The sequence below is a fragment of the Lagopus muta genome, chromosome 21 (assembly GCF_023343835.1).
Source record: "Lagopus muta isolate bLagMut1 chromosome 21, bLagMut1 primary, whole genome shotgun sequence".
In the NCBI taxonomy this organism is placed as follows: domain Eukaryota; kingdom Metazoa; phylum Chordata; class Aves; order Galliformes; family Phasianidae; genus Lagopus; species Lagopus muta.
The window spans coordinates 3,505,871-3,647,094 of NC_064453.1; the positions used below are offsets into that span (position 1 = coordinate 3,505,871).

Here is a 141,224-nt window from a genome sequence, read left to right on the forward strand (position 1 = left end):
CCCTTCTCTTTTCAGTAGCTTGGAGCAAGAATGGTATTAACAATCTTCATAAAGATTAATTCAGGTCCAGACAGGAACCAAGTCTGCACTCTGTTGAGATAGGAGACTAAAGAAAGAAAACACATGATCTCTTTTTTCTACCCAGGTGGCAGAAAACATTATCCATCAGATCACAAAGGCAGCATAGCATCTCCTGCAAGAATGTCAGAACGTGTCATTTCATTTTAGAACATCCCTAAGTGATAGCTATCTAATCGTACTTGCATTTGAGATAGCTTCGTGGCTTTGCTCTACAGCAACCAGACACAGTTGAATTTAATGCTCCCTCTGCCCAAGCTGAAATCAAGGTGTTGACTTTAAGCTGTAAGCTCTACCAGGTCGAGGACCACGCTGTGTCAAAGACCTCCTTCTTTGTGATCCATTTCACCGCTACTTAAGCTGAGGCGCTTTTGCTGACAAATTCTCTATTTAAATCTCTAAGGACACAAGAAAGGACGTGGAAGGACACACACTATGAATCTCCACATACATAGCAGTGCTACCCTGCTAACTGGATTATTTACCAGAGCAGGTGTGCGAGCTCTGCTCACGTTGGTGTCTGTAAACGTTCAGACAGCCTTTCCTGCTTGTTACCAGCATGCAGTCCATCCAAACACTTCTCAGCTAGTTAAGTCTTGCCCTCTTCTGACAATGATCAGGTAGCTGTACCAGCCAGGATGATAACGTCCAAATGTCCCCTTCAGCTTCAAATGATTGTGACTTCAAGGTCGGGGCCAGAACAGAACAAAAGGCTCTGTACCCATCCGGAACCAGCAGCTGAGTGTGCTGCAGAACCAGCATGCAGCACGGATATTTTAGAGGACTGGGAAACCTGGAGCTGCTGGCGAGGCAAGTCAAAAGCTTAAGATTCTGTCCACTTTAATTACCATCTTTCTCCAGGCTCAAAGCAGCTTATGAGAAGACAACAGTGACAGAGAATCCTCCTTTTATGCTTCCACCTACAGAAATTCATCCATTCCTGACCTGCCTCTATCTTCCTCCTCGCACACATCAGAGATTTAGTAGAATCTTGCCAATGGAAAAGACATCAAACAGAGCACAGATGATTTTGTGAACTGTTTTACTTGACTAGCTGTGATCAGGCATCCGCTTCCAGCATGAACTCCGGACATGGATTAGGAAAAATGTAGTTATGTCAGCCTGCTCCAGCCACTTGAGGTACACGACAAAAGACTGCAGGACGATGCTTGGCTGCCACTGTCCATTCCAATCACGTCCGATGCAATTTCCATTGTGCCCTCAATTAGGAGGTCACACATGAAGCTGAAAATGGATTACAGTGCATAGTTCATAGCCAGACAAGCTTCTATGTCACTGCATGATCAAATAACTTCATGCATTCTCCTGTCTTATGGGATAAATGTAAGCATACAATAACATGCAAACAAAAGCAACTGGTGAGCACAGCTGTAGAGTCGCATTTTAATTCTGGGGCATCTCTACAGTACTGAGGATTGAATTGTCTTTTTCTGACCCTGTTGGGCCTGCTGCATTTTTAACTCCACCAGAGTAACTATTCAAGGTGAAAAACTACAGAAGTGCAGATGCATTAGTTCAGGGTTGGAGTTGGTAGTGAAGTTGTAAAACACAGCCTCAGAGTTGGCTTTCTGCATTTTACAGGTGAGCATTTAGTAGCAAGGAGAACCAACCTGGAATAAGACAGCAAAAAGCTCGGTGCACGTAACTATCTCATGCTGATACACGAGGCAATTTGTGAGCAAGCCAAGCTAAAAAGATTCAAAAAACCAACAAAAAAAAGCCAACAAAACCAACTTTCTTCCAAAATAAACAAATCCCCGAATTGAAGTGCTTCAGGCTACAAAGGAAGCTAGCCAGGTTGTTTATAACATTCTGCAGGAATTCTGCTTAGGGCAAGTCAGCTGCTAACTAAATGAAAGCAGAGCTCAGAAGACAGAGTAGGTGATACCTTTTCTGTCTTTGTATGGCACCTGCTATAGTCTGACAGCAAACAGATCCAAGCTCCTCTCTTACCACGGTGAGCAGTAACAACGCTCGCTGTATGCAGCACATCCACATTTGTAAATGTGAAAAGCATCAGCAACAAAAGGAAGGTGAAGGAAAATTGAGCTGCAAGATGTCTGCATGGACACACCATACTTATACAGCAAGTCTAAAGCAGGCCTGGAAGAACCACAACAATGCAGTGACCTATTCACTACAGCTTGAAAGTTACAGATACGTAGGATAAAGATTTGCAGGATGCAGCACTAAACTGATTTTGTTGCACCACAGATTGCAAGGAAAAAAAAAACTGTCCAGCAAATACTTGTCAGCACTGTGTCTGTGTGACTCATGGTTACCAAAATTTGACTCATTGTGATGTATTTATGCTGGAGGTGGCTCTGGGCAGCCTGGTCTGGTGGTTGGTGACCATGCACATGGCAGGGGGGTTGAAACGAGATGATCACTGAGGTCCTTTTCAACCGTGGCCATTCTGTGAGTCTATGATTTAAAAGCTGGTTTCACATGAGACCATTTACACTGTAAGAGTTTACCAAATAATGGAGCCTGGCATGCTGACAGGATCCTTAACACTTCTCTGCAGCAGAAGGAAGGTGAACTTAAAACACTGACTTGAAAAATACATTTTAAAATAATTTTGTATTTCCTGTTTATACTGTGAACAGGGAAGAACTTCCCCTGCACACAACACACACCTCTGGCTACAGCACTGAACAACAAATGTGTCCAATTGAATTGTGATGTTGAACAGGCTGATGCTCAGGCAAGGTGCAGATCATATTGCTGTCAGTTGATCTGAAAATCAACAACATGAAGCAAAAATTCCACCAAGGCAGCAGCTATGCAATTCTGCAGTGATCCTGGTACTCTTCTAACTAAAATAACTGTAGTTTTTAAAAAGCTTCTTAAAAGATTTGTATTAACAAGTGAGCTTTGGAATACTTTGTTACTGATCAAGAACAGTGAGATAATGATGTTTCCTTCTGTAGAAACTGAATATAATTGAAGATTTGTTAAACCTTCAGAGATTGCTCTTAGTGCACTGCTGGTTTCTGCTGCTGCCAGCTCTGCCACACAGTCCTTCAGGGGCAAGAGACCAAAAAAGCCCAAGGACTGATCTTAAAATAACCTACACCACAGATTGCCCTCCTTGCTCAGGCATTCAGTACATCTTCTATAAAATAATTTCTAATACAAATTCATTGGAATCAAAGCTTTCAACTTTTGGCCTTTCCCTTCCCCCCCATTTTCCCAGTATATTACAAGAACACTGATAACTCCAGACATAACACTGCTCTGTTCTTATAACAGAATTCTCAAGAGCTACAGAAATTTATCCTACATATGACCCTGAAGCCTTATTGAGGATGATCTTGGCTATGTGTGACGGGGGTCTTTGAATTTCATGGGCCATTTAATCTTTAGCCTTCACCAGAACTATTTAGGCTGCTGGTGAATTAGAAATACTGACCTTATGAAACTGAAACAGATTTAAGGGTTAAGCATTCAAAACTTTCACACAGGCAAGAGAAGGTAACAACTTACATTGACTACTTACCTGATGGAAACATCTAAATCTTAATTCATCCATGGTCCAGACTCTTTCAGACAACAGCTCCTTCCCAAGTGTTGCTATGCCACCAGCTCATGTCCTGCTACTCCCGGGTTTATTGCAGGACCTGGGAGAATCAATCTAAAGGCTTGTGTGAATGGCAAGGAGCCTCATTTTCCTTTACAATGAGCAGTGCTCACAGACACGGTGACCTTTACTGACAATTACAGCAATTGCTGCCCATCTGGAGAGCGATGAGAGGGGAATCCGATTCAGCTCTAAATCTTTCTCTCAAGTTTTGGAAAACACTGTGTGTGGAAAGGCAGATTATAAGCCTGTTAAGATAAGAAAAGTCGAACAGCACATTTGGAACATCTGAAGGAACAAGTCATCCCAAGAAGACATCCAAAAGGACATGTGCTTTTTGAGCTGAATGCTTTAAGCACAGTTTGGTTGGTAGCTGAACTGCACAGACTTTTGTATTTATAAATACCTTTCTCTGTAGGTCTGTGCTAACCTCTGACCTGTACAGCGCTGCATTTCTGCCCTCTATCAATAACAGTTGGCCTAAGAAGGCAGAAGCAAAAGGTAAAGATGGAGAAATTTGTATGTGCAATAAACAAGTCAGCTGTGCTGCTGTACTCTGTGCAGGTTCCTCTCCCTTCCAATTAATCCAGGCTCTGCAGTGTTAATAGGTGTATAGCTTTCATAGCAGGAAGATAAATAATTAGACATATATTTCAAGGGGAATATCAGGAAGCCGTTTTTTTCCACTACTTTCTCCCTGATTTATATAGCAGTCCTTTATTATAAACATTCTGGAACTGATTTCAAGGTAAGAAATCATTTGTCAGGAGCCAAAGAGCACACAGGTAACAAAGGCAGCACAAATATTCTCAAGAGACCAGATTTCTTCCAGGTTCTGGATGCCAAAGCACACTGTTACACAACATGCTGACATTTCTCAACACGTTACTCATAATCCAAGACTGGAGTCTACACAGAAGTCCTCCACAGAGGTGAAGCAAACATTCACCATTTAATTGGTCAGCAGTATAAGAAATGGGTAAGAAACAAGAGAAGCTATTAAAATCTGTATTTTTTCCCCCCAGCAGATACACCTTCAGTGAAAAGATTAAACCACAGAAACACTTCACTTTTCTCCTTGAAGAGATTCCACAGCTCAGAAATGCCACAGATACACAGGGAGGAAGCAGTTAGCTTGACAGTGACAGGCCACCACAACCCAGCCCACTCCAACCACCCAGATCAGAACGACTCATCGCCCCTTACATTAACTCTTTATGGCCTGCCCAGGTTACAATAAAACTGAGATTAAAGTACCTCTTAGGCAACCAAGTCAAGATGTAAAGAATCATTTGGACTTGTTCCTGGTTTACTTTAATGAAATCATTTCTTATTAAGCCCCAGCAAACAGGGGGTAAAGAGAAACTTCCACATTGAACCTTGAAGCTGTAACAGAATCAGAAGGATCTTCTTTCATAAATAGATGTACAGTTGTTCTCATTACATATTTATTTGCTCAAATGAATTCCCTCCTCATGCTCACAAGTCCATTCTTCCTTTTGCACGCATTCTATGGTTTCTTTCAAGCTCTTCCCCCCACTGTGAGGCCACAACAGCATCCTGTTGTCAGAATTTCTTGCCATGAAAAAGAGTCACGTTGTCACAAATTCCAGAGCTGTTACTCCAAATAATTAACCACCACATGAAAAAAGCCAGCAACAGGTGAATGAATGGATTTCTGCTTTAATAGGTTTTCAAACATCTTAAAATCAGTGCAACCCATGGGAAAATCTGGAAGTATTGTACAAATGACCTGCACACACCAGAGGAAATGAAGTGCTAGGTTTTAGGCAACAGTGCTTGGAATTTTAGGCTTCTGATAGTCTATGTGCAGATTCCTGAACAGTCAATGCACTAATTTCACTGCAGGTTTTTAAGTTTGTAAATGCATCTGTGTGTGTCTGAAGGCCCTGCAACTACTAAATAGTAAACCTGAGTGTCACTTGTCACTCACCATTGGACAGCTTAATGCAGTGCTGCTGCCTCTTGCACCAGTGCCTAGAGAAAAATGCTATTATCCAGGATCCAGATAATTTCCATCTCACCAAACTGTCTCAGGGAGCCAAACCACATATAATTTTTCAAGTGACTAGGAACTTAGTTTATTAAAGCCCAGTGAAAGTTGGCTATAAGTTAACGATCATTAATTTTCCCTTGTATGAGAGCTAGTCTCGTGCAGCAATTAAAAAGTTAAAGTGGAACTATCTGCTGTATTTTAAACAAGTTCACATATTCTCTATACAAATTTGGCAAATTCACGTCACAGCCATAGATCTCATTCTTGCAATTCCTGCAAAATACCCACAGCTCCTCTGTCAGAAGCAAAGAGTGAAGCCACCTGAACAACCAGACTGACCAGGAGTTCACAGCACAGCCCACACAGAAGCACAGAATGGCTGGTGATCTCCATGTTCCAGCTGAAACAGGTAGGCTTACTGAACTAAACACATTTTCAACACATGCTCCCAAAAGAGCTCGAGGCCACAGAGCAGATGAGTATGGAAAAACTGATGGCATCAGAAACACTGCAGACAAGAGGGAAGGAAAAACATGATTTCAAAGCCGATCAAAAACAAACAAGCAAGCATGTATACATGTCTAGATGTAATAAATATTGCAAAGCACATTTGTCTTTTTCCCCAAGTCAGTAAGGATAAAGTAATAGCCAACGCACCAAAACATCAGCCTTCTGCAATGAAAATGTTGATGTCAGCAAAACACCTGCAAGCCAACTGAAGATAAAGCATTTGCATTGTCAACCAACCACAACTTGCTTCCAGTTCTACGCCGCCAAATCAAACCCTCTTCAAATTCACAACCTTGACCTACATAAGCACCACAGCATGAAAAGCTTCTTTAGAAGTAGGATGTCAAGAGACTTTAGAATAGAAAATAAAGTAAGAGAAAAGGTTTTCATTGGTCAAGTTTAAAAATTGTCTTCCTTTAGCCAATCACAGTCTGTCCCTTTGAGCCAATCAAAAATACACCTTTAGGTTTGTCCTTACTTAACACAGCCCAGTTGAGTAGCAAAAACTTATAAGAACAGGTGGCTGTGAGATGTATTCTGAGGGTTGGGCAAAGGGAAGCAAAATTACAAAGGAGGAGAACAACCATGGAAAACTTAGGGTGGGCAAAGGAACTTATTAATGCTCAGCCATCCTCCTCTATCTTCAGGAATCACACTGTTCTCTCCAGCTCTGTGTCATTCAGGTGTCCTGTAATTACTGTCTTCTATCTTCTGTCTCTGACCTGGAAAATGCCATCACAACATCCTCAGCACCTGTAATAGAGACAAAGAATGTGTGCCATGATTACTTCTGTTAAAGAACAGTAGAAAAATGCAGATAAACTGTAATCCTGTACATCGATAAAATCAACAGGAAAGGAAAGAGCACAAAATGAACAGAAGACTGTTTTCTTATTTTTGAACTGGGACTTACCTTTGCTAAGCGATTTTTTTTCCCCTAACCTAAAGAAACCTTTTCCAGAAGAGTTCAATGTGTGGACTCAGTTCCTCAATTCTTTTCCTCAATTGAGGCCATCAGCTAGGTTACTGCCATCAAAACTCATGTCCTCTAACATGCTATTACCTTCCTGTGAACCACCTCCAAGTCTTCCATCATCTTTCAAGTGGGCACTTATAGCAGGAAGCCCTAAACAGCTGGAGAATCATGTCTGATAAAGGCCTGTAAAGAGCATTCCATGCTAAGCTCTCATTCTTCAAAAAAGATAACACAAGATACTTAGGAAAAAAAAAGCAGCTTTCTAGACATCCTGAATATAGAGCATGGTCTAACAGGCACTTAAGGAGAAACTTCCTCAGGACAATGGGGAAATAAAAGCACATCACGTGGTAGTGTCAAATCAGCAATTTAAATCAATATCTCTTGTCTAGACAAGAACTGGGAAAGAACCCTGCAGGGCTGAATGCAACGTTTTTCATTTCTGGTAAAAATTTGATCCTCAACGAAGTCAGATAAAAGTAAATGCTCTCTTTCATCTGTAGATTCTCTAACAGCATTTATTTAATCAATTAGAAAACATGATGAAACCACCAGTCACTGTCTGTATAATTTCTAAAAATCAAATGATCTGAGACACTTAAGCGCAACAGATGACTCAAAATGACCATTTTAGCCTTCATTAATTAATTTGGTCTGCCTGGGATAATTTTGCTTAATAAGGTTTTCCTCAAAGCCTCTATTAAAGGATTAGACAACCAAGTAGGAAATGCTATGAGCAACGCTGCCTGCCTGTGCCATTCAGATCACTGATCAGCTTTGCAGATATCTTTTACCAGGGTTTGGAAAGCTCAGATTCAGCATAGATGGAGCATCAGCACATGAAGCTCTCCAGAGCCTTCCACCTGCAGCACATCCAGCAGCAGATTTCAGCTCTGTGCCCCAAGCAACTTGCCCTGTACACCTGCACACAAGGTGACAGAGGACTAACAAGAAGTTCTCATCTGTTAGAGCTGTATGAATGCCAGCCAAAATGTCACTTCTCAGTTCTCTAGTTTGCTCTTTAGTTGTGACACAGAAGGAAGAAAGGACTTAAAAAGTGAGAAAGAGAAGGTGATTAATTCCCCCCTGCTAATACCCTTAAAAACTAAATCAATGCTTATGAAATGTGACTACATTTATTTTTACTCACTTCACAGTTTATTTGCTTCATGTATTCAAAGGAAGAAATATTAAATACTGAGCAGTAATTTGTTTTTCATATACAGGACCCACATTTTCTAGAACTACATCAAAAACTGCTGCTGTGCTCCCTCTTGCCAACACATAAAAGCCCTGTGGCCTTCTCCCTTTTCATCTCTTCCACAAACTGTTTTTCCCTTGATCAAAACACTAATGGCACACAGCACCAGAATCCAGCTCTGAATTCACAAGTTGCCATGATATTTTTTTCCCCAAGACCATAAATACAGCAGCCATTGGCCTCTACAGGAAAAGGATTTTACTTCTAAAGAGTCTGAAAAAACAAACCTGTGCCAAAAAGAGACAGGCAGTAACGATATTGAAATCATTAGCAAAGCAAGTTCACATGAAGCACAGCCTATGCCTCTGCATTTTGTATGCATCCCCTTTCAAGCCGCAGAGGCTTTGCTGTGTGAGCCCAGAGCAGCTGGAGCAGCCTAGCAACAGCAACATCAGTGGTGACGTCGCACGGGCACAGAGATGAGCTGGATTATCTAACAGATGTTGATTGTTTTCCTGACATCTCCCCTCTCTACAGGCTAAATATGAACAAAATCATTCTTACAGGCACTCTCGTGAATTTCACATAGAAATATCATTCCCTACCAGCTGCACGGCTCCACAAACCCACTGGGCAGCACTCCTGCCTGCCCTGAGCAAGCCCAGCTCTCGGTGCTGCTCTCTGCACAGCTTGCTGTGGTGACCGAACAGCAGTTGGAAACACATGATGAGCAGAAATAGCTTTCGGCAAAGGACGCTGGGAATTGTGCAGTTCATTCTGGCTTTACAATCAAAATAGCTCTCACCAAAGTGCAGGTTCTCACTTCACCGGTTCCTGTTCTCATATTCTGGGCCCATGTGGCACGGCCTCAATGCCAGTGACACTGTCAGCATGAGATGGCAATGTGCCATTTGCCTGGACTCAACAGGAGAAGAGAACAGAAGCAGCACAGCTTGCCAATACAATCAGAAAGCAGAAAAAGTCAAATTATAAAATGGTGTTCTATTTGGAAGAATGAAGCAAGACTAAAGAATACAGCATAAAAATGTGGAAAATGCTTACATACCTGTAGCATTACTGCATTACTACTATGTATGTATGCATCCTAGATGACAATGGAGATCAGTGGGATGGAGAATTAGTCTGGAATTCAAGGCTGCAGTCTTTCATAACCAAAGCTAACAGCACAGAAGCTGCTACAGCATTCCTGCCTTGTCACTGATGTAATTACAATAACTGTAGTTTTAAAGTTGCATGAACTCATGAAGAAAACACCTTGGAGGGTTTTTTGCCCCATACAAGATCTGTAAAGAATGAACTTCGTGCATAACTCTGAGCAGTATTACTTCCAGCTCCCTCCTCAGATCCTTTCTCTATTGTAGCAGAAGAACCAATGGTTTCATCTGCAGGAAATACATGCAAAGTACCATTTGCAGGAGCCTCAGGCAATCGCATTATAAAGGACCATTTGATGCATCAAATAAAAGCTAATACCTTCAAGACAGACCAATGAGCAGCTAGGTAATCCCAAGGCACAGCACCCAGCAGAACAGCACCCACCTCGTGTGCCTCAGAGCAGTGCCAACCTGCCAGCTCGCTTCACCCCATGTCGTCTCCAATACAAACAGAAAGGTTCCAGCAAATGAGTTTGTCAAGCATTTTGAGTTCCTCAAAGAGAAGGCACTGTGTGATTGAGAAGCATATCTAGTGGTATTTCAGTGATCTGAAAGCAGAATGAAAAGCTTCTCTGCTGAATAATATCCATCTTGCTTGAGTAAGGGCAAAAGTGCACTCTGCTATTGAAAGGGATTCTGTTCCAGGAGCCACTTGGTAAGACAGTATTTCTGAAGATACCTTGTAGCCAAAAAACAAAACCCAGAGACATTTCTCTAGAAACAGTTGGTCCATGTTTCTCAGCACAAAAGCAGGTTTTGTTCACATTCAGTCCTGAAACCCAAGCTAGACAGAGCTCAATGAAACCCATGGAGTAAGGCTGCTCATTAAGCACTTCTATAGCCACTTGTGCTCATGTACAAATACAAACACATCCAGAGAATGGAGTAGGGGTTTCTATGCAGTGAAAGGAAAGCAGGGATTAAAGTACTAATTAATAAGGCCTCTGCAACAGTCTCACTCAGCTCCCACAGCGGATGTTTTCTTTCTAATCAAGTGAAAAATTGAAAAACCAGAGCACAGGTTATAAAGTTAAGCTGCACATTGCCAGAAATCTGCAACTAAAACAATAGGACTGTGGGCCATGTTTACTTTCTGCACATCCTCCACTGAGCTTTGCACTTCCACTAATTAATGTATAGAACAATGAAGGTGCATGTATACCTGACGTGTACCCTGCACTCTATACACACAACTCCTCTCTGCACAAACCTCTCCTTTTCTGGGCACACATTTCCACACTGAAATAGGGATTTGCAGATACCCAACAGAATACCTGTCATCCTCCTTAATGAGCAAAACATTCATTGCCTCAAAATCTTGAACATGAAAATGCTTTTCCCACTTCTGCCTTACACTTTCACACCCCTATCCCTCCTACAGTTAGCAACATTTAACTTGTACCTTTCCAGAGCAAGGACACACTGGCACCAGCATCAAGCCAGTAGGGTACAAGTTGGATTAAAAACACACTGCCTTGACCCCAGGCAAGATGTTACCTTCTGCTGCTAGGTCCAAGTGTTCTTGAAACGATGTACAAATACATAGAACTGTTTTGTTTGCAGCCACCTGCAAAATTAATAAACCTGAACAGCTTTCAGAGATCAGAAAGGTAAATGTGCTATGAATGTCAGAAGGATGCCAAACAGAAAATAAATCTATCTATATCTCTATCTCTTTGCTTTCCCCAAGATCTTTAAATATACATTCCTTTAATCACCATCCAGCGACTGCGTGCTAAGCATTAACTCTTCTGTGAACCTCTCAGTATTAATATCCTGCTAGTCTGGCATTCTAAAAATACAACATGTGCTGCTGAGAGGAGGAACGCAGTCAGACATGCATGGTGCTCAGAGGGAAGGAAACGCTCTGTGCTAAGAGCAGCTCTAATATCTCGATTTCTCCACCGCTATCCGGTATTTCTGCAGTCCTCCTGTTAACTCTGTGAGCAGCCTAGATCCATTTTTAATACCCCACCATCCAGAGAACGTGTCTAACCCAGCCAAGGCATGTGCCTGCATCTCAGCACTGCCCTCCCTAAGGGACTGCCTTTCTTCAAGAACCAGCATGACACTCCTGTTGCTATAGGAACAACAGAGCTGTAATCACCAAGGTCTTCGTATAATTCACATATTGGGCTTACTAGCTGCATAGCTTCCATTTTCAGATACACCACAGAGCAGTGACTTAAGGCAGCCAAATGCTAGCCTACCATTTAGCAATTTAAGCAACTGAGAAGCAGGATTTTTTTTCCCCTTCCAGGTGTTTCTGTGTACTTCACTTCCTGAGAAGTGTTTTGCTTGTGTTAAAAACATGCAAGAGAGCTTTAGTTTCATCATTTCAAGCTCAAGAAACTTAATGAGGCTGAGCTGCTCTGGTTGATGCTGCAGTGCAGGGAAGAAGACTAACAAGCTGTATCTTGAAACAGCTCCTGATCAGATCCTCCCCTCCAGCACAGACACTGTTTGCAGAGGGATGGCTTCAGGTTCCTCAGTTATTCCTGGAGCCATGAAAACAAAACAACAACAAAAGCCACAGGTATCAGCTAAAAAGTCTTTCAGCAAAGAAAAATGCCATATATTTTGCACTTCCATATACGTGTTAACAATATTACAGGAATGATCCAAAACCAAAATGGTTATGATGTTAAATCAACAACATGGCACGAAGGTTTAGGCTCTTGATTAATGTTAAATTCACATATGAAATGCTTCAGGGGAGAGCTGGAATAGAAAGATTTTAAGACTGAAATATTCACCTGTGAATCTTGAATGACTACAATATGATGCCCTAATATATGTTGCTCTGCAAAAGTGAAGTTGGGAACACATACTAGATAGCAAAAGGAAATAGGTGCAGTTCTATCTGCTGGAATACTGAAGAAAGCCCCAGCCACCAGTGATTGCCCTGTGATCTACACAAACACATCCAGCAATGCAATCAGCTCAACTCAGAGTGGAGAGTTCACTCCCCCACTCACTGTCACATAGCTGCAACTATGCATGGACACACTGACCACAGGAAGTCATTCTGCAACCAGACAGACTCAACTAAGGAGCTGACAGACCTTTATCAAAAGCCAGCAGGGAGCACCACACAGCTCAGCAGTCTCACCTTGAGTAACTTCTGTGAGGGACCACAGGAAGACAGCTTCTCTAAGACAGTATTTCATGGATACACAGCAAGGAAAAAATTAATGAGACTATGATGTACTTACAAAACTCAAGACCATCCACCTACATTCTTAACAAAAACAAAACAGAACTTTCTGCATATGTAGGTCCAGACTATGGCACGTTTGATGCACTAAAATGTGCAGATCTGTACCAAAGCTTTTGGGGTCGAGAAGGTCCTTCCTTTTTTGGGAAAGAAAAGAGTAGGAAGTAGCTTTCTGCCCCATGTGTGCCTGCTGGAGAAAAAGGCCTCTAAAGATTGGTGGAGCTGGAAGCAACTGGTCCTTTTATTGGAAGGAAGACTGTGAAATCCACTAACCTAGAAAGCCTTTGTAAGTAACTCCTTAACAACAACAGCTTGTAGTGTGTGTGTGGCAAACTGCATAAAGACTAAAAAGTCCTTCAGAGGAAACAAACATTAGAAAAGTAAGGAAGAAAACTCCTTTAAGCAACCTTGAAGAAAATAAAGCATTAAAGTACTGGGACCTGGGATAGCATTTTTCAGTGCAAGATAATGCCATCTAGTGGAGAAGAAATCTCCCTTTAGACAGCAAATTGGACACCTACAGACTTTTTCCAGTCTATTTTTGATAACTTCATGATGAATCTAAGCAATGGTTCACATACAGAAAGTTACAGCCAAAGGGTCCTGGAAACTGGTGCTGATTCTCAATAAAGAAAAATCATGGAAGGAAAAAGAGCAAAAAGAGCAGTGTTAGCATAACTGACTATTAGAAACCTGCAGTAATTTTCTGGGGATCAAAGTCCTGAGCAGTAAATTACAGTTGTTTACGCCTTTACAACATGCTGCAGCTTCACCTTCCTCTAAAGGAAATGCTATCTGGCTGGTTTCCTCATTACAATTTTTCCTCGTGCTAAGTTCCAATTAATTTGGAAAGATGGCATATCTGGTTACAGAAAGGACTGATTTTCCAGCTCTCTGAAGAGTTAAATATACTCTTTGTTCTGTTTTCTTACACCAAGAAAAACCTTTATGGTGAGGCCAACAATTTAATTATAACTTGAGAGGATTGAAGGTGGATCGCAGGGTCAAATCACACAAGAAAGAAAGCAGCATCACAGATCAGATCAAAGTGAGCATTAACATGGAGGATTTCACTTCCCTAGGGAAGAAGTCTAAAGAACTCTCAAGGACTTATAGAAAATGATGACAGAGAAATCATTTGGCGTCTGTACAAGTCTGGAACAAAGACAACTTTTTGAACAAAGTATGAAGTTCCTGTATTGCTTGATTAGGGAGTCTAGAAAAACAACTAACTGTTGATCTGTTGATCTCTCTTTTGATTCAATTTAAAATTGATGCCAATACTCATTTTTTCAGCTGCAAGTTTATGGCCTGTATCAGAAAGAGCATCCTTTGGGGGGTTCTTCTTAATGTTATCTTAAGAGATTGAAAGCAACCAGAAGCACAACACTTTGAGCTTTCTCTACAACACCGCATCAGCAATTCTAAAGCACTCCAACAAAAATCAGTATGAAGTCTCCAAAGCCCTCTGAAAAGAAAACAGTTGGCTAATTTTACAGATAATAAAACCAGACAGCTTAGACAAGGGAGTTAGATGAAGATGTATAGGAACACAGCTGTACAAGCATCTGTGTCCTCTGGCTGGACTCCTGTTCTTAGCATCTCTTCATTACCAAAGTTGATACCATTCAGCATACTTTTTTTTTGTTTTAACTGTGTGAAATTTAACTGTTTTAGGAATGAAGTTGACAAAAGCCAACTGCTGGAGGCAGCATCACAGCTCTCTGGTAACAAATGCAGTTGTTCTTATCTCAATGTGTTCCTCAGTTTTTGAGAAGTGGCAAATTTTCATTTGAAACTGGCAGAAAACTTTAGGAATTCTGAGCCAAACTACACAAGCATATCTACCTGCATCAATCCCCCAGCTACGTGAGGAATGAATACACACTTAGAAGTGCAAGTCTATACAGGTTTTCTAATGGTTTTCTAAATGTCTCAGATCTATATTAAATTTCTCCTCAACTCAGTTATTTCCAGCACAAGAAAAAACTTCCTCTCAAAGCAAATCCCACATTATGAATGTGATCTGGCATAGGACCTACATGAAGAGGAAAAGAAAAAAGCCATGCAGAAAGCTGCATTCAGTTCAGAACAGATCTGCACCTTCAGAATCACACCACGGAATTATTTACCAAGACTTTTGTGAAGAACTCACAAAAGCAACACCTACTTCATCTCCTTAATAGGAACCCAAACAAATCCAATTAAAATAACACCGTATGGCAACTAACAAAAATAGTTTATATTAAACAGATCACAGTTTACCAGAACAAGTATGGAAGTTTCAGAGCAGCAGTTATCTCTGTCTGTACCATATCTCAAAAGTTTGAGTTCTGTTGAACATTACACTCCAGTTCTTCTCCAAAGATTAGAGCTAAAAATGAATTACACACCTCAAATTGCAGGATGAGTTTAAATAGGAAGTATATTATTACACAAAGATAGGAACCTCAATTCAGTATTTTCTGAAACTCTTCTCACAAATGAAATGAACGCAAGGCAAACAAATCCAGCACTCACCCTGATCAATTGAGTGTTGAGGCAGCTGGCTAAGCTGGCTATTCACTACACCTGCATACGTGCGCAAGAACTCCTCTTCACTGGCAGTCAGCTGAAATCGTACAAAGAGTTGGTCAGCAGAAAGGAAAATGAAGAAAAACTCAAGACATCATCTATGACTTTGCAATAGGAAACATCAGTTACCTCTACTTTAATCTTCAACCATTTAAGCTATTACTCAGATAAATTGTAATACCAGCAAGGCTGCAGCTGCGAACTGGTGCATCCCACATTCATTGAGAGACTCAAAGTCACTTTAAAACAGTCACCTTATTTTCCTGCTTTCATAATAATGAAAAATTTTACTGGAAATAAAGACATAATCTGATGTTCAGATTTAGATTCAAGCACCACAACCCTCGTATTTATGCAAAAAAAAAACCAACAACAACAACACTCAATTGTATTTAATCACAGGATAATGGCTAAATCAGTGATAGCTAAAACAACTCAGTAATAAAGCCAGACCATCATCTACCCACCTCAGTGAGCACTACCCCAGTTATTACAAAATTACATCTGGAAAGCCACAAAGCACAGGCTGTGACAGAGTGTCTTACGTTGGATCCCATCTTCCTCAGCATGAGCAGGACTCTCACTTTCTGCTGAATGTACATCTCCTCCGGACTCTTTCCGGGGACGCCCTCACGGTTCATTCCCCTCCTGCCAGCTCCTGGATTTCCTGGAGATGTGATAAGATCAGAAAAAGACAAATCAAAACAGATAATGGGATGTAATAGGAATAAAGGCAAGTTTAATTCCTGAACTATTTTTCAGCAGCAGGCAGAACACTTACTGACTACAAGTGTGAGGAATCATAAGCTTCATCAGAGGAACCCTTGAAAAAAACCTGAATAATTGAATTGGGCCTTGCTCAACTCAGAGACTGAAAGAGGCTGATGTTCAGACATTACTGGCTCATTATCTGTTGTTACATTACTGCAGAAGTAGAGAAAGAGCAACGTGAATCCTAGATAAAAGAATTACTGACAGAGGAGCTGGTGTTTTTGTTTCTCCTCTCCATAAATAACAACAGCCAACATGAAAACAGGATGCAGAACGCACAGCCACGAAGCACACTGGATAAATAAAAGTAGATGAAATGTTAACTCTTAAGCCTGAGGTCTTCTGTTTTTAATTAACAAAGCCAACAACCACAACACACCTACGGTTTAAGAATGGAAGTTATATGGAATATCTACCAATAGGTGGCACTACATACAAGCATCAAGAAAATGCCACTGCATGCCAGCTCAGGAGATCCACACTCAGTATCCCACAACACACTGGGCATCACAAAGATCTGCACTAAATACATTTAGTTATTCACGTTTTTCCTGCATGACAGCCTTCAAGTCGTTTAGCAATTTATCAAATACTTTAAAAGAGGTGATGTAATGTCCCTATTTAAATCTGGTTCTTCCAAAGCGAGTTTTAAATGAGATGGATTCATCATGACCTACATGTTTAACAGGAAGAATAAAAAAAGTATTAAACCTTCCCATTCAGGGAATACCTTACAAAGGCAGTAGCAACATGGGGGGAAAAATGTGCTCAGACAAGTCAAAAGCTACTGCAACACATGTATACAGTAAGATTACAGAACAACAGTGCTTTGCTCTTTGTTTACTGCACAGATTGGGTCAAAGTCTCAGCAACCACAGCTTTTCCTATTTGACAGTTAAAAAAGTAGGATAACAGTCTTAAAACAATATTGAGACTGAAAAACACCTCTCCATTGCTGCTACATGCAGATGCCCTTTAGGATGACAAACGCTGCCCGCCATATATGTTGTGCAATTACATCAGGATATTTCCACAACCACTTGCAAAACCGGTCTGTGCTCTAAAACAATATGATCCATCTTCAGAAAAGAAGGATTGGAAAGCCTTATTGAAGCTCTTACCCACTTGGCTTTCCCAAGAAAGTTAAATTTATTTGCCATACATCATGCAATGCAGCCCAGCAGAATTTCCCTCACCCTGCAATCCTTCTTCTGGTACACAGATCAGGAAAGCTCCCTCATCCCCACCCTGCCCCCTCCCAAGTGAGTCCAACATTAAGAACTTTCCCTGCCAACATACCTGCTTCTAAAAACCACAGAAGATCAGATAATCCACGTGCTCACTCCCAACTGCCAGATTTGGAGAAAGAAGTATGAGAAAACAGCCCTGCGAAAACAAAGCAGCAAAACATTACAGGAACATAAAAAGCTGAGACCTAGAAAAAGAAAAAAAAGCAGAAAATTTCCCCAATACCTTTGGCAGCACAGTTTGCTTTATATCAAGGTGCAGCCAAAATTCATAACAGCTTTGCCTGGAGTTTGTAGATCCTCTCTTATATTTAAAGAGTAAGTTTTTTTCAAATGTAAACTCATTCTACATCTCCAAGATTCATACCCTGTACATACCAGTGACACTCCCCATCACTAGAGAATGGGAGGCATTCAAGCTTTGCAGCCCTTGAGAAGCTTTAAGCACAAAAGCCAACAGAAGTAGTGACATGTAACTTCTTCTAGATAAAAAAAACAGGCGTAGCTTACCACAGGTTTGAGGAAAACTATGGAGAAATGGAAAGCATGGTGACTTTGACCAAAATTACTGCTTTCAACTATGCATATGTTATGTGAATACAGTAATTACAAGACTGGCATTTGAATGCTGGGCCAGAAAGTCTTCTGCACAAAATTTTTCAGACCAACCTCAGTGTTCAGCCAACAGCAGCTAACAGTTACGTGTTCTTATTTCTTTCTTTTGGACTTGTGACAGGTATCTGTGGCACATTTCACATCTGACTCTGGGTACCAGGGCTCAAAAAGAGTTTACAGCTCTTCCTGTCCATCACGTTAGCATGTAAGACAAATGATTCAAGCTCACCAATGGAGTGGTAGTTCAAGTCTTCAGTAACCACAGAATGGCTTGGGTTGGAAGGGACCTCAGGGATCACACTCTGACCCCTCAGCCACAGGCAGGGTTATGTGCTATGAACTAGCAAGAGCCTGCTGCTCAGGACAGCATCACAGCTAGAACTGTGTTTTAATTACCGTAAGCTGCTGTACTTAAGTATCTGATTAGAGAAGATGCACATATCCACATCATTTGTTAACAAACTCCAGTTTACAATTATTAAACATATTCTCCTTTTTTATTTTCACCCCCCCCCCCCTCTTTAAATGTCACTATGTAAAAGCAGAGCTAGACTAATTAAATGTCCTTTAGGGCTGTTCACCCTCCATGCAGGTGTCATTACGAGCAGAGAAACAAGGAAGGGGTAGCTCCTACCACTCAATATTCTGTACACCAGATTCATCAGAGAAAAAGGCTGCATTCAAAACACCACTAGCTTCACCCAGATGTTCTCTGCAGCAGCTCTAACTGACAAGTGCTGGAGGCAGCTGAGCTTTAGCATTTTATCATTTAAAAGAATCATTTCACCTCTCCAGAGGAGAGAAATCGCCTGAGCTATCTAAACCGTACCCTGTTAATTAGCTCTCACTGTTCTTGCCCTCTAAATATGCAGTCCCAAGGAATATCATCTGCAGCACTGACAACAGGACCATTTGCAGTAACTAATTGCCGTTCTCGTTCCTACACACCTCAAAGTAACCCCACGCAGCGTGCAGATATTCCTGCACACCTGTGAGAGCTCCTTCCTAAAGGAAAAGCCGAGCACATGGGAGCAAACCACTTCTGAGATGTGTTACATCCTACTCACAGTAACACAGTATTTATGGCTACCATTAAAACCCTCAATCCTCCCCTAAATCACTAACGTTATGCATTTGTTGTATTTAACACCAAACACAAATTAGAACTGGAAGATGAAACGTTTTCCCAGCCCTGTAAATTCAGAGGAATTCAGCAAATCAATGGGCAGACCACCACGCCTGCATGCTGCATTTTGAGAGCTTCCCTGCTAACCCATGGTGTGAGTGTTCTGCATGACATGCACCTTCACTGCTAAAGGTCCAAGATGACTGAAGAAAGCCAAATAAATCACATCATTACTTTTCCTTAAGTGCACAAGGGCAAAACATAACTGCAAGACCTGGTGACCTCGCTGTTTCTGATAGCTAGGAATTAGGGTTAGGGTACATCAGCTCACACGTCCAACATTTTCAATTATGCACCAACACTTCCCTGTTCATCTCTAACAAATCCTAAAAAATAAGCTCTAAAAATATTTTGTAATTGTGTGTTTTAGGGGTGGGAGGGAAGAAGTGCAAAATATGAGAAAGCTGAGGAGCAGCTGAATCATCACCAGAATGAGTTACACTCACAGTATCTCGAGCCCCAACAGACCTGTCTGCTGCACAGCAATCCACCCAGAGCACTCCTCAGCTCTGGTTAGTTCTTCCTTTCAGTTACAATTACCCTCTGTACTCACTCATACCCACATTTTGCTCCTGCCCAGCTGCTGCTCATTCAGCCAGCGCCCAGCTCTGACTTGCTGTCCCTCTGTTCTCCACAAGTGGTGAAGAGAAAGAATGAGAAAATCTCTGAAAGACGAGATATTGATCTGTGTGATCCCAAACAGGGAGATGGAATAACATAAACTGTCATACCGCACTGAAGGAATTTCCACAGCGTTAATTGAGTACGAATGCTGCTCATTCAAGAGAATGAACAAGGTATGGGCCTAGGAAAAAGTGAATCTAGAAACAAATGTAGGTTGTCAGCCACACCACCTTTTCAGTTAAAAAAAGATTCAGCTGGATGAATAACAATTTCAACCCACATTTTCTGGAGCAGTGCCTTTCACGCTCAGTAAGCAGAACACAAAACCATCCAGAAGCCCCACTGCACTTCCATTGGTACTTATTGGTCTAAGCCAAGAAATACAGGGGTTTCAGCTCAATTCTTGGCAGTCATACCCTGAATTACTACTGCTAAAGGAAGAGATGCCACAAGGTGATGAAGCCATCAGTACGCGCTGTTCTGCCGGCCTGGAACTGGTCTCTCCGGGTATGACTGACTGTTCAGCAAGGTGAACTGTGAAGCTCAGCATCTCATCCACTTGGCAGATAAGAACAACTTCCTCTCTTCTGAAAAAGACCAGGCTGTGCATCTCAAAAGCTGTCCTTTAGGCTGCAACAATTATATCTCTCACTAAACTGTGCTAAATGACTAAACTCTTTATGTTGGTCCTCTGCATCCAACATGCTGTGAAATGGACATAACTGGGTCACCTCATTTTTCCCTGCTTGGCACACACAGGGAATGAAACTTGGTTCTCATTTATATTTAATATGATTCACGAGACAGAATAATGAATGAGGAAGCCCCACATATTACATCCAAAGCTGCCAGCCCAGCTTTGCCAAAGTGACAAATTTGGGTTTGAAACCCATGGTCTCCCTTTCCCAAGCAGCAAACCTTTGAAAAAGCTGCCCCATCCATCACTCTGCCTGCAGAAGGGCTGGGTGAGCATTGCAAGAATGTTCTCTGCTTGGCCAGGCCCAACATGTGGATGGGGCAGAGCCCTGCATGCCTGACATCCCTGCTCCCAGCCCTCTGCCTACCCAGCCCATCCGTCCTGCAGCAGAAGCAGCAGACACAAGCCAGTCCCTTTACAAAAGGAAGACTTCAAACACCACCTCTTTTACTGAAGGACTGAAGTTGTACTTCCTAGCAAGACAATAAATTGGGATAAGAGTAAAAATGGGCTTATTTTGGAACCAGCAGATGTATGTGCATCTGAGAAGTTTGTGGTTATGTTGACAAGAGGACTAAGTATTAACTTTTCTGCTAACGGAAAGGATGCTCCCTCGCCTGCCCGCATTGCTCATGGCCATGAAAACTTCATCCTGAAAAGAAAAAATCCCTCTCAAAAGCAAACAGAAGAACCACACAGGGCTCCCTTCAACCACTAACCGTGCACACACCATACAGTAACACACAGATTAAAATATTACCTTTCCAGCTCGCCACCTCCCATCCTTTTCCTAACCAGATTTACAACATCAGTGGCACTGTTCACACATTTAAAAAAATAGAGATGGGAGAACTCTGGACACAAACCCAGCTGAGCAGCTCTGTTTGACGAGCAGATGGAAACGGCTCCTAAGGAAACTTGGGCTCACCGGCCAGAGCTGCTCTGACTGAGCTCTTTCAGTTAAGGAGGATTCCAGCACACAGCAACCAACAAGGACAGATTTATAACCATTTCCTTCACTTCCACCTCCTCTCCTACCAACTCAAAACCTGGAAGGGCTTTTTTTTTTCTGGGCACCGCCACAGAAAAGTTTATTATAAACAATTTCTCAACTCCTGACACCCCTGCCTCTTCCCCCCAATGAACCAAAGGACATTTCATATCCTAACAGAAAAAAAAACAAACAACCCAGAAACAGTTTTTTCTCCAACCTGTTCTGTTGGAGGCAGCAAAAAACCTCAGTTATTGGGATAGGATTATAAAGGCTCAGATAAGGAGTTATGGTGAACAACCCAACCACCAGAGGTTTCATTTCACTGCACAAATGGAGTTAACAGCTGGGATGAGGAGGTCCCCTTCACTCTCTGATATCGTTACCAAGGTGAAGCTGCCAGCTCCCACCACCACACCACTGAGCACTCAGTGCTTGAAATACAGTCATGCTAGCAAATTCCAAGTGTGAAGGGATGCAGCACCTTGAAGCCTTGTTAGTTCTCAAATGCTGTTTTAGAGACAGCAGCCTGAGCACTGAGAGCTCTCCAAGCTGGAGCCCAAAACCTCAAGTCAGGAAGCAGAGTCTGCAAAATCCTGCTACCAATTTTCCTCTAATTCTATCTGACTCATGACCTTCAGTTGCAGGCAGCTGGAGGCTGGATTAATTTCCATCTCCAGAGGGATATGGCAAGGAAGAATTCATAACAGCTCCCTATTTATAGGTGAACAATAAGAGCTGAAGTATTTGTCTATTTTTGTCTTATTGTTTTAAACCCAGCACTATCTTCTACTTTGTCACAGAACCTGAACCCCAGAGTCAGATTTCAGTCCATTTCCAGCTGAACTCCAATGATAGATTCACATCTCTTCAATGTAAGAATTTGATTAAAAAAAAAAAAAACAAAACAAACCTGCAGTCCTCCATGTTCAAGAAGGTAACAGCCCAAAGCACTGCCACAGTTCAATAAAGTTACTCTTACATCAATGCTCAAGCTGCCATCCTACTTTTACAATCACCACGTTCATGGAATTACAGCTCGTGTCCTGACCTTCAGGCACACACAAACCAGATTCATGCCATCTGCCTTAGCAGAGCAGCAAACTTGAAGACATCTCTCACACCTCATGCAGTTAAAAGAGGTGGTACAGGTTTTTGGCAGTCAACTTGAAGCCTCTGAAATTAAATGCATTAACAGCAACAAAACCTTTGAAGATTTCCATCTCCAAGGGATTCATGCTTCAAAAAAGGAATTTGCCAAAAATGCTTCAAAAAGTTACAAAATGTAGCAACAGCAGTTAATACTCAGATTTTATCCCAAGCCAAAGAAACAACTTTCAAGAAGCATTGCAATACTTTACTTCAGCCAAGATGATCTTCGACAGCTGAAATGAAGTGTTGCTCTTGTCCTGATCACCAGCACCTCTCTCAGAGGCTCGCTGCACCTCTTCCCTCATTTATAACAAAGCTACAAGCCTTCTAAACAGGAAACTAGGCCATGATGATAGATAGCTAATGACTTTAACTACTGGGTATCCCAAACAACAGAATCACGGCTGTAAAAAAGTGTTACGCATCCATCATCAAGACAAAACAATGCTTCCCACTGAACTCTTTATAAATATTCTAGCTTTTCAGAAAGAGAAAACTGAGTTTACAATGTGCCAGACAACTTGAGATGCCTGAAGACACTGGTTTTATTTCCATAGTTTGAACTTAATTTGAATCAAACTAGTGAAAACAACAAGCACCAGAAATAAGTAACAATTTTATCAACATCTTACTAGAATCAAAATATTTTCCATTTAAAAACTGCATCAAGAGAAATATATATCCCCATCTAACAGCTCCATCAATGAAGTATTGTACTTCTGGGTTACAGACACCAAGGTCAGACTCCTGCAGCACATGTCTGCCCTGTGTTCATTTCAGGAACAGCCCAAGGGAATGCACAATCACACACACGGAGTACAAGGAGCATCCAGACCAACAACTGCAGTCATATCACCTTCTTGTGAACTCAGCATTAGGACTGAAGTCGTGTTTTCAAAGCTCTGCAAGAAGTCCCAACATCAAACCTGCCATCTTCTGAAGACTTACAGACCATTGGCATTATAAGTGGGTTTTCCTGAAGACTGCCATTAATGTTACAGAAACCAAACTCATAGGCTATAATGCAACTTAACTCATGGGACGCAAACACCCTACACCATAAACTGAAAGGATTAGGTGACCATAGAAGCAATAAATCTATTCAGTCTTCCTAACAAACCTAAAATAAGCCTACCATACCTCCATAATCCTCCTACCCAATAGAGTACAGTGTCAAAATGGATACAAGCATCTGTGGATGCCCAAGGTGTACGATGGTTTTTCTGCATTCCTCAGTAACTCTCAAGTGGCTTGAAATGGAACACAGAGCACAAACATACATGAACAATTGTACATTCAGAATTACCAGGCAGCACTAATGGAGAAACACTTCAGTATCTGTTTCCAGCATTTCCATACTGTAACTGCATTCAGATTTAGGAAATTAAACTGCTGTTAACCTCTGGATAGCGCAAAAAATTCATGTTTCAACCTAACAAAAAGGCAAGTGACATTACTAACAATCACAAACCCATATGGAGTGGCCTGAAACCAGAACATACAGAACTCCAGTATCTGTAAGCAGTTAAAATAACAATCATATGCAACTTCAATTTATGAGCCTGCAGTAACAGCCCCCTAAACCCAGAATGCCATGTTTGGAGCCAAGCTTCTGTGGTCAGTGACCAAGTTTTCAGCACGCTGCATTGTTCTGTTTAACCAGAAATGGCAGAGATGGTGAGCAGTGCCTACTGCACGTGTTTCTCTGCACTATTCCACTTGCTGAAGCACCATCATATTTACAGGCAGTTCTTTGGTACTCATCAGCACAGTAACTTTCTACAGACGCCCAGCATATTTGAGATAGCTTTCAATCCAAAACGTGACTTATGATGCCCTGTAATTTGTATGGACATCTGAACACCATTAATGACGGATCACGTGCATTTCACACTGACAAGAACTACAACTCTTTTATAGCAGAGATTATGGCTAACTGGATTTCTTTTGGTAAAGCAATTAAAACGTGAGCTGTTATTAGGCTGGTGACTAGCATTTTAATGTTTTGCAATACTGCAGCAAAATACAGTGTCAGAACCAAGGACACTTTGAGATTAATAGCTGCTGACTACCAGCACTGTCTAACCATTCTGGCTTCATACATCAGTACTGGCTGTAAAACACTGATGAATACATCCCTTCCAACACCTACTCACCTTGCCCTTCAAAGGCAAAGAAAAAAGAATATCACAATCCTGTGCTACTTTCTGCATAATAATTAAAAAAAAAAAACCCACAACCAAAGAAGTGCTTTCAGTTTTGAACCTATATAGCTTAGGTTTTTAAGCCATTTGAAGACCTATTTCATTAACACATCCTGTTTAAAGTCAAGAATTAATGACCATTTGCCTAACACAAATACGTTCCCTGATCACCTGTTTTTCAATATCCAGAGCACTGAACCTTTTGTCTCCTCAATCATATGGTAACATCACTAGTATTATTGGACAATATGGGCATGAAATCTCCACTCCTAGGACCTTCACAAAAGAATGCCAGTGAGAGCTTTTCTTGGTCACGTTTACTAGCTTGGTCTATAGAGCTCTTCTAACCCCTTGTGCAGAAGCATGCCAGCTCACCTCTTCTCTGAGGGATCGACTGACAACATGAATAGGGATTTGGTTGCCTCCTTTAGGCCACCAAAGATGAAGAGAGCACAAAGGAAGAAAAACAGTTGTCCATTTTAAGAGTGGACATAATGTTTGTAAACTTAACATGAATTCTTAGTTACAAAGTAATTTTACCGCTGACATTTTCCTACCTCTAGTTTTTGGTAAAGCGAGATTACAAGGAAGGAACTCATGCCTCCGAGGGACTTCCTATTTCTCAGGAACAGGGATGCAATTTCCTTCCTCCCTAGTCACAATTTTGTACCTACAGTTAATTATATTAGCCCTGAACTGTGAAATAATCCTGTATGAGGTCACTGTCTGACAGCACTCCCCCACTAACATGCACACAGGCTGCAGAGAAGCACACACTGACTGCAGGTTCTCTAAGGGTTGTGATTGCGAAGCCCCACTCAGGGCTGGAGCAGAACCACAGTAATCATGAACCACAGGCTGAAAGCACTCTTGCTAAAGGCACCCAACCTGGGCATCATGGAAAGCTGAAGGTACAACTGCCTGGCAAGTGCCACTTATTCAGAGATTACCAAATTCAGCACCTAACACTGATGGTTTCACAGTATCATATATGTAAGGAAACACAGAAGTTCCATTCTAGCAAGAATACGGGCATCATACATGCAATAAAACTTACTGTGACTAATCCAACTCCGATTATATGAATACTAACAGAAGGTGTTAGCTCAGGGACCATTAAAAATAGCACTACAGACCACATAGATTCTTCTCCAAGTTAAAAACTGTGAGATTTCACACTTGCCAGAGCTTCCTGAGGAGCACACTGTATGCAGCAGGCAGAAGACAGAATGGGGCAAAAGGAATCACTGCAGGTCAAGACAGATTTCTGCCCTTTCCACAGTACATCCTTATTAGCATCAACAGAAGCAAGGAGCTTGTGGCAGTCATGTCAAAAATTGCAGCTGCTTAGAAAACGAAATGGATGTATTAAAAGCAAAGTGCCAAAACCATTTCTTCACACATATGCATTATTACACAAAGGCTTTTATTTAAGGATTAAAGTATCTTGTGTAGAAGCCAGTGAAGTAAGAATCATGGCAGTACAACGTGAGAAAAGTTCTGCAAAAAGCTGTGTGTGATTTGTGAAAGATTCATTCTGCAGCCATCTGTAGCTGCTGACCAACATGCAGTGAAAAAAGTTCTCTTAAAAAAGGCACTTCTGACCTGTGGAGTTAAGCAAACACTTTCCCAAATTCCACATAAACCAGTGAGTATTATTTGGCATCTACATGCATTCCTGCCAAAAAAGCAGCTAAGCTGATGTGAATGCTCCTACTTTTCTCCACTTGGCATCAATTCCTATAGTTAATTATATTTTAAGTGCATTATTGCTGATCATTTCTGCATCAACATCCACTTTCCACATTTATCTTCAAGCCTGATATTACCCACCTGGGCCAACTGAGCAAGCCACCAAGACACAATGAAATCATCAACATCCCATGTAAGACACAGCACAATCTCAATTTAATCATTACAGCAGCAGATGTCAGAGAGCAATGGAACTGCACCAATCCCCTCCCAGTTGTACAAAAGGCCTCCATTGGTAATTTACTTCAAGTTGCTTCAGCCTTTACACCCTACAGAAACTCTGCTGCAAAGATTTAGGTCACATTTCCTTCAAGTGTGCATGGGTGTGTGTGCACTTTGTTAAAACTCCAAGAAATTAATTAGAAGCTCCTCACTGACTCTGTGTGGACTGAATCAAGACCTAGGTGAGTTCAAACACAAAACAATTACACTTCATTAAACATCACAACATCCTTGTGAATTAGTCAACTCATTTTTATAGAAGGATAAATTGAGTCAGTCTCAGAGTTTGCTCATGGTCACACAGAGCTGATTGCCTAAGTTGCTTCTATTTTTGTTACTTATGCTCATCACATATTGAGAAAGTTTCTAAAAATCAAATATCAAATATATGGTCTAAATACAGGAAACAGAATGATTACAGTGCAACAGAATCCACTGGCTACAGTTCTGCTCCCCAGTCAATGGAATTCTGCCAGTCCAAACCAAAGTTTTTAGAGCTCTTTCTATATCAATTCAACTCCAGATGAGGTTTTTGGGCATTTGGGTTTGCTTCTGAAACACAGGTTCAGATGTGATGTTGGGTCACTGAGAAGCAGAAGGATGATTACTCTTCTTAAATTCAAACTGGCATTTCAGCTATATATAAACACTGTTACATTCCATCAGATCAACACTAGTGAGCAGAAACCATTAATTCCCTTTCCCCCTTTTTAGGAACATTTGTTACCTACCTTTCTCCCAGTGCTGTGTCTCCAAACAAATCTCAGAAGAGTATTCCACTCATTCAATTACCAGCTGAAGTTCCTCATTTGTCCCATCTTTGATTTTTTTTTTTCACCCACCAGAGCAAAATGAGCAAAACCAACAGTGCTGTCTCGCTGCTTTCTGGTTTTGGCCAATTGAAGACATGGGAGAAAGAGCTGTAAGCTTCATCCATTCTTAAGAGACAGAATAGCATCGAGGACAGTAACAAAACATTGTTTGGTTTTTGTTTTCCCACATGAATTTAAGTTTGTCAGCACCAAGATTTTTATTAAACGTAAAGCTTATGAGAATAATGTTTCTCTCACATATGTACAACCAAGGCTATCAGACCATCACCATTTCTGAGGGTGTGGTAGGTAACAAAATGTTGCTACACTAATTCACATCTTCACAGCATATCAGCATCAAAACATGACCATATTCCAGGGCTAGTCACATACTGGCATACTTGCAAATGAAATTAATACTTTTCCAGCAAATTCCATCACTCAAACTGGAAACAACTTGTAGACTGATACTTTCAGAAAGACAGGATGGACTTTGGTTCACCTACTAGAAAAATCTACAGGACTAACTGGTTTTAAAGAGGGCTCAGTGAAAACTATTAAGTGCTATGATTTCTTTCCTGTTCTTTATATCTTTGTTTTTACAAACTGAAAGTTTATTTTGGGCTGAATATCCTACCACACCATTTCAGAAGTACCATTCTGAGCTGCAACAGGCAAAACACAGAACACGGCTGACTAGTTTTATCATCACTGTTAAGATATTTGGAAGCCTACTACAAAGTCGTTTACTCTCACTATCTGAAAAGCCAAGCATAAGCACCTTGTAGCTATTCACTTGGGTCAACAAAAGAAGGAATCCCTCCTTTCTTAAAAAGCCTCTATGGGAAGTTTCTCCATTCATACTCAACAGAAGCACCCCACTTTGACACCTGAAACTAGGCCAGACACTCAGGAGGGAAGCTTCATAGCCAGCAACAAGCTCAAGAATCAAAATATCTACTAAAAAACCTGAAGGTATATATCAGACACAGGTGATAAATGTGCTGTAGAGAAAAAAAATATCACTCCTATTAAGCTATTATAAATAGATATCTCCAAATTAGCAGTTCCCAAAGCAAGTCATCAGCCCTTAGCAGTGGCCTCACCTCATCCAATACACACAGTTGTTTGGTTTTGGAACCTACCAGTACTAACTGATACTTGTTCAGATGATAGAAGCTCCAATTAGTATTGTAAACAAAGAAATAACCCCTCTGCTCACCGATCTCTACTGTCTGTGCAGCACATGGAGCTCCCACACACAACTGCAAACAGGCACTTAGGTGAGGGACAGCAGTGCTCCACCTGATGTGCACGCACTGCCCAGACTCCTATCAGGCTGCAGGACCATTTCCTGAGGATTACAGTGCCCTCCCAGTTGGATGCCATGGAACATTGAAAGCACTTGTGTTAACTTCTCATAACTCCTCTGGCAATGCTTCAAATGAACTAAACCAACGCTATGCTAACTGAAGCAGTTTGGGTAAGTCATAGAACTTCATCCAATTGTTACCAGTTAACTTTTTGGAAGTGGCCTTTACTCCATCACTCACCCAGGCCTGCTGGCTTCCTTGTAGCTTTTTCACTCTTACACTGCACCACATCAACTAAAAGAGCATTCAAACCACCTCACCAACAATTCTAAGTTGTATAGAAGAAGGTTCCAATTTCAACCAAGACACCAGAACTACAGTATAATGGACGATGCTTTCTCAGCTAATGCCAAAACAAAGCACCTCCAGTGTACCTGGAGTACACTGGTCAGTATCTTCCAGCTGATTCTATTTACAATCTTTGAAATAAGAGAGAGAAGCCTGGGTTTACAAAAGATACTAACCTGAGCTTTGTCAACTTAAAGGTCTCCTACTTCCAAAATAAAGTTTTTTGAAGCACACAGCCTCATTCCCATCATTTTACATGTTTCTCCTTCAACAGGATACCTTGTATCACACACGAGCTCTGAAAATATCAAGGGCAAAAGGAGTCGAGCTTGCGAGTTCATAGACCAACAACAATTAAACAGGAAATCTGGATTTTGTAATATATATATTTATTTTTATAAAGGTGATGTTCTCCAAATACTCCAAAGATGTGTTAATCACCATAGCAGTCAAGCTGGAGGAGAAATCTAAGTAAGCACACCTAACATCCCCCCTGCGTCTGGCCTGGTGGCTTTTATTAAGCATCGCATCTGCAGAATGTCTTCCTCTCATCCCACAGAGCATCAAAGCTTACTTTGTTAAATGTACCAAGATGAGGAATGGTCAAATAAAAGATGATATACAGCAGAACAAAACATCCTCCTCTTGAGGGGAGAGAAAACAAACATCAGTCTACAAGTCAAACATACCCTGATGAAAGGCATCTGGATGTTATGCAGAAACTCTCATCCGTTGTCTGCTTTCTAGCATGCAATTCCATTCTGATTTGGAAATTGACTCTGCTCACGCATCTTTTCAAGATAGAGCTACAGCCAGCCTGCAGATACTGCCCATCTTTACACCCAGTAGAAAGTTAGAGTGCTGCTTCAGATGCTCTAGAAGACCCTGAGCAGACACACAGCTTGGAGTCATGGCAAATTACCCACAGAAGTTCACCATCCAACACAGACCGCGGCGGGTGCTGGCCCCGAGGTGACGATCAGGCACGGAGGGCTGCAGGAGCCCCACGGAGGTGACACCAGCGGTCCCACCACCCCCAGCACACACTGACGAGGGAATTGCTTCACGCAGCCATTTCTGGGCTGGGACCCAGCCGCCCTGAGCCAGGGTGCCACATGACGTAAGGGATGATGCCAGAAAACGAGCAGGGCACCTCCCGTACCTGTGCGCCGGGGCCACGGCCTCGCAGCGTCCGCCCGCTCCGCAGGTGGCCGCGGCCGGGCCCCGGGGCACGGGGAGTCCCGGGGCTGCGGCTCCGCACCGGGCCGGGGACAGGAGGGGTCTCGGGAGCCGGCGCGGAGGCCTGGGGCGGCGGGCGGCCCGGGTGAGAGCCTTTGTTCCCGGCCGGGCGCCGCGCACAAAGGGCGGCCGCGCTCACCTGCGTGCGGGGCCGGGCCGGCCCCGGCGTGCTGCGGTGCGGGCGGCGGTGAGCGCGGGCGAGCGGAGCCGTGCGGAGCGGAGAGGAGCGGCCGCCTCCTCCGTCGTGACTCACCGCGGCGGCCCGACGAGGCAGGGAGGGACGGAGGGAGGCGCCTGGGCGGCTCCGGGGGAGGGACCCGCCGCGTCCCCGCGCCCTGGGCAGCGGCGGCGCCGCAGGCACCACCCGAGAGCCGGCCGGGAGGAAGGGGCGGGGCCAGGCTGGAAGGGGCGGGACCGCAGCGGGGGCGTGGTCAGAAGGGAGGGGGCGGGACCTGGTGGAAAGGGGCGGGGCCTCCTGCAACTGTAGACACCGGCTGCAGCCGGGCGCTTACCTGTGTGCAGCCGTTCCTGCAGTGCCGGATGTCCCCGCGAGCTCCATCCTTCCTTCTAGCTGTCCCGGGTAGCGCGGCAGGGCTGAGGAGCACCGCTCCGGTTGTGCTGAATCAGACAAATCGCGTTCATGTTAGGCCAGGTGAGTGGCTGCTTTCCTAGAGTGCTCCACTAAGACTGTAAAGATACTGCAAAATTCAAACTCAAGCAAACACAGAACCTGCTATCTTCCAAGACCCTCCAGGTAGGACAAACACCCACCTGCTGCTTGTTCCAGCACTACCAGAGGCCCTATCTTAAGTCTTGGCAAAGTAACCCTTCCCTCACGCAGATCAAAGCAGAATAACAGCACAGTGACCAGGGAGAAAATAGGAGTAACTGAAGACAAACCATGAGTGTGGCTCTGTTCTGTCACCCAGCTGCATTTCCATTCCCTGCTGAGCTGAACAGCAATGTTGCTTCCCTCTAATTCCTCCACAAGCACACAAAGCCTTTTTATCTAAGTGTTATTTACTAAAAGGCATCTGTTTTATGCTTGGTATTTAACTTAATTGCATAAAAACAGTCACAGCAATGAAATAGGTGGCACTTCCTTTAGCAGCTTGCTACTTAATGACATCAAAGCTCGATGCCACTGAAATCCATACCCCACTGCCAGTTAATGAAGGTCTTAACATGAAAGCCTATGCAAAGAGCAAACCCAAGCTGCTGACAGGAACAGAAATGGTGCAAATACGCTGGGATCTGAGATCACTAGCACATACCCACAGCACAGCAGGCAGTAATGATAATTAATTATTTAAGAAAAGAACACAGGAGCACCAGCATAAGCTGAAAAAATATGCAGAAGCATCGCTCTGGGATCCTCCAGTTGGATTACCATTAATTAGCACAGTACATGAGTGCGAGGGAAATTTCCAAGAGCATCCTATGGCAGCGTACGATTAAGCCATCATCTGTATCTTTGCTATATTATCAGTTTTCTTCCTGTTAGCATTATGGACAAAACACAATTTCACAACAAAGTACTGTCTGGCTTTCCTATTCTAGTTTAATTTTAATTTAGCTGGCTGACTGTACAACAGCATAATGCAATTTTATAAGGCATCAGTGTAACATATTGCATTAATTTTTTGCAGACACAGATGCTATATGGCTCCTTCTACCCTTCAAGAATTTTGCTTTCTTAAAACAACTGACTTTAGATCAGCTTCTGACTCACCTTCTTTTGCCACCAATAAGCTTACTGCAAGTTCTGCTTTCAAGCAAGGTCACATCTTGTCATTTCACAGTCACTTTTACTGTCAAAGGACACAATGGATGCTCCAGAAACCTCTGACCTCCTAGCTCTGAAAAAGATTTAGTAGAACACTATTCATAGAATCACAGAATTGTTCCATTTGGAAGTGACATGTAACAATCACCTAGTCTTACTTCCCTGCAATGAACAGGGACATCTACAGCTAGATCAGGCTGCTCCGTCTGGTCCAGCCTGGCCTTCATGTTCCCTGGGAACACATGGATCTTCATAAAATAAACAGAAGATGCAGTGCACTGCATTGTCTTAACCACTGTCACCCCACTTGCTGGGAACAAAACAGCTGATCAGCAGGGTTACAAAGACTAGTTACCTAAAGGCTCAGTTTCCCCTGTATTGTACAACTGTTGGATATCACATCATGAAAACCTAACAGATTAATTGGACTTTTCTTTTCAATATCTTCTAATCAGTTTCTCTATTTAATGAGGCTGATGTTAGTTCTAATAAGCCACAACTTCACAAAATCTTCTCCCTTGAATCTCTGCTTGAGTTAAAAAAAATACTTTCTACTCACTCTTTCTCTGATCTCCAGTTCTCTTAATCAGCTCTGAAATTCATTTAGGACTCCTTCACAGTACAGCTGCTTCCAGCCTCCAAGTTCCTCTGCATTTGTTGGCATCTCTCTCTCATTAAGGGCCTGCAGCAGCATCTGTACACACAAACCTTGCTTTCATTATTCATCTGACTTAACCATGCAACAGTAATGAAAACTGCATTGCTCTCAAAGATGCGTATGGTAACAAACAAGGGAATTGTTTTTAATTTGAAATCTTTTCTTCTTTTGGTAATCTTTTATGCTTGAGACTCAGGCTGACAATTCCTGTCTGTCCAAATCATCCTGATGCAGAAACAGTTTGGCAGTTCCTGAAGCAGCTCCACCACTCACTCACGTTTTCTCACACACGGCTCTCTGTAGGGGCAGGAGGTCCACAGCAGTAGGCTGAAATTCTCATGGCATCCCAGGTAATTAAACAAATAGTTCAGCTGCCTGAGTTGCCATGTTTAATGTTCAAGGAGGCACAATCACAGATTTTAAAGGCATGAATAAAAAAGCCCCTTAATGTAAAAAAGGAAAAAAAACAAATAAGCTATAACTTACATCTTGTTGTTAATCCAGGTTTCATTTGTACAGTGCAAAACCTTCTCAGCTCTATGCTTTACTCCAGACCAGAACTACTTCCCCCTCATACTTGGTATTTACAAAATTGCAAAGTACATTTTTATACGATAACATTACACAGCTTAATTTCAGGCTCCCTCTTACAAGGATATTAACTGAATAAACAAAAGAGAAGATTTTTAACATTAACACTTTGTTGCACTGGATTTTGCAGGTGGCTCTGCCTGGGGGTTTTCAATACATCTGTGATTATCACTGACCCATTTTTGGAGGCATGCTGAAAACACGATCTTAAACATTACCAAGCAGCAAACTATTATGACAAGAAAGAAACACCCATCATCAGAACTTGATTTTAAAAGGAAATCTGTAAATACATCTATCATTAACGTCGATCCAACACATTAAAGTGTGTTAAACTACAGCAGACATTTCAGTGCATGACACAGCAATACCACGTGTGTATTTATATCCACTAACCTCCTGTCTTCATTTTGTCTTATAGGACCTCATTTCAGAGAGGTTTATTTATTCTGAAACATGACTTATTCTGAACACGTACTGACAGACACTTCAGGCCTTCCTCCTCAGATGCTCCAACCACCAGCGGTCTCCCATGTGACTGAGGTGGGAAACTTGGATATTTAGAAGCTATGGGTGAGAAAACCTGGCCAACATCCACTAATCCTCCCTCTGGTGTGAGAACACAACAGAACTTTGGACAGCAAGGCAAGGTGGCACGTGTTCCACAACTCCTGCAGCAAAACACTGGTAGGAGCACTTCTACTCTTCTCTCACACATAGCTCAGCAGAGCGAACTGACAAATAGTTTACTCTGTAATAGAAAGGACTTATCTGAACTTGGGAAGCATGATTTAACAAACAACTGCAGTAGGGAAACTAAAAGGATGCCTGCAGGCTGACTTTCAGATGTTCACAATGTAAAACCTCTATTTGTCCTTTTCCAGTATGGCCTGTATAAAAAAAAAAAAAAAAATAAATGGATATATTTGTATTTGGTTCCTATTTCTGTTACTAAGGATACAGCCTTCAACACCTGGTAGGGTATAATAAATACAAACTTCACATCATTAATAGGGAATTGTCTATCAGAATGAACTTAATTTTAACAGGAAAGGTAACCTGATGAACTAATAAGGGATTTCTTAAAGGAAAAATACAAGATCTCTTAAGACAAAGGTAACTTGTTACTTCTCCATTTAAGATCAAAGAAGGAAGGAGTACAAGGACACAAAAACAGATCATTTGAAGCTTCACTTTGCTCTCTAACACTTTTTTCTTTCCTTTTTTTTTGTTAAGCTCAGTACAACCTCTAGGTTCACCCTATAGAGAAAGAAGATGAAACAAGGGATGTCATACACAGCCCAAAAGAACTCTGGGCAACTTTGCTGAATGTGTTTAAAGCTACTGAACTTCACAATTTTTATTTCAGAAGTAAAATGATAAACAAAAAACAAAGCACTTTTAATCTTCAAAGTAATGTATGATCAATGACAGCTTCGCAGCACTTGATTGTCAAGCATCATAATCTGTATTTTACTCTGGGAGGAAAAGATGCATAGAGAATAAGTGATCTGCCCGGGTCTAATGCTGAAACAAGGATGGAACTCAAACATCACAAGCTTGTACATTAAACCACAAAAATCACACTTCCATCTAGAAGCTTTTCTTTTGTCACCAATTTTTATTTGAGCAAATGATTATTATAATAAATAGAACACTTTTTTTCCAGCCCCTGGAGAAACATCAGATACACTGATGGAGGTACATCTCAGAATTATTTGGCTGTATCTTCAGCATAGCACACCAATTACCTTTCTACACCTCTGACATTCATTTAACCACTTCAAGCAGGTTACCTTAAAGAACTATCTGCTAGGGCCAGCCAACATATAAATAGCCTCATACTGGCAACACCTTCCTGGTTAAATTACATTTATAGCCCAAACATCCCACAGGAAATAACCAGCCTCTGGGTTAGAGCTGTGCTTTCTGGAAGGGAAGTTTGACTGGGTAAACTGAATCTTTCAATAGTCTTCCCTCTGCCTCTTCTTTGCCCACCTAAATCACAAGGGATCTTTTCAAGAGGAGAAGCAGCACAACATTAAGATGGTACTGAGTCAAAGATCAGTTTAATGGCAACTCTACAACTGCCTGCAGTATGGGAAGTTTGGAAAAAAAAAAAAGAAAAAAAGAAAAAAAAAGCTGAAGTGTTTGCAAATCAATTTTAAAAGTTTTGTCTAGAATCGTACACCTCCCTGAAACTGCAAGGAAAGATTTCCATTTAATTGCACAGTAAACTTATTGTGATCTAGGGGATTGCTGAGAGATTTCATTTACATGCTAATGCTGCAAGCAGTTTGGGAGAGGGAAAAGAGTTACTTAGCACCAGTAATGAGCAGAAAAAAAAAGAAGGCAGCTACAGTCCCCATGGACTGTTTTGTTTTTAATAACTTTAGACTGTCTAATAACACCTTTAATAAGCTGTTCTCAGCTATAAAGCTGCAGTCAGCCTTTGTCAGAGAAGATAATGCTGCCCCAGACAGGAAAACAATTCTGATATGATGCACAAAAGACCCCCATCTAAACAGAAGTTTCTTAAAAAACAGAAATGAGTAAACCATTAGTGCAAGAGGCAAATTATGCAGCCCCTACTGCGCATTCTTTCACTTCTGAAAGACTAGATTTCAAAATGTTATCTATTTCAGCAAAAGTATTCTAAAACTCCCATTTTGCTGGTTTACTTTACTCCAGGTCCTAACTTACAATTAGACAAACTTATTTACAATGTACTCATTCCCTGTAAATGCCATCTAAATTAAGACTGATCATATTAATTTTCTGTTTATAGTTCATGTTACCTACTTATTCTAAGTGACAGACATTAACACTGCAGTGGGCCATTGAAATTTAAGACTTCATTCATTCCACTTGGTTTAATGGCAGTTCTCACTGAGGCTCAGGGTCTTGCAGAAAAGCCTGTGACACTCACACAGTAATTCCACTATATTAACTACAGGACTCCTCAGAACAGCAGGTCACCTTCATCCCTATAGATCCCATCTATGTCCTTTTCTCTAGCTACTGGTAGGGTAGAATAAGAAGGAGAACAAGTATGAAGCTCAATTAAGAAACATCTTGTTGTTTTTCCTGATAAAATTAGATCAGTACCTGAATGTATGCCAAGGGTAAAGCAAACTTGAAATGCAAACTACAAAACCTAAAAAATCTGAGGCTTCCAGTGAGCTCAACTAATTCAGTACTAACAAGTATGGAATGACAATGTGAAGGTGCCAGTACAGCAAGAAAAAGATACAAAAGATATTTCATACTGATTTCACAAAGAAATACGAAACATAATTTCTCAAAAAGTCAAACAGATCTAAAGTCCCAAGTAGTATTTTCCACAATCAGAGCTAAACATGTGACCAGATTTTAAATCCTCCTGTGCTCTGAAATGATTCAGGGTTTTAACCTCCCTGTGGAGGCACTGACCTTCCCCTCTGCACAGCAGCACCACCTGGTAATTAGACAGCTACACTTGCACCAATTATGTAATGAGACCTTTCTCCCCTTTTTTTTTTTTTTAAACTTGTTTCTACTTCGTTGCTATTCTGTGCTACCTCAGAAATCCTGGGAAATAACGGTAGCACGCAGTTCTATACCCAGAGCTCAAGTAAGAGGTCAACAGAAAGGGCTTTCTCATTGCCATTTCCTAGCAATGCCCTGTCATTTCAATACACGAGGTTAAATTACTCCAGAAGTCTCCCCACAGGGCTTCCATTGTTAGTCAATCACGGCCGGGACACAATGGCACTCATTCATGTGCATAGCAAACAAGTAGACCAGGGCCAACCATCAGCATACAGTCTCATTTTGGTTCTTCTGCAAACAGTTTGTAGAAAGATGGCATTTCAAATAAACCACGTCAAATTTTCAAATATGCAAATTCCTAGTGTATAATACTTAGCAGGGAGCCTGAATGAAATTTAAGAGTTTGAGAGCAATTACAATAATCACCCCCAAAACAACTTACTCTTTAGGATTGCTCCTGAAAAAGATTGCCTGTTACAACAATATGCAAAAAGAGTATGTTTTAATAGTTAGAGAAATACACTTTCAGAAAAGTTGAAAATAGCTGATTCTTTTCAAAGACAGTCATAAGAAGGTTTTGTTTTCAGAGTACCACTTAGTGTTTAACCTCAGAACTTATGTTACTGAGGGGTACACAGACACCAATGTTCCAAAGTGCACTTTAAGGCTGCTTACTTCATATCTTCTGCTTAAGAACCCAAGAGGCTTAAGGTTTGGTGATGGGCTGTTAGTTTTTTGCAACATCTTAAAAATAGAAAAAAAAAGAAAACTATTACAATATGACCAAAGTCCAATTCTGCTGACAACAGGAGAGACTCGAGTCTCACAGGTCTCACACACCTCTTCATTGCTTTGCCTTCTCTACTTCAAAGTTTGCTAGAGCGAAGACTTTGTCTCCTGATCCTTTGAGAGGAAAAAAAACATTTCTATTAGTATTAGTAGAAATTGTATTTTAGAGAATTTCCTTATAAACAAATAAAGCAAAACATCCAAGATCAAAAGAAATCAAACCTACATTTTGAAAACTAGAACACCTGAGCTCGTTTAAAGAAAAAAAAGAGACATGCAGGATGTGACAGGTCTGAAGCTAGCTATGCAGAGAGCTTCTGATGAAGTACCCTTCTGAACAAAGGGATTCCCACCTTGCCTGCACTCTCAGAAAGAAGAGTTACTGAGAGTTAGGTCAGAAAACCAGTTCATTTGTACCCTGACCTACTCTGGCACATTCCTGCCAGTTATAGATCTTTCATCACAGCTCTAACTGTACTAATAGAATGAACTGCCATGCTTATTTAATGTATAATGTAAGTGAACTTTTGGTCTTGTCAACATGATTAGAGTTATGACAATCACAGCAAGAAGAGTGCTTTAAACTATATTTTGACAGTGTGCCAGTAACTGCAGAATTCTCTGCATCAAGTAGAGAAAAAGGCTCTCCTGAAGAGTAATTACAAGTATTGTTTAACTCTGAGAGTGATATTGTTTGCTTGAGAGAGCATTTAAGCCTTCAGCATTAGGGAAACATTCAGCATTCTATGGCCAGTTGTTACTTGGTTTATCTGCTGCATAGCTGTTCCCTCATTGACAATGTATCACAGTTTCATTGTTAATAAAATAGAAAAAAGTACATCAAAAATTACTGGCATCAATCTTTTGCTTGTATTTTCCTTTCCACAGAGAATCACTGGCATTTGTATCTGTTGCTGTTCAAAGAGGCAATGCAGCCAGGATTTATGAGAATGCAAACTCACCGAGGTCAGAGGAGACTTTCTCAAACTGGCTCAGGGCTGCACCTGCATTTGCTGACAAGAAGGTTTCATCCTCTTGTGTCAGCTAAATGAAAAAAAGGCTATAACTGAGAACTTGCTATCTTACCTGTGCATATTCCCACCATCTATAAATATGAAATACAACAGATTACAGGAGCTATCAACTTGCAGCTTCATCTAATAGTAAAAGCCAAAGTAAAAATGCAAGCTTCTGTCCCTACCACTGAATTTCTTCCTCAACACTGTCTGTCAGCCACACAAGGGCAGCATACACATAGTACTAAGCCTCAGGAGCTCCAGCGATCATTTTGGATTAAATGGTCACCCTGCACCTCTGTACCACAACTATGCAAAGGTTGTTAATTACTTTTGTTGTGACGTGGTCCATACAGAAATGAGTTAAGATCTTAACGTGCTTTGTATCACCCACCAGTGAGAGCAAAAACAGCTGCTGCCAGCTTTGACCACATTAACAGTCAATGACCTAGAAAATGGTCTGTTCCTCACAGCGCTGTGAACCATCAGTGACATTTACACATGTAGATTCTGCTTTTATGTTTATGCTCTGATGTCTTGGTGACAGATGCCCATAAAATATTTATAATAATGAAGCAATAATCTACATCTGGAAGGTGCAGATATTCTATGTTAAAATTTGCTCATTTGAATAGCCTCAGATCAATATTCTGACTAAATTAAAGCAGAATTAAACACGTAAAGCTATTCATTGTGTTTATATCAGTTTCATACTTAAGAATAGAGGCCACAGTAGACCACCAAGTGAGAACTGGGGAAAAAGTATTAGTTTCCTACTTCAGCTATGTTTTGTAAGCAGGCATCTAACTACTACACATTTAGCACTGCAGATAAACATGTATCTATCAACTATCTTTTTTTAAACCTTCAGAACAGAACTGTTACTATAGGCAGTCCTGCATGAAATAGACTACTGACCATTTTAAGAGATAAGGAGGCTGTCAAAGCATAACATAGAGGCTTGTGTGAGGTGGCCCAAGGAACTCATAACAGGAAGGTTACATATCTTCATATATTTTAGGTAGCAGTTTTAGTTAGCCTTTCTAATTATTGCCAATTTTTTTTTTTCTTCTGACAGTCTAGCAATAAAAATATTCATAGTGAAAACATTTGCTAATGCACTCCCTTGATCTCTTCCATTACATTTCCTCACTAGGAAAATATAGCAGAGATATCAGCAACCCATTTTCTTCATATACCTTCAACAAGAAGAAACAACTTCTCTTCCTCCCTCTAGTGGTAAAAGAAAAAAAAAAACCACAATCAAGAAACGAAAAACAACCTGGGATTGTTCTGCACACTGATGTACTTACTGGGGGAACACAAGGTTTACCACCTATTTCTCAAAGTTATTTATCTTACACCAAGAAATAGGTATTATCAATAATACAGAGTTAAGTTAGAGCTTAAAGCATGTCAGGAGTCCTAGCTCCTCCCAGGTTGATAGGAGGCAGTTAGCTAATAACAACTTGTATTGCTGCTTCCTGATGTATTGGCACCTTGCACCAGCTTCCGTGCGATCCACTCACGTGGCCTGACAATGACAGCTTCTTAAACTTGTCTCATATAAATGCATGATACTATTTGACATATGTTTAGTACAAGTGCTTCAGGGCGGTTACTGCCACACTTGATGATCATTAAGAAAGTTATAATTTCTTATTTTAGCTCTTTAAAATCAATCTGCAGTATATAAACCAGCTATTCACCAGCTAGCTATCAAACCAACACTTTACCTTCTCACCGAGCTTCCTGAGAGCAGTCAGGATTTCAACTTTCTGTTGTGTGTACAGGTCTCGTCCCAGCTTCCCGACCATTAGGTCTCGGTCCATCTGTGCACCAAGGGAAAAAGAAGTCAAAATACTTTAAGCTTCCCAGTAATTCCAATCTCTTCTTGCAAACATTACAGATTGAAACATCTAGTTCAAATGAACAGTTTTTACAGTAAAACAGAAGCAGTCACCTCTGCCAACCTTGTCCTCAATTGCCTTGGTTGTTTCTTTGCAAACATTCTAATTACTTCTGGAGTTTTAAATGCTTGGCTGATGGCTGCCTGTATTGCCTGGAGGGAAAAGAAGAAAAATGACCAGAACTAATAGCAATCATAATCTACAACTGCATGAGAAGATTAATGAAGGCTAGAAAGCATCATTAATATCCTCTGAATCATTTGATAAGAGAGCTTTTCTTTGTTTGTATAACCATAGAACTGAGATGAAAAAAACAAAACATTTGTGCAGGGTTTTAAAAAGTCCACTAATTGGTGCAATCATTCTGAGAAAAGGATATGAAACTTATAATTAGAATCTAGGTCTTAATTAAATTCCAACATCTTCCTGATATTAACATAACACACGTGGATGTACTACACTATCTTTAGCAGTTTTAATACCCACACTGATGACTACAGGTCTTCCAAAAGTAAGCAGAATGTAATTGATGGTGCCAATCTCCTGCCATTCAAACTCCTCTGGGGAGTATCAGAGCTGTTATATTAAATCTCACCACATTTTGGACAAACCACGATGTCTCTGGAAACAAAAACTTAAAACATCTGGCTCAGAAGAAATGAATCATGCTTTCATTAAACACTTGAAAAGACAAAATGGATCAGAAGTTTGCAAGTCAGAATAAAAAAGATCACAAAGGAACTTAAATTTAAGTTACAGAGTCACTTCTACAGCCTTTGCATTTGGACTCTGAAACACAAACCAGTAACATGAGCACAGGGAAATGTTATCTTCACCCTTAGCAAATAGGCACGAACTCTCCACATACCCAAAGTCCTGGATTTTCCTTCACATCTTTCATATTATTAAATACACATATATTATATATATATAATGTTTTTCTAATATTCAGGCCTTGCTGTTTCCCATGTTTTTTCCTCTCCAATAGTAGGTTTCCCACGTGCCTGTCTAGATATTACAGAAGACCATCTATATCTACTATTTCACTGAGTCCAGACAGAATTCAGCCTCGTTTTAGGTAACACACAGGGTAGGCAGATCTGAATGAGAATCAGACTCACCAGTTGCATGCCGCTGAGCTCATCCACCAACGTCATATCTCCAGACATAATCTTCTTCAGTGAGTCATTGATCTCACTCAGCTGTTCTAGAGTTTCTTTCTTGGTTTCTTCATACTCATCTGCATCTAGCTCCTCTCTAAAGAGGTTCCAATGAGTCATGTTAATTCATAGAATTAAATCTGAGTTGTAACATGGAGACAAGGACATGAGGATGCACCATGAAGCACGCTTCCTCATACATAAAAATTCACAACCAAAGTATCTGTAATCGTAAGACAAAGCAACAGGGACACAAAACTAACTGCTAATAAAAAAGCATAAAAGTAAAAAAATCCCACTGAAATACAACATTTCAAAGATGACATTAATGATTATTTTTGCCCCAGTGTCCTGGTTTCAGCTGGAACAGAGTTGATTTTCTTCATAGTTTGGTACGATGCTTTTCCACAAGGCAACAGAATGACCTCAATAAAAAGATTTGTTAAAGTCACTTTGACTACCTGACACCTTATCATAATTAGAAAAATAGAATCACTACAAAACACAAACCAAATGCTTATGAAAGGTGCAGTTCTCATCTGCCAACAAATTCAGAAAAAAAATCACCTTTAAGAGGAAAGCATCCACTATTATTACCTGCATTCCTCCAGATCTTGAAGTTGCTGCATTAGCCTGTCCAACTGCTCTTCCAAGTTTTGTTTCAGTTTACTGGTCTCTGTTGTTCCTCTTGAAGCCATTTTCAAGTTTCATATGAAAATTTTAAGTTGTCACATAACAGTCCTAGAAAAAATAGTACTTTATGGCTGTGGATCAACAGCTTGAGATGGGTTTTAAAACGATTCCAGTACCAACATATAATACCTCAATGATAGAATATCTAGTAAAAGCACTTTGAGACACCAACAACAGAAATACAGAAATGTTAGGCTGTTGGTTTGTTTGGTTATTTTTTGTAGAAAAAGTCATACTCCAGATAATAACTCAAACAACCATTGCACATGGAAACATTTGTGAAACCAATCACCAAATACTGATATTCTCATGTCCTTTAGACACAACAACAGGCTCTTACTAAATCTTTCAGGCTGGAGAAGACCCTTAAGATCATCATGTCCAACCACCAATCTGATACTACTCCATCCACCAGAAATCCATGCCCCTAAGCCTCCTGTCCATACATCTCTTGAAAACCTCTGTGGTGTGTGACTCTGCATTGCCCTGGGCAGCTGGCTCCAGCACCTAACCACCCTTATCCTTCCTGGTGTCACTAAACCTCCCCTGGTGCAACTTGAGGCCGTCACTTCACATCCCAGAAGTACTGTTCAACCTCTTCATCTTCTCTTCAACTGCCCCTCGGGGAACGATTCAAGAAACAGCAACCCAGACTGAGCTTTCTGAAGCGCGCAAGCACCTTAAATAAAATCGTCACCCATAGAAAACTAGAGCGCTCCAGGGGAAATTCCTGCTTTCTCGGCTGTTCAATAGGCCGCAGCAGACGACCCAAACGGCACGCTCGGCAACGCCTCGCTTCCAGCCCGGCCGAGCAGCACGTCCTTCGCTTAGCAGCTGCTGCTCGCGCAAACCGCACGAGGAAACACGATCCTTCCGCTGTTATGGCACGGCCGAGATAACGGAAGGGCTGGGGGAGGAGACACGAACGGACGGACAGAAGCGCAGCCCGCCTCTCGCCGCCCGAGGCCCGTCCGCAGCTCGCCTCTCCCTCAACGCTCCGCCGGTGCCGGAGGTGGGGAAGCGCCGGCCCAGCACGCGGCCTTCAAGCTCGGCTATGCTCGGCCTGGCCCACCGCGCACTGCCGGCCCCGCAGCCTCACCTGGGGCAGGCCGGCGCTGCCGGGACCGCGGGGAAAGGCGCCGCGGCGGAGCGGAGCGGCTTCCGGCGTGCCCGGCCAATCAGAGCGCGGCTCGGCGCGGCCCGAGGGTGCGGGGCTGATGGGGTGAGGCCGGGCCGGGAGGAGCTGCGCCGGGGCCGCGCTTTGGCAGCCTTCGCTGTCGTGGGAGGAGACTGCGGGGACGGAGCCGCAGCCGGCGTGCTTAGTGAAAAGTTAACGCAAACGGAGACCGATATTCTGTAAGTATGTAAACGTGCTTAACGAACGAATAAACGAATAAACGAACGTTTGCCTCTAAAATACAAAAATAGGCCAAGGTGTGATCACCGCTGCCTGCTCATCCTTGGATGGAAACGGGTTTCAGAGCTGGGCCGAGATCTGCCGTGGGCATGGCCTGGATTGCAGTGCGGTGCAGCTAAGTGCCGTCAGGGCTGTGAGCAGCACAGCTATTAGCGGTGGCATCCCGTATGAGCACGGTGGGCCTATAAACACGTACGGACAGGATCGTGTGCATCACAGAACATCTATTCCTCCTTATGAAGAAGGAAACAGTCTAGGCTGTCCTATGCTTACTTGAAAATGGACTGACAGCAGCTGTGCTTCGTTTCTTCTTGAGTCTCTACAGAGGCACCAACATTGAGTACTTGGCATGAGGGAATATCGCCAGCAGTCTCACACCCAGCTGCGCATGCACACAGAGCTCTTCCCAAAGTCAGAGGTGTACCAAGGTCACTTCGTGGAGAGCAGATCCCAGCTGTGAAGGTGCTGTGCAGGTTCTGAGGATGACAAAGCAGCAGTGGGAGTCACAACAATACCTCTGTCCTCGGCTCTGTTCTCCACAACAACCACATGGCTTTTTTCTGTGCAAATAGTCTTCAAAAGAGCGTGCCAGTGCAGATGAGGAAACAGCATGTGCAAGTGGTTACACTGCTATCATCAGTGCAGACACACAAGGTGACTGTGTGTGAATTAATAGCTACCTGCTTCTAAGGAAACATTAGAACACCAGAAAAGTCACGATACATTTCCATCCTGAAATCTTCCATTATTTTGCCCTTGCTCTCTTCTTTTTTTTTTTTTTTAAACAGTTTTTCCAGTTTGCAGGAGTCACTTTCTTTACAAAGGGAGACCTTTCTGCATTACAAAGACAAGTTCAGCTCCTTCCTTGCCTGTTCCCATGGTAATTCTTGTAGTTGATGCTAGACTCTATTCCTACTTACATTGAGCCCCACAAACGCTGAACTACTCAGCAGCAATAAGGAATATTTTAAAAGTTTGTGAAACTCCTGAAAGCACAGAGAAGTCCTAAAACTTGCAAAATGTACCTCATAACATGCCTTGCAAGAATTCCTTCTATTCAAGGGCTTTTTGAAGTTAGTAGACAGAAGCTGTTTGAAGATTTAGCTGTGATGAGATCTCAACACTGTGGGGGCAGTGAGCATCTCTGCCTCTTTGTAAAGGAGGCTGAATGTGAGGCTGACCTTGGGATTTTTCCAGGCATTGATATTACTATAGAAATAAGAGCAAGCTATTCAGCACTCAACACAGACGCCTCAAACATCTCACAAACAGCAACAGCAGGAGGACAGCACATAATATATTCCAGTTTTCATTTGCTTGCCCTGCAGTTGGAGGCTTTAATGATGTAATTAATGATTTAATGATTTGTTTGTTGTGTTGCTATTTTTTGTGAGCTGTCCATTGTCACTGAGCTTCCTGAAAATGCCTCCTCCTCTTGCATGTAGGAGGGACACACAACTGCTAAGATAACATACAAGGCAAATCCAGCTTCACACATCTATAATTTTTGTTTTCCTCCTAGCATGCTCATTTCTGTCAATATCCCTTACTTCTGAACTGCAACAGAAAAATTATTTCTGCAACGTGAAGTCACTGTTGTCACATCATTCTACTCAGGGATTGGCAGAAAGAAAGGTGAGCCTAATCTGTTAAAAGATGGATAACGTGGTATCACATGAGCCATCACAGGCCAGATACTAACAGAAGGAAAACAGTCTTCAGTTTGATCTTTAAATCATCTTCACGTGAGTAGAAATAACTACTTTGTAATCTCCTTGCAGTAACCAGGCTGGTAACTAGAACCAACCTTCTGCACTTGGCTCTGCGGCCACGAGGAATGGCAATGGAAGATCCCGACAGGAAGACAGAAGTAGTGCTGCTGGCCTGTGGGTCCTTCAATCCCATTACCAACATGCATCTGAGGCTATTTGAGCTGGCTAAAGACTATCTCCATGAGACAGGTAGGATGGTAATTTATATCATTTAAAATAGCTCTCTATTGAGATACTTACACAGCTATTTTTGGAAAACTAATTAAGTATTGAAGCTACTGAGCGTACGTCATTCCTACTAAATGCTGTAGGCTAAATACATGAATGAACATTCTCATGTGTTTGCTGCCTTTTACTAGTTGTAATGAGCTAGGGCACAGGTTCTTTGATTTTTCTTTCTGAAATTAGAAAGGCACAAGTAGATGTCATTAAATATATATTTCCAGCACTTCTTACTAAATATTTAATTGTGCCACCTCATACAGTGGCAGAAATATACAGTACTTTTCCACTGGGCTGCTTATAGGATCTGTTACTGGTGTTCTGAAGGACTACAGTGAATAATGGGTGTGTAATGCTGTACATACAATACTCTGGAAATAACATCTGCTCAAGCACTTTCTGTGTTCTTGTGTGATAGGATGATGTGTTTTTTTTCCCCAACAGGAAAATACAAAGTAATCAAAGGAATAATTTCACCAGTAGGTGATGCATATAAGAAGAAGGGTCTGATCAGTGCTGATCACCGAGTAACTATGGCAAAATTAGCCACCAGTAACTCAGATTGGGTGGAAGTTGATGACTGGGAAAGCAGCCAGAGTGAGTGGTTGGAAACAGTCAAAGTTTTAAGGTACTTTTCTGCAAATCCTAAAAATCTTAAGAACCAACAGAAGGACAAGGAATGCTGTTAGCTCTAGATGTTAGAATGATAGCAGGCTAACCCCAAACCACACTGAATAGACTCACTGAAGTAGAAAGTACTACTTATATAAGTATATAAGTATATAAGTATTGTAAACATAGGATTGCACCATTAGTCCAATAGATACACAAAAGGAGCCCATGAACAATTTGTATGTTTTTATTTATTTTCTTAGGATCTATTCAGTTTTTGTGCTGAAAATATATTCCTGAGGAAAGAAAAGAGACTAGAATAGGGTGTACATAAACTATGCAAGTTTCTCTCACTTGAGTTTGTGTTACACTGCCCATTTGTGTATGTAAAAGCTGGCACTAGGATCATTTACAGTAATATTTTCTTACATTTTACTCTTTTAGTCATTGTTCACTGAGGTTCTTCTTAAAATGAACTTCAGTTTAAATAAAGCCTGCACTCATTGCTCTGACATCTTTACACTTGCACCATCTTGCAAGCCAGCTCTCACAACTCCCTCTTCCAGCAGCTCCCTTCTTGGATGGGTTTTCTGTGCAGGTGCTACAAGAGGAAGTGGTGAAAGGTCATTTAGTAGGCTCTATTTAGAATACTCTTCCCTTTATTCTTCTGTATCTGAAATTCCTCCATTTTGCAGGCACCATCATGAAAAGCTTTCATCCCCTGATGCTACCATTAGTCTGCAGAATGCTTTACCTTTAACAAAGCCAGGACGGAAGAGGAAACAAGAACCAAATAGGCACGACCCCATTAAGAAGAAAAATCAGAGTCCAGATGGAAAAAGTTAAGTCAGTTTGCAAATTAAATGCTTAACAGTAGTTGCTATTTCAAGGGAACCGTGCAGATGAGTAACTTCTTTCCATGCTAGTTCTAGTTGTTGATTTCACTGAAGGTTATTCACCAAGATCCCATAGCATGCAGCAGTAGGCTTTGTAACAAGACTGTAAGAGTAAAATATATCAGACATAAAAAATATTCAAGTTAATAGAAATTCAGCTGGAAAAAGTCAGAGCTATCCATTTCTTCTATACAACTTTGCTATACTCCAACCACAGCTAGAATTTTGGAACATAAACTATAAATGATTCAAGAAAGAAAGGAAAATAGTAAACCTCAAAATTCAGGATGCATCTGGGTACAGGGTCATTTTATGGGCTTCTGTAACCTTTTTCTTTTCTGCTCAGAAAAATTATATATTAAAAGGTACTAACTGTAAGTTATATGCTCTGAATCTTTTTTATTTCATTCCATTGTCTCATCTTAACCAAGACAAGAGAGGTAACCTAGATATTAAATGTCCCCATCACATTAGCTAACATCTGGCTACCTAAAGCACACCCTGTTTCTTACTTATTTCTCTGCCTTAAGATGTCCCACAGGTTAAACTGCTTTGTGGAAGTGACGTGCTGGAATCCTTTGGGATCCCCAATCTGTGGAAGTTGGAAGACATCACTGAAATTATGCAAAATTATGGCCTTGTATGCATCAGTAGGGCTGGGAACAGCATTCAGAAATTCATCTATGAATCTGATATTTTGTGGAAATACAAGAACAACATTCATCTCGTGGAAGAATGGATCACAAATGACATTTCCTCCACCAAAATCAGGAGAGCACTGCGGAGAGGACAGAGCATTCGTTACCTGGTGCCTGATGTGGTGCGGGCATACATAGAGAAGAACGATCTGTACAGCCTAGAGAGCGAAGACAGGAATGCTGGGGTTACCTTGGCTCCTTTACAGAAAAATGCAAGTGATTCTAAGAACTAGCAGGCACTTCACAGATAATTTGCTTTCTGGTGTGAAAAGATAATAGTCCAGTACATGAAGATGGTTTTTTTTTTTTTGTCAGTAGCAAGCAAATTCTACAGCTTCAGTAGATGTGCAGCTGCTGACAAGGTTTGGTTTGTTTAACATGGGGGCCTATATATTCTTCATTTTATAAAATCCAGTAATAAGATTTTCACATCTAGACAGACTGTCACAGTCCAGTGAACTAAATACAAGAATTTACCGTAGTGTACGAGAATTACAAATATGAACAAGGCAAATGAAAGTGTTCTGATTTCGCTCAGACTACTCTGACTGCTATTTATGAAATAGGAACACAAATAACTCAGCGTTATAAGTAGCAAAGTCATCTTACTTGAAACACACCACTTCTGAGGGTAAATCTACAATAACTAATTTTTTAAAAACTGCTAACACATAATGCAACTTGAATTATTTGGCTGCATCCTGTAGAAGGAAGAAGCTACTGCTGGGTGCTAGCTATACCATGCTTTCATTTGCTTGCCTTTCAAATATGAAGCCTGTTTGTTTGCTGTCATGCAATCTGCAGCTCAAATGCCTCATGCTTTAGTTTTTCATTCACATTTCCAGAGCTCTAGATTAAGTTCAGCAGTATTTCTCAAATGAGGATAGACCTACCTCAAAAACTGGTTTATAGCCATTGATTTAATGGCTATAAGTTAATAACAGCATAGTTGCAGATTCTCATACCATTCTCCTTTTATTTCCAGTAACAACTGAGCCTTTACTTTTAAGCCAAACAGAGACAATTGTTTGCTGCTACTGGAATTGAGAAGAAATAGTGGGATGCTAGGAACATATATAAGCAAAATGGTTTTCTTTGCTGGAAACCTGATTTAGAATCTAACAAAATATTGTCTCTATTATATCTATAAACTAGAGAGGCACTATGAATGCCATGGCAATTGAATTGTACGTCCCTTTCTTTGCTGCCATCCCTTTTTTTTTTTTAAGATTACGTGCTTTACTAGAAGTGTCAAGGTTTCCAAGATGCTAACAGCTCAACAGCTTTCTCACAGTACCTCTGCACAGCAAATCTGTTCAGATTTTTCAGATTCACAAAGCCAATAGAATGAGAGATTCTGAGGTGTGTGCAGGGCTCCTGTAGGAGTCAACACTTCAGTGGGAAGAGCTGTAGTTTGCAGTGGGGCTAGGATCAGGGATGCACACCTGGAGCCTCACAAAATATTTTGCAATTACCACAGAGCAGAACCCCTGTTCTAGATTCAGCCTGCATATGTCTCTGTGGCAGATAAGAGCAAAGAACAAGATCTAAATTAATTACTCAATTAGTGTGTTTCTGAATAAACAGAGCAGACCTATTGAGTGGGAAAGCAACCTATTTCTGTGGTCACTTTTCAGCATGAAAATGTGCTTTAGGTTTACTCTTCTAAGTAATGACACTGGTGTGTACGGATGTGCTTTGTGCAACTCTAGAGAAACTGCATATTTGAAAGTAATAATAATAATTTAATGCTTCATGAAGCACTGATTATCAGACACTACTTCACCGCATTTTCATGTAGTTACACATGATGGGTTTTTCAACAGAGTAAATTGCATGTAATATACTAGTTTTAGTCATTAACCAAATCCGATGTCTGTTGATTGCATGACTTTTAAGAGGGAAGAACATTATCAGTAGAGTTTTTTCCATACAAACCAGAATATTGTTCAAAAACTGCAATGAATATAGATCTTCTGTTTTACCAGTGAGATCCAGAAGCCTCCATTACAACACTGGGAGTAAGCACACACAGAATTTACTGTTCTAATCGGTTCTGAATAGTAGCATCATAATTAGTGAAGCATCGTTTTGCAAAATGATAAAGAAGTAAAACTTCCAGGAGTGGGCTTTATCTACAGAGAATTTATATTCTTCAAAATGTAAAGTTTGTGAATAATGCAGTTCATTAAACTTCTATAAAGAAGCTACAACGTATTCATAGATGCTCTGTAAAATAAATTGCCTTCTTTTCTTGTTTTAGTTTTTTTACATTATTGCATTTGATTCTGCACTAGTAAGAGAACAGAGGGCTCTTATATCACACGTGTAATTCAGATTGAATTATTTTACAAACGCTACAACAGCAGTAGGAGCACTTTATCTGCTTCTGAGTTGTGTTCGATGCTCAGTGCTGCACAGCAATTAAGATAAAAATGAAAAAATAAGAGTCTTGACAAGAAAAACAGGAGAATTTGTAAGGGAAGGATAACTGAACCATCACAGGACAGTAGGTAGCTCTTACAAAAGTGCCACAGCCGGTTCCTTGGATTAGACTTGAAATAGTAATGCTAGGACCCTCCATAAGTCTTAGTCTGAAATTCTGCAGCAATGTAATGTTTCTTTCTGTAAACCCTGGCAATCTGCAGAATCTTCGTATTGAACTGCAACTTTCATCCAGATTTCTGCAGAGGCTTTATCCTAGTACTGATTTCTCTTTTCTTGGAAGAGACAGGAGCGCACAACAGAGCTCTTCAAGTATCACAACTTCGTAGTAACAAGTTGTGGGTGAAATGTTACTGTCTGAGTCCAGGAAGAGCATTCATTCGCATTCCTCTGTGCCAGTCCTAGTTAAGTATATGTTGGAGAACAATATCCATCCGCAAACAGGAAAGAAGCTTTGACGTCTTCATTTCCTACCCACATGATTCTGTGATTCATACAGGTCAAACTTTGCTCCAAAAATGTAGCTAAAGTTCAGTGAAACAATCTTCTCTGCAAAGTATTATCCTTTTACTCAGACTACCCTGAATAGATAAAAGTAGCAGCTGTGAGTTCTCTCATTCAGACTCAACGCAGCGTGTTCTCTTCTCATGGAAGACAATCATTCAGTTTAGAAGGGACCTTAAAGGCAATCTACTTCCAACCCCCTTGCCATGGGCAAGGACACCTCCAACTAGTTCAGGCTCCTCAGAGCCACATCCAACCCAGCCTTGAGTATTTCTGGGGACAGGGCCTCCACAGCTTCTCTGGGCAGCACCTTGCAGTGCTTCAACACCCCACAGTGAAGAAAATTCACTACATCTTTCTCATATTTAACCAAAATGTACCTTCTAGCCTAAAGCCATTACCCTTTGTCCTATAACGACATGCCCTTGTAAAAAGTCTCTCACAAGCTCTCTTGTAGGCTCCCCTTTCAGTTCTGGAAGGATGCTTTATCACCTCCTCAGATCCTTTCCTTCAGGTTAAAGAAATGCAACTCTCCTCTAGAAAGCTCACAGACACAGCTGTAGAACTGTGAACAGACCTCAGGCGTCTAGATCTGTCATTTCAGCCTCAATTGTTACATAAGCTTCCTGTCTGGTAAAGTACCAGAGAAAACAGAATTTTGCTTTCATTCTGCACGTTGCCCATGAGTCTGGGTCTTGGTTCAGCCAGAACATAAGTAACAGAAGTAAAGAAGTCAGAACATCAACAGATAACTGTGGCACAGCAGAGCTGTGTTGAGGATCACATCAGAGAATAATGTGCAAATAAGATTTGCCTTTCACTTTCCTGTTATCGCTGCTAGACAACAATGCTGCCCACTGTTCACTACAGACACAAACCAATGAGGTATACTGCTCACTTCTACTACACTGAAGTACAGCTTTAAGACTTACTGATACAGCCCCATGGGTAGATCTTTTCAAAAAAGTATTTAGATTTCAAATCATAAACCCTCAGACTGAATGTGGACACAGGAAATCTTAGGAATGACAAACTGTGTCCATGATACCTTTTAAAAGATACAAGATAGACAGAAGCTGTTTAAATCAGTTTCTGGTTTGTGCTGTGACTCTTGAGTTAATAACATTTGCTCCATACAAAGATTTCGGAAACAGTGAACTTTTCCCTCCAACCCAGGCAATGCTCATCTACAGATATTCCCTCTCCTATTGGCTCAGCAGCAGTACCCCTCCCCTCCACCATCAATGTTCTCAGACACAATCCCACCCACGGTCTCTCATATAAGGCCTGGTTGGAAATCTGTTTCTTTACTTCTGCTTTTGGACAGGGGTTGACTGTAACTCCTTCTCACAATCTAGCAATGCCTGTGGATTTCAGTGGAACCTGGAACCTTGCCAGTAATGACAACTTTGAAGGCTACATGACAGCTTTAGGTAGGTGAAAAGACCTAATCCTATCTTCTCTCTTCCCTTGTGAGGGGCCTCCTGCATTTTAATTGTTTGAATTCTTCTAAAACCTGGATATTGATGATTTCCACCCCTCTCCAAAACATAGCAGAGGATATTTACTAGCTGGTTATTGGCACAGCATTAGCTATCAGTTCAGCCTGTCACTCAGCTGTCCTTGCAGCCTTCAGGAATGTAACAAGTACCAGACTGAGACAAGTAGAACTTCCGTACACCTTTCAGAGACAGGGAAGAGCTCTCTGTCTACTGAACTTCTTTTGCTTTTCAGGACAGACTTACAGAAACTGCCTCACAAAAAACTATGCCACATCATTCCTTTCCTCTCTAAGGATAATGAAAGACCATTAACTATTATTCCTTGTAGCTAATAACTAGGGAGTTCTTGGAGTCTGGGTGTATGGAAAAAGACCAAATGTTCAAGAACGTGCCTTAAATGTGGAACATAGCACTGCTGGGGGAGTAGAAAATAAAACCAAGAACAACAAAACCAAATTTGCATAGCAGTAAGTCAAACCATCCCTAAGAAATGCTTCTGGAAGCAATACAGGTAAATCCCAGCTGTCGGAACACTCAGTGAGCAGTACAACTCTCACTGGCTTTTTTCTTCTGTCAAAGGCATTGACTTTGCAACACGCAAGATAGCAAAAATGCTGAAGCCTCAGAAAGTGATTAAACAGGATGGCGATTCTTTTTCCATCCATACTACAAGCACATTCAGAGACTACATGCTCCAATTCAAAATTGGTGAAGAGTTTGAGGAAGACAATAAAGGCCTGGATAACAGAAAATGCAAGGTAAGACTGAATAATTCAAAAATCAATGTGTTCTTACAGAAGGAAGATACTGTAGTTCACCTTGCTATCTGGTTTGAAATTGTTGCAATAATACTATTTTTAATATAGATAGTATGGTATAGATGCAAGAGCCTCAGCTAGTGATCAAAAGTTCCACATTCCCTCAGCAACAGTATTTAATTTATGTACATTTTATCAAGGAAGAAAGGATACTGTCTACTAGACATTTCAGAACTAAGGTAACATAAACACTTGGTTTCTTTTTAACAGAGCCTGGTTACCTGGGACCATGACAAACTTGTCTGTGTCCAGGCTGGGGAGAAGAAGAACAGGGGCTGGACTCACTGGCTCGAAGGAGATGACCTCCATTTGGTATTTGATTTCCTTCTGAACTGTCTCTAGGTGACAAAAAATGCAACCTGTATTGTAGTCATAATGTGCAAATTGTCTTCTACCTCAATAATACACAGAATAGTACATAAGGAACACATTTTGCTTTCAGCTAGTTTAGCTGAATCACAGAATTGTAGGGGTTGAAAGGGACCTCTAGAGATCATCAAGTTCAACCCACAATATAGTTTTACCATTTCATTCTTCATCTTGCACAGCCAAATGCAGAACGTTAAGCATAACTTAGCACAGCAGCTCAGTGATGGTCAGTGGGCATAGCAAAATATGTCTTCTCCTTTGGAGTTCCTTTGGTTACTATATATGGGTATTTTTTGTTTGTTTGTTTGTTTTGTAGGAGCTTCGTTGTGAGAATCAAATATGTAAGCAAGTATTCAAGAGAGCTTAAATATCAGCATTGGTTCCAACATGGAAAGACAGCAGGAGGTCATGCATTCTGGTGTCCAGTGATAACTGAAAATACAAAACCTGATTTCTTTCTAAATAAACAATCTGTTTCTGTCTCAGGAAATACTACTGGTTGTTAGCAGTGTCAAAGATCTGATTTTTGCTAATAAACACCACAAAACATCTTAAGTACCTGTCTTCTGAATGTGCTTTGGAGAGGGGAAAAATCCCCAGTTGTGAGCGATACGGTGCTTTGTGGTTAACTAGTCACCTAGATCAAAACAAGAACCATTCCCCCTTCTAAAAGGGCATGGCAAGATCAAACAAAACAGGAAGTACAGCTTAAACTTGTGTAACTCTAGGAACGGTAAAAAGTTAAGATTCCAACCAAGGATGGAACTTTACTGTTTAAAATGCTTCTCTCCTTAAGATACACACTGGTACTTTGGGGGCAGTTAACTGCTCCCACTAACTCTCAAATGAGTAATGTGAAGTCTTGCTTTGTTTTCATAACAATGAAGTTCAGTTTACCAGAGGAAGTCAGTCAGTGACCACATCCCCTGATAACAAAGATAGGCCTGAGCAGTCACATAAGTTTCAGTCCATGAAATAATTTGATGCTATCAGCACATATAGAAAGTAAAAAATAATGCTGCTCCTGGTGAGGCTTATTCGCATGTATTTGTTCCATTTGCTAGCATACTTTACTATACAACAATTCACCAGGTCAGAAACAAGAAAGAAGAATAAGCTCATGTAAATAAGTGGCCAGATCAACTTGTTACATATGTGAAATGAGCTGCTACATCTCCTGGGTAACACCAACAGCGCACAGGTCCTATTGCTGAAGTTTAATCTAAATTACTGAGCTTCAGATAGATTTAATTAGGATTCTGTTTTTCACTCAACTTATCCTCAAAGCTTTTAGAGATAAGTAGTACAACTCATTATTTAGGTATCTCTTCCTCACTCTCAGCTCTGTTGAAGCTGGGAGAATTTCTAATTAGATCAATATCCCAGATAACTACCAGAGGACTTGAAATGTGGCTTCCAAAACAAGAAGGAAAGTCCTGGTACACCTTAGGAGTCAGGACAGGGACATTTGGAGGACTGGGAGTAAAACATGGAATATATTTCCTGAATTCCAATGGAGTATTCACTTTGGAACTGAGAGCTGCTTTTATTTGCTTGGAAACGAGATTTATAATACCATAGAACTTAATATAAATGACACTTTCATACAGCAAACGTGCTCTGTCACCTCTACCACTAACATACTGCAGCAGTCACAGACTTTGCTACTCCATTAGATGACACGACTGCAACAGAAAGCATTTTCATTTAAACTGTAGTGATACCCTACAGCAGCACTTCCAGTGTTAAATATTGCAAATACGTTCAAGTCGCACAGTTTAAAATCATGTATTCCAATCATCTGTGCATGAGAAACACCACAGAGGTGGTGACAGCATTAAAAAGTCTGTTAGTACAAAGAGAGACAACTAGAAATCAGAGAAACATAATTTTAGAAGCTCACGTGACTATAAATATCACACTTTGGTAGTAAGGCTACTATAGAGAAGGTTTTGCTATTAAAAACGTAGAAGAGTTGCTATCAATTACATTCCTTTTTTACATTGCTACCTTCCTACTTCAAATGGATGATTTGAAAGCAGACAGTGCTACGCCCAGCTCACTGGAGGATGATTTGTAGTTGCTGAGGAAGAGACAAGCAGCCAGGGACAGAACTGCTCACAATAAATTAACTAAATTCACATGCTTTAAAAAAATACAAATTAACCATCTTGAAATACCAAGTGTAAGAAATGAGAGAACAGTTTTATGTATTGTAACTGAGGAAGAAAAGAGACAGTAAGGTAACTTTCACCAAGAAACTAAACCAGGATCCCCACAGCTCCAGAACTAAAGGACAGGAACAGAACTCACCAGGGAGGCACCGGGTTTTATTCCAAAGTGTTTCAGCTCCATTACCTCACCACAGCTTTGACGGCGAAACCCCTCCAGCAACCATCTGTTGCATTTTGCAGGTAGTGCCAGTGCTGAGAACGTGACTTTAAGATGCACAGAGCACACATCTGCACAGAGCAGATGGGTGAAGGGCTCTGCGCTCCTTCTGGACCTTACAGCTACAACAGACAGTACAAATTCAAAAGAACAGTTCAGATTCACGCTCCATTGAACATTTCTTTTAAGTACATGTGGAAGAAAAGTTGCACATGGTATATGGAGGTGTAAGGAGCACAAGCACAAACACCATTAAGGTTGCTGAGTTTTACACCTAAACATTAACTTCTAAGACACACAATTGGGGGTAGTTCCCTAACGATCCCCCACCTGTATTCCACGGTAGCAGCTATCCTTAGGCAAAGGAAAAGGAAGAGAAAGAATATTTTACACAGAAGTATCACTTCAGGGCATAACGAAAGGATGCAATACAGAAAAGCTTGTGTTGTTTCACGGGAAGAAAACAAAATACCTCAGGTTCAAAGGAGCCGGGCAAAAGTACGGCAGCAGGCTCCATCCCTTCTTGGTAACGATGAGGTAAAGCTCACGGTGTCTTTGAAGAGAAGCGGGCGCCTCGACAGCTGGCACGCCAGTATTCCCACCTCCAGGCAGCCAGCGAACGATCCTCACACAGCTTCCCGCCCTTCCCGCCCTTCCGGCCGCCCCCGTTGCCATGGCGCCCCCAGGCCCCGCCCCTCCGCCGCGCCACGACGCGCCTCTGCGAGCCCCGCCCCTCCAGCTCGCCTCCCTCCACCTCCCGCCCTTCCCCATTGGCCGCCGCCGCGCGCGGCCCGGCATGCCCGGCTCCCTCGGAGGCCTCATGTGACCCACCCCCAAGATGGCCGCCGCTGCCGCCCTCTTGTTTTGATGAATAATCTCTGCGCGGGGCAACGGCCGCGGCGCGGGCAGGAGCTGAGGCCGCACGCGGGCGGGCGCACGGCGCGCGGCGGGCGGCTCCTTCACGGGGCGCGGCGGGAGCCCAGGCGCGGGCGGGCGGCGGGCCGGGGGCGGCGGCGGAGCGGTCGGCTGCCGGCGGGCGAGGCGAGGCCGCCCCGGCGATGCCCTTGTGAAGTGCGGAGGCGGCCGGAGAGCGCTCCGCGGAGCTGCCCGTCGGCGGGGCGGAGGAAAGCGCCCGCCCTCCCTCCGCGTTCACCATTAAGAGGAAGGCGATGGAGGAGCTGAGCGCGGATGAGGTGAGGCGGAGTGCCGGGGCGCGGGGCCCGGCGGTGCTGCTGTCCCGGCCGCTCGCCTCGGCGCTTCGTTTGGAGCGCAGCTTTGTGCTGAGTGCCGGCGCTTCGTGCGCCTCCCGGGTGTGATTTCCAAAACGATGATCAAATCTTTCTTTTACCCGTAGCGAGACGCTTAAAATACCGCTTTGTCAGAGGAGCGAGGTGCGGACCGCGCGCCTGGTGCCGTTTTGTTTCCTCACCGTCGCTTGGTTGCGGTCCTAAGGCGCTTCATGGCCGATCGCTGCTCTGACCGGGCCTGCTTGGCAATCGCGCGGTTGCTTCTTATTGCTATGGAAGAGCTGGAGTCTGTCAGTCTGTCTATCTGTCTGTCTGAGGACTCCTTTGCACCTCCGCTTTGCTGTTCTCAATGCGGTGCAGCCCGGATCGCAGTTAGGCTGTACAGAAAGCAGCATTCTCACTGAGGTGTTTCTGTCTTACATCGTGTGTGAGTTCTGTCTGAAAACCTCTTATCTGGCAGTAGCCGAACTTGAAATTAGCTGCAAGGCTCCTGTAGGTGAGGTTATCTCCTTATATTTGACTGTATTGTGTGTGGATAACAGATCTTAACTCTCAGAGAGGAGAGATGAATGCAGTCGATGACTGGCGTTGTGATGTAGAATGCATGTTAACTTCAGATGTTTACCACTGCAGTCTCTCGCTGAAGTTTTCTCTGTGTTTACTTTGTTAAAGCACCAAAGGGAGGTGGTGGAGTCACCGACCTTGGAGGTGTTCAAGGAACGTTTGGATTTTGTGTTGAGGGACATGGTTTAGTGAGAACTATTGGTGATAGGTGGGTGGTTGGACTGGATGATCCTGTAGGTCTTTTCCAACCTTGGTGTTTCTGTGATTCTGTGAAAGTTGTCTTTTGTTACAGCCCATGCCAAAACCATCATGGATCTGGGAGAAGCAAAAATCCTCTTTTTGGTGTGAATTTTAGTGTGAGTGCTTGATAATATTGTGAGCATTGGGAACTGTGTAGGAAAAAGCAAAGTCAAGCTGAGTATGTCATGAAGTGGGATAGAATGAGGTGAACCTGGTGTGTTTCGTGTACAGCTGTTGAGTAGTTTGGAGTTGTGCTGTGTGCCTACGGACCATGAGCAACATCCCCAGGAAATGAAGCATGCCTTAAGCTTGGTTAACATGCTGTAAGAATACAAATTACAAGCTGCAAAGAATTCCAATTACACCTTATTGTACAAAGGTGGGATTTCTTCTCTGGCTGCAGAAGTAGAAACATTTTCTTTAGAAGCTCATGAAGCAGTTTCTACTAAAACAGATGTTGTCTGTGAAATTATGTACAAATCTGAGCTGAGGTGCTTGAGCCCAAGGGAGCAGTTCTGCCTGTATGCTTACAGCTCTGCTGTGTGCTTCAGTTATCAGCTGCTTTAACAGGCTGCTATTTTTACATTGGTTGTCACAACATGTCCAGCTAACAGCTTTTTGGAAGCCCATTAATATCAAAAATATATTTCTGAAAGTTACTGTCCCAAGACCAAATGTATCCGGCAAGAACTGTACTAATTAATAACACGATGCCTTTTCCATTCAGCCAATTAGATTTTTTTTTTTTTTTTTTCATTAAGCTTTTAAACTGTGTATTATGGTGGAGGGAAGGTAGGTTATGGAACAAACAGTGCTGATGTAGTAATTGGTACCAAATAACTTGTTGCTGTTGGGCAATGTAGTGACACAGCGCTTGTCATAGGTTGCTGTTGCAAGCAGTGCTGCTGAAATCAAGGGTTAGGCATTGTTGAGGGTATCCTAAATGCTCCTAATAAAATAATAAATATAAAAAAGCCCCACGTGTTACACCGTGGCGGTGTGGTTAGTCATGCAATCCAAAGTGAAGCCAGGTTGTTTTGACTTTGAACTCCCGCAGCTCTGTCACACTCTTTGTGCTACGTGGAGGCAGCGGGCTGCAGCCCAGCTCTATGCAAACACTGCGTCCTGCAGGCCCAGCACGAGGCCCGTGGCACTGTGCTGTGCCCATTGCACTGCCCACATCCTGGCCCATGCTGTGTCCAGGCACAAGCGAACGAACCGGACAGAAGGCATGCATCAGTTCCATGCTGTATTTGCATGCTCCCACTTCAGCCTGATGGCTTTGCCTTTCTGGCACAGCACTGTTGTTTCTTTGTCCTTTTTTCCCCGTAATTATCAAATTTTCAGATCAAATTTCAAGTTTCCTTGAAAATTTTATGTAAACCTGGAGGAGTATGATGACTTGGGGCATCAGAGCAGCCAAACCCAGTTCTTTATCCCTCACCTTTGCGAAACCTGTCTCTCAGTATACTTGGAGTCGATTGATGATTTGTCATTCTTAAGTGGGTAGGAAAATTCTTGAGTTGCTTTGAATTGCAGAATTTTATCTAAAAGCATCCCAGTATCCAGGCAGGTTTCTTCAATATGTTCCCTTCTTCAGAAATTTCTTCAGGGCAGGTTACAGTCCGGAGCATTGGTCTGTATGAAAGGTCAGTGCTTAATGGACTAGGGGTGAAACAAGTGACCTCCTGTTTGAATAATATCGACCACAGCTGGTTGTGACATAGCTCTGGTGTTGGTGTTGCCTTTGCTGTAGGTGAAGAGGTGTGGGGTGGCACAAAAGAGCTCGCTTACCTGCTTGATGCAGAGAGCATCTGTGCAAATCATACCCTGTGAGGGATGTGGCATCAATTGAGTCATCTAGGTTTGACCATGGTTGAGAATAAATGTATACATTTCTTGATTAACATTTGGGTGTATTTTTCTGTGCCTCTCTCTCCACATATAGTTCCAAATCTGATGTCTGATTTAATTTGATCTGTTCTTCCTCCCCTTGGAGTAGTTTTCACAGACCATTATGTGACTGCAGCAATGTCGCATAGACATGGACTTGACACAGATTGTTCTTCACTCTTTACTTCACTCTTTAACTTCCCCAGCAGTTCTATAGGATTGTGAGCAGAAATGCAAACTGAGGAATTACACCAGTGCTTGGGGATCTCAATACCAACAGGGAATAACATGAGCTTGTGTGGGGATTGAACATCTGCTTTTACTCCATGCTTGTTTCCTTTGTACCAAAAGCTTTTGTATCAGATTCTCTGAGGGCAGCCCATAATTATGGATAATTTCTTCTATATTTTTCATTTTTTGCTTCAAGTTTCATAGTTCTCAAATACGAGTTTTGTGAGCTTTATCTTATATTAGCTTTATGCGATCAGAAATGAGGTTTAATAAATAGTTTGCCAAAGGCAAATACTGCACTGCCCCACTGGTAACATGAAAACTGATTTTCCAAAACTCCATTTGGTCAGACTGCTCCAGGTAATGGCAGGTTGCTACTGACTGTCTTCATTTGCCTCTTGAGACACTCCTGCCCAGCAGGTGACAGGTAGATTTCCAGTGTTGCACAGCTGTTTCAGATAGTATTGCATACAGTCCTCTCTTAATAAAGTTCAGTTGGATCTTCTTAAGCAGAATTTTGTTATTAGTGTTATGTGGTGAGAAATGAAGGTAAAGGTCATGTTCCTTTTAGCTCTTTTATTAGATTAACATGGTTTGTTTCATCAAATGCCCCAATAAATCAGGAGGTGTGTTAGAGGTTTTGAAACTGCTGAATGGTAAATGTTAGACTTGTCTTACACAACTGTTAGAGGGATGGACACAGAATTCTCCAGTGCAAATGGGTTTTCCAAGGCAGCAAATACATACTTAATAAATAAGCATCAAGTATTGTTGTGCAGAACAGAGAAATGGCAATAAGAGCTGCAGATGGTAGGTTTTCAAGCAACCTTCTGTATTTGCAGTGTTGCAGGAGGGGATACAGTGCCATTTAGGAGACCCAGCGGTAGAAAACTGTGGAGTGTGTGTGTATGTATGCAAATGAATTTTTCTGTTTGTTTGATATCCTTTGTGCAGATCCGTCGAAGGCGCCTTGCCCGGCTGGCAGGGGGACCATCGTCCCAGCCCAGCACACCGCTCACATCGCCGCAGAGAGAGACCCCACCTGGGCCACCTGCAGCAGCTCCGACCCCAGGGCCGTCCCACAGCCTCGGCCTCAGCGTCCACAGCATGACCCCAGCTACCTCGCCCATAGGTGCATCAGGTAGGCCGGCCTTTGGGGCAGCAACGATTATTGCCTGCTTGTCGGATGTTATTGTGCGACCCCTCACGTTCAGAGCTTGAATGCTGTTACCACTATTTCTGCTATCGTAAAAATAACTTCCTGAAAGAAACACTCTGAATTGGTCACTGAAGGTGCTCAAGTCTTCATTTTACCGAATATAAATGGATTGTTAAAATTCTTCTCCAGGCGTCTGTAAAACTAAGGATAATATTTGAAGTCTTCACCAGAGCTGATTGAGTGTAATGTGCTTTTCTATTGACAAGTAGTACAGTAAGAAAGCCAGTCTCCCCTTTCTCCTTGATAAAAAGTAATTTCAGTCTTGCAACACAATTTTTATTGATGGATTCCTGTGTACTTTTTAGCAATCGGTGCCAAGTTCATTTCTGATCTTTAATTACTGGTGTTTGGCACAATTAAAAGTAGTGGGCTATGACTGTGCTCAACACGAGAATGAAGTATTTGCTTTCTTGCTTGTGTTGCAGTATTTTTGACAAGATGAAGGTTTTCCCAATTCCAGTGTTTGCTGCAGTGAGGACAAGTAGGATATTTACAAATAGCAGTTACTTCAGACCATATGAAGTTCCTTATCTATTAAAATCAGACAAATGCAGAAAGTATGCAAAGTTGGGAGGATCTGAGGTGTCTGGAAGGGGCTGCCTTTTGCATATTTTGCTCTTGTATCCAGAGCAGGCCAGAGAAAAGCTACCAAAAGCATTTCCTGAGCAAATCACGTACGGTTGGAATTTAACGCTGCGTATTGTCGTTGTGATGATAGACAGCAACCCAGAAGCAAAGATGTCTTTATTTATTTTGCGAATAGTACAGAGTTCGCTTACCATGTTCACTCAGCCTGTGGTTACAGGACTATTTTAATCCCTCTTAGGTCTGGCTCTTGCTGAAAGGTGCCTTTCTCTCTGCCTCTCCCCCTGTTGACAGTAGCAAATGTGTGGTGAGGACTTACTCCAGGTGGAAACTAACCCACAAAAAATTAATGGTTAGTTTTCAAGCAGATGCACAATTGTGTAAATGCTAATGCCAACAGAACAGGAGGTGTGGAAGAACCTACCTGAAGCAGAAATGTTCATATCCTGGCAGACTGGTTTATTGTGGTTTGAAATGGTTGTACAATCAAGACCTTAGAGACTCCTGTTGTATGGATTCATCTGTCTGCATTGGACAGTTGCTAATTACACAGATAAAACTTTGATCACAAGAAGCAGAAGGTATCTAGGCAGTGGATTGCTTTTTCCTATAGTGCCAGTCATTGTAGCAATTCAGTAATGTGTATTTGCACATCACAATCAGGGATATAGTTAAACTGGGGGAATAAATCAGGAAGAAAGTGTTCACAGCTGATTATCTGCTGAATTTATTTAGCGTAAATGAGGACTTGGCTAACACTGTGTGCCTTGCAGGAGTTCCTTTGCAGTAGTAGACTAAAATGACTGCAGAGGATTTTAATTTATTTGGACATACAGAAAGCAGCCCCAGCAGAACAATGTCCTTGCAAGCATCAATTTTTATGTGAAGTTGTTTGGGATCAGACTCATACATCAATTTCATGGAATGTGTGCTCACTTATTCCATGTGACATTTTAAAAGTACTTTGGAGATCCTAGAAATAGTGTTTCAGTGACAGCCCTGCATAGAGGGCCAGTGATCTTCATAACTTCTGCATGCTATTGTGCTTGCATTTATGGTTGTTTTTTTTTCTTTTTTTAAGGAAAACTGGAACTTCAGGTGTCAGTTGTTTTATTGTATGCCTCATCCATCACAGCTCAGATACAATTAAATTCTGGAAGATTTATTGTGAAAAGATGGTAGGTAGACAGTTGGCTTAAAGAGGCCTGTTAATGAGTGCTGCAGGTCAAGTTGATTTTCCTGGCAGTGGGAGTGTGACCCCAAGGGAATGCAAAACAACATAAACCCTTGTTTGCTATAGTTCCTTTATCCACCTGTTTGGGAAGAGCTGGGAGGTTTGTGCCTTGGCAAGACTCATGGAAGACTGTCTCTTTCTATGTGAGGTAGTGAGAGAGAACCAAGCTGTAACTGGGATATCTTGAATCAGGGGTGTGCTGGAGTACCTGAAGGCAGCCTTTCCCTGCCATGGGCAGTGTATTTCTGCTCGGTGTTATCTGTGGGGAAATTACATCACTGAAGTTCTGCTTTCGAAAGTTGCCTTTATTTAGTTTGCAACCAGATTGAACGCAGTCCAGAGGCTGTGCTTGGTATTTCTACATCCTTAGGTTCTGTGCAGAGTTTGTGTTGGGCCGTGAGGATTTTCCCCTCCTGCAAAGACTTCCAGTGTCAGAACTGCAATATCCATGCCTAAAATTTCAGGACTGGATGAAATAGTTGTCCATTTAGAAATAGGCTTGACATTTTCCTGTTTCCTGGGTGAAGTCTTTTGCAGGTGTTTAATACTGGCTTATAAGTAGTTAAGTGATAATTCACTTTTCTTGGAGGATCTTGTCTCCTATCTCTTCCTCTTCATAGAGAACAACTATAATGTAAATGCAGCAAGTATTTTGTGGTGGACACCAGTTAGGTGTGCATTTTGTGTTGTCTTACCATACAGCAGTGTACTTTTATGTGGCTCCAGTTACAGAATGTGGCTGTTTAAATATTCTGCCTGTTAAATTCTTTTCTGAATGCCAGTGCAAGTTATTTTTTTCCATTTTTTTATCTGAAGACCTGAGGGGTTTTGATATACTAATTCCCAATCTAATACAAGGGGAAATTAAATATAAATTGTTTCTATGCACAGAAACTTAGAACATGAGTTGGAATGGTGCAGAGAAGCTACTTTTCCTACTTCCCGTGCTGAATTCCACCAGTTGTCTTCTAAATGATATTTTCCTTCAGCATTTTTTTTTTTTTTTTATTTTGAAATGATTTGGGAAGCATTCAGAATGTGTTACTGCTGGGAGCGAGGGACAAGTTGGCACTTCTCAGTAGTGACACAAACAGAGTTGGTGCTGGAATTTAAAAATAGGTTGTGAATCTGGTCTTACACTTCCCACCTGAAACCTAATACTCTTTAGGGAATGTCTTGTAAACAGCAAGCGAGGAACCGAGAGGAGTAAATTCACTGCTCTGTTCTTTTTAAGCAGACAGACTAATACTGCCTTTCTGTGGAGGTTTTCCTTCAAGGAGTTTGGCTGCTGATGTGCAAGTACCTGACATTGATGAGACTACGGTCGCATCTTTCAATTAAAGCTATTTTATTAGTAAACACAACTTGAGCCAGTGTCACTGGATAGAAATTTTAGGAGTAGACTACACTTAAGAGCCCTCTCCATTTAGATGGTTGGAGGACTCATTCAGCTTCCAGTGTTAACACAGCGCTTTTTCTGCATTGCTTGTAATTATACATGTCTTTCCTCATGCCTTTCTGGTCTGTAATGCTTCTCCAAAGAATCTTCATTGCCAAGTGAATCCATTACTTTGTATCTTAAAGCTCGTCAGCTGTTCTCCAAAGCCCTGTTTTGTATTGCTGTGCATTTGTTGGTGTTACACTTAATGGTGCGTGCTGCTGGGACTTGTTGGATGCTTATCTTGTTCTTGTGGAGAAGGAAAAATAGTGATAATTTCTTAGTAAACTGTGGGAGAATTTGTCTAATGGGACAACTGACAGTATTTGTGTTATTATTATTATTATATTTTCTATTACAAATATTATTATTTGTATTATATCCTCACTCAAGCTGACCCCATTGTGATGGTGCTGTTTGGGTAGGATTGACTTGCAGGAAAACCGTGGCAATGTCTTAGGGTTGCACCCAAAGCAGTCGTAGGAGAGCTCAGTTGGCAACCAAGTTCAGCCCTTTGTCTTGCACGTAGGAAGACAAGGCTTCTGCAAGACAAGAGCTTGGAGAAAGCTGTAAGCAGCCTTTCTCAGATCAAAGATGGGACGAGAATATTACTTGGTTCTAGCAGTAAAGATGAAAATGAAGGAGTAGTGTCTGTACAGAGGCAGTTGTTGCTACGTGTTTGTAACCTTCCTGCAGACATTCTGGAATTGGGAACGTGGCAGTCATTTTTGCTGTTTAAAAAAAAAATAAATGAAAACTATTTTTATTTTTTTTTAATGTTATTGATGCATTTGTTCAAAATGCTTCAGAATCCCACTGTGAGCTGACTGGATCTTCCAGTGGTCTGCTTTGGATGTTCTGTGTGTGTTGCATTTTAGTGTATGGATTTGAAGCACTCTTCTCAATTGATGAGACTGGAGAAGGGAGAAAGCATGTTGAGTGAAAGGGCCTAGTGTCCCTTTATCTTCTCTCTAGCTTCTTTCTGAGCACTGTTATAAATCCATGCTAATTGATTAACTTGATGGAGTCAAATTTAAGTATTACTCAAATCTGACATCATTCACTTAGCTGTGCTGTGTGCAGGCTTTAAAACCAAGTGGTTTTCTAGACCTATTTATTATGAAATGAGTCTCTGAGCACTTAATGCAAAATTTGTTTTGTTCTCTGTGTTATGATACAGGTAAGCATTTCTATATTGCTACTGTAAAGAGTGGTTGAAAATACAATTCTCTGTAGTCAAATGTGATTTTTATTAGCATTTATTTCCTGTTACTAAGAATGCTTAACAGAAGGATTGAAAACCAGTATTTCCTCACCTTTTCCATCCGTGTAACTGTGTCATGCATTCTCATCTCTGTGGTAATAATCTTGGTGGTGCCTTTTTTTAGGAGTAGCCCACCGAAGCCAGAGCAGCGAAGGAGTGAGTTCACTCAGCAGTTCTCCATCAAACAGCCTTGAAACACAATCTCAGTCTCTCTCTCGGTCTCAGAGCATGGATATTGATAGTGTCTCCTGTGAAAAAAGGTAAAAATTAAAAGAAATGATGATGATGATGAAAAAATAGCATGTGTAAGCTAGCAAATACTGCACCTTGCTAATCATCAAAAGCATTAGACAAGAAAATAGTCTGCTCTTTCTCACCTCCAACCAAGTTAATGCAATAGTTTTAAATGCTTAAAAATGACACGCTGTTTAGACCATTGTAATTCTGTCTCTAGTCTGTCTTTCATGGTAACTCATGACCTAAAATGATGAAAGACAAAGCGTCATCTTAGATGTTAAATGATGAGCCTATCTGCTGGGAACGATCAAACTGCTCTATTTAAAAGAGCGTACATTATGGAATGTGATGGCTGTGTGGCTTGTATTGCCTGCTGAAGAAATCTAGTACTGTGTTTTCTGAATTCAGAAAAAATGTAATTTGAGAAGTATTTATCAACCTTTGACTTTTAATTGCTGTTTGTGTGTATGGCTGTTCCTATTGCACTGGCTTTTTCTTTGCTGCGTAAGATGACATTCCTTCTGTCAGCATCCTACAGAGGACATCTTACAGCATTCTGCAAGCTGATGGACATTTCCTCTTCTTTCCACTTGCAGTATGTCCCAGGTAGATGTGGATTCAGGAATTGAGAACATGGAAGTGGATGAGAATGATCGCAGGGAGAAAAGAAGTCTGACTGATAAGGTTAGCTTGTTTACGTTGGCCTTTCTCTTCCAGATTACAGATGTGGTTTATTGTAATGTCGGTTGTCAGAATTTCATGGCAAAACTCCTCAAATTGGGCAATTTGGCTCTAACTGTGCCACTTGTTTTTTTCATACATTATCGTAGCATAGGCTTCTATTACGTGTTTATTATTATCATTATTATTAAACATTTTGTGTTTAATTTATGAAGATTTCATCTCTGACTATGTGAATTCTGCCTTTTTTTTTTTTACCTTACTGCATTTTTCCATATTGACATGCTGTTACCCGAGTGCAGCTTTGCAGTCTGTGATGTTCCTTGGTTTTGCCATGTGTTCTCTTCTTTCTTAAAATGGATAACATTGGTTTTTGGAAAAGCTTTACTAGAACTGTTTATGGCTAAGTATCCCAAAAAGTGAAACTGGAACAGGAACAAGGGTTTAGAATTGAGGGCTGATGTAGAATATTAGCTTGCAGTGAGTTCAGCAACCTCTGTTTTGAATGTGCTCTTTTGAGAGGCTTTCAGATGTCATCTATGGAAAAACTTCTGCACTGAATTTCCTCATAAAAATTTATGGGAAGGAAAAAAAAAATCAGGACCTCTAATATCAGAGCTCTATTTGGAATTTCTCAGAAATAGGTTTATTAATGATTTTTGGAAACTGAAGAAAATGCTTTATTTGATTCCTACAAAAGTCATCTATTCGTGTCCGTGTCTATTTTTTTTTAATATACAGTAAGCCTGAATAAATGCTTCTTAAGATACTTTTGAAGAATTTTGCTTATTACTTGTATAGCTTTTAGAAGCATACTGAGTACTGCTTCGTATACTATGTGTGCTGAAGTAATGCTGTGTAATAGGATTTTCTTCTTAATGTTATATGAAAATAAGAACATTTAGCTATTGAGGTTTAGACAGGAAGTAGAACTATTTTAAGTAGAAAGAGGAAGAAAGCAGATACAAGGCTTTAATTCATTTGTAAGATTGTCCTCTTTGTCATTTGATTTTAAGGTCCATGTGAAATAAAGCCCCAAAGAAATGGGACGTTGGGGTAGGGAAGTTTCTACAGTTCTTGCAATGCTCATTAGATGCCTTCTGTTTATTCCCAATCTGTCAGTAGAAGGCTCTGCTGGGAGAAGCCTGGCTTCACGCCATCCAGCAATAACCCTGCTGCAGAATCCTCTCCAGTCAACTCTTAGCTGTAAAGCAGGCAGCTGGACAGCTTGCATTGTGCTGCTGTGAAATAAACAGCTTGGAATCGAGGACAGTCTTCAGTGGGGGGGACTCAGTGGAAAGTAAAGTAAAGCTCTGCCAACTTGGCTCATTTCCTTGTAGCTTTTTGATGTCTCCAAATACGTAAGTGAATAGGAGACAGTGTAGACCTTACCTACGAGCAAAAATTTTTCTATTGCCTGGTTATCTGCATTGGAAATGGTATCAGTAATAAAGCCTTCTCTGCAGAAGTAAGTTTGAGAGGTAGAATTACATGAAAGTCTGTACAGTAGCAGTAGAGTAATAAAGTCAAATAAGAATGTGTTGATGACTCAGCATCTATGGTTTGTGAAATGGTTTGAATAAAAGCATCTGAAAAGGTGCTGATAGTTGCTGGAAATCTCTGTGCAATCAAGGTTTACCATTGCGATGATGTGATGTCCAATTAAGGGAAAAAACTTCTCTGTGTTGCCCATTTTTGTCAAGCTACATTTTATTCTTCCCCACTTCTAACAAGCTGTTTAAAGAAGACCTGTGCGTGATACATTTGTGACTTGACCAGTGTAGTTAAAACTAATGCAAATAAGTTGATTTTATTTTATTTTTTCCCCCTAACGGAGGAACCTCTGTCTGGGTCTGAGGTATCCGAGGAGCAAGCTTTACAGCTGGTCTGTAAAATCTTCAGAGTCTCTTGGAAGGACCGAGACAGAGATGTTATCTTCCTGAATTCTCTCTCTGCTCAGTTTAAGCAGAACCCAAAAGAAGGTAGGAATCGGAGCTGTTTGCACTGTTTGAGGTGGTTTCACTTGGGTGGCACGTTCTTTAGCTTTTCGTCTCTTTGCTTGATTTCAGTGTTAAGAAAAAAGTTCATCTGATGCCAACGGTTGTAAGCAGGAAATGGGATACCCAGAAAGGATCATGGCAAAGATTGGTCATATTTTTTGGTCTAATCAATCATTTCAATCTCACTGGTTATTTCTTTTGTTGTCACACCAACATGATGACACTGCAGTGTTGCTGGATCTTTTCAGAAAGCTTTTATTCACTTACTGGGTTATCATAATCAACATTTAATGGTCCATGTGATAAGCTAAGAATTTCAGGCTATATTATATAATGTTACATTTTACCAGTTATAGATTCAAATTTTTTTTCTTATCTGGCACAGGTGGTTGGTTTTGTGTGCGTTCCTCTTTCACAGCATGTCTTGCCCAAAGCAGAAGTAGAGTGGGAAAATATGAGAGATTGACAAGACAGTGAATAGTAGCAACATCAGGTCACCTATGATCTTTGGTACTTTCCACAAGAGTTATAATTATGTGTAGTTGTATCTTCACAACCTAGTTAATACAGGCAACAGTAGTTGTGAGCTTCAGTTGCTTTTGCTAAGAGAAGCACTTGGTTCACGCGTGCAAATTACTGTCCTTCTTAGTTGAAATCTCTGATATTTACATCTCTGACTAATGTGTAGTTGAAGGCAGCAAACAGGAGTACTAAATCACTTCTTTTATTCCTAACAGTGTTTTCGGATTTTAAGGACTTGATCGGACAGATCCTGATGGAAGTGCTGATGATGTCTACCCAGTCAAGGGATGAAAACCCGTTTGCCAGTCTGACAGCTACATCACAGCCAATTGCTGCAACTGCCCGGTCTCCTGACAGAAGCCTGATTTTAAACACGGGCTCCAACCCAGGAACCAGCCCTATGTTCTGTAATGTGGGCTCCTTTGGTTCCAGTTCATTATCCAGGTGACTTCTAACTGAATATTGATCTCACTTGAGTATTGATTCGTAGAATTAGAGAGGCATAAAAATATCCCAAGAGCAATAAGTAGAATAGATTTTAGAAGTTTTTTGCTGTTTTCCTTGTGAATGTCCCTGCAGTCTCACCCTTTTTGGTTATATTGCCATGTCTAGAAGCATATTTGACAGGATAAAGCCGTGTAGCTGTTCCTTCTGAGAAATATCCCTAATTTACATCAGCGGAGGCTGAGGCTCTTAATGTGTGAATTGCAACATAGTTTTATTTAGTATTAATAAAATGGATTAATGTGTGTGAGCTGCAGAACCAGAACTGAAGAGTCATTTGAAGGGGAAGGGCATCTGCTGCTCATTTTATCTTTTTCACCCTTTTTCTTCATATCCTAAATGATTGCTTTTTTTTTTTTTTTTTTTTTTTTCTTTTTCCCCTGTAACTGGTTTAGTCTCTATGGGACTAGTCCAGCTCCTACTACCAATTTCACAAGCTATGTACCAATGACTGGTTCATCTCTTACCCCACCAGCCAGTTCAGTTGCCACCACATCTGTGCCTTCCATTACTGTCAGCTCTCACCTCACAACAACCAGCCCTTCTTGGACCCAGCCTTCCTCTGCGAGGTACCGGCCATATACTGTTGCCCACTCTGGAGGCTTTTCAGCTTCTTCTACCCCGCGTTCCTTGAATATTTCCATCCCAGCTAGTTCAAGTCCTCCAGTCATGGCTGCTAGCCCTCCAGCCGTGCTGCTCACTGCACCCAGACAGAGACCCACCACCATGGGTCCGCCTTTGTTTACTGCTTCACCCAGTACCTTGCGCAGGCGTTCATCTTTACTGAACAGGATTCCTTCTAGGTATTTCACAAGAACAAAAGAGTTTTAATGTGTGCTGTGCAGGGTGTGGCATGATCGTGCAGTTTGGAACAGCTCGTGTTTGTGCTGAGCTTACCCTACTCACCTGGAGTTGATTCTCTGTTTCATTTTGTGCTAATACTTTGACTTGCTAACATGCACTCGTTGCCAAAAATCCGTAAGCTGTCTCTGTGAGCATTTGAGGAGTAATGCAGTTACTTTAAGGGTAACAATATTGTGTCTATTTCCTGCTCATTTTACATCCACCCCATTTAAACTATTATGATTCTATGATAAGCTATTAGCTTTCTGTTCATCTGCTTCTGCTGGATAGTAAACCAAGCAGACATCCTGCTCTGAAATCAGTTTTCTCAGTAGGACTGTAGCTGATTTGCTGAAAGCTGTTAAATGCTGGACTGTGTTAGGTTTGATTCCCTAGTGCATATATTTAAATTACAGATTAGTCTGTTTCTGTAGGGTAGGCCAAGTACTACTGCATTCTGTCTCTGGCTGCTCCTAGAGTCTCTGTTCGCTGCAGGAGGGATAACTGAACAGGCAGGGTTTTGGAGCCACTGCTGAACAGTTGTAGCTTAGAACAAATTTTGATTCTATAAGATCTTCAAAATTATTTTTACATTTTTTGGTTGTGAATGTATGGTGTGAATATGTGAATAACTCATAGTGTCATGGAGCATGGTAGTATTGTCTTAGTTTTTACTAATGTGAGCTGCCTGGCTGCATGCTTAGAGAAGACAGTTTTGGTAGACTTAAAAGAAAAGCTGTTTGTTCTTTCCTTTTGGTGTAAAGAAAAGCAATCTGATGGCCTTTTTCATTTCTGTTGTGGTAGTATATACGACAACCCTTTCTCCCTCCTCTTCCTTGGCGTTTCTGATGTGTCTGAGGACAGTAGTGACGAAGAAAATGAAGATGATGATTTTTCTTGTGTCCAGTTTGGGTCCAGGTATTGGAGCAAGAGAATGTAACTTGCATGTCTGGTTGTGTAGGAACTAACAGTATGAGTAGTGCCAAGTGTTTTTCAAAGTAACTTGGGAAATGAGTAGAGCCAAGCAGGTGACCAGGGTTGTTTGTACGAAGGTATATAAACACATGTAATGAATGCTAGTTAGTCAGCTTGCCTTTTTTTTTTCCCTTTGAAGAGATGACTGGGATTAAGGAAATGTTAATCATGCTGCCTTTTAAGTTTAATGAGCACAGTTTCTGAAATGTTGTTTGAGCTGAACTCCTCATTGACTGTGTGTGAGTAGGAGGGGTGCTATTTACCCATGGTTGTAATTTTAAAACCAGTGGTACATCATGTTGCATATTCTCCTATAAAAAACTGGAATATGAGGATATTGGTTAAAATGTAATGGCAGAGAGCCAGCTGATGCTAAGGGAGTTGTTCTGCTGTCGATTGCTTGGCAGCTGAGATCTCTCCTCTATCTGATAAAGAAAACACCTGAAAGTTGGAGCTCCTGGGGACTGTGGCTGTTTGTGGTGGGTTGCAGGGTGTTCTGCTGTAAAACAGAGGCTCGGGAGTCATAGAGCAAAAACCTTCCACTTGTGTGACTCTGAGATAGGTGGAAACAAACTGAGGGTTATTCCTCGTTCTGTTTGGAGGCTGCAAAAAAAAACAACTAACACAGCCTGCAGGACACCAGGCATGCCAAGGAAAGCAAAGCTTTTGGAGACGTGAACAGGGTAGGAGCTTTAGTTTTACCTCCCATTGCTGAGTGTGCCTGCAATGTCTTGTCTGATGTTGAATGTTTTCCCATTAAATATGAGGTTCTGGTGTGAAAAAAGGGCAGCCCTCCTTCAGGACAGTTTGTCATATCCCAGTGGTTTGTGTTCTTTGTTGATGAAAACGTTTCTTTTCTTTGCCCTTTAAAATCTGACGCTTCATCTTCATTGCATGCACAGCAACTTCTGAGGAAATGCCTGATTCTTTTGGATCAACTCAAATTGGAGAAAGGGGATCTATTTTGTGCAAAACCATGTATTTCAGGAAAACTTTCTGAAAAATGATACTTCTGTAGTCTTGCTAGTAGCCAGAACGTTTCCTCTGAACATTCTGGTTCCTAATTATGATGGGTAGTGATTTGGAGATGCCCTCTGGCACGTTGTCTTGTTCTAATAGGCAGAGCCAGTGGCAGTTTCCTAATGTCTAAGGGCAGCACAGTCTGAGTTATAAGCTCTACGTGCATGGTAACAACTGGGAGGGAGGGACTGCTTCCAGGCTTTCAATCCTTTGTGAAGTATTTTAGTTAAAGCAGAACTGAAGGAAAAGCTAATTGCTTGAACCTTCTAATATTAGACCAGGTCTAGACTTTAGGAATTATTCTGGGATGTCGGGGAATGCCCTAAAAGACTTGGTATGAGATAATCTTCCCCCTCCAGTGTTTGTCTGTGGTTATTCCTGTGGCATGTTGGGATGCTACAGCTAAAATCGGTTAACTAGAATACCTTCTGCTGGCATCTCCTTTTTTTCCTTTCCATCTGATTTCAGATGAGAGAACTTGGTAACAAAGGTTTATGCTTTGTTTGTGTGCATACTTGGAATTTGGGTTTGTTTTTAGCCACTGTTTTTTTTAATCTCTTCAATATTAGCAGTTTTATCTTAATATTACATTGAGTTGCACGGCCTTTGGTAGGGATTTCTGCGGCTGCTGTGCTTCTGGAATCTTGGTTTCTTTATTATGTCCTGGCATTCTACAGACAGCAATAAGATGTTAAGTTATGAACACAGTGACTGTACAATTATGCAACAACTTGCAGACTGAAAATAGCAAGGCATTCAGTGTGTGTGTGGAGGATGTATGAGGTCTGCATTGGAATAACTTCAATTACTGCTGCAGTGAAATCATTAACAGAATGACTAATTATAGAAATAGTAGTTCTAATATAAATTGCTGTTCTTAAAAGAGAATCTTAAAAGCTGGATGTGAGAAGTCAGGTCTAGAAGAAGCAATAAAAAATGGAGGTATGGTTTCATGGTAACCCAATACTACCTCATTAGAGATACATTTTACAAGGGTTACTGTTAATTGCAGAACTGAAAACAATTCTCTCTGCAAAAGAAACTTGTTACCAGAGTTTTTGTTAGCTCAGCTGCCAAATGCTTATCAAGTGATAACCTTTGTGTGATTTATTGATTGGACTGTAAAGCTTGCGCAGTAGCTTTGTACAGCTTGATTATTACAGCATAAATTATTTTACAGCGTATAGGAAGTTACACTTTGTAGTCTGAATGTGTTTTTTGAAAGCTGCCTATAGGAAGAAGTACTGTTATTTTCTCAGTTCAAGGTCTTGGACTTGTAAAGGGGTCTTCATTTAAATCCACCTTAATTTTGCACCAACTTTCTTCAGTGAAGAACAGTAGCAGACCATCCACATGCTTTTTTCTTTGTGGGTTTAGTTTCATGTTTACAATACCGCTGTTTTAATCTTTTCCCCTGTAGCTGCATTGCTTACCAACATGGCATATCTTACTATAAGGGAATCAAAATGAACTGAGTTGAAATTAAACAATCTCAGATGTGGAAATGATAAATGAAACAGTTGCTTGGATACGTAGCCTCCTGTTTTTGATTCTCCTCCCTTGGAATACATAACATGATTATCTGTAGCTCTCATGTGTAAGCCAAGGTCTCATCTTTGTGCTTGGAGGCTTTTACATTCTTTTGGCAAGTTTGAGAGTTGGTGGAGGTTCGTAACTTCTTGAATGTTGTAGACAGAGACCACAGGAGCTGTGCAGAGATTGCATCACTGCATGGAAGTGTTGTGATGTTCCAGGGGTTATAGCACTGTTGACATCAAGCGTGATATAAAGGCTGTTCGCTTCCAGTGCTGCTGTGTGATAAAAAGGTTGATTCCCATTAAGTTTTTGTGCCTTATTGCCACTCTGATACCTTGTTCATTTAACAGAGTAATTGATTCTTTGGTCGTGTTACAGTGCAGCTGACTTTTTTTTGAGTTGGACAACCCGAAAGGGAGAGCTCACAGAAATGGTCTTAACTGTTGAGAAGGCTGTGTGCCTGTTGGAATGGAGTCCTCAGAGAACTGACAGGTGGTCAGGAGCTCGTGAGTTACTTGGTTGTGCAACACTAAAGAGCTGGATCTTACTCTCTCTTTCTTTTTCTGTGTGTGTGTTTTAAAGTGTGGGAGGCTCTGGCAGCTCAAGTGTTTGCGATTCCTGCAGTGATCACTTCACCATTGAAAACTGTAAGGAGACAGAGATGCTGAACTACCTCATCGAGTGTTTTGACCGGGTTGGAATAGAGGAGAGAAAAGCACCAAAGGTACATTTAAGAACATCATTTTGAGCTTTCTATATGTTTTACATACCTAAAACAGGCAGAGCTAGAAGTTACTTTTCCTCTTTGGAGGGCAGCCTTCTGCTGCTTTTTATTGGCATTTATTCCATGTAAAGCATACTCCTGTGAGAGGGTTCTGTATTTTGCTGTAAGCTTTTGCTTGTAAGGAAAAAGGAACATACAGCTCTTTACGTATGGTCTGAAAGACTTTTAGCTGTAATCCTGCTAATCCTTGCATATTATATCCATACTGCACAAATGGAGAAATTGATCATATTTCCTGTTCTGTCTCTGAATTTTGTGTTAAAATGACTTTAATTTTGTCAGATGTGTAGCCAGCCAACAGTGAGTCAGTTACTGAGCAACATACGATCGCAGTGCATTTCGCATGCTGCTTTGGTGCTCCAGGGATCCTTAACGCAACCAAGGTAAATACAGCTGATGGTGAACAGGAAAGTTAGATTGTTCTCTTTTGAGATCTATCTTTTTCTTCTGAAGATTAGGTAAGGAAACTGAAGATCAGTTTTTGGAGCAGGATGCATGTATGTGCCTGAGGAATCATTTATTGCTTTACCACTGGATAGTGTTATTCCCTCTAATACCTTCATGGAGAGAAGTTTAAGTTACTCTGGGTTTGCTTTCAGATGCTTCTACTATCTCGAAAGCTGCAGCAGTTATCCTTTGTGTTTGAGACTAGTTCCGTCTTTACATGAACCAATGTTGACGGTGGAGTAGTTTTATGTATGTAATAAAGAAAAGAAGATACTTCTTCAGAAACTTAGGGAGCAGTTAAAAGCAATGACTGCATTAATTCAGAAAACACTAACTTTAGGTTCTTAATGCTAGTCCAACAACAAAAAATGTTGTTCTTTCACTAGTTGAGCATAACAAAGGGTCCTTTCATGAGAGAGGAGTAAAGGGAGAACCAATTACTACTCTGAAGCCATTATTTTCTTCCAGCCTCATTAAATGAAAGTGTGATGTTGGCAGCAGCATCTGCTTCAGAATAATCTCTGCACAAGTAACTACAGAAGGCAAGGCTGGTTACTTCTGAAAGGAGCAGGTGTCCACATACTGACGATCTGCTTTCTGGCACATCTTCAAATGTGCTGACTTGGATGTTTTTCCCGCGTATAATCAATAGCTTTGGATTTCTTTTGCACAAATAAAGGTCACTGCAGCAGCAGTCTTTGCTGGTACCATATATGCTGTGTAGGAATCTCCCATTTGGCTTCATCCAAGAACTGGTGAGAACAACTTACCAAGATGAAGAGGTGTTCAAACAGGTAAGACATTAATTAAGAAAAAAAAAGAAATAAGTGGAATTGTAGGATCTTAACTACTTGCCATATCCAGGGGTGCATTTTCAACGGTTTATTCTGCATCTCACAGTTCTAGATCTGTTATTTCAAGGCCTAACAAACTGTTAAACAAGTATAGTTTTTTTTTTAACTCATTTATAATGTTATGAAAAGATTGACTTTCTGTGATTCTAGTTATTAAAAATGTATTTGTTAATAAGCAGCACACGCTTACGTAGATGTTGAAGTGTGCTGACTCAGCATGTCTGCATGCGGTGCTGATCTATGTTACAGGGTTAATCTTGAGTTTTTATCATTCTGTTTTAATACAAAAATATTAAAAATATGCAAGCCACCACACTTCAGTAATTATTATTATTTTAATATCTCAAATAGTTTGCATATATGGTACTTAGAACATTTTATAAATTATTGGCCTTTTCCAGAGGATGTGACTGAAAAGCAGAAGCTTATCCTGTGTGTCAGGGTAGTACTCTGAGATGATGCAAATTTGTAACTTATACGTTTAATAATTAAGACACAAAATTAGCATGCTTCTGGTCCATATAACATTAAAGCAGGAGGTCACAAAGGTGGTAACAATCTTTCATAGTAGTATTGGGCAACTCAGCTATAAAGATATTTATATACTTTTAGACTTTTAGAATAGCATTTGATTTCTCATATTTTGAAGAAAAGTTATTATCTAAAACACTGTTACTATCTTTTTGTGGGGGAGCAGTTGTCAGAGTGGTGTGACTGGGGCTTAGGGCTGGGTATCATTACTTTGGTTAGTAGCTCCCTTCATGTTTCCTCTTTTAACATTCCATTACTGCTGCTTGGTATCTTTACTCTTGCCACAATTAAAATTTCCCAGCACAAAACCAACTTGGTACATGGCAGATTGAAAATCTGAGCAGTGTGATTTCCTCAAGCATACAGGCAAACTGGTAATTGTCCCGAGAGCTGCCAACCCATTGGAGACCTTGATGGTGCTTCTGCGTGTTCATGTGCATAATTAACATGCAATTCAGGGATCTTATTTCAGAGCTTTAAGCAAAACAGTTGGCTGAAAGGTGGGTATTTTTAGCATTGATACCCTTATGCATTCAGGCATTGAAATGTCACTTGACATTGACCTAACTAATAGAAATTCAGAGAGAAGGTCTTTATTTTTTCTGTTGTGTGCTTGCAGTATCTGAAGAGTGAGTGTGCATTTCATGCAGTTGCTTGGTCATTAGAATTATTTTTTAATTATTTTATTTATTTGTTTGTTTTTACAGATCTTTATCCCAATCCTGCAAGGCCTGGCTATAGCTTCCAAAGAGTGCTCCCTTGATAGTGACAATTTTAAGTACCCCCTTATGGTAAGGACTGTTCTTTTCTAGGAGATTTGCTTCATGATTACTGGTAATAGGCAAATTCTATGCAAGCTAATGTACTTTGCCATTTTTGGACTGTGTTTGGTTAATTTCAAACTTCATGCTGGAAGTTATGTGAGTGTAATGCCCGTAACACCTACATTTAAGGCACAGCAGACTTTGTGTAATGGACTATTAAAATATTTATCTGAGTTGCTTTACATAAAACAAATCGAATGTAGGGATTTGGTCATGCATGCCAGCTAAACACAGTGGATGCTAAACTTCTGCAAATTTAAGTCTGGGAAAGAAGGAATAATATCCATACCAATATTTGTTGCTCTTGTGGCAAGTTAAAATCTATTGCATTAGAATCAACATTATATGGATTGATGGCTGTGTGCTGTAGAAAAATACTGTAATATTCCCTGGCTGAAAAGTTTTGTTGTTGTTTCTTTTAAGTGCATATTTTAGTTCCTAGATTTTTCCCTCCTGCTGCTTCTATTGACAAAACAAATCTTTTGAACACCATGCTTGACCACAGAAGAGCAAGCTAAATGCTTGACTAAACTAAGCGTTGTCAGCTACCACTTCAGATCTTAAGATCTTCAGTGAATCATGCCAAAAAAAGGCTGTTCTTCATATCCTGGGTTTCATTTGTACCTGGGGAAATAAACTTGCCTGGGATGTATGCTGGAAATCAAATGAAGTGACTGGAGCACTTCTGCAAAACAGCCATCTTCTCTTGTTCGATTTTCCTGTTGTTCTGGTATTTGCTGCTCAGTCACTTAAATTGCAAACTGTTGCAAATTCGTCAGGAGGAGGAGGAACTATTTGAAAAAAGAATTCAATTTTGATAATCCTTAGTTGCACGGTGTTCACCAAAAGGTTGGAATAGTAGTGACCAGCTGTGGTGTAATTGAAGTATGACAACATGTAACTGGAGAAGTGGGATATGTGAAAGCCTACAGTATTCTTGTGTTTTCAAAATTGTCTGTTATAACTACTTTCTTTTTTCTGTGCTGCAGTGTAAAGTGAGTTAGAGATCTGGGATAGGATTCTTTGTTTCTGGCTACTGTGTTCATCTGACATTTTTCCACTCTGACTCAAAAGACAAAGGCCTTGCTGTATGTATAGTACAATTGCTCTATTTATTATTGTTACTGACTTTTATGTGGCAGTTCAGGAGTCCAGCAAAGACATTGTTATGTTCTGATCAAGCAAATAATTTGCACAGCTAATTTTGAAACAAGTGCAATAACTTATTATGGTGTGAGACATTAGCTTTTTTGAGACAGATGGAAACAGATGTAAAAACTAAGTAGGGGAGCAGGGTGTGCTCTAGTATTTTTTGGACCTCTTCACCATTTGATGGAATTTTTTCCACTGGTTAAGGGAAAAAAGGTTTGATTTATTTTATTTTTTTTACTATTTTTTTTCCAGCTGTTTATTATGTTCAGCTTATTATTCTTAAGTAAACTGTCTGCAAATTATACACAAGTAATCTTTTTTTGCAATTTTCTTATAGGCATTATGTGAACTTTGTGAAATCAAGTTTGGAAAAACACACCCCATGTGCAGTTTGGTAAGTGGATCTAAACTGATTTTTCTAAGTAAGACTTACTCTGTTGATTAATGTGTTCCATGTTGATAATGTTCTTTATAATTCTAAAGAGCTGCTGTGATGGTTAATGCTCAGTGGTAGCTTAAAGTAGTCTCGTGATGGGAGTCCTTTCTCCCTGAGAATGTAGAAGGGCTGTTATGAAAGTGACTTAGATTTCTGAAATACCAAGGAGATGTTTCCATTTAGATCACAGCATGACTGAGTTTTGAAGAATTGAGGCTGTGTGGTAAAACTCTGTGAGGTGACAGTGCAGGTAAAGGAGTATGGCTGACATGGCAGCTTTATGATCAGTTTGCTGTTTCTCGTATTTTCTAGGTTGTCTCTTTGCCCTTGTGGCTGCCTAAATCTTTAAGCACAGGTGCAGGAAGAGAGCTGCAGAGACTTTCCTATCTTGGAGCCTTCTTCAGTCTCTCTGTCTTTGCTGAAGATGACGTAAGTGTCCTAGAAGGATGCTGACAGAATGGTTTGTTCTTAGTGCTTGATATGTTCAGCACTATTCGTTCCCCTTTCAGAACAAAGTTGTTGAGAAGTACTTCTCAGGACCTGCCATCACTCTTGAAAACACCCGAGTTGTTAGCCAGTCCTTGCAGCATTACCTGGAACTAGCGAGGGTAAGTGTCCTTGTATTTAAAGAACTGCAAAAATATTGTGGGTTTTTTTTGTTTGTTTGTTTGTTTTTTAACAAAATTTTTTTGTTTGTTTGTTAATTTTTAACAAAAATTAATAATGTCACCTAAAAAAAATCCAGATTTTGTATTAAACAATAATTTTTTTAGGATATGGCTGAAGGTAATTAGGTAAAAAAGTTGGTGAGTGCTGCAAGCCTGTCTCGGAGGTTGTAAGCCAGTTCAGACTGTATTAGTCCTAGTCTTAGTCATGGATCCTAGTTAATGTTAGAGGATGAGTTAAGAAATAAACCACCAAACTACTGTATTAGTTGTTTGTGCTGCACTAGTCTTACATATGCATCTTTTTGTAACTATTGTCATATGTTTCCATACAATCCTGACAAATAAGGTTGTAGCAGTAGTTGTTGAGAGTGGAATTTGTTTCTGTAAAAACATAGAAACAGAAAGCAGGAACACGATGGTGTTGTGTTGTAGTATGTGCAACCTAACAGAACTTTTCCTTGGAATTGCAGCAAGAGCTGTTCAAGATTCTGCATAGTATTTTACTGAATGGTGAAACTCGAGAGGCAGCTCTCAGTTACATGGCAGCTGTTGTCAACGCCAACATGAAAAAGGCACAAATGCAGGTAAATAAAGGCAACGCTCTTTTTGTGATTTATGGATCTTGTTAGTGGGTAAATAAGAGGAGGTGGCTGCTTCAGTATCTTCAATACAGAAGAATTTTGATTTTTGTACTGTGACGGCAGGAGGTCAAGCCATCAGTCATCAAAGTAGGTTTCCCATTTCTGGAATGATTGTATGGTATCTACTTGATCAATTTGTGTTGTTTACTATCTTGGAATTGCCATGTCCTGATGGTAATGAGAATGACTGTTTGAATGTGAACCTTAGAGAAAGATAATTCATTAAGTGACTAAATGACCTTCTGGCTGTCAAGAGGGCCTTCTTACAGATCCAAGTTCTTTCTCACTTCTTTTTCTTTAACTTCTTGTTTTGTTTATGTTGAATACTGTTCAAGCAGCAGAAAATATCTTTATACTTCTAAGTGTAGATCTTTAACTATTTCCTTTCTTATTCTGCAGACAGATGATCGTTTGGTGTCTACAGATGGTTTTATGCTCAACTTCCTATGGGTACTGCAGCAACTAAGTATGAAGATCAAGCTGGAAACGGTTGATCCCATGTACATATTTCATCCCAGGTGTCGTATTGACCTCCCAACAGATGAGACAAGAGTGAAAGCAACAATGGAGGATGTTACAGCCTGGATTGCTGAGCTTTGTGAGTACTGTATTAATAGAGCACTATGATACTGCCTACTCATATTTGCTTTAAGAGAAAGTTGAGTTTAAATCTAAATGATTCTAAATGTGTGTATGTTTGGTGGCCCTGCCGGGCAGGGGGGTTGGAACTACATGATCCTTGAGGTCCCTTCCAACCCAGGTGATTCTGTGATTCTGTGATCTGTGATTGAGTTTAAGGTCTTGCCCCTCCTTACAGCAGTTCATATTCTTAATTCATTCACTTGTACTGTTGATTTGTTTACTTGTTTTGTAGACAGGGATCCGTCTCCGTTTTCCGATCCGAAATTCCCAACTGAATGTTTCTTCTTAACCCTGCATGCCCACCATCTCTCCATCCTGCCAAGCTGCCGTCGGTACATACGCAGACTGCGAGCCATCAGGGAACTCAACAGGTTAGAAGTTGTTCTTTCGTAGTACGTGTGAGATGCACTGCTGCTCCTGCAATGTCTTCATCTCACCGCAGTGGGAGGTCCTGCAAACTTGATGGAAATTATGATGACAATTTGAGTAAAGCTGTTGCTGAGTAGAAATCTTAACTGTTTGCTAATCTGATGCTTTTGACAGTTACAGATTGCTTACATTAAGAGACTGTGGCTTGCATCAGGAATTCAAATAATAGTGGCAGGGAGGTTATTACTTACCCAAGGCAGCTCAAACTGGTGAGAAGACCATTCTATTTAAGAGAATTGAATTGATCTTTAAAGCGCTTTAGAATTTATGACAAAACTTTGCTTGTTAATCTGGGGTGTGGTTGATGATGTGTAGACATCAATGTTCTGAGCTCTTTAGCATATTGCATGGAAATTTACATATTTGATAAAGGAATGAAGGTAGATGACTTACAATTCTGGAAACAATACTGTATTAGCCGTGCTTGTGCAGTGTTTCGTGTTCCAGAAGATGCATGTGGTGTTCCCATGGCTTTTGGGGGAGGGAGTGACTAATTGTACAGTCTGTAAAAAGGCTTCAGCAGTGAATTCTCAGTGCTGCCCATGTGCCTGTATTTTAGCACATGGTTTACCATTTTACAAATTATAAATAGTTAAAGTTAAGATGTTGACAGGAAGATACTGCTGTTTTCCATTTTTCCTGGGGTAAAGCCAAACAGACTTTTATATTTGCTCAACCTCGAAGAATACTCTGTTAAAATTAGAACAGATTTTTGGATCATCAGTATTTTCCATTGTTTATAGTTGCACTCACTGCATTTTGGTAAATGTTCCTTGGCAATAATACCATGTGTTCATCACAGGATTTTTGGATTGGATTCACAGTGATTTCATTTTTTGTTTTAAAAGCACACTCAGGCCAAGACACTGAGAAGCTGCAGAAAGCAGGGCAGGAAGAGTCAGTGTACTTTAAAGAAAAAAATATTTTCAAATAAACAGACTGAATTGGTTGTAAATAAGCTGCACATTTGGCTTGAAAAAGGAATTACTTCTTTTCCTTATTTAGAATTGTTGAGAATGCTGCCTATGCAGCAGTTTCCATGTGGTGCTGCAGTGTTGAAGAGCTCTTGAAGGCATGTACATTGGACCTAATTTATATGGGATATTTGAATGCACACTGCAGATGTTCTATCTGCATTTGCAAAAGCAATTTATTTGTCTTGTGATGATGAGTAACTTCTATAAAGATAATTAGCTTTCCCCCCCACTTTTCTCAATCTTTCCTCTCTCTTTAGCTAAGTAGATTAATGCCTTGCACATGGCAATAGGTAGCCCCCTCTGTCACAATAACCAAACACTGTGTATGGTTTTCAGGACTGTTGAAGATCTGAAAAACAATGAAAGTCAATGGAAGGATTCTCCTCTGGCTACCAGACACAGAGAGATGCTAAAACGTTGCAAGACGCAGCTTAAGGTTTGTGAGCGGTTTGAGTTGAAACTAAATATCTTTGTTAAGCTGGCTGTGTTTAGTTTTTTTTCTGAATGTTTCAGTGCAGCTTTCTATTGAAGTTTCTTGAAATGGATACTTTTGAATCTGTGCACTAAGGGAGCTTGTTAAAGTGTATTGTGACTGCATTCATGTAGTGTGTGATACTGCGTGACATTAATTGTGACTTAAAACTCCAAATAATACCAAGATTAATTCAGACCTTATTCCTGAGAAGTAAGGCAACAGTATAATATTGTGATTTGTTTAGGGGTAGCTGTGTGCACAGTCCATGCATGGTGATAGAACTCTAGGCCTCTGTACACTTGCCATAATGCACAAATACTTTGGTTAGATAGGATAAGATTGGCCATCTTGTTATGTTGTCCTGCCTTGGATTAATTTTTGTTTGTGCCTTCTGCAGAAACTGGTGAGGTGCAAGGCTTGTGCAGATGCTGGTTTGCTGGATGAGAACTTTCTCAGGAGATGTCTGAATTTCTATGGCATGGTGATCCAACTGATGCTTCGCATCCTCGACCCCGCCTATCCCAAGTGAGCATTGGGGTTATCTGTGTAAATCATATCAAAGATATGGTAGATTATTTACTGAATTATCTACTTTAATTCAGCAGTTCTATTTTATGATGTTTAGTCTTTATGTTCTTGTGTAAATGTTCATTTGGTTGTTTCTGTCAGTGACATACACTCATATTGAATGTCTTATTTGTAGTTTAAGGTTTAACTGGAGGATGTGGGGTGTTGGGGAAGCAACCCACAGATGTGTTCAGTGGATCTGAAGCATTGGCACTGACCTTCTGAAAAATCTGTCACATCTTTTATAATGTCTTCTCATAGGTGAACTCCATAGGAGAGCTCATATTGCTTTGTACTTAGCCCAGGAGTTTCACTGTCCTTTCTGTTGTATCTTTTACTCTGCAGCATAAAACTGCCTTTAACGCTTGAAGTTCCGAAGGTATTTGCAGCATTGCCAGAGTTTTACGTGGAAGATGTTGCTGAATTTTTATTTTTTATTGTACAGTGAGTAAAAGTTATTTCTAAAGAAAGTCTGTTCTACCCTTTACCCGTGGCAGGGAGTGCCCACATGAATAACTTAGGGTGTGAATGTAGTTTGCTAGCTATTTTGTAGTTGTCATGCTGTTTAATAACTTGTAAGATTATGGTGGTGGCAGGAATTATTGCAGATATAATGCCTAGCTGACCTCCTCTTAACCTAAATTATTCCATGATATTGATCTGCTTTCTCAGGTAAGCAAGCTCAGACGTTTTCTCTTTCGGTTTTGCCCTGAAGGATTTTCTTAATGATTTGGATCTTCAGACCATTTAATTTTATGACAGGGTTAATTATCACTAGATTATTATTTAAAAAAAAAAAAAAGGCTTAACTAGTACAAAAGTGCCTCTGTTACAGGGATTAAATGCATTTGTTTAATTGTAGCTGTTCAGACAGGCATGGATACTATTTGGATGTAATCCTGGAGTTCTGAAGCTGATTACTTTCTTTCTGATAATGTGCCTTAAAATTCAGACTGTACTGTGCTGTGTGAGGAGGAGAGGAGTGGTTGCTTTTGCTTTCCTGAGGTGCTGCTGTAGCAGTACTCCATAGCAAATTTGCTGTTATGTGCAGCAGATGATTTGGTCACGTTTCAGAAGAGAATGTTTGGAACTGGGGCTAAAATCCAGCTGCTAGTGGACAGCTGGCAAGACTTTTTGGAAGGGTAATATTGTCATGTCTATAGAGAAGGGCAGGAAGATATGATAAAAATGACTTAAGCTTTTCCTGTTGTTAATGAGATAACTGGAAGTGTATGGTAAACGTTGTTTGGAATACAGGGCTGGGTTTTTTCATTTTGTTTTCCTTATCTCTAATTTTTCAGATATGCTCCTCAGGTGCTTTATGAGCCCTGTACTCAGGACATAGTGATGTTCCTTGTTGTGATGCTGTGCAACCAGAACTACATCCGAAATCCTTATTTAGTAGCCAAGCTGGTGGAGGTGATGTTCATGACTAATCCAGCTGTTCAGCCCCGAACACAGAAGTTCTTTGAAATGATTGAGAATCATCCTCTCTCCACTAAATTGTTAGTTCCCTCCTTAATGAAATTTTACACAGGTAAGCAATTCACTGATGTGAATGTACAGTAAGTATTGTAAGGCAAAAAGCAGTGTTAGGTGTTGAGACCTCTTAAGCAAACAAAAAATCAAAGTCAAGATAGGCCTTGGATCTTGGACAGGCATAGTTTAGTTGCTCAGCAGTCAGGAGTCCTTCAGGCTGCTGTGCATTGACAACTTTAGCACTGTGTCTTGATGTGGTTACAGCTTGTGTGGTATTTAGATTCCAAACTGGAAAGCTGCTTTGTTTTCTAAGGGAGTATTGGGATTTACAACTGATTTTGCAAATCCTGTGGATTTGTATGCTTTGCATTGCTAGAAAGAACTGCTTTTGCTGCAATGTTTCCAGAGTTTGTTATTACTTAAATTTTGGGGCATGGAACAGAATGGAGTTGAATACAACAGAAAGTGTGTTTCCTGACTCTTTTCTTCAGAATTCAGTTCGGTTCTTAACTGGGAAGTGGACAGTGATGCTGTAGGTAGATGTTAAGGTGGAAGTTTCTGAACAGGAATTTAATTTTCTCTCTTAGAGCTTGGTGTTTGAAGGTCATCACATTGGAAGAGATGTAGTGTGTTGCATGATAGTCATTGTGGGAGGCTTATTTTCAGTTCTAGGATCTTGTGTTCTAGATCCAGTTTTCTTTTTCAGATGTTGAGCATACTGGAGCAACTAGTGAATTCTATGACAAGTTTACGATCCGCTACCACATCAGCACCATTTTCAAAAGCCTTTGGCAGAATATAGCTCACCATGGTACATTTATGGAAGAGTTCAAGTGAGTAAGAAATTGTATATGGTGCTGCTTACTGTCATGAGAACTGCTGAGGAGGCCATTGCCATTGGGAATGGGTGATGCCACTTGCCATTGTGTTTTAAATGACAGCGCTTCCACTAGAACTGGTGTTTCTAAATGCTGAGCTCTGGACACCGCGATCAACTTGGCTTGGGGAATGGGGTCATTGTTCAGAATATACAGTGCAGCAGGTGTGATGCTGGGGTTGCAGTCTGCTCTGCACACCCATCTACTCTGCAGTGATAACTGTGTTTCAATGTTTTCAGCTCTGGGAAGCAGTTTGTTCGCTACATCAACATGCTGATAAATGACACAACTTTCTTGCTGGATGAGAGTCTGGAATCCCTAAAACGTATCCATGAAGTGCAAGAGGAGATGAAGAATAAAGAGCAATGGGACCTGCTGCCCAGGGTGAACAGAGCTGTTTTTCAAAATGCCCTTTACTTCTTTTTAATTTTTTAATACAAGACCATTGTTTTTTTGTTTTTTATAAGTAAGAGGCAGCATCAAAGAGCTGCTTGTGAGAAGCAGTTCAGAATGCTTTTTCTTGCTGCCAGTATATGGCTGTGGTCACTCTGGATGACATTCTGCAAAAAAAACAAACCAAAACAAAAAAAATCCTTCTGCATAGTTTTATTGTGGTTAGCAAACAGTACTATGTGAAGTGCAAATAGTAAAAAGTTTTAAATTGATGTGCACTTAAAAACCTAGATGGAGGAATTAGGACTTAAATGTTTTTGAAGGAGGTTTTGGAATTTGCTCGCAAGTTGAATTGACTACAAGAAAATGATGCTTTTATTTTTTAATGCATTGATCCTGTGTAGCTTTGCCACAGACTATTGAAGTACTGCAGCTCAGATTTTAGCCTGATTAAACAATAATCGCGTGTGTTGACTCACTGATGTCAGGTATTTCTATTTTAAGGTTATCGATTTAAAAGAAAATGTAAAGATCTTGTTTGTTAAATTTATCCTGGTTTGTTCTTGTGAAGCCTTTGTTCCTGTCGGTGCCAGCTAGTGAGGTAAAGCCATTACTGTAGAGACAAAATGAGCTGGTACATGATCTACAGATTGTTCCAGTGTGATGCGTTTACTTACGGTGGTACACAAACTAGGAAGAACCTTTCTTGGCTCAGAATTCAAGCTCTCTTCATGTATTGACATTTGGATGGAAGGGAAACGTAACCCGGTTTTGTAGTTGCGAGGAGTGGTTCTGGGATGTAAGCAGACTTACAAAACTTGGACTTCTGTAATAGCACTGATACTCATCTTTAGTGTTGCAGAATTCTGATGAGTTAGTGCAGCCTTTTCTCTAGTAATAGGTAAAAAAAAAGTAAGCTGTGTCTCAAGTTAAAAATGTATCGCGTTGATTTGAATTGCAGTGTGTTCTTCTGCCTGCATAGATCCTGTTAGCAATGCGGCCATTAAGATTTTGATTCTTGATTGGTGATGAGGAAGGAAATTCTGTGAACTTCACCTTGTAACCACTGAATATTTATTTTCTAGGATCAGCAGCAGGCTCGGCAGTCGCAGCTGGCTCAGGATGAGCGTGTCTCTCGTTCATATCTTGCCCTGGCCACAGAAACTGTTGATATGTTCCATATCCTTACCAAGCAGGTTCAAAAGCCTTTTCTCAGACCTGTAAGTCCTACTCAGATTTAACTTAGTACCTACTTTCCCTAACAGCTCTTCTCTTGGGTAATGTCTTGGAAATGTTTGGTGGCCCTTTGTCTTCCTTCTCTTCTTTCTCCAACTCCAACCCTATTGAAATCTGTTTGCTCTTGAAGTTAGTTGTTACTTGAGTCACTGAGGTGGTGTGATCCTTCTAGACAAGAGCTGTTTGCATTACTTGTATTTTTTTATGGAGAGTGTGCCTAAAGAAAAGACACTTTGTGCAAGCCTACAAAATGATAATTATATTGGTTAATAATTCCTGATCTGGCTGTATACAAATCTGGTGATAATCTGTGTTATTACTACCTTTGTGCTATGGTCTGTTTTACTTTGCTCTCATAGGAACTTGGACCACGATTGGCTGCTATGTTGAACTTTAACTTGCAGCAACTCTGCGGCCCGAAGTGCCGTGACCTAAAAGTTGAAAACCCTGAGAAATATGGGTTTGAACCAAAGAAGCTGTTGGACCAGCTGACTGATATTTATCTACAGCTAGATTGTGCTCGTTTTGCTAAAGCAATTGCTGATGATCAGGTGAGCTCCAAAAAAATAAGGGGGTTTGGGTGACAGCATTGTGCACAAACAGGGCTTTGCAGAATACTCTAGAAGAGTTTCATTTTACTTGCATGTTGCTACCCGGTTTCCATCGTATGTGTTGGCAATTTATTTTCTTTGCAAATCATCTCTGTATTCTCTCTGCCCTTGGTATATTTTGGTATATTTTCAAGTGGTGTTGAAAAGGAACGGAGCTACAAGCTTCCATAGCACTGCCAGAGGAAAGTTCCCGAGCGTTAGTTGCTGATAAGCTGCAGCCCCATTGTAAAGCAGCAGAAGTACCCAGCCTTGACTTTGCAAGTGGGGAAACTGAAGTGAATGTGTTCTGACTGCCCCTTCTGCTTCCTCACTAAGGACACACACAAAGGTAGAGCTGATGCTGAGAGCAAAAGCCCTTTTCTAACAATCCAAAATTCATTCATAGACTAAGTTTCCAAATCATATACCCACTTTTTATGAAGGGCCACTTAATTATTCAAGTGGGAGCAGTGACTATTTGGAAATTTTGAGGAAAAATCCAACTGGTTAACTGCTACTGCCATTTAAAGTTTAGTAAACAGATAGAAAACTGCTTGATCATGGTAGCATCTCTCAGAAGTATTTTGATGAGTCTCCCATTGCAAATCTCAGCACGTGTTAGCAGGAATCTGAAAACACTGACGAAGCCTGGCTTATTGCCAGAGTTCTGTTCTCTGTGAGCTAGTGAAGAGTTGGAGTGGGCACCGTGTCCTAAGTAGAGAATGGTATTTCTTGGAGTCAGGTAGCATAATTTCCTTTCCCAAAGAAAGCAGAAACCTGTGAGTTCCACTGCATTACATTTTATCATCAAACTCAGCCTTGCACTACAGTGTGAATAACAATTTTTATTAAAGGAACATTGTCTAGACTATTAAAAGGCAATCAGAACATGAACTTGTGAAGTTAAAAGCAAGTGGTGCTGTAGAACATAAGCAGCTTCCTACTTTATTTTTTCAGTTATTTAGTGAGATGGAAGCAATGTTTCAGTCGAATCCACAGGATGTGCAGTTGTTTCTCTGTGTTTTGCACTACGTAGCTGTGAGCAGCAGGCGGTTCCTGCAGTGCTGCGTGCTGCACCAGTTGGAAAGCAAGTGTTTGGTGCTTGAGAGAGTCGTCTTACTAGTTTGGCAGCAGGGTTGTTTTTCATGTTAGGAGGAGCTGGTGCTATTTATTTTTAATATTGCATTGTGCATTATCAGAGAACTTAAGAGATCATCAGTATGTAACAAACTGCATGGTATCCGTTAGCATATTTGTTGTAAGATGTATTTCACTATTCAATTATACCATGGATGGGCTGTGTAATCACATTTTTAGCTGTTGTTTTCAAGCTGTTTTAAGTTGAGGCTTCATTTTTTTCCAAGTATGTGAATGTAAATCAAGGGATACAGAGCCATGCCTTTACAGGTATGTGTCAGTTGAGTTGTTTCCTACCATGTGGGAGAGAATACCAACCACAACAGAAGACTTAAATGCACTGCTTCTGCTCTGTGTGGCAGACAACTCCAGGGTCTGAATTTGTTTCTTTTTGAGAATAATAAACACTGCAGCTTTCAGGGGAGAGATGCATATAAAATATGTAACCTGTGCTCCTTGAATGTTCAACCCTGAAAGCTGTTGCATCAGTCTTTTTTTTGACTTTGGAATTCTCTTAACAGCCAGGATGAAGTGGGATGTTAATGATCCTGAAGATCCCCAAGAGGTGCTGAGAGGCTGATGGAAAGAGCAGCTCTTTTGCTGCCTTCATCTACGATGGTTGGAGAATTAGGGTTTAAAAAAAGCTTTTATGCAATATTTTTGACCAAGACTGGTGAGGTCAAGAATATGGATAGTTGTTACAAGACAGATATTTAATCTAAGGAACAGTGCTAATAATTATAGTCAGCCTCTCTGAATGCCTGAACCATTTTGATTAGTTGGTATTGTCTTCTAATGTGTTTTTTTTCTACCAAACAGTTCTACAGTAGTAATGACCAGTACAAAAGCACAAGTGTAACCCAAAGCTGATATTTTTGTGCTAGATGAAGTGTTCTGTACATTATGATTTTCTGTCTCACATAATTTGAGGTTTTATTGATCCCTTCTTCAGTTTTTAAAAAGCACTAAAAGAAAGGTCTGTAGAATTTCTGCGGCATATTAGGATACTGCAGCTCAGCAAAGTTTTATGCTTTGCTTGTAGAGGTCCTACAGCAAAGAGCTCTTTGAGGAGGTCATATCAAAGATGAGAAAGGCTGGAATCAAATCAACCATAGCAATAGAAAAATTCAAACTTCTGGCAGAGAAAGTGGAGGAGATTGTTGCCAAGAATGCCCGTGCAGAAATTGATTACAGCGATGCCCCGGATGAATTCAGAGGCAAGTTGATTTCTCTAAATACTGAATTGTTAGGTCAACACAGATTTGTTTTGTTACTTTGTTTTAAGTATGATTATGTATTAGTAGAGACTGTGTTTATAGAGGCTTACATCCTTCTCCATTTCAATTAAATTAGCCAACTAAGAGAGACAAAAGGAGGTTTTTTTTTGTTTGTTTCCCTGGAACTGCGTTGTCCAATCCAAGCCTTGTCTTCACTGCATGTGATTTAAAACAGTAAGGAAAAAACAATCTGAAATATGGTGAAAGTGGCTAACTCTTAACCTTCGTACTGTTTTTTCCTATCTGTACTGGGGCTAAATCCACTGCTCAGTTTAACTTGCTGCTGCTTTTACCTATTTTCTGTAACTTTAGCAGTATAGCTGATTGGAGGCTGAGTATCAGTTCTGTGCGGTAGGTCTGTGTTCAGGTGAAGCTTTCTGTTGTTTTCAATGTGATGGCTGTGTCCTCAGATCCGCTCATGGACACTCTGATGACTGATCCCGTGAGGTTGCCATCTGGAACCATTATGGACAGGTCAATCATCCTGAGGCATCTGCTGAATTCTTCCACTGATCCCTTCAATCGTCAGACGCTGACAGAAAATATGCTGGAACCAGGTATCCTTGCTTCTAAGGTGGTGATGGACCTGTTGATGTGGGGAAGCAACACGTGTGCATTTTCTGCTCCATATAATATCAGCAGATAGCATCGAGGCCTCAGTAGAACTATCAGATCTTGAATTTCAGCTTGCATGGAATACTTAATTCCTTATTTCTCCTTTTTCTGAAAATAAAATTGAACCACCCTTGAGTTCATAACTACTGGGCTAATGGATATTGTTGTGTTAGGTAAATGGGTAACTCATTTACTTAAAGCTGTGCAGAAAATCCTTTGATAGAAGAAAATAATAGTAGATATTCCTGATTGGGTTTCTAGAAAACGACTTGCTATTAGTCATAAGAAGCAGCATTACTAAATAATTGAACTACCAAGTTAATTATTTTTTTTTCCTCTTCTTTACCTTATTAGTGCCAGAACTTAAAGAGCAAATCCAAGCCTGGATGAGAGACAAGCAGAATGCTGACCATTAAGAGTTCCCTTGCAGTGCACGCCAATACCAGTGGGAAGAGCAGGGCGTGGGCTGTGGGCTGACACTGGGGCAGTTACACTTGGAAAGCTGCTGATGGGATTAGCACGCCCACTGGCATAACTTGCTGTAGCGACCAGAAGCATGTGGACAAGAAGAAAAGCAGCTTAAATCTTGTACATATATTTAAGTGATAACGATGGTCAATAACACGGAGGACAAATTAGGAAGTTGCTTATGTTACAAAACTGTCCTTCAGTATGTCACGTTTTGGAGTTTTTACAGCTGAATTATTTTAGCAATGATGAATGGATCAGGGCAGCATCCCTTCAACCTTATTTTTTACAGCCGGATATCCGTTAATTTGATTGTGGTTAGAACCTTGGACATTTTGCTGCTAAAATAACTTTTTCCTCTTTCCCTCCCTTCTTCCAACCATCAGACCTGCACTGCTGTCTTTTTTTTTTTTTTTTTTAATGCAAAAAAAAATCCCTGTGAAGAAACAGAATCATTCCCCTGCCCTCAAAAGAATATACTCTGTGCGATAACTGTGCCTGCAACAAAGTGTTAATCTTGGGATCGTATTTTTATATTATGCATATTCACATATTTGTTTTTTTAATTGGTGTTAGAAGACATGAGGATGATTTGCAAAAGGCAAGGATTTGACATGTGAATTTTAAGTTCTGTTATCTGAGATGTCCCGCTGTGCTGATCAAGATGCTCTGGTATTTTTGAAAGGCCTTGATACTGAGATACATTACAACAGCTGCCAAGAATTAGATGCTTGAGAATACGAGGATTTCAGTGACTTTTTCAAGAAAGAAAATCCATTCTTTTATTGCTGCAGATATAATATATGCTAAATGACAGTTCTGAGCCGTTAGAGCTTGTCTGCAGAGAGCAGATCCTTTTATTCTGAGGCTGCATTTTTGGGGGCAGGGGTCATTTTTTATGTTGCTTACCAGTTTGTATCCGTGGCTTGGCCTTACCAAAGCAAAAAGGGTGCAGGAAATGTAGAATTACATTTTTCTTTCTTTCTTTCTTTCTTTCTTTTTTTTTAAGAAAAGAGATTAAAAACATTCACAACCATTTTTGTATTACTGCCCCCCGCTTCTGATACTTGAATTTCCTTTTTAAAAAGGATTTGAAACCACAGTGTTTTAAAATTAAGTCTGTAAAAAAAAGGTTGTTTTTCTTTTATTTGTTTTTCGCTGTGTCCTCTATTCAGTTCCTGACTCTTGAACTACAATAAATGATGATACACACTCGCAGAAAGCGTTTCCTTTGTCCATCATTCCTTTGAGTCAGTGAGAGCAGCAAAATACAGATGTCTGTTATTGAGTGTGAGTTGGGACCTGCTGATAACAAACATCTCGATGTGGAAAAATGAACGCAGGTGTGAGCAGTACCTCAAATTAATGAATTTTCCTATTAGACTGAATGCTGGTGCCAAGGCCTCAGGGGAAGTTTTGGTTAGGTTGTGTATATGCCGTGCTGTATGGAATTTTAAGTTAAATTATTATTATTTTTTTCCCAAGGAGGCGGGGAGCATTCCAGAGCTTCCATCTGCATGGCCTGTTGGAACAGAGAAATGTGTTTTATGCTTATTCTGGTTCCCTAATACAGATCCCTTCCACAAATTCACATCTTTCTCCTCCTCCAAAAGTCACAGCACAAAGCCAGCTATGCTGTCATTTTCCAGCTGATACTCAGCACCCAAATCCATCAAGGTTTATAATGTGGTAGGATGGTATGTAGCAAGCTGTACCTTTTCACAAGGCTTTTTTTCAATCTTTTTTAATAAAGAATAATAATAATAATTATTATTTGTTTTTGCATGAAAAACTCATGAATGTTCAGTCAGAGATCAGCTCTGTGGGTGAACGTGAAGTTTTTTTGGTGTTCTAAACTGAAGCGTATCAAACGTTCTGTTGCTCCAGATAAAAGATACAAGATAAAACAAGAACATGATAACAATTCTTGTTTGCAGAAATTCGGGATGTTTCCCTTAACCTTCTACACGGGGAAGAAATGGAAGCATTCGCACATGGTGGAGGTTAGAGGCATTGCTGGGATGAGTTTGGCGCTGGCAGCGATACAGTGCAGTGCAATTGATTCTTCATCACAATTTACACTGAGGAAATGGCAACGTTTACATCTGAGTCAGCTGTTTGCCTCTGGCAGCGAGGGCGGACCGAGGCTCCTAATGGCAGGATGTGAGAATATTACTTAATTTAACCGCTTGCGTTAGAGAAGAGTGATAATACGCTGAATGTCTCAGAAAATGTTATAATGGTGGAAATGGGAAACCCCGCCCGGTGCTGGCGGGCCGCCCCGAGGCGGGCACTGCCTCAGCGGCGGGGGCGCGCACAGCGGGCGGGGTGGGAACGCGCCCTCACGGCGCTCTTTGCGGATTAAAAGAGGGCGGAGGCGGATTCCGCCCCGAGCTGCGATTGGTGCTGCGGCCGAGGAGCCGATCCCGTTCGTCCCGAGGATCGCGGACGGATTGACTCGGGAGGCGAAGCCTTTCATTGAGGACGGGTATTCCTGAGCTGTGATTGGCTTGCGGCAGTGTCAAGCTGATGATTGGCGACTAGAGGGGCGGGCAGGCACTAGTCTCGCGCGTGGTGATTGGTCAACAACGGGGCAGCGGGGGCAGCGGAGAGCGGCTATTGGCTGGAAGGACGTTTCACCCACCCCTCGGAGGCGGGGCCGCGTGCTGAGAGCCGCGATTCTGTCAGTGTGGGAGCGGCGCGGTCGGGAGCGGACCGCTGTGCCGCTTCTCCCCGCCGCGGCCTTTCTCTCCTCCCTCCCCCTGTCCCCTCCCTCTCTCCCTTCTTCTCCTTTCCCGCTGTCTGCTCGCTCTCTCCCTGCGACGGGCGGGCCTCGCGGCGGAGGCGGCGAATTGTGATGGGGGAGGCCGCTTTCTTCCCTTTCCCCCGCCCCGCTCTGCTCTCCTTCTCCGACCCCAGCCGCTGACGGCGCCGGCGGCCCAGCACCGCCCGCGGCCCTCGGACCCCCGCGGCGGCCGTCCCCAGGTGAGGGGCGCTCGGCGCCGAGGGAGCGTGGCACAGCGGCTGCGGGGGGTGGAACGGAGGGAGGCGAAGAGCTCCGGAGGGAGCCGTAATGCGGAGCGGAGGCCGCTTGTTTACGCTCTGCCCGGCGGGGGGAGCGGGGGCCGCGGGTGGGCTGCGGCTCGGGGAGCGGGGCGGGCGCGGGGCCCGGAGCCGTCGGGGCAGCGCCGTAAGGCCCCGCCTCGCTGGTGTCTATGCGGGCGTTTCGTCCCGGCCGCGTTTCCGTCCCCGGCGGTGCGGCCTTTTCCACGCCCGGCGTCGCGGGTGTCACCGATGTTCGCCATCCTTCGGGCTCGTCGTCGCTACTCTGGATGCGGGCGCGGCCGTTGTGCCGGCTGCGGGGTGTGCGGAACCGGAGGGTGGGGGGGAGGATGGATGGATAGATGGATGGATGGATGGCGCTTCCAGGGCGCCCGCCTTGTGTCTGAGCAGCGCCAGGTAGTGGCTCTGCCCCTGGCTGCAGCGCGGCGCGGTTCGAGGCAGCCATGTTGGGCTGGGGAGCTGCCGGCGCTTAGAGCCCGGGCGGGGAGCCGGGACTGGCATCGTGGGCAGAACGGGGGGCTGAAACGTAGAGCGGCGTTCAGTGCGTGCTGATGGACCTTCAGTGCGTGCTTATGGCGGCTTTCTGTCTGCTCTCTGAATCGAGGAATCAAGCGCTGAAAGACGTCTGTACCATTTATTTATTTGTTTTTAAAGAGCATTCTTTTCATTCCCATCTCCTCTTCAACTGTTTTTTGTTATTGTACGGCCCAGTATATTGCCGTGTTGGTGAATACCCCGCATGTTCATACCATCTGACTCTGCACCTCTTCTATCCGGCGTTGCCGCTCTGTAGCGAAGTCCCAGGGCAGCGATTTGTGGTGTGTGAGTTCAGCTGATATGTCAGACCATCAGCACCACCCGATCCTCACAGGGGGACCTAAATTTGGATCCCCCGCCGCCCCCCTGTTGGTAATCCCTGCTGCTCTGAACAGCTGTTTTGCTCACTTTCCACACAGTAATCTCTGGGCCCCTTCCTTGCCTTTCTTTAGAGCTGCTGTGTGGTTAAGTTACAAGTAGGAAACAATTTTTCTGTTTAAAAGTTGGCACATTCTCTGGTGGGCATCTCATATTGTTTCTTGCCCGGATAGGACTCAGTGGTTGGCTGTTGAATAAAAGCAGTACTTCTCTTGTGTGTGTGAACCTTGTTTTTGTAACAGCTTTGGATTGGTTACAAACATGCTTGATGATGTAAATAAAATTTTGACCCTTTTAGCTCCTGTTTTGCTTGTAACAATCTCAGAAAAAAACAATACATTCTGAACTGATTCAGAACTTCAGAATGCATCCAAGGCTCCAGGTTCCAATGAGGTTCCAGTGTTTATTTATGCATTTGGGTGGAGGCCCAAATGTAGTTGCAGGTGCTTTGAGATCATAAGTGGTGATTGACCAACGTGGTTGTGTTTGGCAGAGTGAATAGCAGAAAACAGACAAGGGATCCAGGTGATTTGTTTAATGATACGTTTTAACAATGAAACCTTGGTGTGTGACTTGTAGGACTTGGTGGGTGGTGGGTATCATTTAGTAATAGTCTGGTGTAAAATTAATATGCAGGCTTTGCTTTTGTGCTGACAGAGCTCACCGAATGCGTGGGTGCTGCCAGTGGGGTATTGCATCAAGCACTCGTACAGCTCCTTTCTCGATCCTCAGTTGGATTCATACAGAGCAAACACTGAAAGCTACACAGCTGGTAGATCCTTTTCAAGATGCAGAATGATTCATTCCGCCCCGAACAGCAGCCTTAGAAGCCTGGAAGGAACGTATGCAAGACAGCTTCATTTTCTTAAGGTTGTTCTTCTAAATCTGTCCCACGGGCTGTGTTACACATCTTCACTTACTGCTGAAGTTGTGTCTCCTCTTACTGCTCCTAGGCAGTGTTCTGTAGTACTCAGAGGTACTTTGGGAAACACGAACCTTGAAAAACCAGTTGCAGTTTATTTCTAGCTGTACAACGTGGTCTTGTTTTGCCTTGTGTCATTCTGTGTGGTGAAGGGCTTTATAAAACGTTATGACTAGTCAGTAAATTAAAAAAAAAAAAAAGGTATATGGGAAGACTGGAAAAATACGTGGTCTTGGGGCTCGTTGTCCTATAATCGAAACTAAACCTTGCATAGTGAGGTGTTCTTGTGAGCATCAGAAGTCCATGGGCATCTGCAGGTAGGCATTTTGCTCTAGCTGTGAGAAGGGGCAGAACTGAGCGAGGCAGAAGTGAATGTGGTGTCATTTTAGAGCAGCATAAAAGAGAGGGTTGGTACCTTCAGAAGTCTCCCATTGGTTTTGGTGTTTTAGTGCATTGGTTTTGTGCTCTGCACTTCTTTACAGCTGCTAGGAACAAGGCTGTCATTTAGCCGGTGCGTGTGCAGCCGCTGGTGATGTCCTTGTGTTCTCTTGCTGTGAATGTGGTGTTTACTCATGGAATTAGTTCCCCATATTTTCGGTGTGCGGTTTGTTGGGAGCGCTGATTTTTGTGGGTTGAAGTGACACCACAGGCAGGTTGCTTAAGGCGCTCTGAGAGGATGTTTGGCTTCCACAGTCAGCGTGTTGTTGTCCAGCTGCTCTTTGACAGGAGTGGGGGTGACAGCACTTGGGGGAAGCGCTGCTGGTGGTGAGGCTGTTCCTGCTGGTGACCTGTGCTGCTCTGGAGCTGCATTGCCGTGCTAAAGAATCCTGTTCTGATGCCGTCCCTGACTGTCCTGTGACTGCTTCTGGTAGTCTGAAGGGTTAAAAAACAATAGAAGGGAGAAGCTTTTAATTCAGTATTGTGCAGATCTCACCTAATGTATTAAGCTCCTTTTCTGTCGTTTGTTGGGTATTTTTGAAGAGATGGTAGAAGAGGAGAGATCCAAGATGGCTATTGTGCAAGACAAAGGATTTGCACAGCAAACCTCCAGGTCAGTCAGCTGCTTATCATGCAGCAGGATGCGTTCCTGGAGCTGCAGTTTCCCTCTGCTGCCAGGCACTTTGGAAAGCAGTTCTGGCAGTTACTGCTGTTGGAGGTAACTAGCATTACATGGCCTTGTATTACCAGGAGCCAGGAGCTTTGTTTTCCATAATGTGTTCTGCTGCGTGTAACAATAAAGCGCCCGACTGCATCTTTTAATTTTGCTTACTCCAACAGTAGATATTTTTTTTTCACTTGTCCCTTGATTGCTATTTGACGATAGCAGTTAGTGTGAGGTGAGAGCTCTGCTCACTCCTTGTCTCTTTGCAGGGCCTCCCCATGGCACCGTGTTGCTCTCACGACTCCCTTGGCTGGTTGTCATGGGTGAGAGCTGGATGGAGCCCTGCAGGGTGGTTATAGGATAGAATTAAATAGCAGATACAGTTATGCCTTCCACTAAGATATTTTTAGAGGCTATCTTATTTACAACCTTAGTTCTTTCTTTTGCTGAGCTCTTATATCAATGATGTCTCTAAGGTATCTGTGATGGTTACAGCTCCTCTGAAGCCCCACTTCCCACTTCTGCTTTAACCAAATGTATCTCACAGATGAGGCATTTATCAGGAACACTTTCTGTTGTGTTTGGTTGTAAATTTCTCTTCAAAAAGCAGCTGCTTGCAGCTCTCAATCCAGCAGATCTGAGCTGTGGTTCTGAGATGCACGCAACTTCTTGAAAAGAGGATGATTCTTCCACTCCATCGTGTTTTCCAGCTTCCTGTGTGTGCTGGTTATCTGTAGAGATAGAAGCAGTGCAGTAAGAGGTGTTTTGTGGAAGGGTAACATAAACAACTTTGGATGTGGGACTTCTCAGTACGAAGGGAAAATCCTTAAGTTTCATAACTGCTGTTATAAGAGCACATTGTGTTGTTTCCACATCTCTTCATTATTGCCCTTATTTCCATTTATTGGCCCTTGTCGTGGGTTTCATGTCAATATTGGTAGGTGGGGGAAAGGAAGAGAGAACCACCCACCCATGTTGGGTGGCTTTTCTAAATCTGAGCCTTGAGAAATCAGCCACCAGTTTTCTGTTGTCCCATGCTGTAGCACAGCCTATGGACATTCTGCAGCCCCTTCTATTTCTGTAGCCTGGAGAAGAAAACCCCTGAACTTCGAGTTGGACACAGTGCTGTGAACTTGGCGTTAACAGAGACTGCATTTTGGATGCAGAGCATTGTGTTGGCCATGTGTGGCAGTGCTCCTGTGCTCTAGCAGCAATTCTCAGGGTCAGTTGGGTAATGCCACCGGGCTGTATCCAGATTAGTCTGTCCCTTAGCTCTCCTGAGGGCACAGGTACTTACATGGGATGGAATTAGGAAGGGAGAGCATCATTTCCACTTGGGAGATAAGCAGAAGGTGATAATGAAAGTGTAAATTTGACACACACACACACTTAGTAATACTTAATCTCTGTGAAACACCCACAAAATCTCCTTTAAACTTTGCAAATCATGCAGTTCATTCCCAATACCTCTTTGCTGTAGTCTGTTTAAGTTTGCAGTGCAACTTCTTCATCTCTTACTAATGCAGAGCTGTAATAACTGGCTGTCTGCCTTGGAGCTACTCATTGTACCACTTTGCTGTGTCACTGAAATTCTGTTGGCTTGTTCCTGTGGGTTTTCCAAACCTTGTATTCTGCTGAGAGACCTCTGGTACCTGCTGAAATAAGGAATGCTTTCTTCCACTGCTTCTGCTTGCTGGAGTAATTTAATTTCCATCTCCACTGTGTGATGGTGTTACTGAAGTAGTGCAGTTTTATTAAGATCTTGTCCTGTGTGAAGATGTCATCGCTTGAATTGAGCATTTACCTACCAGCTGGAGAACTGCAGAGCTGAAAAGCTTCTGCTTTTGATCTGCTGTATGCTTTGTGATCTTGTAGCGTTGTGATTACATGACATGGATGTTTCTTTGTGTGGAGTACAGCAAGCCATGAAGCAAGCTTTCAGGTTTTCAAGGCCTTGAATGCTGACTAGTGCAGAGTACTGTCTGTGTTCACTGGGGTTTGAGGTAGGGATGGCTTTGTGAGTAGCACCAGATTCATCTGATCCCTCAATCCTTTCTTCAGCAGTGGCTGTGGCAGATCTTTATCTAGATGGGTAAACCCATTGTATCATCATGCCTTCTCAATGTAGCCTTCCAGGTTCCAGGCTGTGGCAGGGATACTTTCCTAACCATGGTGGTGGCTTTGTTTTTTAATAGACCTTGATGGCTTCTTTTTGAAATCTATCTTATTGGTTCTTGAACTTTAAACTTCAATACTTACAGCATCGTGTGGCATTATGTCAGACTCCTTAGTGGTAGACTACATGCAAAACTTTCTTCTAGTGGGAGGGGTTGTTTGGGTGCAATGCAATTGAACCAAGCACTATTATTTCTACATTGCAGAACTGTATCAGATGGATGTGCCTTGAGGTTGGGGTTGTGGATGTGATGAATAGTTTGCTCCCTACTGAAGTGCTTCATCACTGAGATGTGGCAGGTAGCATTTGGACAAGTGCTTTGATAGTAAATGAAGATGAACTCAGTGGTGAATGTTTGTGGGAGACAGAGATTGTAATATTTACCTGAAGGCAATAATTTTTGATTCCTCTTCATCTCTATGGAATAGCCCTTTAATCACTAGATATACAAGTAGGTAATGAGTTCCTTTTTTTTTTTCCTTTGGGAAAAGGAGATTCCCAGGAGTGCAGAGGGTTCTTTAAGGTTGATTGCTGCACCCTTTTGTCTGGGTTGGGGTGGATGAAGAGTCAGCGTGGGACGTCTGTCACACTTGTGTCAGTTTTACTCATACTGCTAATGCTTTGTGGCAGCAAGAGTTGACAGCTAGGGAATGTAGCTGTGTAGTAGATGGCAGCTAGCTCATTCTGAAATCTAAGCAGCTGTATCTTTACTGCTAAAATTATCTTTGTTAGGTTAAGCCTAACACATGTTGCAACCAGATCTTCTATTTGGTATTAGCGCCCCTTTCTGGGAAGAAAACCAAGCAATGAAAACAAATCTGCTTATATGCTTCAAAAGAGCTGCCTTGGATGACAGAAACTTTTGAATAGGGAGACAGCATGCAGGTGCTGTTAAGTGTATTTCCAGTTATGGCTTTGAAGTAGCAGCTTGTTGCATGGGAAGGGTGTTTGCAGGGAGGATTTAAAGTCAAGCTATTTTGTACAAGCCTTTTTTTTTTTATCAGCACAGATGCAGGAGTTGTAAATAACCAAATTACTTTTTTTCTTTTTAGAAAACGCCAGCAAGAAGGTAAACCTGAAGGGTTGTGACCTCCTCCACGTAATATCTCCAGTGCACAACAAGCAGCCAGGATGTCGGGGGCTTCTGTGAAGGTGGCTGTTCGGGTCCGGCCCTTCAACTCGCGAGAAACCAGCAAAGAATCCAAATGTATCATCCAGATGCAAGGCAATTCTACCAGTAAGTTGCTTTAAGCACAGAAAGGTCTGTCCGTGTTCTCTCTCCCTGATTAATCCTCTTCTTTTTATCAGGCTAAACTCCTTAGTGTGTACTTCACAGCATCTAGAATTACTGTTCTAGTGAACCTTCAGGTCTTCTGAGACTGTTGCAAATGAAACTACCTCAAAATCTAACTAGAAAGCATAAATCACAAGTTTGATGCTGTTGTTCATGGTGTTTGCTTGTGAGGAGTTGTGAATTCTGCAGAAAGATTAGGACATCCAAGTGAAAACCTCTTTGTTTTGTCTATATTGGAATGACAGATGTAGAAGTATGTTACAGGCCACTGTATCATCATTCTTGTGGTTGGTTTCTGCCTGGGTCTGCTGCTTTCCTTCCTGCTGTGCAGATTTGGCAATCTGTGCTTGTGTCAAGGAGCAAAGTATGAGTGAGAAAACAGAGGAGAAATTCCTGTAAAGTTTTAAGCTTTCCAGTCTAGATGGCAAAATAAAAGACTTAACACTTCTAATCTGTTAGAAATTAAGACTATTAAATTGTTATCCTGGGTCAAATTTGGAGGGTAAGACTCATCTTGGGGTAACTGAACATGGACACCATTGACTGTTTTTTTTTTTTTTGTGTGTGTGCTTCAGAAGGTCAAGGCAGTTTGCATTCCATTTTCTGCATTGCCACATGTAGACTAAGAGCTATACCTATAAACAACTCTTCTTGTAGTATTTTTTACTGTCAAGTAATCAAGTAATGCTTCTTGCCCATAACCTACGGAATTAGCATTCCAAGAGTACTGAGTTGCTTCACTGTTTGATTGCTTGAGTATTTACTCATGCCTTTTAATGAGAAGTAGGCTGCATTCAGGCTTCCTCTCACTTCTTTTTTCTTATCTAAGGCTGTACTCCTGCAGTGACCTCTGGTTGTGGTGTCACTTAAATAATGCGCAGAGATTATTTTCTCTGCTGTTGAAAGTGAGGTGTCCTGCAGAAAAGACTTGCTTGCTTTTCAGTGCAATAAACTCTTATCTTTAGACCCTGTGCAGAATGTTACCTGACAAAACAATTCTTATTGGATTTTCAAGTTTCCATTGAAAATGAGTGGAAAAAAAATGTTTAGCAGTCATCTGTTGTAGAAACAGATCCTTGCATCCAAACATTGCACGCCAACTTTTAGGCCAAAGCAGTGCAGAGGGGAAGAACTGTGGACACCATGAGATGGCATTCATTATGGAAATGCCACCAAGCTCTGAAATGCAGCAGCACTGCTGGGTGCCTCTGCAGTAGGCTTTCGTATTGCTGTCATGATGTGACAGCAGTCATTTTACAAGCTTAGGATTGTTGAACTCCAGGAGCCTGTGGAAACTATTTGTGGTACAGTGACAGGGGTGACCACTGAATCTCTGTTCATCTGTCAACTGATAGGGCAGAAACACCAGTTCTGTTTCTCAGTGCTGGAACTGCACTGCAGAGGCTCTTGAATGCCCAAGAAACTGCATCAGCTTTCAAAAGGAGGAAAATATTTCATGATTTATGTAGTTGGAAACTTATGTATGGCTTCTGCTATATTTTGTGTCCTGGAAATGTTTGATCAGTGGCCTTTTATTCGAGTCCTATGGCTGTGATACCAGATGGGTGGTAGGACAGATGGTGTCAGGTTGAAGTCATCAGGGCTATTACAGGCTGTGGGAAAGGAACCATCAGTTTCAGCAGTCTGTCAGTCTGCTGTTCTTCCCCACATTGCCCTCTTTGAGGAGAAATACAGCAAACAGCTGTAGACAGGAATTTTCTTCAATGATTACATTAGGTGCTATTATATACTCTTAATAACTGAGCATTTCTGTTTCAACTTATCCATAGTTTGAACTTGAATTAAGTAGCTTTGTGCACTGGTAGAAACGTACAGGAATGTGTGGGCTGTGGCTCAATAGCTGAACTAATGAAATATGCAGAAGTATCCAAAGCTGAACATAATGAATGCAGTCGTGCTCCTGCAAGAAGTGCTTTTGCCCTGAGTAATCAGGGCTTCTGCTTTTCCCTCTGAAGAAGGCAGTGTATGGAAACTTTGAAACCAGTACCTGGCACACCCTGCTTGTTTGTTCTGCTGATTTTTCTGACTGTTATTCTTTATAGTTGCAGAAATTGGCGATCTGCAGCATCTTGCCCTTAAAGGATTGTCAGAGTGCATCACTGTGTCTTTCTGTTTTTGAAATATGCATTGCAGGAATGAAATTCTGCAGTCCAGCTGAAGTCACATGTGCTGACTGCATTAAGGGGCTGGTATTTTGGCAGAAAGCCTGTGCTGCTCAGATCATATCTGATTGCAGATGGTATCCGTTTGAATCATGCTGTCAGAAGTTCTGCAGTGGAAACGGGAGAAATGAGGGTAGAATGGAAGACAATAGTGGGATTCCTAAACATGGGACATAAACATGGAAACAGCAAAATCCTGCTACTGAAGCACTTAATCAGTGAATGTGCAATGATTTCCAAAGGCAACATAGCATTACCATCAAACTGTTAGATAAAAACCAAAGCAAACGAAAGATGAAACATTTACTGAGAGGAACGCTTTTAAGAAAGACCATCCTTGTTTTTTGTTGTAACTTTTGGGACCTTAGGAAAAAAATAAGACGTTTTTAAAAGCATTTGCTATGCACACAGATTGAAGTGACCTGAATGTTTTCATTTGGATTTCAGTTCTGAAGGGCACATCTGTATTACCCCTTGTGCAGACCTGTGCCCAGAAGCCCTTGCACACAGACCCACTGGGTCAGGGCACAGTGCAGCTGTGTTTGTAGCACTGCCCTGGGGTCAGTCAGCAGTGCTGGGCTTCCTGGTGAGGGATAGGTGTGCCTGGAGGGAAAAGTTAATGGGCTCTGAAGACTTCTTATATTGATAATTAACTCCCTGGTGTGATCTTTCTGCTGGCAGTCCTTATGCTCTGTAATACGTTGTTCCTTCCTTATGCTGCTATTGCAGATAGGAAATTTTTCATATGAAACTTAATATCAGACTTTCAAGTTGCTTTTGTGATGGTGTTGTGTTGATTAAAATCCCACACAGTACTGAAGCAGACTGGAGCTTCTGCAATAACCCTAATGCAGTTTATCTTTGAGATGATTCCTTTTCATATTGGCAGTCTTTAAATTTGGAAGATTCTCTGCTTTTGTATTTCTATAATGTACTGGATAGATGGCTTAACATGCTCGAGGTTAAACTCACCAGCAGCTTTTGGAAATAAGATTTCAATAACAGATCTTGAACCTCTGGATGTCGGCGTATCTTGTTTGAATATGTTTTATCTCTTGCTTTTTTAATCTTTCCTTCAGAATGGTGTACATCGATGCATCTTATCTGCAGTGTGCTCAGCAGAGTCAGTCCATTCCCTAAATTACTGTTTTTATGAGTGGGAAAACCATCCTGCTGCATAATAGATGGGGTGAGAGGAGAGCTATAGATCTGAAAGTATTTTCTATCAGCAGTTCTTAGATTTCAAAAACGAGTAGATAAAATGTGAACAACATGGGCAGCTGCTGCCTTGGGTGGTTGGATCATAGAGTCAGGATGAACTGTTCTGTGTTCAGAGAGCATCCCAGTGCTGTGGTGGTCTTGTGGTGCTTTGCTTTTGTTTTTCATAAGCCTGCTGTCCATTAAAAAGAACAACACATAAATAAAAGTTAAAGTGAAGCAGAGGTTCAAGTTAGGAGGTGTGGGACTGCTCAGGTAGCTGTGGGTGGCTGAGTCTTAATGGCCTGGTCTTTTAAAAAGCTGAACAAGCATATAGAAAAGCACGATGAAGGAAGGAAATGAGGAATTATTTTACTGGGATGTTCTCTGTAACTGGTCATGATGGATTAAAACAGGTTTTGGTGTCCTGTGGGTGCCAGTGAAAGCAGTGTGTGTGCCAAGTGCACCTGCACAGCCGAGGTGTATCTGAAGGTGGGAGAGCAGCCAGCACCTCAGGCCAGCACTGATGATGGCCTGTTTGGGGCTTTTAACTCAGCATTTCTCCCTGTAGCTCTGTGATGTTCAAATGTTTTTTTTTGTGGACTGCTTAAGGTATTTTGTACTTAATGAAAGTAGGGACACTGGAGCAGCCCCATCTGCCAGGAACAATAGTTACAGCTGCTGCTGCAGGCAGATGGCAACCTGGGTTCTCAAGCAGGCGTCCTTGGTGGCAGAAAAGCTTTGTAAGGCATTCTGAGTTCAGTTTATAGAGGTTGAGGGACAAAATACAACTTTTTTTTTTTAATTTCTAATGATTTGTTTTCATTATGTGTCTCTAAAATCTATCAACCATTCAAAGAAGCTTACTCCAAAAGGTAAAAAAAACCAAACAAACTAGAATTTGCTGATCTTTTGCTTTCTCATTTAACTTTTGAGTCTTTTCTGAATGAAAAGGCACACTGAATGGAAAAGAAATGCTATTGTGTAATAACAGCAAGTTGGTTTTCTTTTGAAGTAGCATTCCATTAGTGTGGTTTGGACAGTTTCATTAAAGAGTTTGTATCATGGAAATAACCTTCAGTTTAAATCCCTGATGGGAGAAGTCCTTAATGAGAAACTGGCTGTTATTTAGGCTGGCACTGAGGACATGTGGGTAGTAAAGTAGTGGGAATTTGTGTAGTGGCTGCTGCACAGGTAGGAAAGGCAAGTGAGGGATTCTGTGGGAGCTGTCTTACCTAAATACGTTTTTCCTCCACTTAAAAACTTCAGATGAGACAGTGGAGGTGGGAGAGTTCAGTTTTGATTCTCAATCTATTTTCTTCAAGTGAGTGATTGTGGTATCAGCAAAAATGAACCCATTTCTGATATGCTTTGTGCCTGCCAAGGAGCAGGCATGAGTTCTTACAGCTCATCTTGTTTAGTTTGTTTTCTGCATACAGCTTGCTTCTGTTCCTGTGTGTTTGCCTCTTGAGGTTGTGTTGGGAAAATAAACTTTCGTGGAGTAAAGTCACTTAAGCCTCACCCAGGTTTTCCTGGTCTGTAAATGCTCATAACTGTGGTTACAGTGAATTGTCCATGAATGAGTGCTTGTTCGGTGTTAATGCTACCACGCAAACACAGGCACTATCAACACAGGCATTCTGTGGGTCCTGGGGAAGATGCCTTGCAGGGGAGGTTGATTTGGGAACTGATTGGAAAGATAAGTGTGAGAAAAGTGGAGTTTGCTGAAGTTCTCTGAATGTCTCCCCTGTTGTCAGTTGCTCTATTTGTTCCAAGTCCCACAGCAGGCAAGGGAAGGCCTGAATGCAGGCTTGGCTCAAGGAGAAGATGGAGGCAATTTTCTTTGCATTTTGTTATTTCTGTTTGCAGGGAGAACTGCTTCTAATAATCCAACTTTTTCACCACATGAATCTTTTAAACTACTAAGGCTGGTGGAACAGCCTCCCCAGGCTTCTTTGAATGCAGTGCTGGCAGTGTGTCTGAAGGCCAAAACCTTTGCAGAAGGCCAGCAGCTTTTGGAGGTGCCACCAAGTGAAAGCAGAAAGCATGGGATGAGTTTGTATTATCCTGCAGCAAAAAACACAGGAGAGAAGAATTGAGCACAACTCCAAGCATTGACCCACAGCTTCTGCAGCAGGCCAGTGTCAGGTTATTGAATGGCAGTGAGTTTTGGGGTGCTTTTGGTTCAGCTTTGTGGATGGCTGGAGCTGTGTGGTTCGGCTCGCTCCCACTTGCTGCACAGCCTGCCGGCATGCTGCTCTCCCAGAATGCCAGCTGCAGTGCTGGTATTTATAGCAGTGGGATCTGCAAGAGCAGCTGAGGATGAGAGCAGCTTTCCAGCAGCTTCTGTGAGCCAGCCTTTGCCTCGCTCTGGTGCTGCTGAGCACAATGCCCTCCCCCATCCAACCTTTCTTCCAGTACAAGGCTGAAATTCCACAGCAGGGAGAGAATCCGGTTGAATTCCAAATGAGCTGTTCTTAGCTTCTATTTGGTTTCCTTTCCTTTTAATGATTTGAAAAATGCAAACAATGCTTTGAAAAGGAGGCACTGTTTTACAAGCTGGAAGTGTCCGTTTCCCTTCATTTATCTCTTGTAATAACAACCTTGAAAGTCTCTTTATAAAAGCAGTACGGCCATATATCTGATTGCAGCGTATGCCTAGGAAAGAAGCCTGTATTAAACGTGTTTTTGTGGGGTGTTATTCACATCCCAGCACATAAGAATGCCTGCTCCACCCTGCTCTCAGTAAGCACCGTGTTCCCATTGTTGGCATTCCAGTCTACAGATGGCGCAGATATACTTTCCAGACACGCGCATTTTGGGATACTTTTATTGTTAATTTGTTCTTGTGGGTTTGATTCTAAAAGTCTTTAAGATCATTGACCTCGTTTAAATTGATTATTCAGATGTAAAACTGCTGTTTGTATTCAAATAGAATTTCAAGGAGGCACAGAATGATTTGGTATTTGTTTCCCTAAATTTTGCTGAAGAAAAAATAGCCGTGCCAAAGTTCTGCCCAGCTTAACTCCTGAACTCCTATCTGTTCCTTCACCGATGATGTGAATGTAAGTGAGGACAGGAGAGTGGCTTTTCTGCTTGCTGTTATCTCTTCATACGTGTTGGTATTTGGTAGGAATGTGCTCTGGGTAGGTTACTGCTGCCATTAGGAGAATTACTGAGGCTGGTGTGAATGCTGTTCTGTCAGATGACAACTCATTTTAACTGGTTCTATTTCCTATGTGGGAATAAAGGAGTCTTTGTGCCTTCTGCCTTGATGGATGGGTAGGAATACAGGAACAGACAGTGTGAATGACAGGAAAGAATGCATTGCTTCAATGATGGGAGTTTGGTTTCTGCAATTCCATACCTGGCTTCCACCATTATTGGGTTTTACTTTTAATTGCAATTGATAGGAGGATGGTTTTTGGTTTTCTTCTTTTTGAATCTATCAGTCTGCTTTCCTCTCCTCCCCAGCACAGACTGTATGTCAGCTAATCCCAGGATTTAGCCCAAGTTAATTCTGTCTGCTGGTGTTTATCTGAAGGGCAAACTGCAGTTATCCAGTTCTGTGCTGGAGTGCCCTACAGAGTGACTAATATGGGGCACATCTGATGTCTGTGTGCCCTGCAGGGCGAGTCTCACTGCTCGAGGAGGTGGAGCTGCTCAATCTGGTGACTTGACTTCAAGACAGTGAGGAATAAGAAGACTTGCATTTCTTAACTCTTGTGTGCTTTGCACCCTTTCCCCATTCTATGAGTGTATTTCTTGTTATAAATGTAAAATGAAGTTCATATTTGTGTGTTTTTTGGATATAAACTTGAACAAATCAGAACTGCGTCAGAAACTGCACAAAAATTTAAAATGACCATTGGAACACCAAGACTGTTTCTGTACTGAAGCTCTCTGTCAAAGTTTGCAAACAGTTTTTGCTGAAATGCGAAACTAGAAGTGAATTTGATCCCATCAACCTGAAAGACTGAAAGCATGAGTTATTTTTGTGCTAGCTGATGGAGCAGGTGGTGGGTGGTATGGGAGTGTTGGTTAAGGAACAAATAGAGATTTAGAGGTTGGAGTGTGGAAGAACCTCCTGCCAAGCACTGGAGTTGCCTGTTTAAGTAAAGGCATGTGAGATCAGAAGTTTTGTGAGGATGGGTTTGTTGTTAATACCACACATCTGTACCTATAATTCCTTCGTTGATTGTGCTCCAGTGCTTATCTTTTGTTAGACTATACTGTTCCTACTATCAGCTTTTCCTTTACAAAGACTAGTTGGTTAAAATATGTGGGTTGTGTCTTGTAATCTAAATTTGCACTGTGAACCATCTGTTGTGTTTTGAAAAAGTCCTTTTTTTGTAGTTCTCCACACATATGAACTGCATCTGAAAATGAAGAAGTAGCTGGAAGAGGGGGAAAACAAATCTGTCATTTCTATTGTATTAGTTGATTAAGTGCAGGAGCAGAACTGGCATTGTTCTCTGTGTTTGGGGGAGTGTGGGAACAGAAGGTGATATGAGAATCTGCTATGTTACTGGGTATGGGGCCATAGGTCACTCTTTATCCATTCTTGCCCCTGTAGTCTTCCAATTGTGTTAATGGCACAGGATCTCTTTGGGTAAGAAGATTCCAAGAAAGTCATGGCAACCTTTCTAAAGCTTTGGAGCCCACTTTTGGTTTTGGCAGTTGCACTGTATGGGAGCAGCACCCGTGAGCTGTGTTTTAGGATTGTCGTTGTGTTTGAGTTCTGAATTGCTCTGTGGGAATCTCATGTTCTCCTTCCTCAGAGGTGACTGATTGCTTATTCTGATCTGTTTGCAGACTTACTCAGTTGTGCATGCTTTGTGTGCTTCTCAGGCACATTTTCTGGCAAGTTGTATGTACAGAGTATGGAGTACAGGTTGAGATTGTGTATTACCGTTTCATAGTACACTTCAGAAAATCACATTTGCAGAAGAGATCAGAATAATGCAATTGCTTATGTAATGATACACAACTTGAGGTTATTTGGTGTGAGGAAGCTTAGTGCCAAGCTGTTGATTTCCTTACCTTTTTGTCAGTGCTATGTAAAAAAAAAAAACTGTAGAATTTGCCTCTCTGTGTTGAGATGGCACAGTTCTGAATTAGTTGCATATGACTTGTTTCAGTAGCAGTGCTGTAGGAGATAGTGATTTTGTAGAGCATCCCCTGCCAATATCTGTTCAGTGTAGGAACCTTAACTTGTAGAAAGCTGTAGGATTCCAAATGAGCGAAGAAATTGGCTCTTGGTAGAGCAGGGGGCCTGAAAAAGGGATTGAGTTTCACAGACATTGGCTGCTGAGGCCGACTCCAACATGCAGAGCTGCCACAGTGCCACACTGATGGTAACTAATTATAGCTGCTGCACAAAGCGTTAGTGTCAGGCTGCAAACAGGAAAGTTAATTGCCACATTGGACCTTTGAAATATCAAATAAACAATTTTATTCTGTAAGATAAAAAGGCCATTAATGTGTTCCTGCTGTGATCGTCTGCCTTATTGCCTTTCTTATTTCCTGAGGCTCTGTAATTAAACCATTAGCTTGTGTACCAAGCTGAGAGTCTGCTGTGGTGAGAGGGGATAGATGATGACCTATTTCGTGATTTACTAATATGGCACTTCTTGGCCTCGCACAGTTTAAAAACCAAACAAAATAACTGAAAAGCTTTTACTGTTCTTGTGGGTGTTGGGGATGCTGGAAGCGATGCTTTTACTTCTTAATTCTATTTGTTTCCTTGTTAGTTGGAAAAAACAGCTTGGTGCATGAAATCAGCGTCGTCTGCTCAGTCTAATTTCTGCATGATTGTGCTTGGCTTTTTTTCCCCTCCAATCTGGCGTATGAAACTTGAGGATAAAGCTTACCTGTGATATAACGAGTCTTCTGTCTGACTCAGAAATATCTGTGAGCTTCATCTAGTAGTCCTTCCAGAGATGGCCCTTGGCACAATAGACAGCTTCAAGTTAGGTCAGTTGCTTTAATTTCATTTCCTGGTTTCTTGCTGCCTCACCATCTTCTTTCAGGTTTCACAGCTTGCCTTATGATGCATCTTATCACTCAGTCCAAATTCAGACTGTGTTGACCATGCTAGCAGCTTCATGCTTCGTGTGCTAAAAGGGGATTTCAGTCCACATGAAATCAGTTGAAGTTGTAATCTTGTTTTCTCAGTTGTTCTGCCCTTCTGGATTTCTTTGCAGACAGACAGGATTCCATTAAACCAGTGGTACTGAAGGCAGACAATGTCGACTGTATGTAAGGTATCAAAATAAGGATAAAAGGAATTCAAGCTTGAACCTGAAACTGAGTTGAAAAGGCTGTGCTTGGATCAGTTGTGAGGGACAGCATGCAGAGCTGCTGGCAGCCAGGAGGTTTCCTCTGCCCTGTTCCTGTTCTGTGGAAGGTTTTGGCCAGGCAGCTGCATTCCCAGCCTCTGACAGAGCTGCTTTCTTTCACGTTGTTCTCCCTTTCCTAATATGCTTCTCATGATATACTTTGCAGAAATGCGCATCCTAGAAAGTAGTTTTCAAGACATGGAACTTAATTTGAAAGAGTTCAGAGAAGCCTAATTTAAAAAAAATAAATGGTGAGCCACTACTAGCATAAATCCTGGAGCTGAGCATCACTCTGTGAACGTGGTGGATCAGATTTGAGTTGTAAGGGCAGGTGCAGAGTGCATTGCCTGACACTGAGCGTGCTGCGCTGCTGGAGACCTTTCATAGGTGGTCAGCATGCTTATATGAACAGCAAGCTGAGTGAAAAATCAGGCATTTTGGTGACTAAGTGTTGTGATACTTGAATTTTTCAAGCCATTAGTGCGTTATGTGTGTTTTCATGTCAAACTCCTTTTTGAATAATGCCAACATTTATACTCCTTGTTCTGTTTCCTGCTTCTGACACAGTAGAATTTTAATTTAACTTTCTTCCTTGGAGAACAAATGCTTTGGCCAAGAGAAGTGGCTTTTATATTTGTAGATGACAAAATAAGAATTAAAAAGACGTACGAATAATTGTTATTTCAGTGTAGGCTCTAAAAAAAGACCATGCCATGGAGATTGAGATCAAAGCTTTGTGGTTGCAAATTAATTGTCATGAGAGTTGCCAGCAATATTTGTATGTGTTCATGTATCTGCTTTGAATTGTGTTACACAATACATAGGGATGGGTTCTATTTATTGCTGCTTGCTTTCTGCTTTTAATAGTTGAATTACTTTCCCTGGAGCCATTAACCCACCATGATTGAATAAAGTGGTGGTGCTCATTCCTGAAGGACACATTGAAATGATTTGGAGACTGGTTCTGGTACTGTTTTTGTGCATAGGAACCTGCTGATGAATGACATGATTTCTTTCTTACCTTCTGGAGCTTTGATTGTTCAATAATTGAATGAGGAGCAGGAGAAGTTATATTTCAGGCTGCTAGAAGTTGCACTGAGAGAGAGCTGCTTGAGGTTTGTGCAGACAGGTTGTCTTGTGGATTTGTTCACTTGAGAATTGATGTACTACTATGTTGTAGATGCAGCATTACTGCTGCTTGGTCAAGAGGAGCAAGGGAAATGGGAGCCATATATGAGTGCTTAGGTTACTGGTTTGGTATGCGTTGATGCCCGTGTTGCTATCCAAAGCTGCACGTGTCTTTGCCATGTGATGCTGTACGGGTGTGAAGCAATGTTATTTGTTGGCTTTGCACGTCTGTCGGCTTTTATACAGCAAGAATGTCAGCGCAAGGTGCGTCCAAGTGAAAATGAAGTTGACCACCAGAAAGAGTAGCAACTGTTGCTATTTGTAATCCACACAGCGAGCCTTTCTCTGCAGTGTAGTTTTGGACTGCGGTCCGGCTCAGGGGGGTCAGCATCTGGCAGAGTGATTACATCTTGAAGGGAATTCTGTGACCGCGTTTTCAGAGACTTCAGTGCAACGTGTTAAGATCATAATGCCTGAAATGGAAAGGGTGGTGGGTGTTGCAGTTTGTTTCTGGTTTTATTTCTCCCAAGAAGCAGGAGAAGTCTCCGTCTCCCAGAAGCACAGCTTTGCTGGCCTGAATACATGAGAAACAGCCTTCCTTTGCTTAGGCTGACTGGTATTGGAATGCAAGTTTTCCCCAGCAAGAATGTCACCACCTGTGTGTTTTCTTTCTTCTTTGTAGATTTTTGTTTGCAAATATCTTAATTAGTATAAGATTTCCAAAGGCAAATGGCTGCTATAGGTGCAGATGGACATGTGGTTTGTCTGATTTTGATGCTCTCAGGAGTACGCCTTTTTAAAATCCTATTTATGTAGATGATTTTGAAAACAGCTGGTGGAAACGATCGTGTAAGGATTTCCTACAATACAGACTTGAAAAGAAGCAGCAGTAGTAGAGATTTAGTTATGCAGCAAGAGCAGTGCTTATAAACTACCCTCTGTGGCATACACAATCTGCAGGAGTCCTGTATGTCATTGAAATGGCAGCTGAATCTATTGGCAGAGGTTACTTGTGGGGGGGGGAACAGCACCTAAAATATACCTTGAAGAGCATTACATTAATTGTAGGGGATGCATGTATGTGGATCAAATATTGAAAACAATTCAGGGAGCTGAGAAAATAAAAAGAGCATCACAGTTACAGGTGTACTGACAGAAAAGTGGGGGTTTTGTTGTGTGTTGTGGATTCTGTGGATTTTGTATTTTCATTCCTCCTTCTTGTTAATATCCCTCAGCTCCTAAAAGCCTTTCCCATTCTATGTGCCAAAGGAGCAGCGTGACCTACTTCAGGCTTTCTATAGAACAGAAGAATTTTGTTTAGCAGCATCATTCCTTTTAGGAATGCATTTTCTTGGAAGATGTAAGTCTGGTGCTTCAGTCCTATTACTCCTGAGTGGTGTGGGGATGCTCAGGGACACAGATTGAGGCTCAACAAACTCATTAAGTATTGCTCCTAAGTGTCAAGTTAGCTAAATGTTTGAATTGTATTTCCTACAGGTATTATCAACCCAAAGAACCCCAAGGAAGCGCCAAAGTCCTTCAGCTTTGACTACTCTTACTGGTCCCACACATCGGTAAGTTCTTTTACAAGGAAACCATTTTTCCTTACCTGGCTTGATTCAACTGCTTGCATGTTTTCTGACTGTTCCATCCCTGTCAGTTGTTCCTGTACTGTGTCTCTCACCCTCATTAAGACTGAAAGCTTGAGAGAGGGCAAATCTAAGCTCTTAGAGTTTAATAGCAAGTTGTGGGTATTTGAAAGATTACTTAAAATATTCAGCAACAGTTTTAAGTGTTTTAAGGGTGCACGTGAACCAGAGTTACTTCAGTTCTATCTGCATATGGCTGGAAGTTGCTCATGTTCTGCAGTTCAAAGAACGATGTGGGCTGTGTTTCCCCTTGGCACATCTGGAAAAGGCAGAGTAGCGACCTGTGTTTCTAATGGCTGCAAAAGCAATAAACTCTCCCATCGAGCTCCTCTGCCCCACCCTCCTGCAAATTAGTGCTAAGGTCTTGCTGACTTCCAGTAATTGTTCTAAAGCAGAACTGTGTTGATCTGCCATCAACCCCTCCCCTGCCTTTTTTCTCAAAAAATGTAGAAAGAATGGGTAATGCTTCTCTCTGTTTTTAGTTTTAGCAATTTGGATTGTGCAAATGTGACAATATTTGAGTAAATCTGTGGCCAGCAAGGATACTTCCTTGACAAAAACCTAGGAAAATTTGGATTTGCGCAGCCCTTTTTATGAATCTTCCAACTGAATATCCTGACTCCACTATTCCTGAATATTCCTGGTTCCAAAGCAGCTGTGCAAATGAATTATGGGATCAGCTGAAGGAATCTTAAGAGCACACTGAGTACCAAAAACCAGCAGACAGGCTGTATCAAGGAAAAGAACTGATCTGAGAGCCTTGAGTCTAACATCAGAATGTTATCCCAGCTAGATTTTGTCTTGATTTCAGGAGCAATTAATGTTCAAGTCCAACATTTCAGGAAGAGAAAATACTAAGTCAATAATACCACAGTGACATTCTCCTACAAAATCAAATTGCAGAGCAATGTATGGTATGTTATGTATGTTAGCTGTGCAGTCTGCTCTGGTTTGTGCAACTTAAAACATCTGCATTGCCTGGAGTGAGAATTTTTTTCCAATATTGGTTGAAGTCTGACCACTACAGTGCCTCAGTGCTTGACGTGTACTGCATAAAAACCAGAGGATTCATGTCTTTAGTTTGTGAAGCTTTGTTTTGAGCAGGTTCTGTGTTTGCTCTGAGATCTGGCAAGTTTATTTTCTGACACTGCAATTGTTCTGATTTTTTTTTTTTTTTTCATTGCATATGCAGCACTGTTCATTTTAATCAGACAGTGGTGGTAGTAGGGCTTTATCCAAAGTGCAGCAGAAACTTTTCAGTCAGGTATTTGAAGATGATGTCTCGCTTTGTCCTTCTGCATCTGTGCTCAAGTTTATGTTATCTGTTTGGTTTTGCTTTTCTTTGTTACTGGGATAAATTGCTTTAAAGTAGCCCTGCCTTCAATCTAACTGTGGAAAAATGTTCTGATACGTTGTCCTTGGCTGATTGAGTTACTTGATAGTTTGAAATATGTATTTGGGGGTTTTTGGAGTCAGCGCTTGCAAATTGAAACCTGGATTGGTTGTATGCAGTGCAATAGGACAGCTGCCAGAAAATGCTGTCTGTTTTAATGATTCATCCACACTCTTGTAGTCTAAAACAACTCCACAGCTTTGGCTTCTCTTTTCCCCCTCCTGAGCCATAGTCAGGAGCAGCTGCTCCAGGATTTTGTGATTTCCAGACCTTCTTTGTTTGTATCCACTCTCCAAACTCTACTTTTGATGTTTTTCCTCTCCATTCCAAGCACCTTGAATCACGTTTGTCAGTGATCTTGCACAAAACATGCCCAGTAGTGCCAGCAGTGTTCACAAACCAAAACTGGGACGTTGCTTCCTCAGCTGTGCTGGAGTATTGGTTTGGGAAAAATCTGTGGAAAAATGTGCTCTCTTTGCCTTTTCCTGAGAGAATTGACCCACAAGATAAATTAATTGCTTTTTGAAATGTTACGTGAAAGGGAGAAGACTGTTTCTGATCCTGTTCTTGTGTCTTTTCAGCCTGAAGATCCCTGCTTTGCATCTCAGAACCGTGTGTACAATGATATTGGGAAGGAGATGTTGCTACATGCCTTTGAGGGCTACAATGTATGCATTTTTGCCTATGGACAAACTGGAGCTGGGAAATCCTACACAATGATGGGCAAACAGGAGGAGAGCCAAGCAGGGATAATCCCCCAGGTATGACAAAAAAAGAAAGGGATTTATTTTTTTTGTTTTAGAGCATGTTCAGATGCTTGCTGTCCAAGAGAGTTATTTTTTTAATGTCGAATAGCAATTCACACACAACATCAGTTTCTTTCTGAACTGTAAGAAACTTATTCTGGAAAAGAACACTGAGTAATTTTGTCTCCATTGTTGCACTTTTAACAATTGTACCATATGTTCTCTGTCTGCTCTTCTGCATCCAATTTCTCCCCTTCACCAACAAACTGGTAAATGAAGGTGTCCTGTTCAGTAGATTTCTTGTCTCATCCGACTGTAATGAGGTCAGCACGTGGCACCTTTGCATTCAGCAGGAATTCAGGTGACAGTGCTGATGAATCTGCCATAAAGCTTTTGTGGAAACAAATTTCTCAAAGTTAGAAATCAAATAATATACTGATGCATTTGATAATTTGGGGAGGAAATTATTTAGGCCACAGACCCCATTGAAGTATGTAGGAAATGTTCTGCTCCCACTTGGAGCTGCATATGTAGATTATTTTGAAGTCATGTTGGAAGAGTGTATTTGTGCACATCTGGTGGGATGATGTGATTAAAGACACGAGAGAGAACCTGTTGAATCTGTTCCCTCTTGTCACGTATGCACAGGGCACAGCACAATCACTTTCTGACTAATACAGGTTGTTGACATTAAATTTCTTTGTGTTGGCAAAATTCCTTGATCTGTCTTCCTGTCTTGTAGTTTGATGTTTAAGACTTTAACCATGTGTTGGCTGAATTACTTCAAAGTACATGCTTTAAATTTGCCTGCATTTTCCATGTGTTTTATTTTCTATGCAGAGGCCAGTAGATATGTGTTCCCAGGTCCTCTTTGTTTGCACATCCCTCTGTCCTCATGCTTTTTAATCTTCTTGCACATATCCATGCGTTTGCCAACTGTTCATTCTTTTTCTTCCTTTATGATCTTAATTTTGTGTCTCTCGTTTGACTTAACTGTAGAGGAGTGCTACTGAAATAGTGGAATGCTGAGTGACTGCAGCATTCTGTTAAATGAATTTTGATACTATTTGCCTATTGATTGAAATCTGAGTCCTGAAACTTAAACATACCAGTGAATTGACACAGGATTATTCTTTTAAAGATAAACAGACTAGTGTGGGATTAAGAATTTTAATCATGAGTTCCTAAAATTCTTCCAATGTTGGTTATTTCATCTATTAATGTTATAACAGGTTATTCTTCCAATTTCCTGTTACAGAATATTAGTATTGGTTAAACCTTGAAGAATTGAAATGCTTTATAAAATAAATTATCAAGGCTGGATGATAATGACAGATAATTGGGGTTAAGTATCTTCCTAGTGACGCTGTTTGTTGTTGATGCAATCTGTTCCTTTTCTTCCTCTGCCAAGTTAGTGACACGTCATTGTAGTTACTTCTTATTACTCAGTAAGATCTAATTTCTGACTTGGTTTTAATCTCTTTCCAGCTATGTGAAGAATTGTTTGAGAAAATCAATGACAACAGCAATGAAGAGATGTCGTACTCTGTAGAGGTGAGTGTGGTGAGGAATCAAAGAAAGTCTGTGTGCTGGACATCAAACTACACCATCAGCCTTAACAGTCATTAAATGATCTTTGCCAATTCCTGTTTTCAGGTGAGTTACATGGAGATTTATTGTGAGAGAGTCAGAGACTTGTTGAACCCGAAGAACAAAGGGAATTTGCGGGTGCGAGAGCATCCTCTGCTTGGCCCTTATGTGGAAGATCTGTCCAAGTTAGCAGTCACATCTTACACAGACATTGCAGACCTCATGGATGCTGGAAACAAGGCCAGGTTGGTGGCAGTAGCACGTTGCATAGTTCTATTTGCTGTGGGTTTACCTGACATGCAGCACAAATTTTGAATAAGTGGTGTAATGGTATTGCAAATCACTATGGATACTTAAGGCTTGTAATGTCTTTAAATTAAATAATAAGTAATTCTACTGGCTTTTAAGTCAGCCTTTTGGTATAAATAAGTAGTTTCTTTCCTTCACTCAAGTGATCAAGACTAAAGTTGCTTTACAACTTCAGGTTCTTATTTGCTGTTGGTTGTCATTTATATACAGTATGCTTCATTTAACAGTCTGTGAGGTTGATGTGAATGTCATTTGTATTCTCTTATGTTAGTGTTGGTTAGGTTAGTAAGTACACAGACTAAGCAAACTCTGAACTGTGCTAAAGCTGGAAAGAATTGAGGACTGAAAAATAGGTGCAAGTGAGCTGTGATCCTCTACAGCTGCACTGAGTCCTGCAGGGTGTTGTACTTACAGCACAGAGGCTGCTGTTTTCTGAGAGTATCTGTGTGTGTTCATCTTCTAGGACTGTGGCAGCTACCAACATGAATGAAACTAGCAGCCGCTCTCATGCTGTGTTTACAATTGTCTTCACTCAGAAGAAACATGATGCAGAAACTGATCTTTCCACAGAGAAGGTATGTTACAGATGAGAAGTGGGAAGAATTTAAGCCTTAAGGAGTAGGTTCTGTGGGGAGAGAGAGATGAAAGGAGTTTTGAGGATTTCCCCCCATCTTTGTTACCACAGTTTTTGAGTCCCTAGAGTCAGGGTGACCTGTAAGTTTGTTTACATTCAAGATTCTTATGTTGCCTTTAGCAGTAACAGTTTCTTTTCACCTCATTCAGGGCAGCAGGCCTCAACCTCTCTTTTTAGGTAATCTGAAGTATAGTGATGTTTAAAAGAGTTTAATTCTGTAATTCCAGATGCTTCTTATCCACAAGATAATAATAATAATAATCAAACTAATTGCATGTGAAAACCTCAGTTTTAAGCACACCGTGGTCATTTCTAGGCAGTTTTTTCTCATGCCATAGGATATTTTGAAGTAACTTAATTTCTTACTTTAGTTGGACAAGGATTAATTCTAGTTGTTCCTTCTTTCTTCAGGTCAGCAAGATCAGCCTTGTGGATCTGGCAGGGAGCGAGCGAGCTGATTCAACTGGTGCCAAAGGAACCCGATTAAAGGTATGGGGCCACTGATGTGGGGAAAAAAGGGAAGTGGGTGCACAAGCAGTGTAAGAATTGCAATTACAGGTTTGGAAAAAAATGGCTGCAGAAGTATAGACTGAAGTTTGCAGGGATTCATGATTGAAAAATAAGACTTACTAATACTGGGTTCTGTTTTCCCAGGAAGGAGCAAATATAAACAAGTCTCTCACGACTCTGGGCAAAGTTATTTCAGCATTGGCAGAGGTGGTAAGTACAGCATTTAGTTATCTGCAGCATCCTTTCCATAACTAGTAAGACTGAGACAGTGAGAGTAGAGTCGTTCACTGTTCTTGATATGGCATTATCAGTGCAGTTAGCTCTGTGTGTGCCCTACATCTTACAGAGCCTGCTGGAAACTATTTCAAGGTAGTTTGAAGCATTAGTTTATTTAGCTTTGAAGAAGCCTTGCAGAATGAGTCTACTTTTGTGTAGAGGATGTGTTCAGATAACAAGCTTTTGGTTGTGCAGAGCCATAGTAGTATTTCTGTTGAAAAGAATAATTCTGGAGATGTAACTGCATGTTTCATGTTAAAATGCTAAGATGTCCCATGTTAGAAATAGCAGTTTGATCATCACAGACTTTTTTCAATGCAAAGACTTAATGTGTTTAGTTGATTAAACAGACAGTAATCCAAACACAGTCTTGTAGGTTCAGAAATGTACTTTCTCCTGTCCTTTTTTATTCAACTAATATTGAAAAAACCCAAAACAACAAAAACAGGTGAATTACTGCTGCTTTTAAAAGGAAGTTCTCAATAGCTTGGGACAGGCTCAGTGTACTTAAGTGCTTCTTAGGCTTTTTTGTTTTTATTTTAATGAAACTTATTCTAATTCATGGGGCTTCTCAATAAAAGGATGCTATCCAAACTAGCATGGAAACATATATAAGCTCTATTAAGAAGCACATCATTTATTGTATTCTGCTTTCTTTAATGCTTTCAACTTAGGATAACTGCACCAGCAAGGTAGGATGGTCAGAGTGGTTATTGTGTTTGACCAGTTGTGAAATTTTATTGTCTTTGGAACCAATGAACAAGGATCTTTCTTGAGAAATTACTGTGTTATAAAGAATTGTTACGAAATGTGAGAATGGTCAATACTGGGATTCAAAAATATGCTTAGGTTGGATATAAGGACATGAAAAACACACACTTAAGTATGTTTTGGGAGTGTTTTTTTTTTCTTTACTACATCTCTCCTCCTGATTTGGTGAATTAGCTTGGGAATACTTACCTTTTCAGCAGGGAAACTTTATTTGTTTTTGTGCTTCTGTGCTCCATGATTTTTTCCTTACCTCTGTAATAGATTGCAGGCAGTTGTCTATTCTGAGTTTTATAAAGTGAATGGAAAATTTTGCAAGCTTCAACATCTGATGCTTACCCACTATACTTAATTTTACTTGTCTGTTTTAAGGTTACTCACTTTTGACAAGGGGCAAAGAGGTGCCTATTCAGCACCTCTTGAGTGTTGAGTGAGTACCTGTGTTCATTTTCCATTCAGTGTTTATTTTTCAGGTTTTTCTTGTTTGTTCTTTTACTTTGTAGAGTAAAAAAAAGAAGAAGACAGACTTCATACCATACAGGGATTCTGTACTAACGTGGCTTCTTCGAGAAAATCTAGGTACGGCTGACTTTACCTGTGCCAGTATGGAAAGAAATCCTCAGTAAATTCTCAGAATGTTTTTAATTCACTTAAATTTGTATTCTTTATGGATTTAAATATTTTAACAGTCAAATCTGAATCGTGTGTTTCACCTTTTCTTAAAGCTGCAGCTTTGCTGCGGGATTTTTGTGTGTTCCTAGTTATGTGGAATGCAGTTGAATTCTGTACTTCATGGAAAATACTGATATTCAGCAGGCTGTAGTGCTTAGACTGGGCACTGAGGTGTTGTCTAAAACTTCATCTGTTCTGTTGCAGGCGGTAATTCCCGAACTGCTATGGTTGCTGCTTTGAGTCCAGCAGATATCAACTATGATGAAACTTTGAGCACTTTAAGGTACAGTTTCTTTCATCTGAGATGGATGTGGGTAACTGTGTGCTGTACCAGACACATGCTATCCTTCAAATTTTTGGTTAATATAAATTGAGAAACCTCTAGGAAAGAAAACTGTATAATGGGAAAAATGCAGTTATCCCAAAAGGGGAAAACTGATGTATGTGAGCAGGGAAACTAGGAGTTAATTGCCTACTTCTAATTTGAGATGTCAAACTCGTATTCTCCTGTTCTTTTCTAGTGTGGTCACTGGAATTGAGCATTTTACTTGAACTGAGGCTTCAGAGCAGTCAGTAATGGGGAAAAAATTCTGTTATGCATGGTGCACCTTGTTAATGCATCTTGTATAGATCTTGAAGAAGAGTTGTTCTTTTTGTAGCAGTACTCTGTATTAAGTAGAAATTCTTCTGATGTAAATCTATGTTACTACATTCCTGTGTTGCCTATGGACATACATGGGTTCATTTTAAGGGCTGTTTTTTGATTGGTTCCAGATATGCTGATCGTGCAAAACAGATTAAATGCAATGCTGTTATCAATGAAGATCCAAATGCCAAGCTGGTGCGTGAGCTGAAGGAGGAGGTGACAAGGCTTAAGGATCTCTTGCGTGCCCAAGGGCTGGGAGATATCATTGACAGTAAGTGGGTTAAACAGACCTTGCCATCTTGGGTTTAGTGTCTCCTCTACAGAGGGGAGGGAGAGCTTGGCCTGCCATAGAATGTTGAAATTGGGTGTAGAAGCCGCTGTTAAACTTGGAACAACATTTTAGGAATGGCCTCTTCTGTCTTCAAATAACTCACCCTAGGATCAGTCTCTGTAATGTTAATAGGCCACCTTCAAACTCTCAAGGAAAAGCATGGAGGTGGATTTTCCTATTGCAATGGAAGTAATTTTACTGTAATGGAACTTTCACATTCAAGAGTTGCCTTGGTGAGTTATGAAGGGCGTTTTGTCTGGTGCTGATAAAAGAAGGATAGTTGTGATGTAGCAACTGATTTCATATTGAGAAAGCAAGTGTATTTTCCTATTTCTTGGAGGCTAAAAGTCATTAATTGATACCTGGCTTTGGTACCATCCTTGCCCTAACTCCTGTTAGACCATGCCCTTAGTGTCAAAGCATTCATCATCTCTAAATTTACTTATTTTGAAACGGTTGCATGTAAATAAAATACTAAATTATTTTGAGGCAAGAGTTGGAGTTGAGTCAGTAGAGCTCCATTGTACTGGTTTGTTTTGCCGGTATTCTCATAAAGCTCTGGAACAAAATTGTGCCTCACTTATGTATAAATGTTTCTATCTGCTTATTTTCAAGAGATGAAGGCCATAAGAAAATGAAATGCGTGAGAACACCTGTTTGGTGCAGTCTGTTTGTTGGTTCTAGATCAAAACTGAAAAAAAAATGCTACTGAAAACTGTGTATTGTATCTTTAAGCATGGAGTAGTAACCTTTTCCCTTCCTGTGTCACTGGTGAATCTTCAATTTTGATCCTTCTTGTATTTTCCCTCCTGCTTCCCTTCAGTTGATCCAATGGGAGATGAATACTCTGGAAGTGGAGGCAAATGTGTGTATTGTGTGGTTCTATTCTTAACCTGCTTTTTCTGGGTCAGCTTTTAACTGAGCTTTGCATGCCAGCATTTCTCACAGGGAAATCCCAGACAGAACCCTCGTTGTGGAACGTTATACAGTCTCATGGAAACTAGCTTAACCAGCTCAAACCAAGTCCACAGTCAAAAAAAAAAACCAAGTTTAAAATACAGCATATGTTCCTTGCTTGCTCTCTGGCAGAATACAGAAGGGAGAGTGGTCACAATTTAGCCTGTTTCCATGACAGCTGACGTTTTGTATTTGAACTAGAATTTTTTTCCTCAAATCTTTTGAGTTACTCAGCTGAAACAGCTTCTGCTCATTTAGCTTCCTAACCTTTTAACTTCTCTTTACCACTTAGAAGTATTTATTTGAAATGTGTTGATTAATTCAAGATGAAATAGTATTAGATCCTCCTGGAGACTGAGGTTTATTTTATGTAGCCTTTTTAGACAAGAAGTTGTTACACATCTTGTACTGGTAAAGATTCCTTATTTGAGCTGTAATGGTTGGTGAGGATAGGTTTCCTAGGGTTAGAAACACTCAGCAAATATCCTTTTATTTCTGTTCTGCTGTTTGCCTTTATGGAAGGGAAAAATACTAAGTCCATTGCAAGAGAGATGTCTGATATGTATGCAGTGTAAACTTTGTGTTGGCAGATTTTGCTTTAAACTCTCAGCCAGTCTTCTTCCCCCTCACTTGAAAGCAGTATCAGCTAGAAGAGATCTGTCTGAAATTTCCTGAAATCAAAGCTACTGGTGATGTTAAGACTCATCCTGGCCTTGTCTTATGTTCTGATGCTGCTTCCAGCGTGTGCATATGTCATCTGTGAAAGCTGCAGCCTCCAGGAGGAGCGTGCATGGTGTTGAGGGTTTTGGTTCTTAATGATCACAGCAACTGCAAAAGCTACTGCGGGTGCCACTTCCTTCATCTCCAGGAGTGCATGCGTCTCCTGGCCTTTCGAGACTTCATCATCCTCCCTGCTCTGCCATGTCTGCTTTCCTCATCCTGATGGCATTCCCTTTCCCTTAACCTGCCTTCCTTTTGTTAACCTTCCACCCTTGCTTCCTTTATTCGCAGATGGTGGTTTTCAAACTGATTAGATGCAACCATGAGGCCTGAATAGAATGCTCAGATACTAGATTTACCATAGCAGGGCTGGTTAGGGTAGAAGTTGAGGAGATGTGGAAGGACATGGAGATTTATGCAGTGTCTGTCTGAGCGTCTCTTATTTTTCTGGAAGTGAAACCCTTATTCGTAATTTGCAAGGCCTAATTTCACTTCTTTACTAAGAAGAGTACTTTGAAGGATTTGTTTGAGCTAGAAGTTAAAACCATGGAAATTATTAAAACTGAGCTGTCCAGTTGTTACAAAATATTTTTTGTGATTATTCTGAGGACATGGTTTACAGACATTTGAGAAGCCAAGTTAGATCAACATAAATTGCCTCTGGATGTTTTTAAGTCATTCGTGTGCCTTCATCTTGTTTCCTGCCTTTAAAGGAAGTATCTTTCAGGTCTCTGTTTATTCAGGCTCCGAAGGCTGCCTTATAACTTTTTATTTTGTCTGTCTTCTTGTAAATGAAGACCAAAAAGCTTTAAACCACCTTCTGTGGTTCTTCTGTCAGAGCCTCAGCAGATAATTCACTGATGACGTATCTGAGATGGCCATTTTTGAGATGGAGAGGATGAAGGGGGAGGCACAACCACATTACTGTGAACTTGTGTTCTTTCCTCCCTGCGGTGGGCTGACAGGTGGCCCAGGTGCTGACAGCATGTAGGGAGGAGTTGGCTGGTGGTCCTTGTGGTCACGGTGGTTCACGATCACTACTTTGAGTTAAAGGAGTCTGGAGAATAACATTTTGCTGGGTTATAGGGGTTGGTGTATATTCAGGCCCAGGATGTCACTAATCCCATCAGTAACTGCTCCTGTTCTGACCTTCATGGTGCGCAGCAGCTTAACATTCGTTTAGGAATGAGACAGTTTATTTTTGGAGAGTGTAATTTATTTTTTCAAGCTTTTTTGATCAGAGTGATTTATGGCACAGCCCTTTCTAGTAATCCTCAGGGTCTGATTTATTTATCATGCCTACTAATGTGAAGGGATTTGTTTCAGAACTGCCATCTAAAAATTACAAAACTTGTTTTGTCGCTGCTTAAATGCTTTCCTCTTATACTGGTGTTTCCTTCCTATCTTCCTCTTTCTTGTTCCTTCCCACCTCCTATTTTCCTTTTGCCCGTCTCTCTGCCTTCCCTCTGTGTGTGTCTCTCTCAGATCTGAAAGATTTTCAGAACAATAAGCATAGATACTTGCTAGCCACCGAGAATCAACGTCCTGGCAATTTTTCCACAGCCTCCATGGGGTCCCTCACTGCCTCTCCGTCCTCCTGCTCTCTCAGTAGTCAGGTGGGCTTAACATCTGTGTCCAGTATACAGGAAAGAATCATGTCGACGCCTGGAGGAGAAGAGGCAATTGAGCGTTTGAAGGCAAGTATTGCTGCAGAGAAAGCAGGCTGTTAGTTGGGTCTTTGCAAAGGCTAAACAGTGTCAGAAGCAGGAGAGCTTTCTTTCAGCCAAAAATATATCCAGCATACTGCTGTTTCCATAGGAAGTTGTCTGAAATCCACTTGTGCCCTAAAAAATGCGTTTTACTGAAATGAGTTAGAGGCTGTGTTTGTGTACAGCCTTTTCTGCTAGGATTATATGATTTTAACTGCAGCCTGGAGCTGCCACTAAATTCAAAATTGTGATCTTGGTTCTTGCTTGTAGGTCTTTCGATACAGTGGCAATTACAGGAAATTTGAACTTAAATCTACTTGAAGAGGCCTGGTCAGCACTAGAGTGGACTAGGTCTGACTAGCAAATACAGTCAGCTTTCAGAAAACCAAATTACCCCAAAGTTGAAAAAAGGAGGCAGAATAATCCTGCCACTGTTGTGTTCACCCAGCCCCCACAGATTAAAATGTGAAGCACACAGAATAGCATGCTTTATCCAGACAATAGCAGCCTTGTCCCGATTCTGCACAGAATTGAACCGCATCAAAAGTGCATTACAGTGAAGTATTTCTTTTTTTCACCGAAGGCCCCCCCCAATCTCCATGGGCGGATGAGTGGGGAAAGCTGGCTCTGTTGAATCTGTGCTTCATTCTCATGTCTTGTCCATGAGACACTGCCACAGGGATTGCAATGGGCTGGAACACACACCGCATATCCCTTTCTTGTTAGGAACTTGCTGTTACCATGGAAATAATGGTGTGCTCTCTGTGGCTCCCTGGCATCCAGTTGCTGAATGATGTCTGTAAATTAGGATTTTAAAGAAAAAAGAAATTTTTAGGTGGCTCAAATTAAAGTCTGATTGAGGTTAGACACGAAGTTGTCTTTTCTTTTTGCCTTCCTTTCAAGGCTGTTAATTCTCTTAAAAATTAAGGAAGACAACTTAGTGATTTAAAGCACTGAATATGTTTTGTACCTCAAATTAAATTGAGATTTAGCACCGAGCATCAATATTAATTACATTGTATTTTATGTAGAGAACATTGAGGACACTGTAAAACAGCTTTTGGGATTTTTACACAGGAATCTGAGAAGATCATTGCAGAGCTGAATGAAACGTGGGAAGAGAAGCTGAGGAAAACAGAGGCCATTAGGATGGAAAGGTCAGGAATTAGAAATGCTGTAGATGTGAATTGTTTTTAGAAAATGGATAATGTTGCTCTGTTGAAAAGCAGTGGAACAGCAGAATGGGGCTTAGTGATAATTCTGCTGGTCTTCGTGTTAAGTGTAACGACAGGGCAGTACTGAGAGAATGCCATATTCTTTCTCATGTTTTCTAAAGTTAAAGTGTTTAGAATTATAGTTTGGATAATGTCCCAAGCTGCTACATCAGCTTCTGTTGTGAAGCAGCATATGGTCCTGGTCTCTTTCTTCCTCCTTTCTCTCACATTACAAAAACACTGGCAGTGAATTTAAACAGCGAAGATTAAACTTTTAGTACCAGAATTCCTTACGTTGTGGAACAACTTCAGCTTTCCAGCTGTGGTTTGACTTGCATCTAAAGCAATAAGACATGCTTAAACATTGTCAGAAAGTGGTTAGAACAAAACTGAGTGCTATTTATTAAATACTTTGAAATTCTCATAATTGATCCTTGAGCTGTGGAAGTCTTGACTGCATTATGTTGATGATGCTCAGAGTTGAGTTCATCACTCCCACTTCCTTCACCCTCCTCCTCCTCTCCCCAAAACAAACAAAAAAACCTCTCCCAATAAAAACAGCAACAAAAAACAGTGCAACCCACCAGGAAAACCTGAACCAATCAATTGTCCTCAAATCCTCAAATAGTGAATGACATGAAGAGTTTGTCTGTCCCCACACAGTCCCTTTTAGGTCTTAAGGAGAGAATGCTTTTTATGTTGGATCAGGAAGAGGCAGATAAATCTTAGTAAATTAACATGATGGTTGCTCATTTTAAATTAAATGTCTAAATTTACAACAGCCTTTACATTCATTGCCACCTTAAGGAAGATTAATGTTCTAATTACACTCACTTTTTGATACTCCACTGCACTGAAATGTTGTTGGATCTCCCTTGTTGTTCTTATTCCTCCTGTAAACTCTGGAGCTCAAGTTTGGAAACTTGCCCTATGGTGATAAGGTGGCAGCAGCCCTGGCATGGTCAGTGGATAGGCTGGTTGAAAGCATATTGTATTTCATAACGAAACTGAGAGCTTCTATTGATCACAAATTATCTTCTGAAGCCTAAATTGTGGTAAATAATTTGCTTTACTCTTCCAGGGAGGCATTGTTGGCAGAAATGGGAGTTGCTATTCGGGAAGATGGAGGAACACTGGGAGTCTTTTCTCCTAAAAAGGTAGGGAAAACTGATAATTTTCAACCCATGTCTGTCAGTCGCTGGTTGCTCATCTTGCAGGGTGAGGATGGTGAGGAAACTGCTGTTCACAGAAGGGCTCGTACCCATATAAGGTACGGGAAACTGTAGGTGAGGTTCGAATTGTCAGTAGGAAGCTCCTTTTACATTATATTTTTGAAAACAGCTTAAGTGTTAGAATACATCAAAACACTCTGCATCTAAGAATAATTTTACCTGTAGCAGTGAGGTTGGATGCTGCTCCTTATGAAACTGATGAGACGTGCTTCTAGGCAGCTGTGTAAAACCTACTGCATGCCATAGCTTCCTTTGGTCATGGAAGCATTCACTAGCCTGGTGTGCTAATGCAATGGGAGCAGTATAAGAACTTCACAGGTTTCTGATATCCAGAAATGGTCGAACTATGGACTTTCCTTTAGAAAAGTCTAAATTAATAATAATAAATTAATAATAAATTAATGCTACAAGTGTAAAATGATCCGTTTAGTAAAGAATTACTAAATGAAAGGAAAATAATATTCTTTCTTGTGTCTCAAATATCTCATGAGTGAGTAGCACAGGGTAGTATTTTAGTGTGAACTATACATACTCAAGTGTGTAATAAATTGAATCTAAGGCTAAATGGGACCTGTCTACAGGCATAGGACAGAATTATTGGTTAAAATGTTTGATAGGTTCAAGTGTTGTATTTGGAGGAGGTAATTAGGAGGTAGAGCTCTGGTTTTGGTCTCCAGAAGCGTGTAAGGTTTGTAGTGGTGTTAATTCATTGAGTGTTCTGCACGTTTCCTTCTCTGATGTTATGGATCCTAATCTCCTTTTAGATTTTCCCTCAGAGACCATCAACACTTTTTGATGACTCTTTTGATGCATTTTCAGCTGATCAGGTTTGTTCATAAGCACCACCTGAGATGAGTAGTTGCTTTGGTAGTAGTTACTATTTATTTTACCCCTAGAGGATTTATTAGAAGTAGTAAAACTTCTGACCTGGTCCTTTTAGCTTCTTTTCCTTGCTGTCCATGCAGTTCAGTTTTATTAGTCATCCTAATAATTATGGCTACTGTTGTGCACATGAAGGTGATGAAAATTCTGAAGTTGTTTACAAAGATTTAACACTTCAGGGTACCTGGACAAATACAACAGCAGCACTGTTCTTAGAAGCTGAGCAGCAAATTGAAGCATAGGAGGTCAATTTTGCCCACTTTACAAATTAAAAGGTATCACATTCAGCCACCATAGCTGTGTTTATGCATTTTGTCTTTGATGACAGAAACTATTCGATATTAATTGTGGAAATTTAATTATGGTCTCATGAAAGATTGGAGCTGGGAAAATCCTTCAGTTCATACTTCAGGAATGCTGTCCAGGAGAATACTGAAGACACAATGGTCTTTGGATGGGGTTGCAATCAGATGATCTTTGAGGTTCCTTTCAACCCATGCCATTCTGTGATTCTGTGAATAATAGATCTCAGAATAAGCGACCAGCAAGTTTAGACAGCATCGGTTTCAAACTGATGGGTTTTATTTTTCATAAAGCTCTTTATGGAGTGTGATGGACCAATTCAGAATTTGATCCTAGTATATCAAGTGAGATGCCAAAATGTGTGTGTAGAACATACAGCAAAGTGTCAGGTTGTCTGGTTTGTGAAGTGTTGCTTTCTGAAGTTTTCTCTTGATTGAAGGCGTTCGTGCAACTTTGAATGTATTTCAGTGCTGTGAGCAGAGATGATGGTATGGCGTGTGTTTGGCTACAGTTCTAGGTTCCCTCTTTATTTTTTTAGGGGATAAAAATAATCTCTGGTTAGTTTATGGGAGCTCAGAAGTTGCTAAATGCTCACAATGAAATTATTTCTTGATTGAATAAGTCTAGATGTCTGTGCCCCAATGGAAGACTGTGTGCTATTACCATTTCTATCAAGCAGTCTTTTTTGTAGCTAGAATAAACTGATGGAAACAACATTTCCAAGGAATCTTAAGCAAATTTTTTTTTAAGTTAATTTATTCTAATTGAGAGTAACAGAATGAAAGGAGGCTTATTAACACTTATTTTTTTTTAATCATTTTTCTTTCTTTGTTTAACCACTTTTGCCTTTGTTTTGTGCTTATGCTTACTGCTATCTCACTGGCTAGATTTTCACACCAAGGCCGTGTGACTTGTTTGCTGATTCCAATGGGGTTTTTTCACCAAAGAAGGTTGGTTTGTAGTAACTGTAGTGTATTTAAATCTAGTAAAACTTTAGATGAAGAGCTCTGTAGCTGTTTGTATCAGTTGATAGTTCTAGATTTTCGTTTGACTTCAGTGAACTTTGCTGTATGAACACCTGGACTGTATTGCCTGAGGAAAGCTGTAGTTGATTCCATATCAGGTGCAAAACTTTACTTGAGCACCCATTTCTGCTGTTGGATATTCTGTATCCAAGTTTGCTTCCCAAGGAATTGTTATGTTTTTAACTGAAGCCTTAAGTATTCCCTCTTTCTTTTTTGTCTGAAATATCAACTAATCAGAGCTGTGCTTCTGCTGTTAACCTTGTGAGGCTTTCCAGTATTACAGGAGGTTATTTTTGAAGAGGCGGATTATGGAGTAACCTGGATGTGCCTAGCAAAACTGCTGGTTATTATACGCTCTGCACAGCTGTGGGAAGAAACCTCGAAGTCGCTCTTCAGTTCTTAATTACCTTCACTTTTTCTATTTCAGACTCCTCATCTTGTAAACCTTAATGAAGATCCACTCATGTCTGAATGTCTGCTCTACTACATCAAAGATGGTATTACTAGGTGAGGGTTGGTATTCATATGCTCTGAAGTCTGGTTTGCTTGCTTACATTCTTATGCTGGAGACACCTTGACATTAAATAATAATTGCTCCTTGAGTTATTCAGTTTCTAGGTATAAGTGAAGCATGGCATTTGCTGTAGGTGAGAAAATCACAGAAATGCATTTTCCCTTAAGTTTACTTTGTGCTTTATAAGTAATATCTGCAATCGCTATGCTTTATTAGATATTTATTATTGCACTGGGCAGTAAAAGAAAGTGGAATATCCCTTTTGATATATAGTCAAACAAAAGGAGTGAAGTACACTTGGAAGTGCCTTTGAGAGTTTGATGGTGGAGAATCGAAAGCCACAGTACTTGGAAGCAACCAGCATATGACTGAGCATTCAATTCATATAAATAAACTATTATCCATGCCTCTTCTCCTGTCTTTTTGAATGCAACACCTTCTTATCTTTGTAACAAATGAATGTGTCCATTTCTGTGATAGCTGTTACCTGGAAATTCTCAAGCATTTGACTTCAGAATGGACATATATCTTCATGCTTCTGGGGCTTAACATTGCGGACTTCTGTGGATATTTCTGGGCTATATTTTACTACAGAGTTGTAGAAACTGTCTGACTTGCTCTTGAAATGTTCTCCATTCAACTCAGGGTTGGCCAAGCTGATGCTGAGCGAAGGCAAGACATCGTATTGAGTGGGGCTCACATCAAAGAAGAGCACTGTATCTTTCGAAGTGAGAGGAACAACAACGGTGAAGGTGAAAAGCTATTTTTTCCTAACCAAGTGCTGCTGAGTTTCTACATCATTCTTTGCTTGTTACTTGGTCAGAGAATACTTAATTTGAATATTGGCACATAATTCTCTTGGCTCAGCTGTGACTGACTGTTTTCTTGAGTCTAGGTGGAACAAAGTAAAATTGGGGTAAAGTTCAAATTGCAGCCTTTTGATAGGTAACTGGTTTTGATTACCTGTAACCATGAAAATTCAAACAGAAAACTACTAGCAATCACTACCCTCTGCATTATTGAGCTACTGCTGGAGTTTTATTTTTATTAAGCATTGTAGCATTGAGGAGTGATTGACTTGCATTCTGTTTTGGTGTTAATAGGAAGAGTCAGAAAATGAGAGGTCTCTAGGGTTTGCATGCTTTGCAGTTTCTGTGCAGTGCTCTCTGAAGTCTCATTTGTTGCTTTCTTTGTAGTTATTGTTACTTTGGAGCCTTGTGAACGGTCAGAAACTTATGTTAATGGCAAGCGGGTTGTGCAGCCTGTGCAGCTGCGTTCAGGTAAGAAATGTTAGAAGAGGTTGGTGTTTTCTTTTTTGGACTCCACATCTGAGAATTGTGTATATGTGACATTTAGATCATTCGTAGAGAATGTTGAATGCTATTAAAGTGCAGTAGTGCAAACTTGCCTGGAGTGCAGCTTTTAAACACAAGTTAGCATTTTTCTCAGCAGCAATTCCTTTTCCTTCATTCTTTTCTGCACTAACTGAAAGCATACTTAAATATTCACTGCCACGCAGCATCCTGCTTGTCCTTCTGCTTACCCTGATGTTATTCCAGTACATTCTTGCCCAAACCTATTGCCCTTGGCAGTCTCAGTGAGACAGAGCAGACAGACTGCCAGCTGCTGATGGAAAATTCCCAGCTTCCTGGCAAAGCTAAGATGTGACCCTCTGCAGGAGTACAGCAGCTTCTCTTTGCTCTCATTAGATTTCATACTCAATTCTCTACATTCCTTTAGAAAGACATATGGGGAAAGAATTAGGGGAGAGGAAGTGACTTCCCTAAATTATGATCTTTAACCCATCTTCAACCAGCAGTTAAAAACAAACATCTCAATTTGTTTGTCACAAAGTTACAACCAAGTATTTGCATGTAATAAAGCGTATTGACTTCAGCACAAACCTGAAGTTGTTCTGTGCCTGCATGTGGCTCACACTGAAAATTGCAACTGTATCATTTAGTAATTATTTTAATTAAACTAAACAGATGTTTTTTCATCTTTCCTTCTGCATCTGGATAATTGACTTACCTGAAAAATTCAGATATGGCTTTTGAAATCATTAAAAGGTTGCATTTTGTCAATATATTGACAAGAGGAATTCTGATTACTCTGGAGGTCTACTTGCTAGAATGAGGTTCTATTTTTATTTTAGCTGCATTAATATGTTGTATGGGAGAGCAGAGAAATTTTACTGTCTTCATCTTTGTGAGTATCTTACATCTCTAGGATGTAGCTGAATGATAATATTATGTTTCTTCAGCTCTTTCCCACGTTGGTTAAAAGAAGCTATGAAATCCTTCCATAAATCTTACTGATTAGGACTCAAATTAATGTACACATAAAGCACATTTTTAAGAAAGGTGTGCGTTCTTATTTTGAAGTTAGACTTTTCTAGCTGAAGTTTCTATTTAAGTGACTTTTGCCCATGTTTTGGTGGTGTCACTGAAAGAGAGGAATGGGTTTCAGTGGATATTCTATTTGTTCCAGCTGTGTTCCTCAGCGACCAAGTCTGTCCTTTAATTTTTGATTAAACCCTGCAGGACATTTGATTGGACCTCAGAGGGTGCAGCTGTCCTCTGTGAGCAATGCTTTATGTTACCAGTGGCTTGTTTTTTACAAACAAAATATTCTTGTTTTCCTTGTCACCTAGTAACTCGAATGTCTACCAAAATCCTTACTGAGCAGTCTTCTCTGTTGCTACCACACAAGAAGATAAATGGAATGAATGATTCAGTGATGTTTTTTTTAATTGCTTTGGAATCCTGAAAGCATTAATTTCTGTTGCTATTTTTAGGAAATCGTATCATCATGGGTAAAAACCACGTCTTCCGATTCAACCATCCAGAGCAAGCACGAGCAGAAAGGGAGAAAACTCCATCAGCTGAGACTCCCTCTGAGCCTGTTGACTGGACGTTTGCTCAGAGGGAGCTTCTGGAGAAGCAGGGCATTGACATGAAGCAAGAGATGGAGAAAAGGTATTAAAGGAAATAAGAATTTCTATTTGCAGCAAGAAAGATACAGCTGTTGGCTATGGGAGTGGTTTCAGTGGCGAGCCTAAAAGTGATGTCTGATGTATGTATGGAAGACTTCTAAGTGAGACTTCCAAAAATAAACATCGGCGTTAGAGCACTCTTCATCTGTCAGCGTGTTCCAGTGCTTGTTCTGCCATGTGTTGTCACTGCTGCCTCTAGAGAGCTCAGAAAAATTCCCCAGCCTTACTCGAGTGTTTCAGCTCTCTGTCTCCTTTTAAAATCAGTAAATAGATCCCATTTAACCACCTGCCCTGAACTCTTGACCAGGTGGCAGTGAAGGACTGCACTGCAACATTTCGTTGGATTCTTTTCTATAGCAGTCTATTAGACCTCTCCTATATAATGAATTAAATCCTCTTAACTGATTGAAGGGCATTCTTAATCCCAGTCAGTTGTGATTTTTTATTTATTTACTTTAGATTTTAAAGGGGCAAAGAGGACAGTAGCTGTATAACAAAAAGGAACTCCTTTTAAATTGAGCTATTTTTACTCTTATTGTTTTAAACTAGTGTAATTTATTTCTGTATGTAGTAACACCAACATGAAAATAATGATCTCTTTGGCTACTTCTGTCATTTTGTCTTTAGATTACAAGAAATGGAGATTTTGTATAAGAAGGAAAAGGAGGAAGCAGATCTCTTGTTGGAGCAGCAAAGGCTGGTATGTGTCCTTACTTCAGATTAACTATACCTTTGGCAAACAGTGATTCCTATCCTTGCTTATCTGAAAGTTTAGGAAACCTGCTTGGGTTGTCTGCACAATGCAGTTATCCCTTTGCTGTCAAATAATTGTCTGCAGTGGATTATGATCAGCGTGAGTGAGCTTCTTCATGTTAATTTAGGATTGTAATTGACAGTGAAGAGGTTTTAATCAGCCTTTCATGGAGGCAGGTTTCTTGAATTGTAGGCTTAAAGAAGGGCATTTCTGTGCTCTTACGGTTTTTGAAGTTCCTGTTCCGTAGTCTAATCAACTTCTTGGGGTGTTTGCCTTGATTTTTGTTTTGGATCACCAGAAGGTACTAATTTTCTGCTGCCAAAGAGGTTCCTAGACCAATTATATGCTAGGTTTATTTTTTTGAATAATGTCTGAAAATGTTGCTGCATTGTGCATGTTTTAACCCTTTTCCCTTCCCCTGCATGGTAAGGTTCTTAATGCTACACCTGCTGATGGTGGGGTTGTGACTAGGGAACAAGTGTGTGAAGGGCATTTTAACTCCTTCAGAAGAATGGGAATTCACAATTTCACCTATTTCTTTAACAAGAAATCTGATAAATTTTCTGATATAGGAAGACCTCAGACTTTCAAGAAAAGTATGTTCTGAAGTTTATTACAAACAGAAATGTGTGCAATTTCCAAGCATTTGAAAATGTGACTGAGACCAGGGATGACGTTTAGATTTCCTTAAGAAATCCAAGTCTCCTGATTTTGCTTTAACTATGTTAGTGTGTCTTTTAGTTAGAATTCAAATGTAATTCTGCCTTAATTACCGTAGAAATTCCAAAATCACAGTTGAATTGTTTTTATTGTGAGTTTGAGGCTCCCGAAAACTTAAATTGCAAGTTAAATTGCGTGTTGGGATTTAAACCACTTAATGCTTCTTTCAGAAGCAAAGTGGAGCAGAGTACTGGCTCCCCTATGTAGAAGCTACATCACTTTTTATTTATATTGTACAGTGCACTTGAAGCTTTCTCCATTTCTAACGATTCCCCATTACAAGGGACTAATCTCTTGAGTGGAGAGAAGTCGCTGTAGACTTTGAGCCAAAGCAAACTTAGTTCAGAAAAGAGGCTGATGTGACACTGTAATGTTTCCTCAACTCTATAGTTAAAATTTGTGTAGCTGAAAGCATTGCTTCAAAAACAAACAAAAAAGTGTTGACTGTGTCAGAGGAGATACAAGTCATGCAGTTTCATCCCTTAAATTGTGATGGCTGGCATGCATAAAGCTGCTGGATGAATTATACACGTGATAATTGGCTGTCTGGGGATCTGCTGCAAAATGAGACTGTGTTGATACAAGCTTTGTGAAGAGAGATTTGTTGCCCCGTATGCTTATGATTAGGGGAAGATTATTAAATAGTTTTCTGTCTAATGCCATACTGTAGTTATATTTTCTTGAAGCTTGTTGTGATTTTTCTGATCACTTAACGGGCAAAGGTGTAAGACAGTCCCTCATGCATTACCAGTGCGTTCCTGAAGAGCAGGTTTCCTAGCTGTAAGGATCATAATAAATGAGACCACTGGTCTGTTGATCAGGATACTGCTTAATGAGAAAGTTCCAGATGACAGCTAGACTTCTTGATGCATTTCTGTGTCACTGTACAGAGAGACTCAGCAGAGACAGGAATGGACAGGATTGATGGCTTACAACAGCAATTGAATAATGATTGGGAAACCTGGGGGTGCCTTCCAATTGTTCTGTTGCTGTACTCAACAGTTACATTGCCATAATATCCAACTGCTCTCAGGTCCTTTATCTTACTACTATACAAGATTTATTTTGAAATATTTACATTCTTCTTGTTCTAAATGAGATTAGAATCTTGAATATAAGATGCTGGCTAATTCAGTTTACCAAACTGTTTTGGTTTTGTCCTGAGATGCCAACAAACTAGGGCATTAATTTATAGATAGATGTACTGCACAAAGAAGACAATTTTTGGAGGGCAAGGGCTACTATTTCCAACAAACATATATGCCTTGCTGGCATTACATGGAAATAGAAATAATCATTCACTGCTTGTTAAGCTGAATGTGAAAAGGTGTTTAGTAGAACTAAATCCTGGCTTTCTTGGTCATTATGCCTTTGCAGAGACCCACTGAATATGGGTACGTACTTATGTTAATTAGGTTGGTTAATCTCTGAGTGCCTGTAAGACAAAGTCCACATAGTGTCTCTTAATCATCTTTTTATATGCAACACATCAATTTACCCATCAATAATAGTATGGAAATTTTGAAACCTGTACGAATAATCCTGTGGGACTTATGCCTTAATGTCTGAGTAGTTTGTGTTTTGCCTTTCTGGACCTCTTTTTGAGTCTGCAGTTTGTACAGCGTTTTCCTCCAGAGCATCTTTCATTTCTGCTGCAGTATGCAGTTTGTTAGGTGCTTTTTCCTTAGGCTACAGATTTTGTCAGCTGTAAAATCATGCGGAGTTTGTTCTGTTTCTAGTCTGATGTTGCGACCGAAAGTGGTAGAAGTTGTTCTTAAATACTGAACATACATAAGATCACAAGTGGCTCAAAAAGATGAATCCTAGGCTGTAGAGCTTGTTGACCATAGGGCAGAACGATATTTCTTACTTCCTTTCATTGTTCCTGAGACAAGTTATACTGTATTCCCTGTTCTGTGTGGCCTCCTACCAGGAACCTGTGGTTTGTAGTCGATGACCTGGGTTTCCTTTTGGTTTTAGTCTAACTGGCAGTTACTGTTCCTGAATTCTCATGTATTATAACTCGGTGTGAAAAACAGGGACACTAGAGATTCATTGGAGACTGACTGCTGTATTTAATTGAAGACAATGTGGGTTCTAGTGGATAACACTAATACATAGGACTTTTCTTACTTGTTCAAGAGGTATCTTAAATTAGTGATTCATTTGGAGAAAAAAAAAAAAAAAAAAACAAACCAAAAAAACAAGTAGTCTGACTTTAATTCCTGGTGGCAGTAAGCAGTAATGGGGGATATGCTTAACTTTGGTGCAGTATACCTGAACAACCATTCCTAGCATATGGAAACCTGAAGCACTGCTCATTCCAAATCATTTAGCGACAGATGGAAAACTTGTAATGAAGAAGCAAAACCAACATAACTCTTAGCAAGTGTGTGGAAGCTCCAGGCTCTAGGGTTTGAGAAGAGGACAAGTCAAGGATATAAAATTGAGAATTTGTGTTAAAACACTTGAAATTAAAAAACAAAAAAGTAACTGCTGCTACATTCTTCTGAAACTCATTCTTCGGACAGTCAAGACCTGTTTGTGTTTTTAAAACTAAACAAGGTGGCAAATGGAAAACAAACACCTCTGAAACTCTGGTTCTGGATATCCTTTTAGCTTGTAGCAAGTCTTGAAGTATGAACCACTGTCTTCACCTGTCCTAGTGGCACTTACGGTCCTTTTAACACTGAACCTTTCAACTGCTTCTGTTTCATTTTTTTTCTTATCGGCTAACCCTTCTCTGGCTGCTGTTGTAGTGAAGCGGATTCTAAACTTGAGCATCCCTGCAACTATGTGCAACGTTACTAACCAGTGTTAACCCGACTTACTCTGGCTGCTCATGACATCTTCTGTGATGGCTGTTACATTCACCTACCTGGGGAGGATTTGCTGAAAGAAGCAACAGCAGTAACCAAGGCAAATGTGTGTGGCGGGGATTTGCATGTCCTTGTAGCATGTATGAAGTGCAGTTTTCACTTGGTTTTCATTTTTAATCAGGAACTTGGTTGGTTTTTTTTTCTTGTTGCATATATAAAGATTTTTGGAAGGGACTGGGAGGGAAGAGTTTAGATTACCTGATATTTTGACTTGATAAGATTTCTAAGAATAATGTTAATTTAGTGAAGAGATCCAATTTTGATAGTCCATGACTCTCGAAGATGTGTTTGTCCTAACACTCAGTCTTCAGGGACTGCTTTATCACTTGTTCTATTTTGATTTTTTATTTAGTTTTCTTTGCCTGCTACTTCTTGTTTAGCTTTTCCATTTTCTTACAATTTTAATTTTGGTTATTTTGGGGCCACTTCTTGATTTTTGTTTTTCCAAAGGATGCAGACTCTGATAGTGGGGATGATTCGGACAAGAGATCGTGTGAGGAGAGTTGGAGACTGATCACTTCCCTGAGAGAGAAGCTGCCCCCCAGCAAGCTCCAAACCATTGTAAAAAAGTGTGGCCTCCCCAGCAGTGGGAAGAAACGAGAGCCTATTAAAATGTACCAGATCCCCCAACGCCGACGCCTTAGCAAAGACTCCAAATGGGTTACCATCTCAGACTTAAAGATCCAGGCTGTGAAAGAGATATGCTATGAGGTAGCGCTCAATGACTTCAGGCACACTAGACAGGAGATTGAGGCTTTGGCCATTGTTAAAATGAAGGAGCTTTGTGCCATGTATGGGAAAAAAGATCCAAATGAGCGTGAATCATGGCGAGCTGTTGCCCGTGATGTCTGGGATACGGTAGGAGTTGGAGATGAGAAAATTGAAGATGTTATGGCCAACGGTAAAGGAATAACAGATGTGGATGACCTTAAGGTGCATATAGACAAGCTGGAAGATATTTTGCAAGAAGTGAAGAAGCAGAATAACATGAAGGACGAAGAGATAAAAGTTCTTAGAAATAAGATGCTCAAAATGGAGAAGGTATTACCTCTGATAGGGTCTGCAGAGAAAGCTCAGGCAGCCATGGCTAACGCTAAGTCTGCTGGTGTAGCGGATGTGGATAAGAAGCCCACAGACGATGTAAGAAGAAGTGACAATGATGAACTTGCTAAAGAGGAGCGTGTTTCTCAGCTAATGGCGGGTGACCCAGCTTTCAGACGTGGGCGATTACGTTGGATGAGGCAAGAACAGATTCGATTTAAAAATCTGCAGCAGCAAGAAATAGCAAAACAGCTTCGTCGACAAAATATGCCTCACCGGTTTATCCCACCTGAAAATCGCAAGCCCCGGTTTCCTTTCAAAAGCAACCCCAAACATAGGAACTCGTGGAGTCCAGGTACTCATATAATTATCACAGAGGATGAAGTTATCGAGGTTAGAATTCCGAAAGATGACGATAAGAACAAAGATGAAAACAAAGAAAAAGAAAGTAAAGGTGCTTCTAAAGACCCTCAGCAGCTGTGGAATCTTTATGGCCCCCAGAGGAATCAAGATAATATCCAGATTAACAGGCAGCAGCTGAACACGCAGTCACAGCCTAGCAATCAGCAGCAGCCATCGCCTCAGTTGCGCTGGAGAAGCAATTCTCTCAACAACGGCTCTCAAAAAACCCTGCGGCGTCAGACCTCGGGCTCATCAGAATCCCTGTGCAGCGGGCAGCAGAACCCAGACCTGCAGACTTTCCAGCAGAAGCGGCACATCCACCAGCACCGCCAGCCTTACTGCAGCCCCGGCGCTGGAGGCGGCGCGGAAGGCAATGCAGCCAACAGCCACCCCAAACAGACTGAGCGGCCCAACCACTACAACCAGTTTGTGACGCCCCCGCGGATGAGGCGCCAGTTCTCGGCACCTAACCTCAAAGCGGGCAGAGAGACCACAGTCTGAGCAGTTGGCCAAGGCTAGTCTTGGGGAGGAGAGAAGCAGGGGCAATGCTGGCTGCTTTTGAAACGGCCAGGATTGGCTTTGCTTCTGTCTTGGGTTTGGCCAGGTCGAACTTGAGTAATTTGGCACGAGGTACCGGCCCTTCAGCCCATTTGGTTTGCATGTGACTTGGTGCAGTTCTAACAGCATCGGTGGGAAGAAAATTCTGAACAATTGTAAGCACATTCTCCATAGACTAGAAGATTTGGAGGGAGGGATGTGGACGGGAGAACTTCTCTGCTAGCACAGTTACCAATTTTTTGTGTGTGTCTTGGAGTATTTTTCTAATGTTGAAAATATTGTCTGGAACTTACAAAGTACTGCCTTCCTCCTGTGTTTTTATGTAGACAATCAAAAGAGGAATTTAGTTTATAGCATTGAATGTTTCTTGTGCCTTTTTTCTTTTTTTTTTTTATTTTTTGAAATAAGGAAACTGACCCTCTGTTTTCAAATCGATCTGGCTCTCCAGTACAGCATTTTCCACTCTTAACTCAAATTGTTAGTAATTACCTATAAACCAAAAGTTGGCTGACAAGATGTGGCTTTTTGTGTATAGGAAGGAGGAAGAGCTGTTGGGCCACAACGGTCCTGAGCAGGACATGGTTTTGTCCTTCTGCTGAAGTTCAGAATCGTTGGTATGAAATTGCTGTGACAGTTAAACTTGTCTGAATGGAATTTTATGTCAGAATATATATATATGATTGAAGCAATAATTTGGAAATGAGATTTTTCTAATTCCCATCGCATCTCTAAGTGGAATAGTTTTTAATTATTACACGGGGTTGTGGAAAGGACCTGGGATTTTTTGGTTCTCTGAATGGTGCAGAAAGAAACCTCATAGAGCTAATTCTTACTTTAGGTTTCCAGTTCTCTTGGGCTATGAGTCTGGGGATACTCTTGAAGTAGTTATTCATAGGAAGATGTATAGATTGCTACTTTGAATTGGCTGGGATGGAGACAGGAGAACAGAACTGTTTCATCCTAATGTGGTACCTCATCTTAGTGCCTTTGGTCTTGGATTTATACCCTTGTTTCAAGACTTGTTTTAACCAAGGAGAAGGTCACATATAGGAGAGAATAATATTAGTTTTCTTTCTCCCCGCGTTCAAAGTGCAAGTTTGAAATTTGAATATCTATTTTAATCTGAAGCATCTGTAATTGCAAGTGGCTTTCTGTAAAACAAGTGCTTGCAGATCTCACTTCAGATCATTTCAAACAAATTACAGAAAAAGTGCTAATTAAGGAATAACTTCCATAAGTTAGGGGTTTTCATCCCAGTTTTAATTCTAAACCTCTTTTCTTTCTGAAAGTGCAAAGTAAAATTGAACGTATTTCTGAGAATCAGTGGGCAAAACATAAGCCAATGTAAAGCTTTGAGAAGAACTTATTTTTGCTGTTAACTTGAAGAAAAAAAAAATAAAATTAAAAACCCACCATGGCTGTTATGCCTGATTTGG

At 41.1% G+C, this 141,224-nt stretch overlaps 6 protein-coding genes and 1 long non-coding RNA gene across 26 annotated transcripts in view; 5 read left to right on the forward strand and 2 right to left on the reverse strand.

The window, feature by feature from the left end:
• Positions 1–5,349: 5,349 nt before the first annotated feature.
• Positions 5,350–30,905, reverse strand: CTNNBIP1 (catenin beta interacting protein 1). Its single transcript, XM_048968049.1, has 5 exons — positions 30,665–30,905; positions 17,423–17,509; positions 15,898–16,019; positions 15,299–15,389; positions 5,350–6,962 (listed from the first exon to the last, which is right to left on the reverse strand). The coding sequence occupies exons 3-5, from the start codon at positions 15,991–15,993 to the stop codon at positions 6,904–6,906; spliced, it is 246 nt and encodes an 81-aa protein (XP_048824006.1). The 5' UTR covers positions 15,994–16,019; positions 17,423–17,509; positions 30,665–30,905; the 3' UTR covers positions 5,350–6,903.
• Positions 30,906–31,042: 137 nt separating this feature from the next.
• Positions 31,043–37,342, forward strand: LOC125703488 (uncharacterized). Its single transcript, XR_007380867.1, has 2 exons — positions 31,043–31,177; positions 33,982–37,342. It is a non-coding gene; the product is annotated as an uncharacterized LOC125703488 (long non-coding RNA).
• A 234-nt stretch (positions 37,343–37,576) lies between these two features.
• Positions 37,577–56,934, reverse strand: LZIC (leucine zipper and CTNNBIP1 domain containing). Of its 5 annotated transcripts, XM_048968047.1 has the most exons (8): positions 43,759–43,872; positions 42,564–42,707; positions 41,928–42,063; positions 40,860–40,958; positions 40,633–40,728; positions 38,843–38,924; positions 37,932–37,994; positions 37,577–37,835 (listed from the first exon to the last, which is right to left on the reverse strand). In XM_048968047.1, the coding sequence occupies exons 2-7, from the start codon at positions 42,662–42,664 to the stop codon at positions 37,936–37,938; spliced, it is 573 nt and encodes a 190-aa protein (XP_048824004.1). In that variant the 5' UTR covers positions 42,665–42,707; positions 43,759–43,872; the 3' UTR covers positions 37,577–37,835; positions 37,932–37,935. The 5 variants fall into 5 exon arrangements, with proteins under 5 accessions (XP_048824004.1, XP_048824001.1, XP_048824003.1 ...); XM_048968044.1 differs by lacking the exons at positions 37,577–37,835; positions 43,759–43,872 and adding an exon at positions 56,778–56,934 and having other exon boundaries at positions 37,847–37,994; XM_048968046.1 differs by lacking the exons at positions 37,577–37,835; positions 43,759–43,872 and adding an exon at positions 44,350–44,552 and having other exon boundaries at positions 37,847–37,994.
• Positions 43,901–50,538, forward strand: NMNAT1 (nicotinamide nucleotide adenylyltransferase 1). Of its 3 annotated transcripts, none has more exons than XM_048968040.1 (6): positions 43,903–44,015; positions 45,599–45,711; positions 45,858–46,037; positions 46,515–46,698; positions 47,378–47,523; positions 48,109–50,538. In XM_048968040.1, the coding sequence occupies exons 3-6, from the start codon at positions 45,914–45,916 to the stop codon at positions 48,507–48,509; spliced, it is 855 nt and encodes a 284-aa protein (XP_048823997.1). In that variant the 5' UTR covers positions 43,903–44,015; positions 45,599–45,711; positions 45,858–45,913; the 3' UTR covers positions 48,510–50,538. The 3 variants fall into 3 exon arrangements, with proteins under 3 accessions (XP_048823996.1, XP_048823997.1, XP_048823998.1); XM_048968041.1 differs by lacking the exon at positions 43,903–44,015 and adding an exon at positions 44,618–44,730; XM_048968039.1 differs by lacking the exon at positions 45,599–45,711 and having other exon boundaries at positions 43,901–44,015.
• Positions 50,664–56,219, forward strand: RBP7 (retinol binding protein 7). Its single transcript, XM_048968048.1, has 4 exons — positions 50,664–52,658; positions 53,307–53,485; positions 53,756–53,857; positions 54,231–56,219. The coding sequence occupies exons 1-4, from the start codon at positions 52,586–52,588 to the stop codon at positions 54,279–54,281; spliced, it is 405 nt and encodes a 134-aa protein (XP_048824005.1). The 5' UTR covers positions 50,664–52,585; the 3' UTR covers positions 54,282–56,219.
• Positions 56,935–57,308: 374 nt separating the features above from the next.
• On the forward strand, positions 57,309–93,296 carry UBE4B (ubiquitination factor E4B). 5 transcript variants are annotated; one of them, XM_048968034.1, is made up of 29 exons: positions 57,309–57,498; positions 61,435–61,621; positions 66,345–66,480; positions 67,054–67,141; positions 68,976–69,120; positions 69,876–70,104; positions 70,560–70,967; positions 71,812–71,925; positions 75,121–75,262; positions 75,605–75,705; positions 76,449–76,563; positions 77,862–77,945; positions 79,468–79,524; positions 79,879–79,995; positions 80,076–80,174; positions 80,705–80,818; positions 81,275–81,473; positions 81,750–81,888; positions 83,260–83,359; positions 83,796–83,923; positions 84,311–84,409; positions 85,267–85,502; positions 86,151–86,277; positions 86,562–86,706; positions 87,801–87,935; positions 88,311–88,502; positions 90,721–90,895; positions 91,366–91,512; positions 91,925–93,296. In XM_048968034.1, the coding sequence occupies exons 1-29, from the start codon at positions 57,475–57,477 to the stop codon at positions 91,984–91,986; spliced, it is 4,044 nt and encodes a 1,347-aa protein (XP_048823991.1). In that variant the 5' UTR covers positions 57,309–57,474; the 3' UTR covers positions 91,987–93,296. The 5 variants fall into 5 exon arrangements, with proteins under 5 accessions (XP_048823991.1, XP_048823990.1, XP_048823993.1 ...); XM_048968033.1 differs by having other exon boundaries at positions 67,054–67,140; positions 68,972–69,120; XM_048968036.1 differs by having other exon boundaries at positions 67,054–67,140; positions 68,972–69,120; positions 70,560–70,733.
• A 1,419-nt stretch (positions 93,297–94,715) lies between these two features.
• Positions 94,716–141,224, forward strand: part of KIF1B (kinesin family member 1B) — an 80,816-nt gene continuing 34,307 nt past the window's right edge. For 2 of the 10 annotated variants that reach the window (XM_048967959.1, XM_048967965.1), the window contains exons 1-22: positions 94,716–95,023; positions 101,269–101,453; positions 113,857–113,933; positions 115,983–116,162; positions 117,636–117,701; positions 117,804–117,982; positions 118,510–118,621; positions 119,092–119,169; positions 119,335–119,400; positions 120,141–120,158; positions 120,738–120,813; positions 121,111–121,189; positions 121,681–121,823; positions 122,707–122,748; positions 125,046–125,257; positions 126,347–126,426; positions 127,565–127,640; positions 130,353–130,432; positions 131,085–131,191; positions 131,636–131,719; positions 133,237–133,417; positions 134,062–134,134. In XM_048967959.1, coding sequence (XP_048823916.1) covers positions 101,348–101,453; positions 113,857–113,933; positions 115,983–116,162; positions 117,636–117,701; positions 117,804–117,982; positions 118,510–118,621; positions 119,092–119,169; positions 119,335–119,400; positions 120,141–120,158; positions 120,738–120,813; positions 121,111–121,189; positions 121,681–121,823; positions 122,707–122,748; positions 125,046–125,257; positions 126,347–126,426; positions 127,565–127,640; positions 130,353–130,432; positions 131,085–131,191; positions 131,636–131,719; positions 133,237–133,417; positions 134,062–134,134 — 2,115 coding nt within the window. In that variant the 5' untranslated portion in view covers positions 94,716–95,023; positions 101,269–101,347. Of the gene's footprint in view, positions 95,024–101,268; positions 101,454–113,856; positions 113,934–115,982; positions 116,163–117,635; positions 117,702–117,803; positions 117,983–118,509; positions 118,622–119,091; positions 119,170–119,334; positions 119,401–120,140; positions 120,159–120,737; positions 120,814–121,110; positions 121,190–121,680; positions 121,824–122,706; positions 122,749–125,045; positions 125,258–126,346; positions 126,427–127,564; positions 127,641–130,352; positions 130,433–131,084; positions 131,192–131,635; positions 131,720–133,236; positions 133,418–134,061; positions 134,135–138,237 lie in introns of all 10 variants that reach the window. The other 8 variants (XM_048967963.1, XM_048967966.1, XM_048967964.1 and 5 more) reach the window with 6 other exon arrangements.

What these genes read in the sequence shown, in the direction of transcription:
- UBE4B (XM_048968033.1), top strand. Translation starts at nt 57,475, where the DNA reads ATGGAGGAGCTGAGCGCGGATGAG. An exon ending in TGTGTCCAGTTTGGGTCCAG is followed by an intron (nt 71,926 to 75,120) that starts GTATTGGAGCAA and finishes TGTGTTTTAAAG; the next exon opens with TGTGGGAGGCTCTGGCAGCT. An exon ending in AGGAGAGAAAAGCACCAAAG is followed by an intron (nt 75,263 to 75,604) that starts GTACATTTAAGA and finishes TAATTTTGTCAG; the next exon opens with ATGTGTAGCCAGCCAACAGT.
- RBP7 (XM_048968048.1), top strand. Translation starts at nt 52,586, where the DNA reads ATGCCTGTGGATTTCAGTGGAACCTGGAACCTTGCCAGTAATGACAAC. An exon ending in TGGATAACAGAAAATGCAAG is followed by an intron (nt 53,486 to 53,755) that starts GTAAGACTGAAT and finishes TCTTTTTAACAG; the next exon opens with AGCCTGGTTACCTGGGACCA. An exon ending in AAGGAGATGACCTCCATTTG is followed by an intron (nt 53,858 to 54,230) that starts GTATTTGATTTC and finishes TTTGTTTTGTAG; the next exon opens with GAGCTTCGTTGTGAGAATCA.
- LZIC (XM_048968047.1), bottom strand. Translation starts at nt 42,664, where the DNA reads ATGGCTTCAAGAGGAACAACAGAGACCAGTAAACTGAAACAAAACTTG. An exon ending in CAAGATCTGGAGGAATGCAG is followed by an intron (nt 42,064 to 42,563) that starts GTAATAATAGTG and finishes GAACCTCTTTAG; the next exon opens with AGAGGAGCTAGATGCAGATG. An exon ending in AGCTCAGCGGCATGCAACTG is followed by an intron (nt 40,959 to 41,927) that starts GTGAGTCTGATT and finishes TTTTCCCTCCAG; the next exon opens with GCAATACAGGCAGCCATCAG.
- NMNAT1 (XM_048968039.1), top strand. Translation starts at nt 45,914, where the DNA reads ATGGCAATGGAAGATCCCGACAGGAAGACAGAAGTAGTGCTGCTGGCC. An exon ending in GAAACAGTCAAAGTTTTAAG is followed by an intron (nt 46,699 to 47,377) that starts GTACTTTTCTGC and finishes TCCATTTTGCAG; the next exon opens with GCACCATCATGAAAAGCTTT. An exon ending in TCAGAGTCCAGATGGAAAAA is followed by an intron (nt 47,524 to 48,108) that starts GTTAAGTCAGTT and finishes CTCTGCCTTAAG; the next exon opens with ATGTCCCACAGGTTAAACTG.
- CTNNBIP1 (XM_048968049.1), bottom strand. Translation starts at nt 15,993, where the DNA reads ATGAACCGTGAGGGCGTCCCCGGAAAGAGTCCGGAGGAGATGTACATT. An exon ending in TGAGGAAGATGGGATCCAAC is followed by an intron (nt 15,390 to 15,897) that starts GTAAGACACTCT and finishes GTACGATTTCAG; the next exon opens with CTGACTGCCAGTGAAGAGGA. An exon ending in TCAACACTCAATTGATCAGG is followed by an intron (nt 6,963 to 15,298) that starts GTGAGTGCTGGA and finishes TCTCTATTACAG; the next exon opens with GTGCTGAGGATGTTGTGATG.